Raw genomic sequence first — 144,179 nt, forward strand, 5'->3', positions numbered from 1 at the left:
CTGGTACAAAAACAGACACATAGATCAATGGAACATAATACAGAATCCAGAAATGAACTCACAAACGTATGGCCAACTAGTCTTTGACAAAGCAGGAAAGAGTATCCAATGGAAAAAAGACAGTCTCTTCAGCAAATGGTGTTGGAAAAACTGGAAAGCAAGATGCAGCAGAATGAAACTGGGCCATTTTCTTACACCATACACAAAAACAAACTCAAAATGGATGAAAGATCTAAATGTAAGACAGGAAGCCATCAAAATCTTAGAGGAGAAAGCAGGCAACAACCTCTTTGACCTAGGCTGCAGCAACTTCTTACTGGACATGTCTCTGGAGGCAAGGGAAACAAGAGCAAAAATGAACTATTGGGACCTCATCAAGATAAAAAAGTTTCTGCACAGTGAGGGAAACAATCAACAAAACTAAAAGGCAACCAACAGAATGGGATAAGTTATTTGCAAATGACATATCAGATAAAGGGTTAGTATCCAAAATTTATAAAGAACTTACCAAACCCAACACCCAAAACACAAACAATCCAGTAAAGAAATGGGAAAAAGGCATGAACAGACACTTTTCCAAAGACATCCAGATGGCTAACAGACACATGAAAAGATGCTCAACATCACTCACCTTTAGGAAAATGCAAATCAAAACCACAATGAGATACCACCTCACACCATCAGAATGGCTAAACAATTCAGGAAACAATGGATACTGGCGAAGATGCAGAGAAAGGAGAACACTTTTGCACTGTTGGTGGGAATGCAACCTGGTGTAGCCACTGTGGAAAACAGTATAGAGGTTCCTCAAAATGTTAAAAATAGAGTTACCCTATGACCCAGCAATTGCACTGCTAGGTATTTATCCAAAGGATGCAGAAATGTGGATCCAAAGGGGCACATGCACACCAATATTTATAGCAGCACTATCAACAATAGCCAAGTTATGGAAAGAGCCCAAATGTTCATCACCTGATGAATGGATAAAGATGTGGCATAAAAATACAATGGAATATTACTTGATGATCAAAAAGAATGGAATCTTGCCATTTGCAACAACGTGATGGAACTAGAGTGTATTATGCTAAGCGAAATAAGTCAATTGGAGAAAGACAAATATATGATTTTACTCATATGTGGAATTTAAGAAACAAAACAGATGAACATAGGGGAAGGGAAGGAAAAACAAGATAAAACCAGAGAGGGAGGCAAACGGTAAGAGACTCTTAAATACAGAAAGCAAACTGAGGGGTGATGGTGGGGTATTGGGTGGGGGGGATGGGCTAAATGGGCGATGTGCATTTTAAGGAGGGTGTTGGGATGAGCACTGGGTGTTATATATTTGTGATACATCACTAAATTCTATTCCTGAAGCCCTTATTACACTACATGTTAACTAACTTGGATTTAAATAAAGTAAAAAATAAATTAAAAAATAAAAATACTAAAAGAAATTAACAGATTTTATAGGCTAAAATAAAGATTATACAAGCTGTTGTTAGTGGGAGAGAAAAACAGAATCCTTGACTCTAACATTTGCCTGCTGGGTAACATTAGGCAAGCTACTTAAGCTCTCGGTGCTTCAATTTTTATCATTTCTAAATGTTAATAATAAAAATGTATAAGATGAAAATTAAGTAAGCCTCTTGTACATTGCATGGAAAACAAGGTGATTCAATATATGACCACTAATATTATTAGCGTATTTCTCAATTGTAACAAGCTTTTGTCAGAGATTGTAAGATGTACCACGGACTTCACATTAACTCTTTTGGAGAAAACCACAACCAAATATAATGTTAAATGCACCCAATTTTAAAAAACCTAATTTACAACATCATAGATTTATCTCTACAAATACATGCTGCCTTCCTTTTCAGGATGACAATCACAATTGGGTCTAACATGCCTATCAAGTATGGCCATTGGCTATTACATGTAATGTAATGGTAACCGCTGCTGGTGATCTGGACCTTGTTAGCATCTTTGTGATATAGCAGAATAATTTAATCACATGTCAAAGAATATTGTGGGTTATGTGGGGTTTCATTAGTTTCTTTGCATTTCCTTTTTGGCTACCTTGTGTTGTTGCGGATAATTACATTACAAGTAAGTTTAAGTAAAGAGCTTTTCTGGGAAGAGCTCGAAGCTTTTGATAGATTTGGGCATCTGAATGATAGTTTTTGACACATCAGTTGGTCTTAACAATTGAAAATCTTATAATCTGTTCTCAGAATTTTGGCAATTTTTACTGCTTTCAATCACAGCATCCAATGTATGGTTAATTTTGTGCATACACAAAATTTTGTTCTATGTTGCATTATTAGTGGAATCTTTAAAAAGACCTTTTAAGTGATAATTGTAATGTGGATTTAAATTTACCAGCTATCTGTACACGTGAGACTAATATAAGACTGTATGTTGACTGTAGTGGAATTAAAATTTAAAAATAATAAAAATAGATAAATGAATAAATTCACCAGCTATCAGTGCAAATAACTCCACAGAAGTAACAGGTGACGAACTGACCCACATCATGTGAATGTCCTAACCACAGAGGGGGTGAAAATTGTGAGTGGATGCCATCCACTCGTTCTCTGCCTTCTTGAACCTGACTGCACATTAGAATCATCTGGGCAACTTAAAAGATTCCCACATCCTCAGGCCGAATCCCAAACCAAGTAGTCTGATATCACTACTTTTAGAGTTCTTCAGATGATTTCAATGTGCAGTGGAGATTGAGGACCACCCCTGTACCAGTGGCTGGTGACCTTCTTTTGACACATGTGAGATGTATCTTCATTGCAGAGATGTTAAAGTGTGAAAATTAATTAAGAAAAACAAGAGATCTAAGAAAACAGGGTATTATTATTGTTATTGTTAGCCCAGCCCCAGGAAGATTCAGACCATGAAAAATAACGTATTGGCTCAGACCCACTTTGTGGAAAAACCGATGTTCCTTTGTTGTCCTTTATTGCACATTTGATAGTTCCTACTAGGAATGTGTCTGAGTGATTGCCTTTCCTTTAGTTACTACCAAAGACCTGACAAGAGGCTTAAAGATGAAGTCTGACACTCAAGCCCTCTAAAGAAAAAAAAAAAAAGGAGGTGTAGAATGTATCCAATGCTCCTTGTCAATGAGCATTAGATGCACCTGTATCCTGTTCTCTCTTGTCCCCTTTGAGTTCGTTTCGGCATCCCAAATGCTCCGGGACTGGACCTCAGTGCTTCCTCTGATCCAGTGGTATCCTCTCTCTACCCATCCCCAAGGCATGGAGAATGGATCTCAGGTTCTTTTTAACATCGGGAAAAAGTGTCCCTCCAAGTTGGATGATGACCGAGCAGCTTACAGTACGTGTGATTGCAGGTGTTAACTGCACTACGTTTCTAGGATGGACTGATTTCTTTCCAATGGATATTTGCAGTTTTTTCCCACAGGTCTATCAGGTCTGAGCATATCACTATACCTAGGCATTAAAGTTTGCATATTTGCAGAGCCTATTGTATTGCCAGCGACGAAACTAACCTCAGGAGAAGCTGCAATTAACCTTCACCTGCTCATCATTTTAAGCCTGCCAACCGAGAAGACGGGGGACTTATTTCTTCACATCTGACAGCCACACGGCCCACCAGGCAATTAGGAAAATATATTGAGTGGAGCGGTCTTTTCACAGATCACATGTGGAAATCAGCATTACAGAAGGAAGTGTTAGGATCCTCATTTACCGCAGACGTTGTGCTCATTATAAACTCATTAACTACTAGGTTGAAAATACAGTCCAGAAACAGAGTGCAGAGTAGTTCATATTTAATACTTTCATATTTCCTTAAAAGTAGTTTGTTAAATGGTGGCATAGCAATAAATCAATACAGTCAATAAGTCTGTAGTCCTAGAAGTAGGTTTAGACAGGAGAAAGATGGGCCCAGTTAATTAAAGAAGGAAACAGATGGGTATGACATATAGGCAGGGGTAACAAAGGAGGGTTCAAAATGTAAAATATAAGTTGTGGAGGAGTTTTAGAAAATGGATAAGCTTACTGCATAAAGTAATTTACAGTGACATAAACCTCCTTGAGAAAGATCAGATGAGTATTTGTAATCTCTTCTGGCTTAGTAAAGTTTTAAATATTTTATGTTTAATATCTTAATATCTGGGTTTTGATATGATTAAGAATATAGCTTTGCTTTCCAAATAGCTGACCAACTTGCAAATATTTTTCATCACTTTTGAGTAATTTTCATTCCCTCTTTTGTGATTCTCTGTTCAACATCTATTGAAATCTCTGTTTCTGAGTTGTAGTTGATTTGAGTAATAGCCGGCCCTTTTGATTATTGTGGTTTTGAAGTCGATTTTAACGTGTCATGTGAATTACCTTACTGCTTTTGCTCAGAATGTCCTTGCCTACAGTCTTCCATTAATTTAACAAAAGAACTATTTTGTCAAGCTCAAGAGATAGGCATTGTCTCCCAAGAAGACGATTACATGAATCACTGTTGATATTCAGTTGGGATCTTAGGAATAAAAAAGGGAGGGGATGGGATAGTGGCATCATGAACAGATTGCACACAAATGAATAATACCTACCACTTCATAGCACTCATCGTGGGCTAAGTGCTGCTTAGAGTGATTTACACATATTGTTTGATTTAACCCCCAAAACTATTCTATTGTTATCTCTAGATTATAGAAACTGTGGTTGAGTTTCCATCGTGTGCTCCAGGGCACACGGCTGGCATACCTTGGAGCCAGGGCCCAAATTCAGACAGTCACCGCCAGATGCTGCTCTTGGTCACTATACTTTTTTCCTCTCAGGGTCGTCTGATAATGCAGAGTGTAGAGGTTACTTAATAATTAATACTCACATTTAACATGTCTTTCATCTCGATTGCACGAAGCACTTTTACATGCATGATCTCACTTTGTGCCCCTTCCTTTGTGCAGAACGTATAGAAATGCATGGTTGGACATAGTGTCCTTACTAGAGAATTTTAGCCAGGGTTGAAAACCACTGGTTTATACTTTCATGAAGTTTCTCTTATCAAGGTGGTTTTTTGAAGCGTTATGCTTTCCTTTATTGTACACATTACAAATTGTGGCTATACATCACAAGATGGTTTGTAAGTTGTTAGCAGGTAATTAAAATTTAATATTCAACCATGCTTATTGATGGCATTATAATTTATTATACTCATCATTAGAGAGTTTCAGGGAAAAATATTGGAGAAAAAAGGGCAAGAATTACCAACCAAAATATTAACTCTTTTAGACTTCATGGTGAACGTTTATTTTTACCTGGTGCGAGAAGAAAGAAAAATGTGAGCAAGATTCATAACCACTGGGGGTATGTTAGAGCTATTTCTAATTGCTTCCTTAATGGCAGTCAGGGTTTTACTCTCCCCACCATCATGGCCCTCAAGAAAGGGGCAAGTTAAAGTCCATGTTAGAGAGGTTGAGAGTGAAATGGAGAGGCAATCTTCACCAGATGGGGAGAGGAAGCAAATCAAAGCCCTTCCACCAACCAAGGGAATATGGGGGGGGGGGGAGGAAAGGAAAGGAAGGGAAGGAGAAAGTAGGGTCAGGAAGTCTGTTCCTAGGCCCTCAACACCCCTTCTTCGGCCTTGGGCTTTATCTCAGAGGACAGGCTGGGGGAAATAGGAACAGACTTGGGTGTAGCTGGAGGGAGGGGATAAGGAGAGTCCTGGTCATGTCCAACACGGCCCTTCAGCCTTTCAAGTGTACAGCTCAGTGATTTGTGGTACAATCACCAGGTTATGTCACCGCTAATTCTGTGACATTTAATGTGTACCTGAAGTTTTTCTTAGTGCAGTGGTGGCACCGTGGAGCAGACAATACATCCGAAAACTAGGCTGATCTTTCTGTGTGTATTTAATTAGGTGCCTCCACCATACAGTCTTATTCAATCCCGCAAATTCTGTGTGTGTCCGAAACACTGGCTCTTTGGATAAAGACAAGGTTTAAGAAGCCTCAGTTGCCCGTGATGTCTTATGTCAGACCCAACTTTCCATAAACGCCAGTATCTGTGGAAGTAGCTGGGACATATATTTGAAAAACAGATGTGGGTATCGTTAGCATGTTCGCAGTAGTCATAAGGTAGTGTGATCCGAGAACCTCCTTAACTGCTATAGTTCCCTTGATTCATGATCAAAAATCCTGGTTCAACAGAAAGTCCTCCTTTCTTATCAGTGAGTTGAATAGATGAGCAAAAGATTAATGCACCCATTAAAGGCAGAAAAAAGGGATTTCACTTCCAGAAAATAGGATGAGATCTTTGCAAATCACTTCATCATCCTACGAGGCAATGCCAGGGATCAGAATTTCCATTAACCTTAGTGCCATGAGAAGACTAGAAAGTGGCTAACGGGTTGCATTAGGTGGAGAATAGAAGGAAAGAAAACCATGAGAGCAATGGGACCCATAGAAGAAGAAGGAAGTTTCAGGGTACAGGGCGAGGATGTGGGGAGACCTGGGTGGACACAGAGCAGGAGCTGTTCCAACTGCCTAGTGTGCTGCTCTGAGATGAAAACCAAGGTCAGCCGCTTGCAGGTGATGTTTTCCTTTAAACAAAACAAAACAAAACAAAACAAAACTAAACTAAACTAAACTAAACTAAACTAAACAGGGGCCCTGGGTGGCTCAGTCGGTTGAGCATCCGACTTCAGCTCAGGTCATGGTCTCGTGGTTTGGGGGTTTGAGCTGCGCTGACAGGTCAGAGTCTGGAGCCTGCTTCAGATTCTGTGCCTCTCTCTCTCTCTTTCTCTCTCTCTCTCTCTCTCTCTCTCTCAAAAATAAACATTAAAAAACAGTTCCTCTTTAAAAAAATTTTTAATGTTTATTTTTGAGAGAGAGAGAGAGAGCGTGAGCATGACTGGGGGAGGGGTAGAGAGAGAGGGAGACACAGATTCCAAAGCAGGCTCCAAGCTCAGAGCTGTCAGCACAGAGCCCGACGTGGGGCTCGAATTCACACACGGTGAGATCATGACATGAGCCAAAGTCAGACGTTTAACCGACTACGCCACCGGGCACCCCCCACCCCCCACCGACCACCTCAGAAAAAACAGTTCATTTTAAAAGGGTAATGACAATAATACTGTTGTGATTATTTAAAAACAACTGTATGGTTCAGCCAGTCAAAGCAATGTTGGAGGCACCAGGTTTGAAAAGTCAGTGACACTGTATTTTGCAATACACGTTTATGGCCTTTCTCAGGAGCAGGCTTGTTAAAAAGTAAGTCCCCGATATTTGGAGGCAGACCCAAACAGCATCTAAGTTCTAAATGTTTCACACCAAATTAAGATTCAGGAGGTGGGTATCACCAGGAGACAGTGCCAGGGCTCCCAAGGAAATCAGATGAAGAGCAAATATTTTCAAGAGCTCGGGGGACTTTCTAATTACACTCGGCTGGAGAAATATCGTTCCAACAAAGGTGAATTGTCATCCCAACTAGGTAAAAACCACGACATTCTGAAGAGACATATGATCTTCCCTCATAAAAATCTTTTATTGGCACACCAGAAATATCCATTTTTTTCTAGTACAGTAGCTGTATGCATCTACAATGGCCATTCTGTGTAAACTACGTGTTACAAGTCACTAGAAATCTAATTAGCAAGATGAATTTAATAAAGAACAAGAGTAATTATGAGTCTACAGCGGCCCAGCCTTCGAGTCTCATTGGAGAGTAAATCAAATATCAAACTAGTGTTGCCCTGCAACAGAGTTTTTCTGTAGCCAAGAAACCAAGATGGACGTAAACAGGATAGCACCCATTCAATAAATTAGGTACGCTTAACTAGAAAAACACTGTAACTGATAGAAATGACCTAAATAAAGCACGAAAGGAAATAATCAGCTATTTACATATATTATTTTTTGCCAAAACTTTAGTTTGTTAGCCTTCCCACCTTACCTCTTCTATTTGTTATTCTTGTTTTTTCATGGTGAATTTCTTGGCTCACTGGCAAATGCTTAGGCAACTGATCAGGACCTCTTTCCCTGTTCTCCGTTTTCTAAAACTTCACGGCAAACTAAAGAATCTGAAAGGTAACCTGTGCGAGTCTATCTCTCTAGAGAAGTAATGAGAATTATTGTTCTGTTCTCAGTCACAGCCATGACGCACAATCGCATTTTTCTTCCACACATTGAACTACTCCAGAGAGCTGGGTTGTGCATGGCAGCAGAGTGGACGGATTGGTCATTTGTGACAGGCACAGGTACACATGGAGACAAGCGTGTTTATCCTGAGAATGGGGGTGCCGTGGACTGCAACTTCAGATCCCCCATTACTGAAAATGGGGTCTCTCTCTGGTTGCTTTTGTTTCACATTTATTTTTAAGGCTTAGTGTCATTGCAGCATTAACAAATAAGAATGCTGACGTCATTTCTGTCAAAGAAGGGCTCTGTGATGAATGGCAGCAGGTACCATAATTAAAATAGCGTTGTTGAAAAGGCATCGAGTTGGTATGTTTCTGCCGCTATGGCCAGAATGTGTAGATTTTTAGCATCGCTCTTGGAGATCTGAGAGATCTTGCCAATGAGCCTCTTTGTCCCTTGTTTATTCCCTTTCTAGTACTTATAACAATTTTGTAATTGTTTTATTTTCAGTTTGCTTTCCTATGAGAATATAAGCCCCAGAAGGGCAGTAACCACACCTGTGTATTCACCACTGTGTCTCCAGTGTCTAGAACAGTGCCTGGTCCATAGTAGGTTCTCAGTTAAAAACTTGTATTAAATAAATGAACCAAATCATAAATCTCCTGGTCTGCCTATGTCTAGAGACTTTCTAGTTTGACTAGATGACCAGGGTTTCTGGCCTATCCTAATCATCCTACGTGCTGTGAACCTCTGTGTAGCCCTATGGCTAATATTTTTGTGCTTCGATGGATAGTATAACTCCTCAATGCTGCATTCGTTCTGCCCATCTCTCAAAGACTAGCTATGCAGGGCTAACTCTGCATGAGAGATAACAGGGCAAGAACCTTGTAGGAGGTAAACTGCAAGCTCCAAATTCAACTCATTCTTCCCCGGCTCTCTTTACAACCTCTTTGTCAGAAAGCTTAAGAAAAAGGTCATCAGGAGAATATTCTCTCGGTGGTACCAGTTCAGTTAGTCACCAATAACATGATCGGAAAAGAAACAAAATAGAACTCACCTACATTAAAAGAAACTTAAGTTAAATGAAAGCAAAATCTGGGAGTGGAAACTAAGTGACACGGTGGGCTGTCTAGGTCCTTTGTTGCTGGACGCGGAAGTGACGGCAGGCATCAGAGCAGGAGGGGGGTTGGAAAAGAAGGGGTGGAGCTGTGGGGTGTGAAGACACGGGGGTCCAGCTTTTCTCTCCTCCTCCCCCTCTGCTTCCGGAGTGCTCCCTCTGCATGCTGGCTGAGCTCTTGCTGTCGCTCTCTCAGGCAGAGGTGAGGACGGCCCGGCCCGTCGTCCTTAGGCTATTGATGCTCTGCTGGAGTAGAAGTCGGGGACTGGGAGCCCGGTGTGAAGCGTGACCTGGGGGACGAGACTGTGAGACCTGGAGGCACCGCGGGAACCCTCCCGGCATGCCCCTCCCCAGGGCACAGGGCGTGTGTTCCTAATTCAACAGGGGCCCTGTTGGCTTCCTTTAACGTCTATTCTAGTAGACGTTAAAGAGAATTCTAGTAGAATTCTGCCTGTGCGAGGAGCCTGGCCACCATGGTGGGCTCCCAAATCCTGGAGACACTTGATAATATGGTTCTCATCCATCTGCCTCTTTTAAGGATCCTGGGAAGACCGTGTTCCTTATGACCGAAGACACAGGCATTGATCTGCAGGTAGCAAAGCCTGTTGGCGAGGACGCAGTGACACTGCCAAGTCCATGGATAGAGAACAGGTGAGCAGACAACCCTTCCCTTACCGCTTGTCCACTAGTCACTCCCAGGAGGGTAAGCCTTTTGTATGGGAAACGAACAGGTGATTGCCAGGTAAGAAGAAACATGGGCACTTATACGGTTTCCCTGGTTCTGTGCAGCCTTGCACTTCAGTGGGAAGCTGCACGGATGAGGCTGGAACTGTTCCATGCGGGGCTGTCATCCCTCCCCTTCTCGTCCCTGTCTCCCCCAGCCCAAGAGTCTTTCTCCAGATACTCAGAACATCCCGGAAACCGCTGAAGAGCATTGAGTGCCATACTCCTGGGAAGGGGAAACAGCTGAAAATGTGGAAAACTTCGAAGGAGGTTTTTCTAAGACTCACTTCTAGGGCAATTTATGGTTTTCTTCCTTCCAAGGTAGAGGCTGACCTCTGAGAGATTAGATTTCAGCCTCCCAGAAAACCCGGTCTAGTCGCAGGAAGAGAGAAGGGCAGAGGTCACTGGGTTGCAATCACTTTTACTGCACACACTGATAAACGACAATTTTTTTTTTTAATAGTTCCCAAGATTGCAGTTCTGAACAGAGCAAAAATCACCTGCAGTGTTTTGATTCCCAAGGCCTATGTACCTTAAGGCAGCTGTCTGCTGAATGAGGTGCACAGCTGATAATGAGAGCTCCAGGTGAGAAGGGCAGGGGCAGCCCCTCAGGGCACCCCACAGCTCTCTGATCTTTGCCTCAGCCGTGGCCCCTTGGTCCCACCTTGCCCCTGTGAGGCCCCTCATACCTTAGAAACTTTGTCCTGGTTGCTCCCTCTGCCAGGAAACCTCCACACGGCTCGCTCCCCACCCCCCTCCAAGGCTCAGCTCACCTGCCACAGCAATAAGACCTACCCTCAGACTGCAGCTGCCCGCTGGTCCAACCCCAGCACTCTCCACCCCCTCGCCCTGCCCTTGGCCTTGTCTCCCTTGCACTTATTGCCTTCTAACACATTATATAATTAACGTAGTACTTTGCTTATTATTTCTTCTATCTCCTGTAACTCTATGAGGGCACAATTTTGCATGTTTTGTTTTCACTGATAAACAACAATACTTACAGTAATTATAATAATGGTGCCTTACGTATTAAAGGCACCCAGTAGGTGTTTGTTGAGTGAATGCATGAGAAGAACCTGTAGTTTTGCCATTTGCAGTAAATCCTAAGTAAGTGGCCCACAGGCAGGGATTGTTTTCTATCCCTGTGGCATCTAATAGAACCGAGTAAGAGTGCAGAGAAGATGTTCAGGATTTCTGATAATGGTGCTAAAACTTCAGTCTCACACCTTCACTTCTGGGGTGCTTCTGGCGCTCTGCATAAGTCATTCCATCTGTTTTCATTCCAGCTGGTTCAGGGGTTTCGTTCCTACTAGGGATGAATCTAGGCCTCGGGGACGATCAATAGCAAACCATGAACAGAGTTCCAATTCGCTGTTCATTAGACTGCGTCCAGGCTTAACGAAGGGGCTGATGCTGATCTGGAATCATCTCAGTTGTCACCGTTGATCCCTTTCCCCTCTCCTTTCCTCCGTGTCTTGGTCTGGGCCTTACACGGTTGGCTTCCCTGTCTCGGGGATCAATGTACTGCCCGCGGGCAGCCTTTGAAGCAGAGCGAGCAGAAGCTGAGGTGACACCCGGGGGCGCGGTGCTTACCTGCACGTTCCTGTTCAGGCTGACGGCCGGGAAGAACAGGCCTTCCACGTTCTCGAAGGCTATGGGCCCCTGCTGTTCGTCGTTGATAAAAAATGTCAAGGTTTTCCGATTTAAGTCGAGGAGCACCCCGATGGTGGCCCCCTTGGTGATTCCTCCCTCAGTTCTGTGAGAAAAGAAAACATCACATGTCATCATTCTAGAAGCTCTCCTTTTTGTGCCAAATGTACAAACCCTTTTGACTAACCAGTGTTTCTCGACCTGTTTAAGAATATCGTTCCCCACATCCGAGGAGCATCTTCAAATATCTTTTTTCCTTAATCACCCCTCCTCACATAAAATTTTCATATCACAGATATGCTGCGTATGTTTCTGTGTTGTGTATATATCTGTGTTTTGTGAATGAAAAGAGTAACATGTTTTGCTTGCCCCCAACCCCCACACTAATTTTCACTCCCTTGGGGGGAGATAGCGCCCCCGTTGAGAATATAGAGTCAACCACACTGCTCTGCTGTTGCTGAGGGTGAACTCTTTCTCAGAAGGTCTCTACCACTGAACCACAGCAGCAGAAAACAAATCAGTAAAGTGCAAGAAAAAACAAAGTAGGCTTTGGGCTATCAGAGCTCTACCTACAGCTGTGCTGTGTACTTTGCACAAATGGTGTGGCTTGAACATCAACTCCAAAATGACTTAATTTGAAAGTCAAAATAAAGAGGCACTTAAGCTAAATCTAAAGTATATGCATGAAAAATTGGATTTGGGGCTTTATGCTACTCATTAAATAGAAAAAATCATTCCGGAAGGATGTTAATTTTTGGCCTGTTGAGTTTGAATTGAGAAGGCTGTCCATAAAATGACAACATCGAAGAGGATTCTCCCCTGCAAAGTGAAACAATTACGTTGTAGAAGATGGAGTGGTTTTCAAGAACCTGCACTGAAATGTCGTTTTAAAACAAAGTATGTCTTATGCTTCAGTTGGTGGTTTCTCAAAAGTCATTAACACGGATGACCAGATTTGTCTTACTGGCCACTTCCCAACTCTTTGAGGTCTAGCAACATTGAACTTCACCCTGATCTCAGCAGAGCATACAAATTGGTAAGTGTTGTTCCTCCCCCCCTGGCATGCAGAATACAGACTGTACATAGCGGTTAAAAGACAGGCTTGTACGTTGCATCTTGTTAATCACAGCTTCAACAATGACAGCACAGACAACGTGCAGTCTGCACGCAAGCAGACGTGTTCAGCTTCAAGAACGTGTTTTTTTTTTTTTTTTTTTTTTTTGCATAGTGTGACACTTGTATTATTCTTTACTCCTTTACTCCAAAATAAAGAAGCTAGAAGGGAAAAGTAAGTGTGCTACCTCGGGGAATGGCATCAGGAATCTAGTGACTGAGGGCTCCCCCACGTGTAAATCACCAAAGGTGACCGCTCATCTACATCTAGAAGGATTTGATATCAGGTGCAAGGGCATGTATGTTCACTTTCAGCGATAGTGGACAACGCACACCTGAGTGGAGATGTATAGAAAATGTCTAAGGGAATAGAAAGTGGAGGTCCTAAGAATCCTACTGGCTGGAGAAGGAGCAGAGATGATGTATCCAGAAAAAGGTGAGACCGTGGAGCCCACCAGCCTACCACTGCCAGACTCACTTTCCTTTTGATCTGACTGAATAGAACTCTATATTTTTTTCCTTGAAACACCAGTGAGAGCATATCTCAGGGAAATCTTTGAGAATAAGGTGGATGAGGATCCATGAAAGACACCTCTCTACTTACACAAACCAAATGATAAAGGAAGTGTAGGGGGAAAATGTGTAGCATAGATTAAATTATAATTGCTTATGATTTGCTGTTAGAGGCAAACCTAAGGAGATTTCTATGTTCTCTTTCCCCAGCAAACAAATCAAATTTATACGATAATAAGACAGTCCTACCCAAAGGAGTAGGTGCTAAAGGTTCTCAAGTTACCCAAACTGACATCCATAAGATTTAGTTTAATGAATGGCTTCTATTCTGGGCAGTGGTAGTAATAATAATCATACCAAGAAGAACAATGGCTTCTGTTTTCAGATGTCTCTGATGTGACACATTTCCCCATATCTATCTCATTTAATCTTGAGAACACTCCCACATGAAAAAATATTATTATCCTAATTTGGTGGATTTGGAGATGAAGGTTCAGAAAAACTCAATGACTTTCCTGGGAAGTTGTAGCTCAGGATTTTAGAATCCTGGGATGTTTTCCTGAAATGGATATGCATTGGAATCCTTAGTTTCCAGCCATGGTGGAATAGAACAGTGAAGGGCCTAGGAAAGTGCTCATGTCTCTGGCATTATGCAAAACATCATATATATATATATGCATGTATATATATATATATATATATATATATATACACACACACACACACATACATATATATATACATATATATGTGTATATATATACACACATATATATGTATATATATATGTATGTATATGTATATATACATGTATATGTATATGTGTGTATATATATATATATATATATATATATATATACACATAAAATAAACAAACACTGAGATGGAGAGTGGTAGAATTCCCGTGCTACCCACTGAAGACCACCTGCCTGGCTCCCTTAATGTCATCTCTTTAACAGGACTTTGAGCCTGGGCTCTCGTTTTTGACCAGAAGCCAACGTGAAGAAGGCTCGGTTTGGGGGCCGCTGGGTACCTGTTGGTGTGCGAGTTGTTGTGCATGAACCAGCTCCGGTTATTGTCCACATACATTGCCCAAGCTTTGTCGTCCTTTCCTAACATCACATCCTTCATCACGTCGATGCGAGCCACGCCGAAGGCAGGGTCAGGGTGGTTGTCATAGCGGTCTACAGTTAGCTCCCAGTAGTGGACGCCCTTGGAGAAGCCGGTCTTCCCCAGCACCACCCGGTCATCGTAGCTGCTGCAGGTCACAGTCAGGTTGTCATTGGAGAAGATGATGTCAGAGTGTGCCGAGCCGGGGTCGAAAGCAAACCAGGCCACTGGGAACAAGAGAAGGGAGTGCGGTTACTAAGGCAGACCCAGCGAGCTCTACGCCGCAACACGCTCCTGCGCGGGTGAGGAGTGTCGTGTCCCGTTTTCATGCTGCCATGCAGGAAGGAGGCTTCCGGGGCCAGAGGGGGCCCTGAGTGAGCAGACCGGGGGCATGTCCTGGGAGGTGGCACTGTCTGCACCCAGAAGCAGACGGAGGACACAAGACCGATTCAGCAGGGGTTACCTGACTCAGACTGCACTCCCAACCAGGTGATCCGGGAGTGAGGTGGCATCGATTTTGGAAGGTGCAAGTCCCTTCACCCGGTGACTGGGACAACAGTACACCAGAGACATAAAGGGAGAGGGTGCGCTAAGATGCCTGTGTAACCCTGAGGCGGGGAGGCTAGGATCTACAGTCCTAGATGGAGGAGGGATAAAACACACTGAGTGAAACCAGCAAATATCCCTTCGGCAGAAGTGCTGAAGTCTAGTCATTTTGAAAACTTCCTTAAGCGGTATTGGAAGCTTAAAGGCTGCGAAGCTGTCGGCAACATGAGCTGATGTTCATGAGTGACTGTGACTCGGACTTAAGACAGGTTGCTTTCTTTGTACCTTAAAAATAACAGTTTGCATGTTACTCCTGACCCTAACGTGTAAACTATTTTGCTGGAGCAGCAGGTATTTTGGACATCGGGTGAACACAGAATGACATCTTTGAACACATCATTATGACTCGAGTTCTAAATGCCGCCTACCAATAACACACTCTGGAGAGATGTCATTGCTGATTTACTGAACCTGTGAGCCACCTCACATGCACTTTGGTCTTTGCTATTTGTAACAGAATAAGGTTATTCCATACCTGCCAACAGCTTTTTAATGTCAACTGTTGTCATTCCAAGTGAAAGGCATGGGAGAGAGAAATAGGAAGCAAAATTGACATTGATAAGAAAACAGGTCTCTTTTGATAGGCTAATACCAAAAAAGGACTCAATGTAGGACACTGCAAACATTACAACAGTTGGTCTGACTGGTACCTTTACCCACGTGAGCGCTCATAAAGAGTGCATTGGTGTTTAAGAAAAATGGGGGGAAATGTAACCTTCTTCTAGGCATAAAATTTAGAAGTACATTTTTCCAAGTATTTGAGAAACTTATAATAGGATTTTAATGACAATTAGACAATTTTATTGACATAAAATAAGCTGCCGCCATTTATTTGCTGAAGGAGATTGAGCATGCCAACCACAAAAGTAAAAGATGACAATCACGGTAGGTGTACTTGCCTAATTGAGAGTAAGGTGCAGATTGTGTCTCAAAATTGCATCCTATAAAGAGATACTACACATCAAAGCTATGAAACAGCAACCAGGTTGATAAAAATTATTTGTATACAACGAAAAAGCACCAGCTGAAAAGAATCACCAGAGGCCTGATTCATGAAAAACCAAAGCCCTTTTTATATTTGTTTAGTTTTCTGGATAAAAACTGTTTCTCCTTCTCTTTCAAAACGAAAAGTACATCTTTCTTTTTTCCATTTAACAAATCCTCCTCCAACTGATGCTAAACTATACAGCTTAAATTTTTATCATCTCCCCACGCTCAACCTTTCCCACTAAAATTTCCATTTTAAGAAGGCTTGCTGTTTAAAATGAGAAAAATGTGGGGTGGGAGGGAAGCTAAACAAAATAAAATACAAAATAAAAATGAGAAAAATTCACCCAATTGAAGTGGAGAAACCAACAGATCTTGATAAAACTCTGTTCTATATTACTTGTCCATGCACTTCTAACTCTGGTGATGCAGGAAGGCCTTTGTCGTGACTTGGGCCCAAGTTAAATGACACATATATGTATAAATGAACATGGAATGTAACATGTATGTTAATAAAAGCATCTGATAATTGTTAATAATGACATGAATTAAATGTAGTAAAACAAATTACTTCATCCCCTTCTCAGATCATTTTGTTATATTAGTTCTTCTTACCGAAGGGAGGGGAGGGGGCCCTGGTGGAGGTACTATGGTCTCAGAGACATATTAGAATCACCTGTGGAACTTTTTCACCCCCTCCAAATCTTAGAAGATTTGGATACCCTCTAGCTACTCCATGAGAAACTGGGTTGGGGGGAGGAAGCAGTCTAGTTTTAAAATGTTCAAAGGTATATAAACTATAGTTTCAAGTCATGTTGGGGACTGAACTGGAAAATGCATTTTTGAGGAGCACTAGGGTATCCCCTAGAAAGGATCATTTAATTTTTTTTAAGTCAGTAAGACCCTTATAAAGTAATTTCTAAAACAATCAAATGATGATACACTGAATTCAAATAATTTTAGAATTAAGATAGCAACTTACCATAAAAAAAAGGACTAATGATTAAGTTAAAACACAAAATTGAAAGGTTATGACCTTACTTTTGGTTACTTTATTTTACTACGGGATGAGTTCACAGACAAAAGAATCAAGAATCATCTTCTCCCGACTCATGGCTGATTTTTATGTTTAATTTCCACCATTTATCACTTAAATTCCTATTCATGGGTTAGAGCATAGTGAGTACTGACCACAGGGGTTTGATTAAAGCTGAATCGCCTATCCCACTTTGGAAATAAATCTGTAGAATCCAAATAGGGCTTTTGAAAATTTTAAATGAATCATGCCTTGTGCAAGTCTTTTTCAAAACAAGTTCTCTGAAATCTTTTTACACTATTTAAAACATACCACCATACATTTAAGATTCAACGATACAATGAGCACAATGCTGTGAAATACAGCCATCACATCTCCCCAAATCCACATTTCATTTTATTCTCGAGACAGTACGTGTTACAAAGACTACAACAATATTTCAGTACATTGGACACAGGTGAAAAGAGTTCCATAACAAAGCATGTCTTGAAAGCCAGTAGTGCACAGAAAAACAATAAGAAACATACAAGCACAAAGAAAAAGGTCGTTTTAAAGGGAGCTTGAAGTCCCTGCATCCTTTTTGCACTGTCATGCTGTGGCCTTCTTCATTCCGGGATGTGGGATGAGCAAAAAGAAGAAAATAAAAAACAAAAGAAACCTTTGGAAATGTGAAATGTGCACCACGTGTATCCACGATTACAATATAGTCCTGAAGAGATCAAATAGGTCTGCATCTTAGATGTTTTCGGGTTCTATTTGCTAGACAGAGTTGATTGCACAGTAACGCATGTCTAGCTTCCCTGAAATCAGCCTGAAGCCCTGTCGCAACCTGCTTGGCTGTAGGAAACTTGGGGGAAGCCAGCCTTTTCCATGACTTGGATCTTTGGGCCTTAGGCCAGTTAAGGGTTTCTAATTTGGCTAGTGATGATCCCTCCCCTTCGCTAGGGAAAAAAAATCAGCCATGAGCCAGACCGTCCTACCAGTGAGCACGGGCTTTTGCAGAAAATACTTTCACTTTCTGCTCTCTGGTTTGCCCGTTTTGTAGGATGCATTCTGTTCTTGGTGTGTTTTTACTTTATTTTTCCAATAAAGATCTCTTGAGTCTATGTTTAATCAGACCACTATGAGCTGGATGCACTGATCCAGTCTCCCAGACACAGCTGGTTTCCTGGATACAGCAGGGTTGCAAATCTCCAAACGAAGGCCACAGCCTCCACTCAGCCAGCCTATGCCGTGCGATGCCACTGCATGTGATGACGGAGCGGGTTATCCGTGGCGGTACCAGCTTGTGCAAAAAGAACCATTTTGCTCGTCACTGTCCAATGCCATTGTACATTGACCACAGCTCGATGGTTGGGCCTTACACCACACAAACAAGAACGCCACAAAGCTCCAGCATCCAAATGCTCCTCAGACCGGAAGCAGGCCACAGACATAGAGACTAGCTCATTGCCCTCTCCATGCACATGAATGGCAAGAACAAAACAGGTATTCGGAAGATGCCATCAAGGCACAGAGAGATCAAGGGGAAAGGTCAGACGAGCTCAGCTCACCCGGTGCATTGAGAGACTGCAAAGAGGAATGCAAGCTCAGCTGGTGGGGTGAGGGTCGGAAATCAAAGTAGGATCTCCCGGGAAAGCTGGGTTGTAGATTAAGGGTGGAGGAGAAAGGACTCATTCTACGGAGCGGCAATCTTTCCGAAGGCACTGGAAAAGGGAGTGTCTGTTCTTCTGAATCTGTGTCTAAATGTAAGATCAATGCAAACTAGAGATCAGAAATCTGGTACCTGCCCGTGCACGGTTCCCCAAGACCTGCCTTACCAGTGCATGTGCACAAAGCCTCATCCATCCCGCAGGTGCCACGAGGCATTTACAAAACCAACGTGGCTTGGGGCTAGGAGGGCACTCTCAGCAGCCAGGACTCAAGAGCACGGGACACCTCAAATATCACAGACAATTGCTTTCACTTCTCCCAATTCTCAGTGGTAGAGACAGTATCTTGGAAGGTTCCCTTTTAATTCAATATTTTAGAGTTGAATTTAGAAACTTTAGAGGTAGATTTTACCCATTGATGACCAAGAGTAACACTTTACCCCTTTTGGCTACCTTGGAAGGAAGTTACTACCTGTATAACAATGGCCTCTTAAAGGGTTTTTGTTTAGGAAATGATGATTTTTTTTACCCACTCTTTGCTTTTCCATATTTTTCCCTTTTCTCTCTTATGTATATATTTCCATTTCTGAATGGACGAGATGATTTTTCTTGTGTACTAGCACACAAGACCTGCTCTTGAATAGGATAGGAAGATAGGGCTGAGCAAGTAATCAGGGAAGGAGCCTTACCTTTGTTTCCGAATTAAGATCAGACCCCAGCAATGCCACTTGGACATCTCTGGTTGTCTAATAATAAACAAACTGGGGCAGTGGTAAGGTGCGTTGGTGGCAAAAATGTCTTTATTTTCAGATACTTGGGTATGGCATGAAGGTCACTATTATATTAAATAAAGACTTATTGATTATCCGACCTGGTTTTAGAAGGGCTTATTAGATAGTTTCTCTAAATTGCTAAAATCACTCCTTTCTCTTTTGTCAAACAAGAGCTGGTTCTATGCAGCAGGGTGGTCTGGTCAGAGACAGATATTTTATCAATTGGGGCCTTCTTAGAACATAGTTTGACAATAATAATTTAAGAAATAGACACGGTACAATGGTAATATTCTCTGTCCAAAAACACCAAGCAACCATCTTTTCATTGAAAAAATAATTTTGTTTTTGCGGCCAGAGGATGTTCCTAGGGATACTTTTCTGGTTTGAGTATGTCAGCATGCTTCTCATGTTGAACATACCCTTAGCCTATCAAAATACTATTGTGGACATGTTCAAGCCAAAATAACTGAAGTGTGTGAGTGTGTGTGTGTGTGTGCGCGTGCATGTGCATATAACAAGATCCTATTTGCAAAGCTCAGAATAAGGGGATTGGCTAGTTTCAGTTGAAACTGCCAAGAGTCAGTCGCATTTTAGTTTCTGAATTTACAATATTAAAATTAGCTTTTCGGGCTTTACTCTTATCCTTGGGGAATTTTCTTTTTAAGAAGTATAAAAAGATCCCAGAGAAAAGGAATTGCTATCTATGGAGTTAAGGTGTTGTGTTCCCAATCACAATGTATCAAAATTTCTTCAACCTAAACTTCATATAATTTCAGTGATTTGACGTACGTGGTAATTTCTTGGCTCAAAAATGTTAAATAAGAAATGATTCTGATTCTATAATTGTCTCAAGGGGGAACTAGTCTTTAATGGAAAAATTTTGAAATACAGCACCACAAACTGACATGGGCTTCGTTTAGGAAGAGAAGGCCATATTTATGTCAGTAAAAGATTTTTCATTAACAAGAATTTGCTTGGAAATGTATTTTTCACCAGGTGGTAGCAATCAATTCATTATATTGAAAATACTTGTTGCTTTAAAAATTAAGGGAAAGGATATACAGAGTAAAATGAATTCCAGAGTATATTGAAACTCCAGGTCATCATCTGAAAACCAAGGAAGAGATGTATACTGAATCCAGATCGCAGGGACCATACCCAAGCCATCATGAATCGTACTCACCTTTCCTATTCTCAGTACTGAGTTGGTGATGGCACCATTCTGTGGGGTGGGGGCTGTGAGTAGCTGTGGTCATTCATACAATCAACAACTTGACACTAAAATAGTTATTGCTTTTCTATCCTCTTATGTGGGTCCATTATATTGATGACCCAATTTTCCTTGACTTCTCTCACTCTTGAACTATGCCCTCTCTTCAGGCAAGCTTATTTAATATCCAACCATTCCATCTCTGTCTTTTTCCCCCCCACCAATGGCCTCCCATACTCTTCAGCTGGGCTGATGTTCTCTAAGGAGAGTCTAAAAAAATTTCTTACCTCGTTGTGAAAACTTTCCAAATGAATTACAAGAGAGAGAGTGTTTTCCACCTGATCCCAGCAGGCCTAAACAACAGTGCCCCTTTATGCCCTTCCCCATGGGCACATAGTACAAATGTTTGGTCAGTTGCCTCTAGGTCATCTATGTTACCTGATGTTATCTTAGATTACAGGAGTCTTAGAGGAGGACGCTTCTTTCGGTAACGTCTAAGGAGCAATCATCATGCTTCCCCTTGAGATATCCTGGGTGGAAGAACTCATTGCCTCTGGGCAGCCCCTCTCCAGTTTACAGTTACTGCTTATATTGCTCTGGATATTCCTCTTTGGGATCTTTACTCATCAATCGTAGCATTACTATCTGGGGCCAAGATAGTTTTAGTTCTTCAAGTATTTGAGGGCAGTCAGCAAACCCCTTTAAATCTTCCCTTTTCTGGGCTAAATAGAATCTATTTCCAACCTTTGTTCTATGGTATGGATTTCAAATCTTTACTTTCATTGTCTTGCCCCTCTGGACATATTCAAAAACATGAACCAAAGACAATATGACAATATTGGGAACAGTATTGCCACTCCCCGGTTTAGCCAAATCACACAACTCACAATGAATATACACACAGCTACGCAGGAAGGATGTACATCCTCCTCCCTCACCTCCTCTTGAAAGCACAACTATTGAGATCTGGAGAAAGTTTCTTAGTCATCAGTATTCTATTAGCCAAGACAAATAGGAACAAAGTTAATCTTTTTTTTCCCCCAAAATACATGATATGGAAGCCATGTTTCAGATCATAGCTAATATGCAGGATCATTATTATTATTTTTTATTAAAAATGTTTAATGTTTATTTATTTTTGAGAGAGAGAGAGAGAGAGAGACAGAGAGAGAGAGGGAGAGACAGAGAGAGAAGCAGAGAGAGAGGGAGACACAGAATCCGAAGTGGCTCCAGGCTCTGAGCTGTCAGCACAGAGCCTGATGTGGGGCTTGAACCCACGAACTGTGAGATCCTGACCTGAGCCAAAGGCAAACGCTTAACTGACTGAGCCACCCAGGCACTCCACAGGATCATTACTATTAATTTTTAATGTATATATCACTAGAGAAAGACACGTAGCGCCTTAAAAGATTTTTAATTTCTTGTCATGTTTCATTCTATGCAGTAATCTGTCTGCTGAAGAGTTTTGCTGAGTAAAAACAGTTTATCAGGAAAGACCAATGGAAAGAGCAGTAGAATGTCAGCTGAATACTGTTATGGTAACTCTAGGCACAGCTGAATCTCTGGGGTGGAGACTGTGGTCATAATGGGAATGCATCAAGACACAATTTCCATCAATTCTATCAAAGACCACCATTTTCCTCTTGCCCTTGACTAGACTGTTTTCCCTTCCCACCCAGCATTAGCTGGATTCAGGAGTTGAGGCCTCTGTTTTAAAGAAGCAGTTAAGAATTATCAAAGCAAAGATCAACTGGGGATCACACTTATTATTTAATGACTTTTGGGTTCAAGGTGAAAAAAGAATGTGTAGGTACTGTACTCCTGTTTGGCTTAGTGTTTATACTTTTTGTTGCTGTTGTTCATTAGTTAATATTTACCGAACACCTACCGTGTGGCAGACATTGTATTAAAACTGAGCAGCTATGAAACATGAAGTTGGCAAACTGACCACAGGAAAAATAATAATTTAGAGAAAATCTTCTAGAGGTAGAATTTCTTGACTGATTCCAACATGTACAGAGTACAAAAGATTTCTGTAGTGTGGTAGAATATTTTGGAAATATTTCTCATCAGTCTTTGACGTATTATTTTTGGAATTCAAAGAGGAAAAGCAAACTGACAGGTCTTCCTTATGACAGTGTATGCTAATCCAGTTTCTTTGTGACTGGTAGAATTCTTGGTCATCTTTTTGTCTGGTAGCAAACAGCTTCATAACTTGGACAGCCCTTGGGTGCTGGGCTGACAAGACAGTTATATTTCAAAGCACAGTAAGGCAGAATATGTCAGTAAGAACTGCACAAATGGCATTAAGCATGAGTTTCAGTTCAATTATAAACCATCTGTAAAATAATTTGCCTTCTTTAGGAGACAAAGAAATGAATGAAGGAGGCTGAGATTCCTCAAATGATCTAATAAGCATCCAAAGTCACAATTATGTCCAACTGGCACATAACTTACAATGAAAGGTGGTATTTAAGCTCTCTTAAGTGTGGCATTAATTGCAACTGGGAAGTGAGAAGCAAATACGTTTTGAAAAATTCCTTCTAAGGGAAGAAATGAAATAGTCTCTTACCACTCCTGGGACAATTGCGTACTTTGTCATCAAATCTCCACTCCAATTTAGAATTATATCATGGAGCTATTTATAAGTAACTACCACCAGAAGAACCAAAAATTCCTATATTTCAAATAGATACAAAAGATCCCAAAGGACTAAACTGCTCTCCAGAGTGTCAACTGCAAAGCATATTCCCCAAAACCAAAGACAGGGTCTGGATCCAATTCAGTTCTATGGAAAAATTCAGCAAATTCCCTGGGATATCATGCATGTTGTCAACATTGAGAGGAACAAGGTATCTCTCTTTTCTGGGTTCTGAAACCTATCATGCTTCTCACTTTGGATTTTGTAATATCGACCCGAATTTGTTCAAGTATGATTTACCTACCTTGAGGATTTTGTCCTGGAAATGCACATTCTTCTAACTAAATAATGTTTTGGGAGCTCTGATGCTTTGAGTGAGGAGAAATAAAGCAGAGGCATAGGAAAAAATGTCTCCAGTGGACAATATACTTCTCCCTATATGACCCTTTATCAACTATTTTCTATTATTGTTGAATTCTCAGTATCATAGGCAGATCTTTAAGACCTATTAAGACCCTTGGAGGAGGGGGGAGGTGTCTATGCCTGTTCATAGCATTTTCTGAAACAATTAACAGATTTCACAAGTACTTTTGAAGACAGAAACCATATAAGAAAACCAGGGGTACAGATTGTAAAGAACTTATAGGTTATCTGCTCTAAGTCTCTAGTTTTGGAGACAAAAACAAAAACAAAACCACCCCCCTAAACCAAGAAGCCTCCCCACCCCCCTTCCCAAATACAACAACCACAAAGCAAAAACCCCTAAAGTCCAGAGAAGTTAAGGGACACATCCCAAGTCACACTGCCAGTTGTGGTAGGACATGATAGGGACCTAGGCAGGATCAATTCTTGGGGAATAATACCTTGGGAGTGACAAGGCCATTGTTTCTCTTTTGTGCCTTGGAAATGCACAAAAAGGTAAAGTCTATGCCACAGGCCATGGGCACATGCCAGTGGTCTCAGAGGTGGCCAGGCTTTGTGCAGATGAACCTAATATATCATTCTCCAAATCCTGCACCATACTGTGTGAGGGTGAATCTTTCTTCTCTAAACGGAGCAGTTTTGGGGACTGGGGTGGTTAGGGATTGAAAGGCAAACACATCATCCTCCCCTTCGGGATTTTGGTCATGGGGAGTGGGTGAGCAGAGAGTTTCCTGTTGTTGTTCTTCTGAGATCAGATGAGGGTCCTTTTCCCTCACAAGGTTACAGCTTCTCTGGGGTGGAGGGGGGCCGGCGGTTCAAGACATCAGGATTTAAGAGTGCAGTACTTACATTGGTCCAAAGTCACTATAAAATATCTTCAAAGAGATTCTGGACAGATGCATCTGGGGCTACTCTGGGGTCATATTCTATTTCTACCACTGAATATTCTTTGGATTATTTCCTTTAATGTGCAGGAGAAGGAGCTATCACATTAGAAGGGGGAATATGATGCTAACAATCCAATGCGGGGGCGGGGGGATAGACATTTTGATGTTATGAATAACATCTTCTATGCCCTCTTTTAGAAAGCATTTTCTAAGATGTAATTTTAAGAATCTTAACCCTTTCATTATCATTACACAAGACAATCCTGAAAAGTGTTGAGGAAATGGCTCCTGTGGACATTCAGCTAAGAAAATGCTGGAGAGCATCCTCTAAAGACTGAATCTCTATCACTATTTACCTTCTCTCTAGTTTTCTCACAATTGAAATCTGGAGGGTTGAGAGCTTTTGTCAAGAAATGGCTCTGTGGTTTCAACCGCACAAGAGCTCCAAGACCCAGACCTCATTTGGTAGGATCTTTCAAGGACCTTGAAAAGGTGACTCTGACATTCCTTTTTTTCCCCCAAGCAGCGACCTGTCACTGCCAGCCAAGAGCATACTCTAGTACCAACAGAGGAGAAGGGCCTCTCTAGGGAAGCACTCACTCCGGGGAGGAAAGAGGGGGGAGCTAGTGGAAATGCAGAGACAGAAGAAAAGGACAGGACTTGAGTAGGAGCTTGGATATGACGTTGGAAAGGACAGCCTCTTCACACCTCCTTCTTAAAGGACGAATGTTATTTTTTTCACCAAAATTCTAACATGACTGTTTGAAAGTGTTAAAGTCCATTTCTGGCTGGGATTTCTGGATGAATACATGAGACAGCTATGCAATGCTGTTGCATTTTGACAAGATGTTTCACACACTTAGCAAACAGATTTAGGATAGGGTTCCCTCTTTCCTCCCTTTTGGTTGAGCGCAAATAGCACTGTTCTAATGTCAGCACCAGAGTGCACTACACTGGGCATTGCAGGCCGAAGGCCCGGGTTTGACATATCACTTAACCTCTGGAAGGCTCAGTTTTCCCAAATGCAGTGTGAGATAATAATGCTAATACTTCCTCCTAGAGTGTGGTAGGATTCCAGTCCTTGGTATCTGTGAATACATTACCTTACTGTCAAAAAGAACTTCACAGATATCATTACATTAGGGATTTTGAGATGGAGAGATTATCCAGATGGGCCCAAGATAATCACAGGGCTCCTTATAAAAGGGAAACAGGAGGTTCAGAGTCAGGAAGAGATTCAAAGATGCTACACTGCTAGCTTTGCAGATGGGGGAAGGGGCCAGGAACCAAGGAATACAGGTGGCTTCTAGAAGCTGGAAAAGGAGAGAGAACAGATTGTCCTCTAGAACTACCTGAAGGAATGCATCTCTGCTGTGAAATCCACTTAGGATTCTGACTTCCAGAACTGTAAGGTCATAAATGTGTGCTGTTTTAAGCTACTAAGAGTGTAGTGATTTGTTAGAGCAGCAACAGGGAATTAATACACAGGGTAAATCTGGAATATTGCAGCAACAGAACAGAAGAAGGGTTTAGACATTACATTAGCAGTGGGCACGAAGGTGTAGTCTGGAATCTAAATAGCTGTCTTAGAGTGAACAGAAAAAAATTCCTAGTTTTTCCTCAGAAGCTTAGAATGAAACATAGAATGGATAGTTTTTATACAATTCCTCCACTGGATTTCAGTCTCCTAAAAATACTTGCTGGCTGTCGTGTTGCTGTCATTTTTCATGGACTCTTTTACTGGACAATGTAGAAATGAGGCAGTTTATTGCAATAGTTTTCTCAGTGTATTTTGTACTGTGATCCCATAAAGCCTTCTGACAGACACCTAATGCTCATTATGAAGGGTTCCAGGTAATGTACTTTTAAATGTTAGATGGAAATATTTTTAAAATTCATGTATGCTTTCTTCCTTAATCAGAACCCAAGCCACAGAATGCTCTCTTTTGACTCCCCCCTCCTCTGGGTCTGTTCTCAGTTTTCTGTTACCTTCCCTGATCACCAACCCTTGTCTCTTCTAATGTGAAGATCCTAGTCTGCTGTGGTCTTCCCAGCTGGGTCAAGGAGCTCTCGGACTTGTGTGTAAAGTAAGAGTAAGCAAGAACTGAGGGAGACCAGGGGCCCTGCTGTAAAGACACAGGAGTGTCTACGCCTGAACTTTGTTGCCCGCCCCCCCCCAACCTTTTTTTTTTTTTGCCAGTAAGAGGTCATTGTCACTTCTTGATTGTAAGATGACCATCTAGATTTCAGGGTGGATATCTTAGTTCTAGAAAGGTGAGATACCATAGTTTTCAGGCACTCTTGAGTCAGGTGCCATGGAGTTCAGGAGGGAGGAGGGGTGGAGCCTATAAACTCCAGGGCAGGGGCCATGTCTCATGCATCTTTGTGACTCTGGGCCCAGCACAGTGCCTGACAAAATTGAGGTGCTCAATTAATGCTTTTGAATGAGTGAGGTTTCTTTATCGTAGCCAGCTCAAGGCAGACTTTGAAGTTTTTGCCTTGCATACAGTTATTCCCTGTGTTTGGATTTCTGTCTCTCTACTCTCTGGGAAGTCTTCTCTCCTTTTTAGATTATATTCATTTTCCCTGCAATATGTTGTAACATATTCCATGTAGCTCTTAGATGTAAAACAATTGAGATATTATTTCCATGAAAATATAAATTTCAAAAGCCCTGTTTGAGAAACACTTACTTTTAGGGGGCTGCTTGTTAGTTGAAATTAAACTCCAAATAGAAGTAAGGTGATTTTAAAAAACGGAATGGCTCATACATTTCTGGTGTAAAATCTATCTGGAAAGCAATTTAGAAACACAGATCAAGGGCCTTAAAAATGTTCCTACTCCTTAGTTCAATAATTCTAATTCTAAGAATTTGTCTAAGGAAGATAATCTTTTTACACAAAGATTTGTGTTGGAGAGTATATACTGAGTAAAGAGTGCCACCCTTCATGTTCTAATTTCCCCGAAGGACTCCCACCTATGCTCAGACTGTGTGAAGCAATTCGCTCGCAATTCTCTCCTCTGAGAGGTGGGTCAGAGAGAGACCCTCTCATTTCAGCCAGTTAATAGTTATTTGAGCCCCAGGAATGTTACCTTCGGTCTATTTCATTTTCTCTCCAGATTAAAGAAAAAGAAAAAGGTAAGTCTGTTTAGTTAGGTAAAGGGAAAATAGGGAAACATCAATAGGAGGTTTTCCTATTCTGTTCTCAGCCTTGCCTAGAAAATTTTTTTTGTTTCAGGAGGAGTCTCCCACACAGAATAAGCCCCAGAACTCTAGTAGGAACAAGGCCCTATTACATAATGGCTACTCTTTTGCAGCTGGTTTCAAAGACTGTGACACAGCCATGGTGGCTATTAAATGGGTTACTTTAAAAATATATACAACTGGGGTTGTGGTCCTTATTTTAAAATTTCATAAAGATTCTTAATTGCTTACAGTTATATTTCTTCTTCAGTCAGGGGGTAATTTGGTTTAGATCTGCAACTGGCTTTATTTGCATGGCTGTTTTAGGTATATTTCCAAGAACTCTGCTTTCAGGGAACTAACCACATTTGAATTCATCCAATAATGCATTTTCCTTTCCTTGTCTCTTTTAATAACACATTCTTTATCATTTCCATTGAATTACATTATTTTCATTGTTTTCCTGATGAAATCCCCCCCCCCCCCCCCGCCGTATACAAATTATGTCTTCCTACTAGTCCTTTTTCCTTCCTTCGCAGGGTTTATAATAACTTGTATGTACATAACTAGCCGTGTGTTTGTGTTTTTCAGGACCATCTCTCTTCCTAGACTGTAAGCTCATGAAAGCAGGGACGACATCTACTCAACCCTCTAAACTCACAGCGTAACAGACAGTGAACATTTACCAAACACTGCCCAATAAATACACAGAATTGCTGTCAGAAAAAATGGTCAGCATTTCTAACAATGTGGACATGTGATCTCCCCTGCATAATGTTACCTGTAAGTCAGCAGATGGTTTTATGACAGTTTGAACAGTATAAGTGATAAGTGATTTAAACCTCGGACTAAATGCATGTAAATACAAGTCAGACTTGCTATCACATATGAAATAATACCCTTCTGTAATACAGATTTTTGTTTTGAAACTTGGAAAGGGGTTAGCTCTTGCTACGAAGACCGCACAAGATTTGTTACAATAGAAAGCCAAAATGAACCACCACATCACCCCCAATAGCAGCAAAGAAAAAAAATGTTTTCCAAAGCAAACCTTTCCAGGAGCTGTAGGAAGTAAGATTAATAGAGGATAATATAAGTTCAGTTAATGTATTGATCTCTGTCAATGGCATTTTTCTCACTGATTTCTAAAAAAAAAAACAATATATATATGTGTGTGTATATATATATACATATACATACACACACATATATATATATATATCTACATATGACTCTTTAATTCTCTAGGTTTTCTCTATCATTACAAGGTTGATCAAATCTTTTTTTTTCTCTTTAATTGGCCATTCATGATATTTTTTTTCTTGCTTTCTAAACCTTGTCTCACCATTTGAATGGATTAGAATGAGGGAGAAACAAATAGAACAAACCAAAGTTATGGAGAAAGTATGTGTGTGAACTTTATTTCATCATGAGAAAATCACTTCTGGGCAGTAACAGAGAATACTGATATCTACAAGATGATAAGGTTTTCTTTGTATTTAGATACATACCTTATATTTGTACACAATATATAAAATTCATGGAGGAAATTAATTTCTACAGTACAGTTTCTTTGTTGGAAGAGGACTTGTTCCGTTAGTTTCTTTTAGAAAATGACCCCCAGTTCTGTGACGGGGATCGCAGTTCCAATCCTGGAATTTATTAGACACCATAATCTTATGAACATTAAGAGAAACTGAGAAACTACATCCTCCTGCAGGATGAAAAGAGAAACGTGAATGCTCAAGCTGCTATGCTAATAACTGATTTTAGCAGAAGAATATGATTTCCATGATGGATTATGAGTAGAAATAGGAGGTCTCATGACACATATTAGCAACATTGCTGCAAACTGGCTCCCTGCTCTGATGGCATGCACTTCACTCTTCAATCAAACCGCCTTGTACGCCTGGTACGCACGTGGGAAACGAGGCCATCATCAGGAAGGGCCTTCTGCCCTGCATCGAGGCAACTCTTGAGGGCTTTAGCATTTAGCATGGTGCTTTGGGAAAAGAGGCAACTGCTCTCAAGCGGATAGGTCATCCCAGAGAGAAGTTGCTAACGTGATCATTTGGGAGGCTGCCGCTGCCACATCCCCATAACCCGACGGGAATAGGTCACGCGTCCATTTTCCCTTTAGCGAATCCTTCTCTTCGAATACCGTCCCTCACAGACTTACCCCTGCTCCCCAGGCACGGTTTGTATGGCTAGGGACCTGCCAACCTTGCTGTGGGATTTGAAGTTGTGCTTGTTTTTAACCATGTGAACCATTTTAAGGGTGGCTGGCACATGCCAAGGTCTGTGGGACGTGGGAAAAAAACACCACCACAGTTCTTTTAGCTAACATCTTGAATTTGAACAAAATCAACATAATTATAGTTCTGCAGATGGAGGTCATGGGGGAATGCCGGTGGGGGGTCACTTCTGTGATTAAAATGACACCCAGGGGGTCTGAAAATGCTTTGGCACCAACCACAAATACCTCTTCATAGGTTTAATTTCTTGTGCTGTGATTGCTTTTAAAATGAAAATGTTAAAAGCCTCAGAGGTTATACCCGGTCATCAAATTCAAGCCCCTCTTCCGAGGGGAATGGCTTGCCTTTGATGGCCAAACTATTTACAGTACAGCCAAGAAGCGAGTGTTCGCTAGAGAGTGACCTTGTGTGGTGGCCCTAAGGTGGCCTGACCAAGCCTAGAGGGACGGGCAAAGGTGAAAATGGCGAGGTAATGCGGAGTTGCTGGTCACTTCCTGTTTGGTGCCCACAGGAAGCCTCAGTCCAGGCGCTGCCGGCCTCGGCTTTGGGTGAGATGGAAGCGGTCCGTGCTGGGGAAGCCAGGAGTGGCCAACAGGCCCTCTCTGAACAGCTCTAGCACCCACACCCACTGGAAACATGTTCAGTCACACAAATCCACAGCTGGAAAGAACCTCGGTCCCACCCTCAGAAACAAGCAAGCACTACAAAGCAATTTAGAATCATCTGGGCAAAACTGGCAAGTGATGTGTATCGTGGAGAATGGGAGCCTGCCCTAGAGCCTAGATACATTTGTGTCACACACCGGGGGGGACATTCAGGCCTTCATTTTTCAGCTTCTTCAACTGCAGCTTATTTAGAATGTTATCAAAGGAAGCCGACGCCCCAGGCCATTTGAACTGCTGCTGTGGACTCTTTGGTTTGATCACATCCACATACCATGGGCTCTCTAACGGCAGGAGAGGAACAGCGGCCTTGTGCCAGAATGCAGAGCAAGTCATGGAAACACTTGAGAATGTGGGCAGTGGTGGGGTTACCTCCGGGCTTGTCAGCCATTTTAGATGCCTCGAAGTTCTCGCTCTGAGGGATACTGCTGAAGGGCCTTACCCTCAGACGTTTGGAGGACCAGGGTCTTGCTGTACTGGCTGACTCCTGTTTTGTTGAAGGCCTTGATGCGAGCGTTGTATGTGCTGTTGAAGTGAAGACCGTCCACGGTGCACATCGTCTCCTTTCCAACATACACTTCCTGAGGGTCAACAAATAACAGGCCACCGTTTAACGCCATCTCCCGTGAGGGGTTGGGGAGGCACTGTCGCTCAGAGGTTAGGAGCAGGCATTTTAGTGTCAGCCTGATCTGGTTCAAATCCTGTGAGATCCTAAGCCATTTAATTGACCTCGTTTCGTCTCAGTTTCCTCATCTGTAAAACGGGGACAGTAATGCCCACTTTATGAGGTTGCTATATGAGCATATATGGAGGTCATGTGTGCAAATTGACACAGTGCCTTACATTTAGCATGGGCCTCACACCTTAATGAATGCCACTTACTAGTGGCTAGGGCTTAAAAAATTAAAACTGGGTGCTTTAGTTAGCATTATGCATACTATTATTAACTTGGCGTTTATAAATATGTTATACCTACCGAGCTCTTTATCCTTCCGTGAGATTTTTAAAAACTGGTTTGAAAACATGAGGGTGGTCTCTGCTATGTTTATAACTCCACTGGTAATTTCAGAAACTGTCACAAAGACTACCCTCAAAGTCACAGGAATATCGGTTTTATCGTGGTACAGAGGGAAGGGGGAGGAAACAGGGGCTGGAGGAAGAATGACATTTCAAAGGCTTAAAATAAATCGTAGCATAATGCATCTTTAGCATAGGTTAGGCATGTGCCTCCCTCTTTAGCTGTATGCTTTGCAACATTATGCTGATGTAATGAGTAAAAATAATTTGTATTCCAAGCACAGCCTTAAAATGACGACTGTCTGGTGGGATACTAACACGACTGGGGTTGGGGATCCTGGCATGCTGAGAATTGCATACGGGTTGTCTAACTGACTCTTAACAAAAATGCATAAGGTACATGTTAATATTATCCTCATTTTCCAAATGAGGGGGTCCCGAGGGCTCAACGAGGTGAGAAATGGGCAGTCACACAGCTAAATGGTGGAGTCCGGATATGGGTGCACGCAGTCTGACCCCAGAGCTTACAGCACTGCATCCGCTTTCTCTGAAGAAGCGTAGGGCAGTTTCTACTCAGAGACTCCATCATCCATCTTTAATGGTTCAAGGAGAACACAAGCCTCAGTTGAAGGGCAGGCAGGCCCTGCCAGGATGGTCTGGCTCTAGGAGACATGGGGAAGCTTGGCCTGAGACCCCATGGTGGGCTCTCTGAGGTGGTCAGTGGCCTTGGTTGACAAGTAGCAGGTTCTCTGCTTACCCGAAACTGACCACCGTTGCCGTCATCCAGCTCCAGAATGTAGCCTTCGGCAGGCACCGTGGACAGAGGTGGCTGTTTCCAGGATAGTGTGGCGCTGTTGTTGTGAGTGCAACACTCCTCCAGCTGCAGGATGGGGGTTGCTGGGACTGGAGAGGAAGCTAAACAGAAATTAGTGTGACCCTGGTTTCTGTTGAGCTGCAAACATTTCGGTGTCTCAGAATGTTAACATCCCCCTGATCAACACGTGGCTCCACTAAGTAGCTGGCCCAGGGACGACCTGAACTGGATCCCTTCCGGAGTCTCCAGGAGTGGGGATGGTTCCTGAGCTGCCGTGCTGCCTTCTCCCAAGCTGGTGGTGGGGCTTCCTACCTTAACTGGAGGGGAGACAACTGCTCTGTTCTCGCCCCCTTGAGGACTGAAGACATCATCCCCAAGGGACACGTTTTACATGGGGGATGGGTTTCCGGTCCAGACCGCTAAAGTCTATTTAACTCACAACATGGCTGAAAATTTTATCATAAAATTTATTCTGTGCCTTGACCCCCCAGTTTATAAACTTGGAACTGCCTTCCGAGCAGTAGCTCTGAAACCATCGTCCTTCTAAGGTTCTATCCTTTTTTTTTTTTTTTTTTGTTTTTAAACCAGTGATTCTACTCAAGTCTTGTGTGCATTAAGTAGTTATAACACTGGCTTTTGAAAATTTGGTGCCAAGTGACACAAAAACAGTGATTTTTGCCATTTCGAAACTTCTGAGGAACTTGACCTCATTCTTTCAAGGTAGCTACGCTAGCTCAAGTTCACTCTTTCCGCGGGCGTAGAACCGCCAACTGTGAGCCTGGAGAGTAGTATGGGAGCAGAAGGGGCCTGGCAGGGGAGGGTCAAGGTGTCCTCGTGACTTTGTGAGAATCTGCCACAGTATTACTAGTCACAACATGCCCCTGTCCCCATTTTGAGCCGAGAGTCTTTTCTATTACTTAAAACTGCAGAGTGGTTGAGGCTTCAGACACAAAGACGTGGAAATGTTAGGTAACACATAATCCCAGTTCCTAATATATAAACTCAGTATATGTATTTGGAAACAATGTTTTTATGAACTGCTTCAAATATTTTTCAGCAACAAAACATTAATCTTTAAAGCACTTTAACAATAGGAGGGAACAGTTTGGACCACACCCAGGGACATTTAAGCGAACAAATGTTAATTGTACAGCACCTGGTATGCTGTACCAAGATTGGACTCTGTGTCACACATTGAGTTACACGCTCCCTGCCATCACCTCAACCAAAAAGATCAAAAAGATGGCTTATTTAATAGCAGTTTAAGAAGCAGGTTCTATGGTAGACAACGTAGAAAACACAGGCAGTGACCATAACACAAGAAATGGGAAGGTGAGGCAGGTCAATTATATGTAAGAAAAGACTGTGATACAATAAAACCATGCCTGAGTGACTAGGTCAAACATAATTAAACCAAAATTATGAGCAGTTAATGGAGGTGGTGAGTTTAGGAAGGGAAATCACGTTTCAGGTTTCAATGGCATGGAGTTCGGTTGGTCTTAGGAGAGACCAGTGGCTTCTGCAGCCTTGGAGGTCCCAGAACATCTGGAAATGGAGGAGAGGAAATGAATTCATTGCCTTGTTCAAGAAATAGACTACAGGACTGGATGGGAAGGGGAGGAGAGAAAAGATGTAACTCCTCATGATCATCTACATATAAACAGGCATCACCTAACAGTTGTAATTGGAGGGCTAGCTTTAGGTTATCATGTATTAGGGAGCTACTTTGTCATTAAAAGGTTTTTGTTTATAAAAACAATAAATTTTAACATATTAACAGTGGAGTAGATTATAATAAGTTTGAGCAACCTGTTCTTCAAAGGGCTTCTAGAGACATGGAATGATTCTCCCCAGGGATATTTGCTGTCAGTTATCCTCATTAATCAGCGCCTACCATAAAATAATTCCTTGGACTTTCTTTATTTCATTAGCTGCCCTATCAGTGTTCATTTTCCCTTTGTTCATGTTTCAGGCAGCTTACATTTCATCAATTTTCAAATCAAAGAGTAACATCACAAGATGGTTTCAACTTGAATCATGCAAATGCTTGCAATGTCTCTGATAAGAAACTCAGATTTCCTTGTATAGGCATAGGTATAATTAACAGATTAATTGAAACACATGGTGTCACGTGTAATTAAAACATGGGAACTTCATTTGTAATCCTCAGCGGATACACTTTAAAAGACCAGAAAGATAATAAAAAGTCTAACCAGTCACTAATCTTTAGATTTTAATATTGTCCAGATTTAAACAAATAAGCACACAAAAGATCAAGCTGAGGAAGAGAAGGAGGGAGGGAGGGAGAGGGAGGAGAGAGAGAGAGGAAAATGAAGGACCACAGAAACATTTGCATGTCTACATCTATTTCTCGATGTGCTTCAAATTATTTTTTCTGTTTCCTTATTTACTCCAAAGTGATGTTGCCTATAAAAGGCAAATGTGACAAAATTACAGCCTCATTAGTAAAGACTAAGGCTGACATTTTAGCAAAACGGATTTTATAGTGGGTGTTATATTACCCTATTTCACTTTATTAGGTATAAAACAAATGGTCTATAAGAATCCAAAGTATTTTCAAATTAACTTATTATTTGTGTTTTGGAAATGGATAGCATCACGGTTCCTGGGTGAACTCTAAGAAAAGTTTTATTTTATTAAAAATGCGTCACTGGGCTGCTGTAGCCATCTCAATCTTAACACTTTCATGATCATTCTTGGATGTTTATGTTTTTCCTAGAGAACTAGTTTCCCCTGCCCTGATCAGAAGACTAGTGCTTAGCATTTTTGTTAACCATAAAACGAAGTCTCTGGCTAAAAATTCTCTTCTTAGTTACAAGGAACAGCTATTCTTACTGACCTCCTTGAAGGGGACCTCCTTGAGCCTGGGCTCAAAATGAAATTCTGCAACAGTGTCTTCTTAAAGTTTTCAAATAGCCATTCTGGTTCAGATTATAGCTTAGTTTTTTTTTTTTTTTATAATCATTTTTTTTTTCCAGATCCTTCAGATTGTGAACACTCACAACTAGGCAGAATTCCTCTGTGAAAGGTCATAGGACTATGATGAGGACATGTGAGGACATATGGCCTCCCGCACTGGACATGAAAAATAATGGCAGGGGCTGCTTTTCGAGCACTTACTGAATGCCCGAAAGTGTGGTGAGAGGCTTTCCATGTAGTCACTCGTGTAATTTTCACAGCACCCCAACAGTAATGGGTACCATTATTATGTCTATTGTGTAGAAGAGGAAACTGAAACACAGAAAGTTTTCATGACTCCTACCTAAGTGGGAAAGCCAGGATTTGAAGCCAAGCAGACTGGCTCCAGGGGCTGTATGTTTAAATTGTACTACACCGGTGTGTAGTAATAGTGTACTACAGGGAAGTCCCCAGCCTAATTCCAGGAGGAATGTCTCTTTTTGCTTCCTGTAACATCCATGAGAAAGTTCCCCAAGACTTGCTGGTATAATTAAGGAAATATTTCACCACACATAGCATAATGTAGCAGTTGGTCAAATGTCTATGTTGTTCATCTGAAACTAATGTAACATTGTGTGTCAACTATACTTGAAAAAATTGCAGGAAGAAAGAAACAAAGAAAGGAAGGAAGGAAGGAAGGAAGGAAGAAAGAAAGAAAGAAAGGAAGAAAGAAAGAAAGAAAGAAAGGAAGGAAGGAAGAAAAGAAAAATATTTCACCATAAGAGCTACAGTGGTTGGGAATGCAAGTCTACTGAATCATCTTGTCTGAATGTCCTTGGTGGACCGTCACTCCTTTTTACGGTAGCTGAACTATACGAGTGGCATCTGAGTAAAATATAGACTTTAGAGGGACAACAAACCATTTCTGCAAAGCTCTCATTCGTACACTGTTAAAGAGAAATGTGAACGTAGGTTTTGAGGACAAGCATTTCAGGCCTCCAAACCATGAACAGATCACATGCATGAACAAATTACATGTGAGTCAGCATTTGTGCTCAACCCTATCCCCACCAAACAAACCTCTAGGTGTTCTTTCTCCATGATTTATAAGAGGGTCTGTTCACATCACACTGACCCTGCCCATGACCTTGGTGCATAATCAAGGCTTTTACATTCAACATGAGTTAATGAAGACAAATGTGTTCTTAGGTGAGAAGAGGCACTTAAGGGATTAGCAGCCATCGCTCTAAGTGCTAAAAAGGCTTGGAAAACATTAGGTCACTGTGTTATCCTGGTTCAGAATGAACATGCTGGCATTTCATTTTAGTACTGACTCATGAACCTTGGGATACCTTGTACACTTAAAACAATTCTGGGCTAATATTTTTCTGGAGATGTTTGAATAAAGAAGGTTCTGGCATTCTCCACTTAGATTTCTTTCTTTCTTTCTTTCTTTCTTTCTTTCTTTCTTTCTTTCTTTTCTTTTCTTTTTATTTATTTTTGAGACAGAGAGAGACAGAGCATGAACGGGGGAGGGTCAGAGAGAGAGGGAGACACAGACTGTGAAGCAGGCTCCAGGCTCTGAGCTGTCAGCACAGAGCCCGATGCAGGGCTCGAACCCACAGACTGTGAGATCATGACCTAAGCCAAAGTCGGAAGCTCAACCGACTGAGTCACCCAGGAGCCCCTCCACTTAGATTTCAATTGCTTGAGGGAGATGTAGAATAAGAAAGAGCAGATCAGTTAAATCCTTGGCTACGAGAATAATTTTAGGCAGTGCATTCTTGCTGAATAGTTGCTGGCCTAATTAGAAACATTTAAAAACCAGCAACACACCTATCTTGGATATCAAGGGACAAAAAGGCATCTGAGATGAAATCTCAAAACCAGAGAGATGCTAACATTTTTAGTCAAGGAATAAACAGATATTTTTGTTGTCAATTTGAGTCATAAGTTTAAATGCATATTTTAAGTAGCTTTGAAGATCTTTTAACTTTCTACTGTAATCCACTTAGTACTATTAGAAAACATATTAGTAAGTACACGTACTGTATCAATGGTCAGATTACTTTAGCACCATTCTCAATGCTATTTAAATTTTGGCCATTTGTGCATGGATTCTGGGGTACAGTTTCTTGAGATATTTTTACTGACAAGCTGTGAAAGTGCAGTTTATTAAACTGACCAAGAAGAGCCTAAGGGAAAAAAATGTCTAACACTACACTGGGCACAGTTGTGTATGTTGACAGGTGTCAAAAAGGCCGGTAGGAGTAGTTTTAACTATAGCTAGCTAAGATCTGTTGCCTCATGACCTTTTGGCTTTTTCTTTCCATCAAAGACATCTGACAGGTAAAAATTATTTAGAGTCTATAGAGGACTTGGCTCTCACTGAATTAATTAAACTTAATGAGCACAAAGCAAAGCATATAAATGAGCTCTGTAGAAGGACACTAATCAGAAGTAAATTAAATTAATAGGAAGTGTTAAAAAGAAAAGGAAAATGGAATAATCCAGTCTCATGCCAAATGGCCTGTTATATGAACTTCAGAAATAACTGTTTGGGGTAATTTTGCATTCCAGGTGAATTTTTGCTGTGATTGTGTTCTGCGTTTTGGTCTTTACAGTGCTTGGTATTCTCTCCCGTGTGTACAGACTTTAGTGGAGCGTGCACACAGCCACGTTCACGCATATTTCTGTAGGCAGCTTTACATGGCTGAGTGACGTTGCTTTAGGAATGTGGTCTGTGACACACAGCACACGAATCTGCAGTTCCCATACCAGATGAAGGGCCTGTTCACTCCAACACAATTGTTCCCATCCTGCCAACTGGCCTGGACTCCACTCTGGGCAGATGGGCGTGATTCAGAAGGACAGCAAATGGGGGAGGAGAGGGCTTGGTCAGGCAATGAAAGCATTTGAAAGCCCTGAGGCTTTTACCCTCTGCCTGTTCCATCACCAAGGCTAATTGGGTTGGTTCATTTTTTTTTTTCCGCTTCCACCAAAAGCCCTTCTCTTGCCGTTTGGGACATATTTTCTCCCCTGAGCTGTTTTGTGACATAACCTTTTAATGATTTTACATTATTGGGAGAACTGGGTACAGAGAGAGGCTGATTGAGGGGGATTTACCCGGGGCTCCCTATATTACTCTGATGGCTGTATTTCACAGGTCACCATGTGGGTGTGAAAGAAAAAAAATTTAAACAGTAAGAAAGACTCGCTGTAACAAAAAATTAAATTTCTGAAATTTAAGAGAGCAATTCAGTTATTCCTTGAAGAAGCCAGTTCATTACACAGTAACATTATAACACAAACTGGAAGTTGTGTTATAATGAGGACAAGTGAGGTTCCGGAACCTCACTCCCTGGTTTTGAATCTCTGCCCTGTCACTCCCAGCTGTGTGAATTCAGGCAAGTTATCCAGTCTTCCTGTGCTTCAGTTTCCTCAGCTACATACTAGGGCTGTGAGAATAAACTGAGTTAATTCACGTGAAGCACTTATTTGGTTTGGTAAGCAGTCGGCAAAGGCTAAACATTTTTATTACTGCACCAAAGTGCTTTTATTTACAATCTTTATAGTACTTCCTCCAAAAATTAATGAAGGCACCATCCCAAAGCCATACATATTAAACAAAAAGTGAGAAAACTGAAAATAAAAGAGCAAAAATCTATTAAAGGGATGAGAGAGGTACTTGTACAAGGTACAGGGGTGAGTTTAGCTGCATGATGGAAGCCACAAGCGTATAGCCTTAAAACTTGCTGGGTTAGACGGTTTTCTGTCTAATAAAAGGAAGTATGTAGATTTTTCTTAAAAAACCAAAAATTTTAAAGTGCTGGATTCTAAGTCCTTTATTATGTGGATGCTTAAATTAGGAAAAGCAGAGAGCAAATACATTTCTTCAGTTTTAAAAAAATATTAGAAAACGACAAAATTACAGAGATGAAGAACAGAAGAATCCAGGGATTGGAGGTAACAGAGGGGAGGGGCATGGGTATGACCGTATGGTGATAATGGGGTAGCATGAGATCTTTGTGGTGATACAGTGGTTCTGTATCTTGACTGCAGCGGTGGTTATATGAGTCTTCACATGTGACAAAATGGCACAGTCATACATATACACTGTACCAATGTTAACTTCCTGGTTTTGATATGCTAGTTATGCAAGATGGAACCATTGATGGAAACTGGGCTAAGGGTATACTGGACCTCTCCTTACTAGTTTTGCATCTTCTTGTGAATGTATAAATAGTGCAAAATGAAAGTTAAAAAGAAGTCAGAATATTGTCCAAATGGATATTACCTACACAGCCATAAAAATATTGTTGCATGGTTGGCTTTTTATTTTTCTTTGTAAGAGTAATTTTAGGTACTTGCATTTCCCATCAGCCACCCCCAAAAAATCTCAGAGAGATCTTGCATATCCCTGTATCACATAAGCCAACAAGTTTAAAAAGTTAAAACTTGTCTCAAATTTTCATTTTCCTTTGGTAACCAGGCTTGCATTTTCCTGATCAGTTTTGGCAAGCCAACTGGGATCCTCTCAAAGTCCCACTGATTTCATGCTCAGCCATTTGCTCACTACCTATCCACGTGGAAGCAGTCACTTCAGTTCTCAACTGCCTTGATTCAGTAACTGGGTTACTTTCTGTAACAAGATTTTATTTATGTACAGTGATGCTGTCTCTATCTCCTTAACTTTTTAATGTCAGCGATCCCCTGATATTAGGCTTGTGAAATTTCTAAGACTCTCAAAGAGGCAAGCATTGAGTTTATCTGAATTTATCTGACTTTCTGAGAGTTAGGTCCCAGTGCTACAACCATATATTTCCTTTATGTGATAAGATAGGAGCCACTCTAGATTTCTGTACCATTAACCAGAAGTGTGTGTGTTTACTTCCTCACCCCTTAGGTGATTCATAAACCTGGCAGCTGCCTTTTTTTTTTTTTTTTTTTTTTTTTTTTGCAGCTATCTGGCACAAAGCCTTGATCCTGCTTCAAGCACCAGTATCCACCCGGGATGTTGCTCTGTTTAGGGAGATGCAGGCACATACCTTTCATCTGTACGAAGTCGAGTTGGTGAATGGATTGCAGCAGAGGGCTGTTGTCCAGACTCAGGTCAAAGTCTGTGGTCATCCTGGGAGTGAGTGTGCCTTTCCCCCACTGATCCTCAGTCAGGTGCACTCTCCTTATGAGGGCGTCAGAAATCTAATCACATCAAAGACCACAGCCTAAGAAATATAACACCACACTGGACACAGAACGCTGCTCCTCCACTCTCTGGGAGCTTTACCAAACCACTTTGGGACTCATACCCTTCCTGTCTCCGTGTAGGCAGTGAGGAGTCTCTTCTGATAAGAGTGACCCATGCAAATCTGGGTCCTTCTGTGAGTCAGAGGGGGCCACTAGAAATAATTAGCAGCTGTTAATTGCTCTAATAGACAACCCTGGATATATGCTCATGCTATTTATGACTGATCATAATATGTTGGTGATCAATTAATCCTACTAGCACCAACAACCCTAAGTTTCTAAGAGGAGGTGTGGGTTTCCTGTCAAAACTTGGAAATGAGGGTTTTTTTTAAGTTTATTTATTTATTTTGAGAAATAAGAAATAATTATTTTGAGAAAGTGGGGAAGGGGGAGAGAGAGAGAGAGGGAGAGAGAGAGAGAGAGAGAGAGAGAGAGAGAGAATCCCAAGCAGGCCCTGCAACACCAGCACAGAGCCCAATGTGGGGCTCAAACCCACAAACTCAAGCCGAAGTCTCAACCGACTGAACCACCCAGGTGCTCCAGAAATGAGTTTTATAAAATAGTAGAGAGGCTGCATATGGTAATCTGTAAAGTGGAATTTCTTACACTTTAAAGCAGATCATCTGACTGTATCACTTTATTCTTTGATAGAGACCTCTTCCACTTCTTGTATTTAATCTCCCTCTGTCATTCTTGGCCAGTTTGACAGAATGTGAGTTGGAAGGATAATCTATGTATTCCTTAATAAAAGGTCCCTTAATCATTATGATCAAAACTTAAGTAAAATTCAGCTGACATCAGCACATCTCATTAAAACAATACTGAAGAAATCATGAGAAATCCAAGCAATGAAAAACCTTCACTTTATTTAGGAAATCACTGAATAACTGGCCAGTAGGAACTGTCAAGAAGGTAGAAGCCTTGCATATTTAGACATTTCTAGCTGACCAAATTGTCCAAGAAATTAGTGGAAAGGGACTCAATTCTTAGGCAAGTCAGTAGCTCTGCTTTGGGGGAAACTTAAAGGGAATTACATTTTCAAGATTAAACATGAGCAAAAACAAATTTTAAAAAGCCCACGCGCTGCTCAATCTTGTAGCACATGGGGGCCAAGGCTTCCAACAAGTCAATGGAGTTTTGCCGGCACCCATATATGCATGGCAGTCTGAAGGTGGGTTTCATTGTGGAGGGGATCCTTGCTCTCCAAGGGCTGTTAGGAGTCCACCCTGGCATCGGAGACTCAGTCTCATGGGACAATGAGAATCTGAAGTAGAAACTAGCTGGCACTCACCTGTAAAAAGCCACTGGGATCATTTTCCTTAATGACCTCCAAGCAGTACTCCATGAGACCTGTGGTCTGGCGCAATTTCACTGTGCAGTGAGAGATCTGATCTCGAACCACCTAGGGTTGATGAGAGAACAGAGTGGTCCAAAATGGCAGAGGGTAAAAAAGAAGCAAACTGGGACGTTAGAAAGCTTCTTCAAACCATATTCCAAGAGCATGATGGAATGGAATAAATGTATGAGAATATTTTGTGGCAGTGTCTGCTGTGGACAATGGCTCCAGAAGACAGATTGTATAAATGCTTTTATTACAGGGACTGGTAACAACAGGACCCATCAGAAAGGCATGCAGATGGTGGAAGCCCAGGAAGCTGGTTACTCTGGTGCCTGAAGGGACGTCTTCCTAATTCCCCCTTCTTTCCGTCTTCTGGGAAGCTGATACTGTGAGCTGTTCTAAGTGGGAGGTCGCTGGGAGTCTACAAAGGAGCTGCGTAACCCGAGGTGTGGCTGCAGCTTCTGTTCTGGGAACAGTCACCCACCTGCTCCCACCCTGTGCCTGTCTCTTCTAAAGAGCAGATGTCACCATCCGAACCAGTTCCTTCTCATTCTGATTCTTTTTCCTGAGGGGGTGGTGGGGTGAGGTTAAAGGTGAAACTTGCTGAAAGACAATGAGCTAATAACCACAAGTAAGCCAGAGAAAGACGGATGCAGAATTAAGTTTTGAGAATAACCCACTTAGAAGCAATCACTGCCTCATTTGGGAAAGCAGTTTTAAAGGCTCTCTATTTACCATGCTGTGAGTCTGGTTTAACCTAGAAAGGCCTCTCTCTGAACATGCAGTTTCTGCCTCTGGGAAGTTGTCTTTGCCCAGTGTCAAACACATGACAGTCCTTGAGAAGTTTCTTTCTTCAAAGATGTTCATTTTCTGTGTCCTCTGCTCAGTGACCCAAATCCTGAAGTGGTTTCTGAAGCTAGAGTTGAACAAGAGTTTTCTAGGAACCTCAATTGCTTACATCCTCAATATTTATACTACTTTGCAAAAGCCTCAGAAATATCCAGCCTTCTGGATTTTTACAAATAATAACTAAAAGGAGTTTTAATATTAATTATTGAAAACCTTTTTCTTTGTTCCTTCTTTTTAGTTTTGATTATACACCTTCCATTAAAGGATGTTTCATTTACTTTCAAAAGCAATTGGAAACTAGACCAAAAAGCAATCATCTCATCACTCTACTGAAGATTTTTAAAGCATTTTGATATTTCCTTTCAGGTTTTATCCTTGAGCTAGATTTATGTATAGTTGCAATCGTAATATGTGACAATTTTACCTCCTTCCCACTTAACACTATACTATAGTCATTTTACATGTTGCCACCATCAATAAATGTTACTGGCTACATAAATATCCCACTGAGTGGGTTATCATAATTTATTTAATCATTCCTGTTCCTCTATTTTTGGACATTTAAATTCCTCCTAATTTTTAAAAAGTTCATTTATTTATTTTGAGATTGAGAGAGAGAGCACACGCAGGCATGCACGTGCGAGCAGGGGAAGGGCAGAGAGAGATGAAGAGAGAGAGAGAATCCCAAGCAGGCTCTGGGCTGTTGGTGCAGAGCCCATGCAGGCACAGTCCCACTAACCGTGAGATCTTGACCTGAGCTGAAATCAAGAGTTGGACGTTCAACAAACTGAGCCACCCACGTGTCCCTAAATTCCTAATTTTTTGACAATTCATCCATTTATTATTGCTGGTCTTTGTTTCTAATTTTTTTGTGTGTGATGAAACATATATAACATAAAATTTACCATTTTATCTATTTTTAATTGGATAATTATATGGCATTCATATTGTACTCAATACATTCATATTGTTGTGCAACTATCATCACCGTCCATCTCCAGAACTTTTTTATTTTTCCAAACTAAAATTTTGTACTCATTAAACAATAACTCTCCATTCTCCCCTCCCCCCTGGCCCCTGGAAACCAACATTCTACTTTCTGTGTCTATGGATTTGACTACTCTAGGGCTCTCAGATAATATAATGTCATACAATATTTGTTCTTCTATGACTGGCTTGTTTCACTTAGCATGATGTCTTCAAGGTTTACCCATGTTGTAGCTGGTGTCAAAATTTCCTTCTTTGTAAGACTGAATAATATTCCATTGCAGGTTTACACCACATTTTGTTTATCCATTCATCTGTTGATGGACATTGGGGTTGCTTCCACCTTTTGGCTATTGTAAATAAAGCTGTTATGAATATGGCTGTGTAAGTATCTGTGGAAGTCCCGTTTCACTGCTTTTGGGTAGATAGCCTGAAGTGAAATTTCTGGGTCACATGATAATTCTATTTTATTTTATTTTTTTTAGAAATCATTATACCATTTTCCACAGCAGCTGCACCATTTTATATTCCCATCAGCAGTGCACAAGAGTTCCAATTTCTCCACACCCTGTGATACTTATCGCTATCTGTTTTTTTTTTTTTTTAATAATAATAGCCATCTTAATGGGTGTGAAGTGTAGCTCATTGTGGTTTTGATTTGCATTTCCCTAATAACTAGTGATGTTGAGCATCTTTTCATGTGCTTATTGGCCACTTTATCTTCTTTGGAGAAATGTCTATTCAAGTCTTTTGCCCATTTTTTAATTGGTTTTGTTGTTGTTATTGTCTTCTGATGCACAAAATTTATACATTTTTGTCTACCTTTTCCTTTGTTGCCTGTGCCTCTGGTGCAATACCCAAGATATCATTGCCAAATCCAGCATTGTGAAGCATTTGCCCCGTGTTTCCACTTAAAAGAGTTTTATAGTTTTACTTCTTACATTTAAGTCTTTGATCCAATTTGAGTTAATTTTTGTATACGGTGTTAGGTAATGGCCCGACTTCATTCTTTTGCATGTGGATAGCCAATTTTCCAGTGTCATTTGTTGTAAATCTGCCCTTTCCCCATTGAATGGTCTTGGAACCCTTGTCAAAAATCATTTTACCATATATGTGTAGGTTTATTTCTGGGCTCTTTATTCAATTCCAGTGGCCTATATGTTTCTTTCCATGCCATACTACACTGTTTGGAATTTTGTAGCTTTGCTGTAAGTTACGTAAACAGGAAGTGTGAGAACTCCAAGTTTTTCCTTTTACACGATTGTTTTGGCTCTATGGAATCTCCTAATTTTTTGACAGATGATTTGTTATCACTTTTTAAATTTTAGTAAAAGAAAAACAAAAAATAAAATGTAGGATTTAAAAATCTCCTTATCAGAATTGGTGAAAGAAACCAACTTTGATGTGAAGACTGATTTTGACAGGTAGAAGGGAGATCAAATTTAAAATTCACTGGTTGACTTATTTTCTTCTGGCATCTAGTATTCTGCTCAAGGGATGAAAATTATTTTCTTTTATTTTTTAAATGGAAAGTTTAACTTTTTAACAGAAGGTTAAATTTCTACTCCTTAGTGGGGAGATAACCTCACGCATAAGTGAAACAAAAAAAATGCAGGACAGGTGACCTAAAGCTAATCTGCTACTTCTCTCTGCTATAATAGGCTTAACTAAATTGTTCTCAGAAAATGTTGTTATATTTTGGTAGCCAGTGCATCAATGCCTCTAGCTAGCAGAAACCTCAGCAGTTATCATTCACTAATCAAATGGCATCTGTCCTAGGACTGTGCAGAAGTGACTGGTGCTCCAGTCTGAATAACAAGCACGGATTAGGTCTGGGCATTGTAACCCAAAGCGAGTTAGCTTTTGAAGCAAAATAGACTTGAATTGTTGTATTTACTTTCCAGAGCATTCAGATTAATGATAATTTTATGACTGAAATGCTGAAATAAATACATTAATCAGGGCTCATAAAATTCTGTTTGCTTCTACAAATTTCTTCTCAAGTAAGATTTATTTGATGCCAAAGGAGCTGAGCGTTGGGTCTCTCTGACTACTCTTAGGAAACTTCATTGTTGCAGTGCCAAAGAGTTGGTGAGTTTCAGTGGGGGTTTGCCATTGCCATTTGCTCCTGTGTTCCATGGTTCAAGCTTCTTGGAAGGACTCACTATTCCTGAGCTCCTGGCTCTCAACTCCCACTGTTGCAACAATGGATTTGGGTCCATCATTTTACCTGTTAATCAACCACTTCACAATGGTCACAGTAGCCAGTGATAAAAATCACTGCTTGGGGCACCTGGGTGGCTCAGTCAGTTAAGCATCCAACTTTGGCACAGGTCATGATCTCATCGCTTGTGGCTGCGTTGGGCTCTGCGCTGACAGCTCAGAGCCTGGAGCCTGCTTCGTTCGGATTCTGTGTCTCCCTCTCTCTCTGCCCCTCTCCTGCTTGCATCCTCTCTCTCTCTCTCTTAAAAATAAACATAAAAAAAATTTATTTAAAAATTCACTACTCAAAATTAAACTTCAGGTTTCCCAGAGGCGGTATTTTTGGATGTGTTGTAATTGACGTCTAGTTTTTGAATTAATTTGGCAAGATTTTCCATCTTATGGAAATTAGCCAAATAGTTAGATCTTTTAAGAGTATAAATATTTTTTCTTCAATTGCATGTCTTTATCAGCTCTCTCGTTACCTTCTTCACTCTGTGTTATTTCTACTATTTACTATTATTATTTATTTTACATTATATTTTTGTATGGAAAACAATCCCTAGGAAGTGAGGCCGTGTCACTTTTTCTTTGGGTTCCACATTTCTGTGCAGTTGCTTGGATGCTCCGGAGAAACCGTTGGCAACATGTTTGCTGCTGGCCGGAGTTAAGAGTTCCTTTTCTCAGGAAGGAAATGTGCAAGTGACAGGAATGACACAAATAGGGACTGGGAAACAATCTTCCTGCTTTCATCTGCAGTAAAGCCTAAACTAGCTCTGGGACAATGAGTTAATCTTTAGTTCATGGTTTCAGAGAAGGCTTTCACCATTTTATTAGCAGTCCCCATCTGTTCGGGATGGCAAGTCTTATTGCTTGCTTGAACGGCTTTATTTTGCTAAGTGGCAAATTTATGAAGGTCATTCCTTGGGTCAAGATATGTCACTGACACTTTGGAAAGGGGGAATTGAGCATTCCCTCTGAATGCTTGAACTTTTTTGGTAGCATAGAGCAATCCACGAAAGCTTATACAGTATATAAGTGTAAGATTTTGTTCTATCTACAACTACATTTTTCCATCCCATCTCTAGTAGACCAATCTCCTCCCTCCACTCAGCTCAGGTAACACAACCAGCAGCAAGAACTGAAGCCAATTAGGGTGAATTTCCTTATTTTATCCAATTTGACCTCGATACCCTTTCTCTACCTCTGTTCACCTCTCCCATCTTGCATATGGCTCTTTAAAATTCTTTCTTTCTTTCTTTCTTTCTTTCTTTCTTTCTTTCTTTCCTTCCTATTTTTAATAAATACTTTCACTCATAGTATTTTCGTTCATCCTGGAGTCTGGAGAGATACCACTAATGAATTTTTAGTCTAAGTCAACACTAACATTCTCTCTCCTATTTTAAGAAATTTGTTCTTAAATATATCCCTTCCCATCACAGTTTAAAACAGTTTCCCCCAAGTATAAAGTAACCTCTTTTTTTTAATGTAAGGTACAAGTACTTTCAAGATGCAAGCTTGAAAAATGTATTCTTCACAGGTCCTTTTGGTCAGTGGAGGGGAATTTCTATATGCATCATCATTCCTGAAGCAAGATGACTAACTAATGCCTGGAATTGACTCATTTGTGAGTTACAGGTGAAGTGCTTTGGCCACGAGGTTCAGCTAATAAAATAATGAATTCTCTTTTTCTCCCCCTAGGGTAGAATTTTATCTTCTATATTATCACTATATTCAGTGACTCTTAGAGGCATTTATTTTTTATTTTATTTTTTTTCATTTTTTCATTTTATTTATTTATTTATTTATTTATTTATTTATTTCAATATATGAAGTTTATTGTCAAATTGGTTTCCATACAACACCCAGTGCTCATCCCAAAAGGTGCCCTCCTCAATACCCATCACCTACCCTCCCCTCCCTCCCACCCCCCATCAACCCTCAGTTTGTTCTCACTTAGAGGCATTTAAATTAAGGAAGAGCTTTTTAAATTTCTCACATGCCACCATTCTCCCACATGGTTAGAGGCAAATATTTCCCCTTTCTCTTGGTACCACTCTTCTGTACGAGTGTTATTAATTACCCACATTGGCAACTAATCATTTCAAAGACAGGTTCTTGAGGCTTTGAGTTTTTCATCAAGAAAAGGATCATTCAGCCCTATCAAATGAATAAGACATGTACCTGTTTTGAGAAAGGCTTGAGATTTTAACAGCAAAACTGTGAACTTTCCATTCCAGAAATGTAAATGTCACCAATAGCCTCATCAATAAACGTTGGGTGGAATATGCAAAGAAAGCATGCTCTTAGTGTGTAGAATACTACATCCTTGTACAGAGAAGTTAGTGAGGAAACACAAGTCATTTGGAGACAGAAGCATGGTGGTGCGGACCCATCCACAGGAGAGGACACTATTTATGCTCGCCCGCGGTGGAAGTGATGCATACAATGTGGTGTTTCCTAGGCTGTGAGGCTCAGGGAGACTCACTAGATTGCCATCTTCAAAGTATGTGTTTAGTGCCCTCTGGAGGTAAGGAATGTCACTCATGTCTGGGTTCAGGCAAAGAGCGTCAAAGGTCTGTGACTGCCCTTCATGGACGTTGCCAAAGCGGGTACGGGGTGTTCAGGAGTATGTCCCGTAGCTTTGGTGAGCTCCAGCTGTGTGTGTGGCGCCCGGTGATTCCATGGGCACCCTGGGCACTCTGTTCTGTATTGTCCCTCTGTGACTTCTGCTCCTACGTGGTAGGAAGCAGAGGATCACAGAATTTGCCAAATGAATTCCCCCTTAATGATAGGCTTATAATCAAAAATGATTGTGATTAAAATTTTAGGGTTGGACCCCTATGGCAGCCAAAGGTTTCAAGTGTTTTGGTGTGCCCGATCTTTCCAAATGTCTTGACTGTAATGGACTTAACAGAACTTGTTGCCAGTAGTTTTACTGGGATTGTGCTGATTATTGGGTTAAATTTGTTGCTTTTTCTTTCTCTTTTATTTTTATTAAAATTTTTTTTAATGTTTATTTTTGAGAGAGAGAGAAAGAGAAAGAGAGACAGAGTGAACATGAGCAGGAAAGGGGCAGAGAGAGAGAAAGAGAGAGGGAGACACAGAATCTGAAGCAAGCTCCAGGCTCTGAGCTGTCAGCACAGAGACCGATGCGGGGCTCGAACTCACGAACCATGAGACCATGACCTAAGCCAAAGGTGGACACTTAACTAACTAAGCCATCCAGGCACCCTGATTTTTCTTTCTAGTAAAGTCTGTAGCCCGTTAAATCATATCTGATTATTTAAACAAAATTTTGTGGGCTTGGATAGGTCTGTCTTCCACCCTCCCTCCCTCTCTTTCTTCCCCATCCCCCACCCCAATCTAAATCAAGGGTTACTTGTTTGTTTTAAGACAATGGCAAATAGCTTAAGTAAGCAATTCGACAAGCCTGTAATGTCCCTAGTGTAAATGTGTACTCTTAATGATATGACTGTATAATTTTTTAATAAACATAATGGGAACATGATACGCAATACATGGTAAATAACAACCAAGATAATTGTCACCATAATGAGAATGATTCTAACAAGATCCAACAGTACACTTGGATTCAAAATCAAACCTGTGTATAGTTACAATTGGGATGTGTTGGCTGCTGTAAAAACAGTACACTTTATCGTTATCCCTCAGCACACTCGCTCCATGATTTTGTTGGTACGTTCATTTACCGGCCACACATGGAAATTAAAGCCTAGATTTTTGGGGGGATATTTTTGAATAACTATAACTTTTTTTCTTCCCAAGAATCTTAGAATTGAAAGGTGACCAAGAAGAAACCTGTCACTTTGTTTCGCACACATATGAATTTACTCTAAAATACTGGAGCAAGTATGTATTTAAGATCATTGTGGAATTACTTCAAATTCTGAACGTTACATAAATAAAAATAATTCTCTGATATTTCTTTGGGCCTACCAAAAGAAAAATGACATTGTCAGTTTCCCGAGAAAAGCACAGATCTCATTAATGGCACACTTCAGTGTTGTCACAAATTCCCTGTGAGGATCGCAGATGGTGAGGATACTCTAAGGTCCTATTCAGGTCAAGAAGGCCCAGAAAGGATGTTAACAAAACATATAGTTCATGTGGCACCTGAGTGGCTCAGTCAGTTGAGTGTCTGACTTTAGCTCAGGTCATGATCTTCTGGTTCATGGTTTCGAGCCCCATGTCGGGCTCTGTGCTGACAGCTCAGAGCCTAGAGCCCGCTTCGGATTCTGTGTCTCCCTCTCTCTGTCCCTCCCCTGCTCACATTTTGTCAACAACAACAACAACAACAAAAAAACATGTAGTTTGAACAAGACACCCAGGGGTTCCGGTTTACCGTGCTTATTGTGGGGATATCACCCAAGTAGTCTCAAAAACATGAGTTAGTAATATCCCTTGGAAGCTCAAAAGCAATTTTCCCCGTCAGTAGCTTTCTGACATTTCATTAGTTCACCACATCCTGAAAATAGATATGTGGCTCCCAGTGTTTTTTTTTTCAAACCAAAGAATAGTATTAAGAAACAATATTCCTAAAATACGGTCACAGCTGCATACATATGTCTCAAGCCACTCTCCTAGGTCCAGAGACAATCACGCCTGTGTATAGACTAATTCTACACCACATTCTCTAGTATTATGGAAAGTCAGTCCCTTGGAGAACTTCTTCAGTGTACTTACTAAGTGATACCAGGTTTCCAGGCATTCTCTCTCAATGATAACAACAGTAATAGCTAATATTTATTGAGGACTGTGCTAACGTGCTTGGCAATTTCCTATGATGTGATGACTGCTTCTGGCCCGATTGTACACACAGGTGAAAGAAACTGAGCCACAGGCTTGCCCACAGTTAGAGATCTAGTAAGTGAGAAAGTGTGTCCTCACACCCCATTCTCTGTGACACAGAATCTGGGCTCTTTACCTCTCAGCGCCAGCTTGCCTCAGAACCAGAACTATTCAATCTGCTCAAGCAATCAGTGCTTTCAGAGAGGGGCATGAGGAGATTATAAAGACTGTCTTTATACACACTCACTTTCCAGCATCCTTAGCCTTTTGGATTGCTCAAGGAGAGAAAGTTGCCAGAAAAATACACACACAACTCTCCTCTTTGTCAGCAAAAAGCAGGGCCCCTAGAGAACTCTGCCAAAGGGAAGCGGAAGACCATAAGATTATCCTTGCCGGACTATGAGTGATGGGTTAGCCAACAAAGACAGAAAGAAGTACTGTGCTTGGCAAGCAATGTCTATAAAAGGCCAGTCTTTTCTCACAAATCTGAGGAGCAACAGAAATGACAAGAAAGGGGAAAGGCAGGAGGGAGAAAAGCAGAGGGAGGGAAATTGGAGGCTGCATCAGTAGTCACGGCGTCGGCCCTGCTGGCTGTTTTTAGAAGCAGTGACATACAATCCACTGGCAACAGCAGAGAAACAAATCGCTCGAGACAGAAGACAGAACAGCTTTCCTGCCGTGGGGGACAGCCAGCCACCTGTCTCCTGTTTCCGTGGCCCTATGGGATCAGGGGCAGGGAACGCCGCCCAGGGCAGGGTGGAATGCGAGCAGGCAGCTGCTGCTGCTCAGTGTCCCCGGGCACACCGCTGTGCCCTGCTGGGGCAGGTCACCAGGTTCCTCTGCAGTCCCTCCATTAACTGATTTTCGCACAGTCCCCTACAGCAGAGGCAGCACTGAGCAGAGGCACCTGGGGGGGCTTTCACGCCCCTCTGCTACCGTTTGACATGGAGAAGTGATACTTTCTCAATCCTTGATTCCCTTTTCTGTCCAGGTCACTGCCCTTTTGTCTCTCCCACGCAGAAAACCTGGAGTTGCGGCTACAGTCACTATGTGGTTTATCACAAATGGTTCACTGCGTTCTGCTTAAAGATACCAAGAAAGTGTCTGAAATGTCTTAAAAAAGAGATTTCCACTGAGAACAAGTTAAAATCTGGTGGCTACCTACTAAAACGGTTGGTCTACTATTTAGAGAGAAAATCCAGCTGTCCAGCTCATTTCCTGAAGATAGCTGTGGTTTTATTTTAGGTGGCTCTAGGTGGTTCAAGTGGTATTCTGAGTTCCACCATAATAATAAAAGTTCTGGGTTTCTGAAGAGTGTTACATGAAGGGCAATAGCAACAATCGTTTAGTAATGTCAGAGCAGGTGACGGAATCAGGTTTGAGTGCATTCTAAGATGAACCTAAGAGGGTTTTCCAGTAAGAGCCACCACCAAGAAACAGCAATGGCATCTCTGGAAGCAGGGTTATAATCGCCAGCCTCGCTTCACTGTCTAAGCCAACAGGCTGAGGCTCTCTGAACATTAGAGCCCTGTGCACTTTTCTTTCCAAACTCCTTCCTGGTTCAGATTTAACTTCAAGGCACACAATTTTCTTTATCAAGGAATCTACAGTACCTCTCCTTGATAAGATTGCACTGCTGCTCCCTCATCAGGAACATGTGGAGAGACATGGCCCTGATACAGCACCCAGGAAGTCAGGCCAGCAGACTTCATCACAGGGCAGAGCCCTCAAGGGCTCTTTCTGGACTTTGTTGCCCCAGCTCTGCCGCCTGCCTGATTGAGTTCCACAGGCCCTCTCAGAGCGACACCTGGGCAAGCCACAAAGGCAGGGGAGAAAGGTTTATATTCCAGCCACATTATTGCTCTGACTTTGGGGCAGGAAGAAGCAGGTGTGTGGCTCTAAATGTTTTGCAGCAGGTGGGCAGCGGAGGAGGGAGCCTCTTAGAGGAGGAAGCTGGAGTTGGGGTTTTCTTACTTTTGGAGAAAACTGTTAAGCTTCCCTGGGGAGAGGTTGTTCTTTATCTTGTTGCCTGTCTCCCTGCCTTCTGGCTGAGCCCCCTGGGGCTCCGGGTCCTGGTGTGTGGCTGGGGCATAAAGTTGGAAGGTTGGTGACTGCTGCTCAGGGCTCAGCATTGCCAGTCTTGCTGCGGGTCTTGCCCAGGTCTCATGCCCTAGTTGGCAACTAGTTTATTGCCTTGTTTCTGGTACCCATGAAATGGGTGCTGGCCCTGTTTGATGAAGCTTCCCTGCCACTAAGCTTGAGCCCCAAATCTTGCAAGCTGTGCTCTCTTATTTCTTCATTTCTCCCTTGGTTTTCCTACTGGAATCCCATTAGTTTAACAATGGGGCCTTCCCCTATTCTTCAGGGACTATAGCCTGTTTCCAACCTGCTGGGGTATCTGAGGCTCACAGGGCCATTCATGAGCTCACGTGAGGTTGTATTCATTGCCTGCTGCCCACATCATGAGCTCCCTGAAGTTGGCTGCCTAACCCCAACAAAGGGCCTGTGGTCAGACCTTACCTCTCCCTCTACCCTAATGTCAGGCCAACATTGTGCACCTCATATCCTCTACCCACTGGTAGTTACCCTGGGGCTTACTGGCCATGCATGTGGACCTCTGCTGACTGCCTACTTCTGGGCTCCCTCCTGCGGGGTTGTTCCCATGTCTCCAGCCTGCTCTCACATCTTGTTGTCCTGCTCCAGTGAGGGAGTGGATGGGGTATCAGATGTCTCCAGGAGGACCAATCCTTTTGCCAATAGGGCCCACACTCATAATCAATCAACTCCACTGTGCGATGACAAAAGTCTGTGTAGCCGTCCCGTCACACAGTTCACTTCAGAAGTTAAGAAAAACCTTGTTTGTCTTCTGGAAAGCATGGTTTCCATTCCCATTTCAAAAATACCTTTTGCCTCTGTATGGCCACTCTGGCCACCTTGTCTAAAACTTCAACCCCCTTTCCTAGGACTTCCATCCCCTAATCCTTATTATTTTCCTTAGCTTTTTTTTTTTTTTTTTTTTTTTTTACTAAATACTGCGTATTTTACTTACTTATCTTGCTTACTGTTTATCCCTTCTGGTGGAAAATAAGCCTCATGAGGGCAGTGATTTTTATTTATTTAATTGTGCCTACACTCAGAGCAATTCTTGGCCCAGGGGAGTCATTCAATAAATATCACTGAGGTAAATGAGGGAGTGTGTGGGGAATGAAGGGATGCTTGCTCCTTGCTCTCCAGGCCACTGGCCACCAAGACTGTGGGCATCTGGCCCACCCATCTAGCCTGTCCATCCCGGCCCTGGGAGCCTGGCTCCTTGGCTTTCTCCTCTCCCCATGGAGCAGCACTCACCTTCAGCTTGTGCTCATGCTCCTTGTTGACACGTGCGAGCAGCTGGGCTTTCCTTCTGTTGAGGGCATCGATGAGGGCATCACACTGGGCCACCAGGCAAGCCTCGAACTCCACACTGTTCTCCTGCATGAGAAAGCACATCTCTCAGCCGCAAAACACCCGGTCTCCTTGGGCTGCAGGAGAAGACAGAGCTCCCCTGACCATTTGTGGGGTGCAAATCCCTGCTGAAGGAGATGAAAAGGAACTCTGTCCACAATGCACATTTCACGTTGTTTCAATACCTGGATACATTTCATTCTACAGTGATAGTGTTCACTTTAAATTGAAAAGGATAAATATTACTTAATAAATTTATCAAAAGGAAATCATACCCACAGTTTACATTATATTGTATAAAATAAAGCTTCAGTTTGTGGAGTTGAATATGAATCTTTCTGAGGGCTGGTGGATGTCTGCTTATGTATGGTGGAAGGTGGCATTCAGAGAGGCTGGCTGCCTGAGCAGGTGGGGTATTGTAGAGGCATGAGAGCTAAAGAATCATTAAATTCAAGAGAAGAGGGAAGAAAGAGGACAGAAGTGGTCTTCAATATTAATCAATAATCCAATGATAATAGAACGTTACAAGAATAATCATGGGCAAAAGTACTTGCTGCTTTCATTAAGGAAAGCAAATAGTTAATGTACATAGACAGTCAAGAACAATTGACTTGACTTCTACCCAGCCCTAAAAGTCAAGCCACGAACCAATAGCTTGTGAGGGAACACTTACCATGTTCTAAATGAATTATAGCTTCTCTGTGATGTTTACATTGAATGTTGGATCTAACTATTTTCTTGATTTAAATCTGTACATGCTATAGCATTTCTTTCAAGCAATTCTCTCCCTAAATCATAAGCATTCATTAATGATAGTCCTTTCAGTAAATCACATATGTAATTTTGATTGTCAAGTGATAATCTGAAAGACAGTTATAATTTATAGCAAATGAAAGATGAATACTCACACATACATGAATAGCATTGAAAAAATAGCACCCAACTGAGTCAACTGTAAGCTCTAGGGGGCTGGCAAGGAAGGAACAGCTTAGCCTATCAAATTTTAATTTATTCTCTAAGTCATAAAGAACTATGTCTCTTAATATAAGGATCTACTGATAGGCATTTGAGAACTTTTTAAATGCAAGATCTTCTTCATGTAATGTGTTATATTAGTAATTGCTTGACTAGTGCCTTCTACATGCTAAGTTTTGGCTTTCCTGGCAATTGTTTTTGAGTACTCAGAGAAGTCCTCTGGAAAACGTCATTTAAGAGGGCTCTATGTCCCACACAGGGTAATATTGGGAGGATGAGGGCAGCCCTCTTGCAGTTTCTGATTTAGAGCAGAAGGAAAGCTTTGCTCTGATGAAGAGGTGGGGTGCAGGGCAAAAGCAAAGAAGGGACTGACCGATCACCTCTGTTGTTCTGGAAAACAGAAGAAAGTGTACAACTGTTAGATTGTCAGGGGATCAAAAGTTTTAACATGAACATGCGTGGAAAAAAGAGTGAGGAAATCAATATAAGATGCTTTGAAAGCCTGGCTTACCTTTAAAAAGACCATTCTACTTTGACATGGGTTAAATATTAACTAGGAAAGCCAATTTACTGGAGGCCAGAGTGAAGGTTATTTCTGTGAGGCAAACCTCAAAACATAAGAACAGTAAACAGTGTAGATGTTCACTAGTTAAGCATCTCATGCAGTTTATGGTTTCTCCCTTTAGCAATAGCAGAGAGCTCACGAGCTCTCAAATGCTGGCTGATCTTTGGGTCATTGTGTCCAAACAAAGCAATCTGAAATTATAGTTACCAGGGGGGTCATGGTTGGAAAACACTTAAGTATCTAAGTAGAGAAGAAGCATTACTATGGGCAGGAAGGAAGGAAAGAGTGAAGGAAGGAAGGAAGGAAGGAAGGAAGGAAGGAAGGAAGGAAGGAAAGGCAGGAGGGAAGGAAAGGAAGGGAGGGAGGAAGGAAGGAAGGAAAAAAGAGAAAATGTTTGTTATCATCAGATAAGATATAATTATTGCAAGGTGTTTTGGGAACCTGAAGAGTTTTAAAAACTCAACAATAATGACTCTGAATTCACAAAGAGGCCTCTTTCTAAATACGCAGTAGTGGAGAATTAGGACCCTAGTGCCAAAGGTAGCAACTATTTGGAAAACTAGGTTGTGTTGCTGGCTTGTTGGCAAAACACAACCACCTCGAGAAGGGGTGTGTTTGAAGTTGGCCTGTATGTGTGTTTGTATTAGAAGGGACAGAGCAGAAGAGAATAATTGGAATTTCTCCACAACACATTAAGGTAGAAGAAACAAACTCCCTGCTACACAGCTACATCTTAACCCACGGAGTTTGCTTTCTGTCTCAGGTGCTGGCAATACCTGGATCTGTTGGACCATGTTGCGGAGCTGCACCAGAAACTCCTTGGCTTCTTTGGCCCTGTCTGACAGTCCGTTCAGCGCCTGGGAGAGCTGGCTCTGCAAAGATAAAGAAGGAAGCCAGGGAGCTGTAACCACAGGAAGTAGCAACAAGGTCTTACGGTGTTGTTTTGATCCAAGACCCAAGAGTTCTCAAGCCCCTCAGATTCCTCTTCTCAGAGCTTGGGGCAGTTAGCCAACATCTGTATATGAGGATTCTGGTACTAATGGCATCCAGGCACCTTCCACAGGCTCCTGAGAAGTTTCTCCTCTGAAGCAGTGAAAGCTCCTGGTCATTGCAAAGGCCCTCACCAGCTGATACCTGCCTGGAAATTCCACATGTCATGAACTAGTTAATTAATTCAGCAATAATTTATTTAACTTAAAATTAAAAGCTAAAGTGAGTCAGAAGATATGATGATTATCAAAATTATTTAGGCCAAAGTGCTATTGGTCTGGCGTTGGGGCAGGAAGAATACAGTCAAGAACAGGATGAAGGAAGGAAGGGTTAGAGCACTGGTATGATGCTCTGGGGCTACTTCAGTGTAATGGCACATACAAAACCCACAATCACATTTTTTTCATCAAGGTCACCTTCCTTCTCCCAAATACAGCCCTGTTGCCCTAACTCCTGTCCATTCCTCAACCAAGGAAGACTCTCATCCTAATTTTCCACAGTGTCCTGTCCATCTGGAATGAAGTTCTGCTGGGGGCCATGTGTCCAGGTAAACACTGGCTTTCCCAGCCTCCCTGTCTGCTGGGGTGGCCATGGGACATACTACTAATTGATGAGACTCAAGTGGAAGATGGCTGGGGGTGAGGAGGGGTCTGAGAAAGCTCTTGCTTTTCTGCTAACATGAGACCAATGTGGCTGGTACAGCCTCTGCCCTTTTGTTCCTGACTTTATGGCAGATGTCTTATGACTCTCACTGAGAAGGCCAACATGGTAAGGGAGGAGGGGTGGAAGAAGAAAGAGCCCGGCTCCATTGGCATCATTGAGCAGCTGAACAACAGTTGAGTCTCCTACCACTAGGCTTCTTGTTTGTGGGGAAAATTAACTCCTTGTTAAATTCCTGTTTGGGATTGTCCATTACTTTCAGCATTGTACTTAATGCAAAATTCCTTCTGCTATATCCTTTCATCTCACCTGTAAATTACAGAGACAAACTCCTTTCCCACAACACCTTCTTTAAAGACTAAAGCCCACTCTCCTTACCAACACAAAGCTTCATCCCTCTCTCCTCTCAGTAAAAGGGCAGAATCTTAAAATTGTATCTCTTGGTCTAATGAATGTTTCTCTTTCTTTTTTCTCTTCAATCCAGTACAGTTAACATACAGTGTTATATTAGTTTCAGGTGTGCAATATAGTGATTCAACAGTTCTATACATTACTCAGTGCTCATCAAGTGTACTCATAAGTGTACTTTTAATCTCTTTCACCTTACCATATGATCCAATAATTCCACTACTGGGTATTTACCCAATGAATACAAAAATACTAATTTGAAAGATATCTGCACCCCTATGTCTACTGCATTATTGAAAATAACCAAGATATGGAAGCACCCCAAGTGTCCATTGATAGATGAATGGATAAAGAGGATATATAGGAGATATATCTATATCTATATCTATATCTAGATATATAGAAGATATATACACAATGGAATATTACTCAGCCATAAAGAAGAATGAAATCTTGCCATTTGCAAGAATGTGGATAGATCTACAGAGTATAATGCTAAGTGAATGTTCTTTTTATATCTGCCTTATTAAATACAAAGTTAGGCACTGGATCTCTTTAAAAATATGCATGTCAAATGCTTGATAGAAATAATGTGGGGAGATAGAAAGAACATAGGCTTTAGAAGGGTTCAAATTCTGGCTCTGTCCCTTACTAAATGTGACCTTGAGAAAGTTACCTCTGCCTGAGTTATTCCAAAGCAAACAATGGGAAGCATAATAATATTTTGTAGTTGGGTTATTGTGAGGGTTTAGTGCACTCACCAATAGGAAAGCTCCTGCTAGTAAGGGTAATGGTTAAGGGAACTAATCCAAATTCATAAATTCTGCCAGTCAGTGGCTTTTCAAACTTTACACATGGTTTTACCTCATCCATAAAATGAGAAGAATATTACTCTTCTCGGGTGTTATGGGCATTGCATGAGATATTAGATTAAAGCTCAGAACCTCTCTGGTGCATGCTGCGTGATTAATCAACATTGGCTGTTATTCATCTTCTTCCTTCCTGCTCACAAACACCTGCAGACTGACTGGGGAGAGTCACAGGGCAGATTCCTGGAATGGGCTCTGCTCATCCCTTGTACTTTGATTTATGTACTCAGACTCTGGGAGGCTAGACCAACACAGCTGAGGAAGAAAAAGCACAAAGTGAGCTTGCAGTGCTGGAAGGGCTGCTCAATTATTTATTACTAGTCCCAACTGCACCTATAATTTGGGGTGAAAGTTTTCTCCTCAAGAACTTTTTCCAAGAGCTGAGGGGATGAGGGAGAGTAGTAGGGTCTCATTTAGAAGAGCAGGCAATAAAATGGGAGAGACATATTCTAAAGGAGACATTTTTCATTGTTACTTTAAACTCACTTCCCTTCTTCTGAATGAGCAAAAGTTTGCTGGCTACCAGTTTTCTTCCCTCTTTTTAAAAATTTTTTAATGTTTTTATTTATTTTTGAGAGAGAGAGGGAGACAGAGCAGGGGTGTGGGAAGGGCAGAGAGAGAGGGAGACACAGAATCTGAAGCAGGCTCCAGGCTCTGAGCTGTCAGCACAGAGCCTGACATGGGGCTCAAACTCACGAACCACAATGTCATGACCCGAGCCAAAGTAGGACGCTTAACCGACTGAGCTACCCAGGCACCCCGTCTTCCCCCTTTTATGATAATCTATGCCTTAGTAACCACATTTGTATGTTGGAGTACAGAAGCCAAGTTCACTCATTTATACAGAACAGACGCGACCTGATTTGTTGTATCCCAGGCTTGCAATTATACAATGTAAGCTAGATCTGACACCCATAAAAAATTGTTGACCAGGTACTGCTATCTACTTAGAAAAAAATTATTCCGTAGTATACAAAGAGTGCTGGCCTCATCCACTCCCAGGTTTTGATATGGCAAAGCAATAAGTCAACTGGAAAAATCAATTCGTTTGCAGATTACCTTTCTTTGTGTCTATATTCAGTCCCAAGAATGCCTTCTACCTGGCTAACGATGGTTCTGGTATTTGATAAACAATTGCATTGTAAGATAAAGATCTAAAAACCTTTCTCTTAAGCTTTGCCAACTTGTAGAAATTTGAGCAGGAAACAATGAAAAACCCTGGAAACTATTTATCATTAGAAAATGCTCTCATTATAAGGATTTATGTGTGCGTCGCTTTTATAGGATAGTTCTTTGATCACATTTATAAGCTAAATCTGATGTAGAAGAACATTATTATTGATTGATTTTGTTTCCCAGATGCATTTAAATTCCTGCTCTGGGCTAACAGAAATGTTCTGTATTCAGGACCACAGAGCAGCCTTGTAAATTTATACCAGAACACCAAAGATGCAAATATTTAGTGTGTGTTTTCGTTACAGCCTCCCTGGCTGTATATGTAGCCGTTAGAAGCGGTTTTTAATGCCTAAGAAATGACATTCTGATTTCCTGGATATTTGTTTTCCAATTTTCTGAAAAGGTGTCACGTTCAGAAAGTGAATGAGAGTGGGGAAATGATGTAGCCGTGGAGGCACTGACAAATTTCCAGGCAAGATCTCAGAGCGTGCTCTGAATAACCAAGATCTCCCAGAAAGAAGGCAAGTTGCTCAGAGCTTGAAGGAGAGGAACAAAGCACTCCGCCTCCTCCTTCCTTCTTCTGCTGCTTTGTCCCTCCAACTTCCATCCAGATTCCCTACACCTTCCAAAGGAGTGGAGGTTATAAGGGGTCAGAAGCTCAACCTGGAAGCCCCGGGGGGAGGACAGTTCACAACCCATTATTACTTAGGCTCAGCAAACCGGTATGGGATTCAGTTCATCCTGACCAACTCCTCACTTGCCCGAGCATCTGCCCAGCTGCCAAGGCACGCCCACGCAGAGGAGGGTGCCCTGCCATGAACATGATTCACGTGTCACTTCCTCCCTCAGTTTACTATGAATATTGGATGGAGACAATGGGGACAAATGAAAGGAAGCTTCCTAGCTGTCTGCAATCTGAAGTTACGGGCATGGGATGGGTCAAAAGGGTCAACCAAAGAATTAGTACAAAATAGATGAGGTGACAAACCAGCAACAGTGGCTTGATGGTCCCTGTGACCCTGTCACAGTGCACACCTCCTTCCCAGGTACGAGGGTCAACACAAAATGCAGGAGCAAAGTGATGATTGATGCCATGTGATTCTAAAGTAAGGCCCCTCGGAGAATAACAATTTTTTTCTGGAAGAAATACTGGTTTTTTTAAGTCTTACTACATTATTGACATTATATAATTAAAAAGCAAAGGCAAGAAATTCTAATAGTTATGATATATTGATTGTTTCTTATTATCAAGGAACTGATGGTTGCTTTTAATGTGTATCCTATTTAATCCCAGTCACCACCCTGCAATTTTGCAGAGTCTCAGAGAGGACACACATGGGTTTAGGTTTTATTTATCTATTTTTTTAGTGTTTATTTATTTTGAGAGAGAGAGAGAGTGGGGGGCAAGCAGGGAAGGGGCAGAGAGGAGAGAGAATCCCAAGCAGGTTCCTTGCTGTCAGGACGGAGCTGGACATGGGGCTCGATCTCACGAACCGTGAGATCATGACCTGAGCTGAAACCAAGAATCAGATGCTTAACCAACTAAGCCAGCCAGGCTCCCTGAGTTTAGGCTTTACAACTTACATACAAAAGAGTAGGAACACAAAGCCTAGTTGTCTGACTCCAAAGTTGTCCTCTTTGCTTCAGCCGCCCAAAGAAGTCTTCTCTCACTCATGCAGGAAGAATAAAAACAACCTGCAGTGAGAGCATGTGAAACCAAAGAAGGTGATTTGGTGGGGGGATTATGATTGATTATGAGGGAATTTGATTATACTTAGCAATCAGATAAGATGTGAACATGACCTGTAAGCTCTGTGGAGGACAGAAGGGAGGAAGACCTTACACACCTATAATCTAACACACTGTTCCATATTATCCCATTTCTGTTCCTCAGTGCTAGATCTGGACACACAAGTACACAAATATCCACACCAAAAGCTAATGCATAATGCCATTTACCTCCTTTTTGATAACAATTTAAATCCAAACATTCTGTTTTCGTCATTCTTTAAAGCATAAACATGGACCAGAAATGCTGTTATTCACCAGAGAGCAGCAACTGAATGAGATAGGGCAATGGGAATTAATCTGGCAGTGGGGTTAAGAGGACAGACTTTACAGTCAGATGGACTTGGCTTTAAATCCTAGCCTTTTACTAGCTGTGTGACCATGGACATATCACCTAACTGTAGTGGATATTGTGGTGCTCTGCCCAGATTCCCTTCTAAAGGCTGGTGTGTTCTTCTTCCAGCTGCTGGGAATATCACTGTTGATAGATGGCACTAGGTGTTGTTCTTGCCTATGGAACTGCATTGCTCAGTGCTGTGCCCACATCCAGGGTGTCCCATGAATGACTGACTGGCCTCCTTGCCATGATCTGAGAACAACCCTGAAGGGCCATCCCAGCTCTAGAACTCCCTTCAGACTTGGCTGAGGCCACTGCAGGTCAGGTTCATCCTCTGCTCAACCCTGGCCTTCTCACTTCCTCACAGGTGGACCTACTGAAACCCTGAGCAGCTAACTATTCCTTCACAACTCTCTGAGTCTGTGTCCAGGAGGCCCAATTTAAAACACTAAGCTTGCTAGGTTTCAGTTCCCCCACCTACAACATGGGGATAATAACACTACCTCCATCGTAGGACTGTAGTGAGGATTACATGAAATCATGTATTCAAAGTTCCTCTATACAACACCTGTGAGCATTGTGTAAGCATGTAATACTTATAAATAATTACTATTTTTATAATAAGAATTATGTTAAAATATACATGCATAAATCATTGGAACATTTTGTTATGCCACATGCCCCAGTTGGGGGTTTGGTCAACTACGATTAGTCAGACAGTGCCCTAGATTGTAGTATTGTTCACAACTATTTGCCCCCTCCTCATTTTTGCCATAAGACTTGTGGTGTCTCCTGTAGAGGGAGCATGTGTTCCTGCCCCGTTCTTATTCTTGGCCATGTGATTTGCTTTAGGTTAAAGAAACGTTGTGATTTTCTGCCAGCTCCTTTGCTCTTCTTGTCACACAAATTCAATGGCATGTGGATAAACTGGCTCTTAAAAAACACATTCGATTTGTAATGTTTGCTAATTTCAAAGGTGTTAATACATAGTTAGTTTTAGGCTACCAACACGACATTACTGAATGTGGAGTTAGAAGAGGTGTGTGTACTATCAACTCTTTGGAGCAGTGTGCAGGTACAACGAGGTACCTGCATACCTGCTACCACTGGGCGTGTCCCGCACAGTGGCTGTGGGCTTCAGAAAGAAGACATATGGAACAGAACTTCAGACTACCTCCTACGATAGAATATGAGCAAGGAATAAACCTTTGCCTCTGAGATTTTAGGGGTTGTTTGTTACTGTAGCAAAACTGACTAATACAGATAGCAATGATAAACTTTTCCTTTGTGATTTGATTCAATCAATTTTCATGGAATTTGCTGTGGACCAGCCACAATGATTCATGCTAGGAAAACAATGATAAAGAAAATAAATACAATCCCTTCCCTCATGGAACCATCACTGTTCTGAAACCACCACCATTCTGAGCTTAACAATGTCCATTTAAAAGTTCTCTCTTATGGGCTCTCTATTGAAGCAGAAGAAGACTAGACTATTCTAACAACTAACAACAGAAATGTACCTTCTCCACCTCTCAGGGCAAATGAGAAGTAGCTGCTTTCCTCGCCAGGCATAGCCAGTTCTGGCTATAGTTTGAATTCCAGACATATACTCTGCACAGCCTTAATCCACCCAACTTAAAATATTTATCTGCCTTAGACAGGAAACTCTCAAGCTGGAGATGCAAATCAACATGGAGGGTTTCTTTCAGTGAACTAGATAGAAGAGCCACCTTAAGGCACAGCAAAAAAAAAAAAAAAAAAAAAAAAAAAAAAAAAGAAAGAAAGAAAAGAAAAAGAAAACAACAACAACAACAAACAAAAACAAAACAAAACAACAAAAAACCTGTTGCTTTGCCCAAAGTTTATAGCTTCTTGGGGGAAAATCAATTTGCCATGTCTCTATGGCTTTTGCAGAGTGCTGGAAGCAATGAAAGAATTCATGTAGCAACTGTTGCCAGGGAAGGCATGAAACTTTAATAATGCAGCAAGCCTATAGGCTGCATGGTCAACATCACCCTGCCCAAGCCTCTGTCAGAGAGCATGCCTTTCTATGGATATTCAACACACATGATATGTGTGTTGTTAGGCAGTTACTAAGTATTTACAGCCAAGGATCAAAAATATGCCTTCCTTGGGCTAAGCCTTCGTGTAAATATTGGATTTTACATCCCAGAGATTGATGACTGGATAGATCTCCTTTGTACGTATGTTGCCTTTTCTCTGGGGAGAATTCTAGGGCACCCGTCAGCAGGCTCTGAGTCCTTTCCCAGAAAGCTGTTTTCTTTGTGGATCCCTCTGGCTGCCTGAATGTCCACACCAGTCTGCCATGCCCTTCCCGGTGGTATAGCATTCTGCATTGTCTGATACTACTGGGGAACAGTTTGAAGATAAGCAAAACAGATTTGAAAACAATAAAATTTTAGTTCTCTATAGTTTTTAAGTGTCCCAGAGGTAAACTTTCATTCTTCAAATGAAGGTTTTTCTCTAAACAATTAAAAACATGTTCTTAGAAACATATATGATGAAGTGAAAAAAATCACTGAACTATTTTTTTATATAGAAATGCTTTCATTGTGTTCTTTCAGAGACACAAGTGGTAAGTGCCAAAGCTGATGACCATTATTTGTTCCTCATGTTTCTAGTGGTGAGAACTAAGTAACTACTAGTAGGAGCAAGACGTTTTTGTTTCAAGAAATAACTCCCCACCCTGCCCCCCAACCCACCCCATGTTTCAAAACCAAACATGCTCCTCTCAGAAAAATCAGAAAATAAAAGACTTAAAAGAAGAAAAAAATTATGTCACCAGATACATTATTTTTTGAATTTATTTTTTAAATAAAGCTTATTTATTTTGAGAGAGAGAGCATGATCAGGGGAAGGACAGAGAGGAAGGAGAAAGAGAGAATCCCAAGCAGGCTGTGCACTGTCAGCACAGAGCCCAATTGGGGGCTTAAACTCAAACCATGAGATCATGACCTGAGCCGAAACCAAGAGCTGGACATCCTAGCACCCCACCAGATACATTATTAATAGCATTAATAATGAATCCTTGATGTTTATCCTTGGAGATCTTGTGTACATTGATAGGCAAATATGTATCCCTCTATGAACAAAATTGGAATAATGTCATATACCCATTCCTGTCTTGAAATCTGCTCTTTGCACTTGATATGATATAAATGTTTTCCCATCTGACTAAAAATATGCTACTTCCCCCTTTGTGATAGCTATCTAACACTTTGATAACATTTACTATGTGCCCAGCACTGCTTGTAATGCTTTGTACATATTAACTCACATTTTACACACACACACACACACACACACACACACACACACACAACAGCAAAGGTGGGTACTATTATTGTTCATAATTTTTGTAGGTGATAGAACTAAGCAAGGGAAGTTATGTGGTCCAAAATCATTAAGCAGGAGTGCATGGGTGGCTCAGTCAGTTAAGCATCCAACTTCAGCTCAGGTCATGATTTCACGGTTCACAAGTTTGAATCCCGCGTCCGGCTCTGTACTGACAGCTCAGAGCCTGCAGCTTGTTTCAGATTGTGTTTTCCTCTCTCTCAGCCCCTCCCCCACTTGCTCTCTCTCTCTCTCTCTCTCTCTCTCTCTCAAAAATAAATAAACATTAAAAAAAACTGTTAAGGAGATGCTGTGACCAGAATCTAATCTGTTACTCACTAAACTATGACCACTAACCCAATGTATAGACGCATCCTAATTGATTTAACTAATTTCCTACTTTAGGACATTTAGTTTGCTTTCATCTTTTGCAAAGAATTTCTGACATGAATTTCATGAAGAAAATCCTTCAATACATTCTTGATTGTTCTCATTTCCCGAAATGAAAATTCACATTTACTTATACTAAATGTTATCATGTTATCAAAATGTCCTTGAGTGGTCATTCAATTTACACTCCTGATAAAGCTGATGTGAGTGATACTTGCCTATATAACTCACTGAAAATATCATTTGGGGGCACCTGGGTGGCTTAGTTGGTTAAGTGTCCAACTCATGATTTCAACTCAGGTCTTGATCTCACAGTTTGTGAGTTCAAACCACACACCAGGCTCTGCACTGACAGTGTGGAGCCTGCTTGGAACTCTCTCTCTCTCTCTCTCTCTCTCTCTCTCTCTCTGCTTCTTCCCTTGATCACGTACTCTCAATATCTCTCAAATAAATAAATAAACTTTAAAAAACCCCACAAATATTATCATTTGTATTTGTTTTCATTATCAGATAGGCAATGAATGAAATCTTACTCCTAAAATTTGCATTTTAAAATTACAGGGTAGTGGTTTCAAAAGCTTCTTATTGATCTTTTCCTAGTTAAGGTGAAAGTTCCCACTGGTATTATTTGTAAAGCACTCATGAGAGGTCCTAGCCCATAGAGCCCTACTAGTAATGCATAAGTGTTTGTTCAGGAATTAGTTTCTTCCTACTGTTGATGACTATTGGTGAACAAGGCTGGCCTCAAAACACTTGTTTGCTTACCAAGAATGCCTGAGGGACCAAAAACTGGAAAACAACCTGGAAAGTTTAGGTGGCCTTCCAGAGAAGTGAAAAGTCGTGGCTTAGTAGTTTTAGTAGAATTCGGTCAGAATGTCGGTTCACAAAATCTCTACTCTTTAGAAGTTATAATCCTTATTTTGTGGACACATAAATGTACACAAGAGCTTCTGTAAACATTAAATGGGTATAAAAGAAGAATATAGTCTTTGCTTCTAGGAGAGAATATATATAATATAAAGATAATATGCACAATATAAACTTTTGTAACACGTTTGTAAGCATAATTAAACTTGTTAACTGGGTTATTCAGATACTCTATATTCTTGCTTGTTATTTGTCTCTTTGACCTACAATATTTTCAGATAAATATGTGATTAAATTTCCCACAAAGATTGTGCTTTGACTGTATTCTCCTTTATTTCTGGGAGTTTTTATCTTATATAATCTGTGGCTTTGCTGTCCTATATTCTTTGTACATTGATTGTACCTTTTAACATTAGACCACATCCGTCTATGTTTCACTTAGGTCTTTTGCCTTTGAACTTCATTTCATCTGATATTATTATATATACCCTCCTCTCTTTCTCTCTTTTGTATAAACTTCCTCATCTTTTATTTTACTAAAAAATTTTTTTTAATGTTTATTTTTTTGAGAGAGAGAGACAGAGAGCAAGCAGGGGAGGGGCAGAAAGAGAGGGAGACACAGAATCGGAAGCAGGCTCCAGGCTCTGGGCTGTCAGCACATGAGATCATGACCTGAGTTGAAGTTGGAAGCTTAACTGACTGAGCCACCCATGTGCCCCCATCATCTTTTATTTTAAAACTACATTTGTTTTTGACTCAATCTGATGCTTTTTCTTTTACCTTATCATAGGGAAATTTGGGCTATTTACATTTATTGTATTAATTGATATAGTTGGCTTTATTCCATTTTTATCATATATGTTTCTATTATCCATTTTCCTTTAAATTTTTTTTTTGGCTTTATCACATTTCCTTTAACATCTTAAAGTACTCATCAGCTAATTTGGATATTTTGCTGTTTTTCCATTTTGCAAGCTGTTACCTTCCCATGTTTCATCACATGTAAACCTAGATTTGTCTATAACTAAGTCAAAATTAACTAGTAACTTTAATTCTCCTACCCCACTACATTCCCCCAAATGCTTCACTTAATGTTTAATAATCTCTTAGAAATTAAGAAATATCATTTTAAAGAACTCCTGGATCAAACAGAAAATTAAAACTGCATTTACAGGTTCCTATATATTAATGAGGAGAATGAGTTTATGAAATATATTGCTTTATTTAATACGATGTTTTTGGGCTAGCTAGGCAACTCAAACATTTTACTACTGCTCCCTCTAGAAATACTGTTCTTAATGGAAAATAAAAGAAATGGATCATAAAAGAAAGAGGTGGCTTTTTTGTACTTAAGTGCTTCTATCTAGGATGGCTCTGATTATTCTTAAGTTCTAAGGGTTCAAAATTTCAGAATATTTTTTTAATGAAATCTCAGCTTACTTGAACTTACCTTAGGAAAGCTATATTTTTCAAAGGCATGGGGTTATTAGTAGGCTGGGAAATGTTAAACGCAATATCTGAATTTTAATTCTGACCTTAAGACCCGAGTACACCACTAATGCAGACATTAGCACAGATTCTTTATTTTTTTTTTAATTTTTTTTTACGTTTATTTATTTTTGAGACAGAGAGAGACAGAGCATGAATGGGGGAGGGGCAGAGAGAGAGGGAGACACAGAATCGGAAGCAGGATCCAGGCTCCAAGCCATCAGCCCAGAGCCCGACGTGGGGCTCGAACTCAGGGACCGCGAGATCGTGACCTGAGCTGAAGTCGGACGCTCAACCGACTGAGCCACCCAGGCGCCCCATAGCACAGATTCTTTAAAAACAAAGGGCACACGAGGAGACACCACTACACACCTACCAGACTGACAACACCGAGTTCTGGTGAGGACGGGGAGCCTCATACATTGAGAGTGGGAGTTAAAATGGCAAAAACCACTTGGGAAAACTGGCTCTTTCTAATAAAGTTAAATATATACCTACCCTACATGACAGCATATGTCCACAAAAGGCTTGGATACAATGTTCTTAGCTATTTTATTTATACTAGCCCCAAAGCTGGAAACAGTACAAATGTCTATTAGTGGTAATATGCATAAATAAATTGTGTCTATTCATACATTGGAATGAAAAAAATTGTGTATATTCATACAATGGGATACTATTTGGCAATAAAAAAGTACAAGCCAATTTATGCAAGACATAAATAAAATTTTAAAAATTATATTGAGTAAAAGAAGTCAGACACAAGAAAGTGCATATTATTTTTATGTAAATTTCAAGAATAGGCTATTTCAAGAACTAATCTATAATGATTGAAGTCAGGAAAAATGGGGAGAACTTGAAAGTAATGTAAAGAAATTCTCTGACGTGGAGATATGTTCTATATCTTGATTGGGGTGGTAATTATATATATGCATGCATGTATATGTATGTATATAAATATAGACATGTACATATATATGTTAAAGTTTATTGAGCTGTCAATTTAAAATTTGTATACTTCATTGTAGACAATTTATGCTTTTTAAAAAATGGATATTTTTTGATCCTGAAGAGCCAAAGCAATCTTAAGAATGCACAAAGTTAGAGGCATCATGCTCCCTGATTTCATACTATATTACACAGCTATAGTAATCAAAACAGTATGGTATTGGCATAAAAAGAGACACACAGATTAATGGAACAGAATAGAAAGCCCAGAAATAAATTCACACGTACATGGTCAAGTAATTTGCAACAAAGGAGCCAGGAATTTATAATGGAGAAAGGACAGTCTCTTCAAGAAGTGGTGTTGAGAAAACTGGACTACTATTTTACACCATACACAAAAATGAACTCAAATGGATTAAAGACTTGAACATGAGACCTAAAACCATAAAACACCTAGAAGAAAACCTAGGTGGTAACCTCCTTGACATCATTTGTGGCAATGTTTTTTGGATTTGAGACCAAAAACAAAGGCAACAAAAAGCAAAAGTAGATGTGTGACTACATCAAACTAAAAAGCTTCTGCAAAGCAAAGAAAATCATCAGCAAAATGAAAAGGCAATCTGTTGAATGGGTTATATGAATATTTGCAATATGTGATATATGAATATTTGCAAATCATATACCTGATAAGGGGTTAATATCCAAAATATATAAAGAACACATACAACTCAATAGCAAATTAACAAATTATCACATTAAAAATGGGCAGAGGATCTTAATAGGCATTTTTTCCCAGAAGATACAGAAGGCCCACAAGTACACAAAGAGAGTACTAATAATCAGGAAAATGCAACTCAAAACCACAATGAGATATCACCTCATACCTGTTAGAATAGCTTTTTCAAAAAGACAACAAATAGCAAGTGTTGGTAAAGATGTGAAGAAAAGGGAATGCTTATGCAGTGTTGGTGGGAATATAAATTGGTTCAGCCAATGGAACACTCTAAAGGGGTTCCTCAAAAAATTAACAATAGAACTACAATATGATCCAGCAATTCCACTTCTGGGTATTTATCCAAAGAAAATGAAAACACTAACTTGAAAAAATATATGCACCCTCATGTTCATTGCAGCATTTATTACAACAGCCAAGATATGGAAACAACCTAAGTGCCCGTTAGTAGATGAATGGATAAAGAAGATGTGAGATATATACTCAGCCACAAAAAAGAATGAAATCTTGCCATTTGAGACAATATGGATAGACATCGAGGGAATTATGCTAAGTGAACTAAGTTGGAAAGAGACAGAGAAATACCATATGACCTTATTTATATGGTAGAATCTCAAACAAAACAAAGTAAAACAAAACAAAAAGACCCCCAAACTCATAGATACAGAGAACAGATTGGTGGTTGCCAGAGGGAGGGGTAAGGGGTGGATGGAGGTGGTGGGTGAAATGGGTGAAGGGAGTCAAAACGTATAAACTCCCAGTTATAAAATAAATGAGTCATGGGGATGTAATGTATGCACAGCATGGTGACTATAGTTAATAATATTGCATTGCACATTTGAAAGTTGCTAAGAGTAAATATGAAAATTTCTCATCACAAGAAAAAAAATTTTGTAACTACGTGTGGTAATGGATGTTAACTAGACTGATTGTGGTGATCATTTTGCAATATATTCCTTATCATTAATATATCATTAATGATATATTCCTTATCATTATGTTGTCCTACACCTGAAATAAATATGTCATATATCAATTATACCTCACTAATAAATACATAAATAGGTTAAAATAATGGACATTTTTTCTTCAAAGATGAATACTCCTTATATAATCAATCTCTGCTTACTAAGACCCCATGCTGTGTAGAAAAAAAATGTTTGCAGATGGCCTTGTTTTTTCAATTTAATCTCTGAATTTAAGTAGATATCTACAAAACCCTCAAGCATCTTGTAATGGATCCATAGAAATATTTCACTCAATTTTGTTTCATACTTGATATTGGGAACTGTCCACTTACAGGCTGTTATTGTCTTGGATCATCTCATGCCCTTCCCCTGGTCATCATGGCACTTTTCTCCTGTTGCAGAAGAATTCCACTCCGCCAGTATCTTCGCCCACTCTCAGAAACGTCCTGTCCTTTGGGAAGGCACAAATGCCATCAGGCTCCTTACACACATGTGCCCTTTTTAGTCAACTCATGATGTCATAAGTTTGTAGGAAGAAGAACTCATGTGTAGATGTTCTTGGTTCCCTTACTTTGATTATGAGCTTGAGAAGTATGTGATCCTTTCATCTTGATAATAAATCTACATATTCCCTCTCTGACAGTCCTAACATTTAATCTATAAAGTCCAAATATAAGAAAATTAAATTACCCTTAACATAACTCTCCTTTTCACTACTATTGCTTTGATTACTCTAGGAACACAGTAAAACACAATGTTTTTCTAATAAATGATTCTCTTTGGCAAAAGAGAAACTCCTTGGGATATCTTAGGTAGCATCTAAAGCATATTTTGGTTTTTCTCTCCCGAGTATTGAAAGATTTGTTAGAATTCAGTATATATAGGTCAATTCCCATCCAACATAAAATTAATAGTGATCATAAATATCATTCAGGAAAATGGATTGAAGCCATGTCTGATTTCTTTTCACCCTTTCCCTCTGCATCTCTGTCAATCCACCTCCATGCAAGTCAAGTGCAGCACCAGCCTAGTGAAAAGGGAACGGTTTCCATGACAACGGATTTTCGCTCTGCTAGTTAGAATCTAAGATATGACTCCCACAGAAATAAATCTCACCATGGGAATTGGTTGATTTTGTAAACGACTAAATAACTGTGTAATCATTTCCAAAGAAAAGCCTGTTCAAAGCTTGCACGAGCAAGGGGAGGTTATGCGAGGTGACTGCTGAATCTGCCGCTGACATCACACGGAGCGCGGTGCTGGGAAACGCCTGTTTTGTGCTGCAGCTTGTTCTGTTCTGCACCCACCAGATGTGGGTTGTACAGCCTGGCCCTCTTGTGAATTTCAATGATGTTTTAATTCCAGGTGGAGGGAATAGATTTTAGAGCAACCTCATAGCAAATGACAAGTGTTCACCCCCAAATGTCTTTCCTCTTATATCCAGAAACTATTAGTTCCTTGAAAGGACACGATTCCCAAAGCTATGCTTAAGGCATCCAGCATGGTGTGAATTTAATTGCTTATATCTATTTCTCTGTTAAATTAGTTGCCGCTAGCGTACAAAAATGCTCTTTTCCACTATCATTTTCCCTTTTTAGTAGTCTGTCTTATTTTATTAATTATAAAATATATAGAAACACTTCCAGATTTTTAATTTTCATTTAAAAACCTGACATGATGCCAAGTGTTTCAAAAATGTTTTATGAACATATTTTCCTAATAACATTCATGCAAATTATAATGGTTAATTCTGATGTGCAAGACAAAAATTGCTATCAACCTACTGGCATATAATTCAGGTGAATTCCATTGCTTCCATTCCTGGATCCAGTAAGCCAGGTTTCCTTCTGAACAGCGGGGCTTGCTGCTGAAGCAGGGACTTCTGTCAGAATGAGGTGGTATCTTCAGCAGGGATGTGAAGAGGGAATGAATGTGTGTCTTTGAATAAGAATACTTTGGAAGTATTCAGGGCTGGAATGAGAATGCACTGCAAAGTGCAAATTTAATAGCTAACTCAAATCCTTCCCACCCCAGCATATGGATGCATTCATGCTCAGTGAGCTGGTTTTGAAAAGTCAGTGCAAGTATGCAACCGAAATCCCTTAGTACCCAGCCTGTCACTGTCCTTGCCCAGCAGAAGATAATTATGGCTAAGTCTGGTAAAGTCCGCATCTCCATGTTGTGCACATTTCCTGTCACTTCACGCTGTCCCCTGACGCCCACTTGCCTTTTCCTTCCTCCTTTCAAAGCTTAGGAAGGACCTAATGTCAGTCTCTTAAGAATGATGGGCCAAGTAGCCCATTAGCCGCTCAGTGAAATTCATGAATATTAAATTTTTATCTAAACCAAAGATTTCCCTTTTACATTTTTCATCTCTAGTTCTCAAATGAAAGATTTTGTAGTTAAGGAAATTTTCAATAATGTGTAGAAACGTGGGGACAATTTGGCTTAGGAAAGGGGACCTTGAAATCGCATTAATTTTACCTTGCTGGCCACAAAGGCAAACCCGATACTATATTTTTAGGATGAAGTTTCTTTTCTCCTACTTCTCCCATTGGGCATCTCGTCCTTAGGGCAAAAGCATCCCTCTGAGGTCACTGGAGGCCTAGTCTTATTAGTAGGTGGGGGTGGAGGAACTGGTCCGTTCATCATGAGCTTTTCCCAGGACCTAAGCCCAAGCTGGTACAGACATGCCAGCATTTCTTCATGCAGACCTGTCTACAACCTTCTCTGGTGAACAAAGGGCTAGCCTCCTTCCCTGCCTCCTCTGATATATAGCCTGGCATAAAACATGATCTAAGATTATAGTTAATAATGGCAATGGCATAACTTACTTACATGAGGTCTTAAAACGGATACATTCTCTCTCCTATTGTGTTTCTACTCCTGAATTTCTGACAAAGAATGTTGTTAGTGGAGTGCATCGATTTTATGGCAATTTTATGGAGTGTATCTTCCTGAATGTCTTATATTTGGAACATCACCTTTTGCGTATTTCTAGTTGTATATTTCAAATGACAGAACTCAGCTATGCTAATGGCTAACTGATGACAGGTATGGAGAGAGGCAAGGTGTTGGGGATGGTAGAAACCAGACTGTATGGAATATGTGGTCCCATGAGGAGAACATAGCTGAGACATCAAACTTTGGAGAGGAACATCCAGAGGGAGGAGACAGGGAATGGTGGGGACAATGGAAAGAGGATGAAGGTAAAGAGATACACACAGGGAAGATGGGGAACAAGTTAGAATCAAATATAAGACCATGTGTGGTGGGAAGGAGATGCTGTGATCTCCAGAGCACTCTTGATCATTTCTATCTATGGCCCCAAAAGCTAGGTGATGTGGCCTCAACTGGGGCTAACCCTGAGGAACCAGAGGGGATCAATGCCACAGAGGTTATAAAATCTGGACAGGTAAACAAATATTAGTACTTATAGCTTAGAGATTCCTTATCTGTTTCTATATGGCATGCAACCACAGTTAGCAGAACTAAGCAGCTCACTATATGAATGCTTTTCAGTTCATGGTCATACAATGAAACCAGAAGTGGTAGCTTCCAAATGTGTCAAGGTAGGTTGAACTACACCCCCTGGAAGCCCCTCTCCTGTATGCGTAGTTAGGGTGGGCCACAAGAGAGATTCCTGTAGGAGATCTGGAGGGAGGAAGTGAATTATCAGTCCTTTTGTAGCTCACAGACAATGTTACACCTGCTGTCTCAGCCAGTTGGCATGCAGCAGCAGCTAAGACAGCATCTGCTCCCCTCTCCCCAGGTCCTCCCTTTAGCTTCTCTCATTTTGGGGGCCAGGTGTGTGTGTGTGTGTGTGTGTGTGTGTGTGTGTGTGTGTGCGCGCGCATGCGTGTTTAGTTCTATGACAAAAGGCCTGTGTGTTTAGTTCTATGACAAAAGGCTCCAGATTCTACAGGATACCTGCATGACATCATCAAGGTCAGAAGCAAGAACTGACATGGGTTTCAGTCAAACCTCATGGGCTCCAACTTGTGCTTGTGCATTTTAGCCTTCGCTAACTCTGCCCTGTGAACTTCAAGCTCTGGGATCAGATGTGAAGTTGACAGCCTTATAGACACTGCTTAATGTATCAGTTCCCCCACAAATGTATGAAAAATCTTGTACCAAATCCATCTAAGTAAGTAAGTAAGTAAGTAAGTAAGTAAGTAAGTAACAATACCTCCTAGTGGAACTGCTTCTTTGATTGGATCCTGACTGATACCAGAAGGTAAGAAGGGTTCTGAAGACATTTAATTCTAGCATAAGCAGATTAAGTCTTCTTTAATGACCAAGAACACTGTGCATATAAGAATCAAATCAAAGCGTGAATTGAAAACCACTGATTCACACCCATTAGGATGAGTATAATAAAAATGACAATAACAAATGTTGGAGGATGTGGAGAAGTTAGAATCTCATACATTGTTGGTGAGCAGGTCAGTTGGTGCAGCCACTTTGGAAAACAGCTTCCTCAAAAAATTAAACACAGAGTTACCAAAAGATCCAGAAATTCCACAAGAATTGAAAACATGTCTACACAAGAATTTGTACAGAAATATTTATAGCAGCATCATTCATAAAGCCCCAAAGTGGAAACAATCCAAATATCCATCAACTAATGAGTAGATAAATGAGATGTGGCATATCCTTACGATAGAGTATTATTAAGCAATAAAAAGAAATGAAGGACTCATATATGATATAATATGGATGATGTACTAATTTGGATGTTCATTAGAAAGAGGATAGTGGTCCTGATAAGATCCTTCTAGTGATCATGATTATAGCAAATTATCCACTAGTAACGTTCATTGGAAAAGAAGCAAATTGCAATATAATAGATGGGTTAAAAATTAGGCTTTACAATGATAACATTTTAGAAACGGAGGACAGTTTAGTGGTTTCCAGGGATTAGGGAAGGGGTTGGAGCAGGTTGAGGGGGTGACAGAGGAGGTATGGGTTTAAAAGGGCAACATGAGGAATCTTTGAGGGGTTGGACTTATTGCTTATATTGACTGTGGTGGTGCCTATATAAACTTCCACAAGTGCTGAAGTTGTATAAAAGTTAACATACACACACATGAGTGAAAGTAAAATTGGGAAACCTGAATAAAGGTGGTGGATTGTATCAATGTCAATACCCAGTGATATTGTGATATTGTATTACAGTTTTAGAAAATATTACCACTGAGGGAAACTGAGAAAAGCATACACAGGATTTCTCTAAATTATTTCCTATAATTGTATATGAATCTACAGTTTTATTAATTTAAAAAGAAAGAAAGAAACATCATTTCAGATATGAAAAAACTGGAAAATATTCTTTGTCTCCTGTTCCATGATAGAAAATTAAAAAACTTTTCACTCTCACAGAAAAACAGGGTGATTCTCACTAATAAAATTACTTTTATTTGTTTATTTTTTAATGTTTACTTATTCTTTTTGGGAGGGGAAGGAGGGAGGAGAGAGAGGGAGAGATTGAATCCCAAGCAGGCTCCATGCCTCACGTGGAGCCCTCCATGGAGCTCAATCTCACAATTGTGAGATCACGACCTGAGCTGATATCAAGAGTTTGATGCTTAAGTGACTGAGTCAACTGGGTGTCCCTAAAATTACTTTTAAACACAAGGTAAAAAAACCTCAGCCTTTGGAACCAGATTGCCAGGGAGTAAATCCTGGCTTTACCACTTATTATTTGTGAAATTTTGGACAAATTAAATACTCTGAACCTTAATTTCTTTTTTAGTAAAATGGAATAACAATAGTACTGACATCATCAAGTCGTTGTGAAAATTAACTGGATCAATATATTTACAGTGTTCACAACAGTGCTTGGCACATATTAAGTGCTGGTTCTTACTACACGAACACTATGATACCACTGATATAAAATTCAAAAGTAGGTGTTATTAGGATAGGAATCCACACATGTATAGTAAGACTATAAAGAAATGCATAGAGGGGATAAATACAAATTCAGGACAGAAACACCTCTGGTAACAGGGAGGGAAATATCCCTGGGAAGGAATACAAAGGGATTACCATTTATCTGCACAGTGTGCAATTTCTGGGGCACCTGAGTGGCTCAGGTGGTTAAGTGTCTGACTCTTGGTTTCAGCTCAGGTCATGGCCTCACAGTTCATGTGATTGAGTCCCACATTTGACTCTGTGCTGACAGTGTGGAGCCTGCTTGGAATTCTCTCTCTCCCTCTTTCTCTCTCTTTCTGCCCCTTCCCTGCTCTCACTCTCTCAAAATAAATAAGTTAATTAAAAAAAGAGAAAGAAAACCATTCTGTAGGATGATGAAATTATGGGACTGATTTATCATCAGAAGTGTTTCAGTTAGGAGCAAGAGAGGACAATGAACACTCTGCCGCAAGCTATTTGATGGGCAATTAATTAAAATATTCATGACGCACCTAACATGTGCAAGGCACTGGTCTAGGCCCCACCATACAAAGGCAAACAGGATAAGGCACATACTCAAGGGACATATGGTCTCATATAGGAAAGACTTGCACATATGATCTGTCTCTGGTAAGAAAAATGGCCAAAGAAGGGTACTGACAAAATGCTGTGGGGTGAACCTGAGATTCTTTTTTTTTTCCCCAAGTAAGAATAACACACCACATCTTAGAGAATAAGAACAACACTTTCAACAGAAATCTATAGCTTTTAACAATGTTTTATATAAAAATATTTTTAATGGAAATATATAGACTTTAATAAAAAGTTATATTTCATTCTAATTAAAAAAACCCCTAACATAAGAGAACAATCCATTCTGAGTATATATATATATATATATATATATATATATATATATATATATATATTCTTATGTAATTTATTATTAAAAAAGATCCCCTTGGCAAATGTTATAACCATGCAGTATATGCCTTCATTCAGACACCGAAAGGTAACATTTTCCTTCCTGATTGATAGCTTGCTCCAAGATGCCATTTCCTAAATTTTACTCACACAACATGCTGTTGTTAATGTTAGAACAATGAATATCTAGTTTTACCAAATTAAATCCCCCAACTGTTGTGCAGTGCAGCAGTTTTCAGAATTAAAATGGTTGTCTAGTCGCTTATGGAAGAATCACTGCATGGCAATCTCTGCCTTGTTAATTAACATTCAATTGTATGTGATGTAGAGGCCATGCTGAACACCTTGAACCCTGTCCCTGAAGGCCAGTCCTGAGAATTCTCATCATACTGATCTTACAGACAGGAGCTATATTCAGTGCGACAGTCCAGGAAGAGAGTCACCAATCCTTTTCCCCAGTGAGTATGTTATCAACATGAGTAAGCCTTCTCTTAGGCTTTCAAGATCTCTCTTGCTGAGAAAGATCTCACTGTTAAGAAAGTTCCCACATTTGTCTGTCTGCCTATCTATCTATCCATCCATCTATCTATCTATCTATCTATCTATCAAAGTTTCCTGTTGAGTGTGTCCTATGTAAAAATCATTGCCTTCTTGGTGGGGTACAGAGACCAGTAAGACCCAGACTTTGCCTCCAAGCTCCTGGTGATCCAGGAGAGGCCAGGCACACAAACTATTAAACATAAAAAGGGGTGCTACAATTCTGGGAGAGGTGTGTGTACAGGGTACCATGGAGTCAACAGAAGGAAGTACCTGGTTTGACGTGGGTGTGGGTTGGCTTCCGAGAGGAGGCAAGCTAAATAGTTGTAGCATTCCCAAAACAGGGAACACAGCGAGCAAAGGCCTAGAGGTGTAAGATGGCCCAGTTTGGCCAGGAACAGTGAGCAGTTCAGCATGGATGTAGTAGGGCAGTGAGGAGACATGGTCCAGAGATGCCTTGATGCTTTCTCTGCTTCCCATAGCAAGCACAGCCCATCTGATCAAGTCATTGCTAAATTTCTTAAATTAGTGAGCATGGGTGTTATTCTTGGTTTTATTCTGCTGGCTTTCAGAAAAGCTCTGACCTATCATCTCATCAGCAGTACAATTTACCTTGTACCCAGTGACACCCAAGGCAAGCCTGCCTTTAAAATATATCATAGAATTCTATTTACCTTGAAGTTTTAATCCTTTGATATAGCCTCATTACGATAGCACTCCACTATTTCTTTTTTTTTTTTCAATTTTTTTTAACGTTTATTTATTTTTGAGACAGAGAGAGATAGAGCATGAACGGGGGAGGGTCAGAGAGAGAGGGAGACACAGAATCCGAAACAGGCTCCAGGCTCTGAGTAGTCAGCACAGAGCCCGACGCGGGGCTCGAACCCACAGACCGCGAGATCATGACCTGAGCCGAAGTCAGACGCTCAACCGACTGAGCCACCCAGGCGCCCCAGCACTCCACTATTTCAAAAAGCCTCAAAGATTGTTGATTTTGGCATGAATGATGAAGAAACTCAAAAGCAAATGGCTGGTTCAGATTCTGAATCCACAAATTAGAAGTCATCCCATCTCAGTCTTATCATTTACATTAACATGGATTATGTGAGCATGATTATGGACCTTTCTTATTCATTTATCAAGACTGAATAGATGCTACCAGGTTCACTATAAGTTGAAGCGATGTGAATGCTTCTTGGCAGCTAGAATCTGTGCAGGCAGTGGAATCCTGCCAGACACATTCACTGCAGTGCTTCCACCACTGGTCAGAGCAACCTGGGAATGGCCTGCAGAAAGAATCACCATCAGTCTGTTTTTTCAATCATCCATTCAACACACACACACACAGACACACACACTGAGCACCTACTCTGGAGTGGGTATAGTTCCATGAACTGGAGATAGGAGATGGACACTGTTCCATACACTGAACAAAATGAGTTCTTTCCCTATGGATCATCTCTACTTCTGTATTTATTTATTTATTACTAGACCTCAACCACAGCCTTCTTTTTCCCCTTCCACCTCTTTGCCTGTAGGATGTACTGTATGTAGTCATGCACTTTGTATTAATATATTAGAAATCTACAAATCTGTTTTGTACTTTTTATACTGTTGGATACTTATAATCAAAACTTTTACTAGGGTATTGAATAAATTTAGTCTTACTAGAAAATAAAAAAAATGAGTTCTTTCCCTTAGCGATAGGTGTCTTGAAGACAAACAGAGCAATTGATATGATCTGATTTACCAGCTATACAAAAGAGTTATAACCACTTAACCATAGGAAATCCTCCCCTTGGAAGACTATATTTTCCAGAGATAGCCATATCTATGTATCTATCTCTTCCTAGATGTACTTGTAACGATGTTTCCTCTTCCTGAATCTGGAGAGACTCTTGGAGTATGACAGAGGTGATCTTATGTACCTTCTAAGGCTAGGTCATACAAAGGATAAAACTTCTGCTAGCTTCCAATCTCTCTCCCTCTCTCCTTCTCTTCTCTCTTCTCTTCCCCTTTCCCTCCCTCTTTCTTTCTATGGATGTTTACCATTGGAAACCAGCTGCCAGGTTGTAAGGAAGCCCGGTCTACCTGGAGAGACCTATGTAGAGAGGACAGAAGCTTCCTGCAAACAGCCAGCATCAACTGGCTGGCCATATGAATGAGCCTCCTTGGAAACTGATTCTCCAACCCTACTCAAATCTTACAATGCCTTTGATACCAGATAACATCTGATTTCAATCTTAGGACAGACTCTCAGCCAGAATTATCAGCCACTCCTGATTCCTGGTGCAAAGAAACTGTGAGAGATAATGAATTATTTTTAGTTACTAAGTGGTGCCTAAGAGCTAGATCATGTAGGGCCTTGTAGGTCATGGTAAGGATCCTGGATTTAATTCTAATTATGGCGAGTCACTGGAGTATTTTTTGTAAAGAATCGATATGCTCTGATTTACCAGTTACAAAAAAAAAATCATAACCAGATAACAAAGGAAATCCTCTTTGCCCCTAAAAATTTTTTATATATTTTCTCTTTCCTCCTATTTCTTTGTGTCATCTTTTCCGTCCTTGTCTCCCTTCAATGTCTCTCTAGCTCCTTCTTCCCACTCACTGCTTATAGCCCCTCTCTGTTATTCTCATCTTCTCCCTCTGTGACTTGTCCAAGGCCACTCAAGGAGTGTGATTCTCTTAGCGAAACTGACTGTGGAGGAAAGATCAAACAGGAATTTGGTTTGGGTGGGGCGGAAGCAGGCAACTCTGACCTGGCAGGCCTCTGTTGCTCATTGAGGTTGGAAGATCAGAGATTTTTACCCAAAGCACCCAGGAAGAGATGCATTCACATAACTTGCCAGTGTGGGTGTACTTGGCAGAGAAGTATAATACAAATAGCTACATCATCCTGAACATGAATTGTGAGGTACAAATGTGGGCTCCCTGAAGACAAAGATGGCAGTTAGATAATCCATACTTAAAATCTTTTAGCTTTTTATTTTGAGAGAGAGAGTACAAGCAGGGGAGGGGGGCAGAGGGAAAGAGAGAGAGAGAGAGAGAGAGAGAGAGAGAGAGAGAGAGAGAGAGAGAGAATCCCAAGCAGGCTCCATGCTCAGGGTAGAGCTCAATACAGGGCTCTATCTCATGACCCTGAGATCATGACCTGGGATGAAATCAAGAGTTGGACACTTAACTGACTGAGCCACCCAGGCGCCCCTTAAGTCTTTTATATGACAGTCATAATGATCCAGGTACTGAATTCTAATATCTTCATCTATCTTGGCATTAAATTAATTCTTTCAATGCATATTTTTCCAAAATCATTAATATGGTGAAAAAAAGACCTATAAATGCTGTAAAGCAAACTGCCAACTCCCTAATACTTGAAAAGACCCTTTAAAAATAACAAAAGAGCCAAGGTCTGTAAACAAGATTAGAAATTACTTTTTAGTTAATAATGACTTCTCAAAACATTTTTACCCCCTATTGTGTATCTGCTGAATTCCTTTTCTCCTGGGAATTAAATGTGATCATCACCCCATCCCTCAGCATTTTGGCTACTGTTGCTATTAGCAACACTTAACTTGTGTTTATTCCCTAAGGGCTTGATTCTGAATGGGAAGGAGAGTGATTCTGATTTTGCCTGAAGCAGCACCATTGAATCAACGTGTCATCAGTCTTCAATGACACGAGTCCTTGATTTCAAAGTAGGAGTTTTGATGTAGGCACAGAGGCGGCCAAGATTATGACACTCAGTTAGCTGCTGCCACTATGCACTCAGACTCTATTACATAAGCAGATTTCTTCAGCCCTCATTTTAGACTCCACATACAGACATTATTGCCAATACTCTATGTGTTGAGGGTTAGAATTCGGCAGTTCACGCCACTTTACTGGTGCACTGTGTAAGCCTCATACCTCATTCCTGGCACTGACAGAGGGAACATGTCACTTTAGTACCTCTAATTTTTTTTTTTTTAGTTTATTTTTGAGAGAGAGAGAGAGAGAGAGAGCGAGCATGAGCAGGGGAGGGGCATAGAGAGAGGGAGACAAAGAATCCAAAGTACATTCCAGGCTCTGAGCTGTCAGCACAGAGCCCTACGTGGGGCCTGAGCTGTGAGATCATGACCTGAGCTGTAGTCGGACGCTTAACCGACAGAGCCATCCAGGTGCCCCTAACTTTAGTAACTTTAGAGTAAAACAAGAAAACTCAGAATCAAAAAGAATCTTGAAAAATGCCTTGCCCAAAGCTACTTCATATTTATGAAATGTTTTATTAATGATAATAAGGTAAGCTTGATTTTAGGTACTTTCTTAGTATTTACCAGATATTACCAAATTCTTAAGAGTCCCAAGAGGAGTCAAGTTTATAAATACTCATTTGCTTCCAAGGTCCTCAGGGTAATCCTCTGCTTCTCTCAGTATTTTCTTTTAAGGAGTTGAGTCTTTGTGGAGGGATGTGTGTGTGTGTGTGTGTGTGTGTGTGTGTGTGTGTGTGTCTGATGACAGGGAAGTGATACACATGCTCACGGACAATTGTGGAAGGACATGTGTGTGTGTCTGATGATGGGGACATGCATAGTGACAATAGGAGATGCTTCAATTCAAATGTGGAAAGTTCTTTCAACACTCAGTTTGTAGTGCACACTTCATACTCTCTGGGAGTGCCTCAGACACACAAGTTCAAGTGCCAAATTGATCAGAACAGGTATTGTTATGGATGGGAGGGGTTACAAATTGTCATTCAAAGATAAAGACTACAAAATGTAAAGGGAATATTTATGGGCAAGGCCTACAAGGTTCAGCTTCCCTAAAACCTTTAATAAAGGAAATTGTCAATTTAATCAGCTGTCATCTCTAAAGACAGATGAATGACCAACCTGAATTTTAAAAATTCATTATTTTAAAATTTGATATAATTGAAATCCAGAGACTATCACAGAATTTATTAATCTTTCTATAGAAATCATCTTGACATCATTCTGAGGGTATGATTTATGACACACAGAAGAGAAAGAATTGAATCTTATACTCATTTGGTTTATTATGGTGAAGCTACAATAAATCATTTCATTAAGTCTAAATGCCATCAATTTTAAGAGGCACCACTATTTTATGTTCCAACAAGAAAGAAAAGAATTGCCAATGTTTTAAACTAAAAACTAATCTTTTCTTATCACATTGATTGTAAGATGTATCCTGATTGTAGACATGATAATATGTGAAAAATAAAATGTGGTAGGCAGACTAATGGTTCCAAACATGTCCACATCTGGATCCCTAGAATGCATGAATAGGTTGGGTTACATGGCAAAAGGAAATTAAGGTTGCAGGTGGAATTAAGGTTGCTAATCAGCAGATGGGGAAATTATCCTCCATTACAATCACAATGTAATCACAAGGGTCCTTAAAATGGAAGACAGAAAAGTTAGAGGGAGATGTGATTATAGAAGAGTATTCAGAAAGAAGTAAAGTTGCTGGCCTTGGAGATGGAGGAAGGGGTTATGAGTCAAGAAATGTGAATGGCCTCTAGAAGCTAGAAAAGGCAAGGAAACGGATTTTCTCCTATAGCTCTGCTGTCACCTTGATTTTAGCCCAGAGAGACCTGTATCCGACTTCTTACCTAGAGAACTATAAGAGATAATTAATTTGCACTGGTTCAAGCCACTAAGTTTGTATAATTTGTTATAGCAGGGATAGGAAACTAATACATATACATCTTACAATCCATGATGATAATATAACTTGTGCAAATTTGAAATTGTAATATTTAACTTTTACTAGATATATAAATTCATGAGAACTGTTCAACTATTATTCATAAATAAATAGTTTTAGACAATCCTGAAAAGCTTAATTATGGCACTCCTCTGCCTTAGGGGACAACTTTCATTAGCATGTATAAATTATACAGTAGGATGTATGAATTATCAATTGTATGTCCAAAGCCCAACCTCACTACTCAACACTCCTTTCATGCCTCTGATTCTTTTTTTTACTTCTTGGTTTTTGTTTTTGTTTTTGTTTTTGTTTTTTTTACTTTTATTGCAGACATGGAAAAGAAAGCTTTTACAATGGGACAAAAATTATGCTTATGCATTCATAGTGCTTGATCCAGCTAAAAAGTCAGAAGATCCCAGAAGTATTAAAACCTCTCTAATCAGGCCAGAGATTAATTTTATACTTACGGGGGCACCTGGGTGGCTCAGTCAGTTAAGCATCTGACTTGATTTCAACTCAGCTCATGATCTCACAGTTCATGAGTTCGAGTCCCACATCAGGCTCTGCACTGACAGTGTGGATGGAGCCTGTTTGGGATTCTGTCTCCTTCTCTCTCTGCCCCTCCCCTGCTCGCTCTCTCTCTCTCTCTCTCTCAAAATAAATAAATAAACATAAAAAAATGTATACTTAGTGAATCTTTATGATGCAATGGACTGAAAAACATTAATTGGCATTTATTAGGTTTAAAATTTTTTTGAATATCAAATTCTTTGCTCGCCTTTGGTCCAGCACATAATACATTAATTCTGTACAAATGCATAGTTTGCAACCATACTACCTAAATCCAAAGCTGAACCTCTAACAAAACAATAAACAAACTCATCATGAAATAATCCCCAGCACCAAATATGCCACATTCTAGATCCCAGATCTCATAATCTCCACATGTAAAACTTTGACATTAAACAAATGAGTCCAACATTTTTCAGGCAGTATGGAAATGTCACTTCACATGTGCACAACAAGCTATCCATCAGAGAGCAAAGCCCTCTCAATACAAAACAGATGACCCAGGCAATTTGTTTGGATCAACAGCTCAGCAAACCATCAAAAAAGACTATGACAGTATTTTGCTTTTTTATGCCATTATCCTTCCTTCCAGTTTCACAATTCCAGGATCTTCACTGCAAATGGTCCAACATCTTGATTATTCCAGCAACCAGTTTTTTTCTTTCCATTTCTGTGTTTCTTCTATCATTGCTGTCTTGTCATATGGAATACAATTTGCCCAAGCTTTTCCCTTACCTCTTTCAAATCGAAGGTCAGTATGTCCAGCTTCAGGTATTAAGAAGCAAGTATTTATTAGGGTGAAACAGAGATTGAAGACAATTATCTTGTACCTACTAATATTCATCTGGCTTACCTTAGCTTCTGCCTATCAGATAGGAGAACAAATAAATGAACTCGTCTCCTATTCATTAACACAACCATTCTGGAGCCTTTTACTTTCTGGAGCATTTGGGTAGCCAGCATAGGGCCTCAGATATATTCTATCTGTATCACCACTGATGCCATACTCAAAACTCCCCATCACCCTTTAGTAAAAATCGCTCACACTTTCAATGGGTGGCCATGACAGCAAATTACTTAGCTAATGAATTGTTCTAATACTGCTATTAGCCTGACTATCAGGAGTGCTCCTCTTTTTACAGAATTAAAAGTCTTCTAAAATAACTCAAATAAATTTACAAATATTTATAAATCAAATATTCCTTTAGTTGTCTTCAATGATGATGGTTATAATGCAAGTCATATTATTTCCCCTTTCAGATGAAAGGAAAGGATTTGTTTTCTGAAAGTCATCACAATTAACATTATTAAAAAGAGCTCCTTTTTACAGTAATATTATATCTGCTAAAATAAAACACTAAATGTAAGATACCGCTTTGTTATTTTTGAAATTTTTTCTTAGGTTTTTTTCATCTTTACAATCTGTTTATCAGCTGTCGGACACACTAAAAACATTACATCCACAGGCAGAGTTACATAGTATACTCATCAGCAGTTTTCAGGAAGTATGAAAATCGTGTGTTATTTTTGTTATAAAATCCAAATCATGATCTTCTAATCTGATTTATTCACCTTTCTTCTAGTAATGTACTCTATTGATTTAAAAAAATAGGCCACACTTATAAAATATGTAAGTCAAAAAAATTTTTTTGAGACTAAAACATTTGTGTAAGACTAAACCTCTCTGGAATTCAAGTAAGAAAGAAGAGGTAAGTGGAAATGATGCCCGGCAGAGCCAACTTGATACACAAGTTTATCCATTAAAGATCACTTAAAGATAATTTACTCAAAGGAGAGAATTTGGGCTCTGATTCCATGCTGATTTACTATGATTTTAAGTTAAATTCTAACAACCTTGTTTATTTACTTCTACATCTATAACTCATTGAAGGTAACACTTCTATAAAAAGATTACAGAAGAGGTAAGAGCTGATAGCCTGTCAGTAAAGAGCCTGAAAACCAAGTGAAAATGAAAAAAAAAAAAAAGTCTCCTGGAAATCCAGGGGCCTTGGCTAGCACAGCCAACTGAGGATGTTCCTATATTACAGTACAACACGATTAGACACTGGGACTTAGAGCCCAACAAGAGCCTAGTCCAGAATAACCACTTAATGAGTACCCCTGGGTATGCAGGTGCTGCGAGCCTGGCATCTACAGAAAGGAAAAAGTTATTTCTGCCTTGCCTACTCCTTCATTGTCATTGGTTGGGAAGACAAAGTGAGATCATACACTTATTAGTTAGGTTATTGATTCAGCTGCATGCGAATTCTCTCTACCAGAATAAAGACTGCATTTCCTAGCCTCTCTTGCAGCTGAGTGTGCCACTAGAATGACCTCTGGACTCTGGATGTGAGGGGAAGGCATCCTCCAGGAAATGCCTTTTCCCACTGTGGTGAGAATGCATGTCAGGTGGTGAGCCATCCTGACCCACAAGGAGGATGGACAAGACCAGAGGCACCTACATTCTCAGTGACTGCTCCAGCAGCAGACACACTCAACTCAGACTCTTACCTGAAAGAAATAAAGTTCTACCTTGTTGAAGCCCCTTCAATTCAGCTGCCCAATTCAGAATGACAGATGCCCTAAAGATTTTGGATGGGATTTGCTATAAGGTGTTTGAAGAATAATATATGTGTGTGTGTGTGTGTGTGTGTGTGTGTGTGTGTGTGTGTGTATGTATGTGTGTGTGTATATGTGTGTGTGTGTGTGTGTATATATATGTATTGCTGATTTAGAAGCTTTCATGGGTTTCATTCTAGAATTCTCATGTGATCACTTGCGTTTTTCTTCAGGAACCCTTGGGCTGACCACAGAGTTCTCCAAGTTCTCTAGAGCAGGTCAGATTATGTCAGTAAAGGAAGAACCGATGAAATGGAGGCTTAGTCGGCCAGGCCGAGGACCAGACCAGTATCAGCACAAATCCCCACCTTGGGAAATCAACTCATTCCTCCAGGGAGGAAAAACCGTGAAGAATAGAGATGATCAGAGAGCAGAGACAGGGCAGAGATTTTTCATTTCCCCTAAACGCCACTTCTACAACTTTGCCTCATATTACCATGGTTACCACATGACTTTTGAATTAATTTCTACAGAAACAGCAATTGTGGCCTAGCACAGCATAGCAGTTACCCAGGTGCTCTCATTATTAATAGAACAGGCTATCCATTAAAAATACACATTATATATTTTCCAACATTTGCTTTTAATTGTTCACCAATATTCAAATTGGAGGCATAGAATCGGGGACACAATGAACAGAATGGGGAAAAAAATATAGCCCTAGTCCTTTACTATGGCTTTGAACATCTAAACCTTCAATGTAGCTTTTTTAGAATATTGGTTACTAGCAAGGCCATTAAAACCACGTTCCAAATAACACATTAAGTGGCAAATATGGAATAAGTTTTTGTAAAAGAAATGTTTTATCACAACTTGGGGATTTTTACAGGTCTTTCATTCAAAAAGAATTCTATCAAACTAGAGTACACAGATGAATCATCTCCTCCTACCTTGAACACATCAGAATTTGTGATGGGTTTTCTAGCTTTCTGTTTCTTCCTTCTATAAATCAAATTGCACTTGGCTGTGAAGACAATATTTCATAACCATTTCTATCATATTATTTATCTGTTAAGAATCTAAATATTATTATTTTGTTTGGTCAGTTCTCACTCCCTTAGACTACCCTTTGGAGTCCTTTATCAGTTCATCTTCCTGTTACTATCTAGTTAACCTCTTTACCCCCTCAGTACTCTGAGGTCAACATCATAGCACTCTCTACCTATATCATACATTTCCTATTTTTTAAAAAAATTTTTAAAATGTTTATTTCTGAGACAGAGAGAGACAGAGCATGAGTGGGGAAGGGGCAGAGAGCGAGAGGGAGACACAGAATCCGAAGCAGGCTCCAGGCTCCAAGCTGTCAGCACGAAGCCCGACGCGGGGCTCGAACTCACAAACCATGAGATCATGACATGAGCCAAAGTTGGTCGCTCAACTGACTGAGCCACCCAGACACCCCCATACATTTCCTATTTTTATAGAACCATACAGTACGAGGTTTTTGTGTGTGTGTCAACTGCTTTTACTCAACATAAAGTTTTTGAGATTCATTCATATGTATCACACATTCATTCTCTTGTATTGCTGAGTAGTATTCCATTATGTGGATATTCCACAATGTGTCTATCCATGCTCATATTTATAGACATTTGGGTTGTTTACAGTGTAGGCTATTATGAGTATGACTACCATGAACAACCCTGTACAACTCTCTTGTGGGCATATATTTCTCCTAAGAGTAATATTGTTGATTCATAGCATAGATATTTAACTTTTTAAGAAATTGCCAGTTTTCCAAAAATCATTTTATTCCTCCACCAGAAATTGATGAAAGTTCTAGTTGCTTCATATAGTTGCTAATATTTGGTATTTTCAGTATGTTTAATTAGAGAAACAATTATATAAATATAAAGCAATGTATAATATAAAATGGTATCTTATTGTGGTTTTAATTCACTTTTACTTGATGATTAATGATGTTGAACATCTTTTCATGCGCTTAATTGCCATTCCTAATTTTTGGTAAAATGTCTGTTCAAGTCTTGTCATTTTTATTTTATTTTATTTTTTATTTGAGTATAGTTGACATGAAATGTTACACTAGTTTCAGGTGTACAACTTAGCGATTTGACAAGCTTGTACACTATGCTATGTTCACCACAAGTGTACTACCATCTGTCCCATTACATCGTTACTACAATGCCATTGGCTGGATTCCTTTGGCCGTGCCTTTTATTGCCATGACTTATTCCTTCCATAAATGGAAGTCTGTATCTCCCTTGAGTCTTATCATTTTGAAATTGGATTATTTTTTTAATTACAGGAATATATATGCCAGATTCAAGTTCTTTGACACATGTTTTATTTTTTCCTCGTCTGTGTCTTGGTGCTTTTTGATTTGTAAAAAATAAATTCTTTTACATTTATTTAAATTCAAGTTAATTAACATACATGTAGTATTGGTTTCAGAAACAGAACCCAGTGATTCATCACTTACATATAACACCCAGTGCTCATCCCAATACAAATGCCCTCTTTAGTGTCCATCACCCATTTAGCTTATCACCCCACCAAACACCCCTCCAGCAACCCTCAGTTTGTTCTCTGTATTTAAGTCTCTTAGAGTTTGCCTCCCTCTCTGTTTTTATCATATTTTTCCTTCCCTTCCCCTATGTTCATCTGTTTTGTTTCCTAAATTCCACATATGAGTAAAATCATATGATATTTGTCTTTGACTGACTTACTTCAATTAACTTAGCATAATATGCTCTAGTTCCAGCCACATTGTTGCAAATGGCAATATTTCATTCTTTTTGATCACTGAGTAATATTCCATTGTATATACATACCACATCTTCTTTATCCATTCATCAGTGGATGGGCATTTGGGCTCTTCCATAGTTTACCTATTGTTGATAGTGCTGCTATAAACATTGGGGGAAAATGTGCCCCTTCGAATCAGAATTTTTGTATTTTTTGGATAAATACCTAGTAGTGCAATTGTTGGGTTACAGGGTAGTTCTACTTTTAATTTTTTGGGGGAATCTCCATACTGTTTTCCAGAGTGGCTGCACCAGTTTGCATTCCCAACAACAGTGCAAAAGTGTTCCCCTTTTTCTTCATCCTTGCCAACATCTGTTGTTTCTTGAGTTGTTAATTTTAGCCATTCTGACAGGTGTGAGGTGGTATCTCATAGTGGTTTTGATTTGTATTTCCCCAATGATAAGTGATGTCAAGCATCTTTTCATGTGTCTTATTAGCCATCTGGATGTCTTCTTTGGAAAATTGCCTATTCATGTATTCTGTCCATTTCCTCACTGGATTGTTTGTTTTTGGGGTGTTGAATTTGATAAGTTTTTTGTAGGTTTTTGGATACTAATCCTTTATCCAATAAGTCATTTGCAAATATCTCCTCTCATTCTGTTGGTTGCCTTATAGTTTTGCTGATTGTTTCCTTCACTATGCAGAAGCTTTTCATCTTTTCTTTAAAAAAATTTTTTTAATGTTTTTATTTTTGAGAGAGAGAGAGACTGAGTGCAAGCAGGGGAGGGGCAGAGAGAGAGAGGGAGACACAATCTAAAGCAGGCTCCAGGCTCTGAGCTGTCAGCACAGAGCTGGATGCAGTGCTCGAACTTGTGAACCGAAGATCATAACCTGAGCTGAACAGAAGCTTTTTCTCTTGATGAAGCCCCAGTAGTTCATTTTTGCTAAATATTTTGAAATTTTGATAAAATTAATTTATATATTTTTCCCTTTATGGTTAACACTTTTTGTATCCTCTCTAAGAAATTTTTCCTCTTTCCAAACTGAATATACACTCTCCTATGTCTTCTAGCAGCTTTATGATCCTCATATATACTGTTAGGCCTATGATCCAATTCAAGCTATTGTTTATATATAGATTGATATAAGACTTGAGGTTTGTATTGTTTTTATTATCTATCTATCTATCTATCTATCTATCTGTTTATTTTTGTATACTGGCATAATTTATCCTACTTAGGCTTCTGTTAGCCTTTTTGGATCCATGGCTTAAAACAATTCTTCAAATATGGAAAATTCACAGGCATCATCTCTCCAAATATTTCTTCTATCCCATTCCCTTTCTCCACTCTTCTGGGACTCTAGTAACATGTATGTTAGACCATGTAATATTACCCCACAAATTTCAGACCCTCTATTTTGATTTTTTTGTTTGTTTGCTTCCTTTCCCTTATTGTTCCTCTTGGTGTTTTAGTTCAGATGATTACTTCTTCAAAGTCACTGATTCTTTCTTCTACTATGTCCAGTCTGTTATTAAGCCCAATTAATAAACCTATTTCATGTTTTGAGTGGGGAGGGGCAAAGAGAGAGAGAGAGAAAGAGAGATAGAGAATTCAAAGCAGGCTCCAGGCTCGGAGCTGTCAGCACAGAGCCCAACACAGGGCTCAAACCCACAAACCATGAGATCATGACCTGAGCTGAAGTCAGAGGCTTAACTTGACTGAGCCACCCAGGTGCCCTTGGAATAGCTTTTATTGAAATTACCCTTGTAAAAGTATCAGTTATAAACCATAGGAAAAATATGCATTTAAAAGAAGTATTTGAAGACACTGGAGAGCAACCAAAAACAGGCACAGGTAATTCCTTATTCACCACCTCCTTCTAATCACTCCCCAATTCATTTTACTATTTTATTTGAGTCTTAACACCTGTCTTTATCAAGTATCAAATATATTATTTATTTGAGTTTGTGTTATTTCTGTTTCTTCCAACAAAATATACGTCTCATGACAGCAGAGATACCCTTGTTTATTGCTGTATCCCAAATCCCTAAAAGTTACTGACAATGGTAGGTGTTCAATACTTGCTGAATAAATGAATTAAAGTTTGAGTGGTAATCAAAATTTATTACACACCAAAATCACCTAGAGGGCTTGTTAAAACACAGATTTCTGGACCCCATCCCCAGAATTTCTGATGCATAAGTCTGGAGTGACACTTAAGAATTTGCATTTTTAACAAGTTCACAGCAGATTGTCTAAAGACCACACCTTGAGAGCTGGGCTAGTATTTACTGAGTGCCAGCTATCTTTTCCCATGCTAGGACCATGAGGAGTAAGACGAAGTAAACACAGGACATTGGCTCCCAATAAGCACATACTCTAGTTAAAAAAATAAAGAAACCTTATGTGTATGTGTGTGTACACATACAAGCAAACACACGTGTACAAAGAATAAAGTCAATAGATGTGAGATGTCAAATAGGCAGCATTAAGTGGTAAGATCAATAAGATCTCACAAGAGGAAGGTACAGTAAGAATAAATATCATGTGACATTTATTAGGAGCTTCCTATGTGCCTATAATAGGCCTAGTATTTTACATGGAAAATATTAGTTGTCACAACAACCTTGTATGTATTATTTTTAACCCCCATTTAAAAAATGACAAAAATGAGGTTCAGAAAGGTTAAGGAACTTCTTGAGAATTGTAACCTGTATCTCAAAACTCAAGCACTTAGCCAGTCATTGTTTTGCCACCGTGGGTGGGTTATAAGTTGAGAAGAATAGGAAGGATGGGACATTGGGTAGAATTAGAAGAGGAGGAATTAGAAGAAGCTAGACTGTGATGCAGAGCCAAAGCTTAATCCAGGGTTCCTGGCATTCTAGAACACCTGTTTATTCTCCTGCCATGCCTCCATGCTTCTTCTGATAAGATTTTACAAGAGTTGTTGGGTGTTTAGCAACGATTTCTGTTAAATGAAGCATTGTTTAACATTTTTGAGTGAGGACTGGGATGGTATGAGGTTAACAACATGGTAAAAAAAAAATTAGTGTCTTGGAATATCAATTCAGAGTGATGGCCTGATGGAAATAGAAAGGATAAACTAGTGTGGGGTGCCCAGTTAGGAGACAATTTCAATAGTCTAGACAGGAGGATATAGGGGACTGAGGTAATGTTTTTAGTAAGAAAAAAGGGAGAGCTGAATATAAGAACTGATAGGTTTAGAAATGGAATACATCTGAGAAAGGGAAATATCCAAGTATTTGGAGGATTCATGCCTGGATAATCAGGAGAGTGGCAGTCTGAGGAACAGAGAAAGGTTGAGTCATAGGTGCCTTTTTATGGTTCATCTGTCTCAGTCTAGACCAGTGGTTCTCAATTGGGGGTGATTTTGCTCCCCAGGGGCCCCTTTGGCAATATCTGGAGGAATTTCTGGCTGTCACAGGTGGTAGGATGGAAAAATAGATATTCTACTGGCACCTAGCCAGTGGAGGCCAGGGATGCTGTCAACATCTTACAATGCATAAGACATCCACCACCCAACAAGAAATTACCCAGCCCCAAATGACTCACTATTGACACAGTGCTGAGATTGAGAAATTCTGCTCTAGACTATAGGGACAAATTGTAAACCTGAGGCCCTCAGGGCAAGTCAGACAAGGTAACAAGATGTGTTTAGTGTGTTCTGTGATGCTGTTGTTTTTAATTTAAACCAACATTTAAAACCAAGAGAGTTCATATTAAAATGATCCAGATGGCAGTCTTCTCTTGGAAGATGTGCCAACTCTGGCTCCAAATTTCTCCTGGGTGAGGCCCGACTGTAACCGACTAACTGCACCTTCCTTGGTTTGCCAGTCTCACAACTCCAATTTTCTCTCCTATCACTGAGACCAAACTGAGCTGCCATTTATCTTTGCTTTGCACTACTATTTTTCTTATGGTACAACAGTACAATCAATCCTTATTATTTGCAGATTCTACATCGGTAAATTTGCCTACTTCCTAAAATTTATTTGTGGCCTGAAAATCAACACTCACAGTGCTTTCATGGTCATTCATGGACAAAGCAGTAGAAAATCTGAGTTGTCCAACGCGCACGTCCTAGCTGAGGTACGTGCGCTTCATTCTTGTGTCAACTCTCATACTGTAAACAACTATCCTTCTCAGGTGTATTTAGTGCCATATTTTTTTTACATTTCTGTGCTTCATTGGTGATTTTTCTATTTAAAATGACCACCAAGGATAGTGTTTAAATGCTGCCTGATGTGCAAGAAGTGCAAGAAAGCTGTGATGTACCTTATGGAAAAAATGCATGTGTTAGATAAGCTTTGTTCAGGCATGAGTTATAGTGCTGTTGGCCATGATTTTAATGATAATGAATTAACAATATGTATCAAATAAGGAATCTATACATAGAAAAACACATAAAACGGGGTTATATATTGATCAATTGTCAAAAATGTGACGAGAACTCACAGGAACCTAACCATAAATTTCCCCTAGGAGCAATGGTTCAATATTTGCTAATTCAGTGCTCTTGGTGACTTCATACAATATAGCTACCTTGGATAATGAGAATAAATGGTATGCCTTTTTCAAAAGTACATAAGCCAAAGTTAGACTAAGGGCCACATGTTACTTGAAAACTGGGACAATGTGTTTCTTTCTGAAGGTGAAAACTATTGCTGTCCTGGACTAAATAGGAAAAACTTGCTTGTATCATCTGGTCCCTGTAGGCATTTGACTCACAACCTTCGGCGTTTGTTGTTTTTGTTTTTGGCTGAGATCGAAGATGTCTTGAACCAGGATAGAAAATGATGAGTCAGAGATTCAGACAACAAGAACCATCATATAAGGTAATGTAAATAATCTTGGGAACTGTAACACACTTACATTTTGGGGCTGCTGCAGAAGATGGAATAGGAGTCATACTGTCTAAGAAAGTGATGGCAAGTAGGTACCATCTCAGATGACAACTCTGATAGATTGGTATTGGTCTCCCAGTGAACTGTGTTAAGAATCTGGGGCTGCATTTGGGTTACACCTGGACTCACTGGGAAAAGTGCTATGGTTGACAATGGTGGTTGCCATGGGCCCAGAATAGAGGAATGGCAAGGTGCTTTATATTTGCCAGTCCTGGTCTCAGCAATGTGAGGAAGCACCATGAAGGGACAGCATAGGGACAAGAGAAGCAGACTGCATGGAAGGGAAATTTCTCCTCTTCCCAGTTTTGCTCTGGGCTGCCCAAGCCATGTGCAGTGAAAAGGCACATGTGGCAGGACAGGCAGGCCTAGCCTTTGGGGGCAAATGCTGGGCCTTCAGGTGATTCTGCAAATATCCCCGATTCTTTCTGGAACATTTTAAGAAATTTCTTTCCTCTTCTTCATGGGGAGACTTAACTCTCCTGAAACAGTAGTATTAATACTTTATCCTATGTTGTTACATGATAAAAAATAATGAAGGAGGTAAAGCATTTAGGCTTCTATGAAAAAACTGTTTGGTGTGTTTGACCCACATTCAATCACCCAGGAAAAGTTCCTTAATCTCTGAAATTGTGAATTATTCTTTAAAATGTTCTATATTCTTGACATAGAATTAGTTTTGGATGAATAGATTGCACTCCTGTATCTAAATAAGGATTTAAAAAACTAAGAAAGCTCACACAATACATAGGAGGAATTCAATTTTTAGTGAACATGGTTTTTTAAAAAAGGACTTACAGATAAGAAACAAGGTTTTTCTATTGAGATAATAGAAAGGAAAATGAAGCGTTACCTCTGGAAACTTTAAAAAATTCACATTTAATATGAAATCAGAATTACTTTTTTGAAGTAATTGAGGTTAGAATTTATTTTTTTTCTTACAGACTATTTGAATAGCTCTCACTTTCATGTAAGAAAGAATGGCTCACTTTTGAAAATGTATTTGCATTTGCACTGTTTTTTCTTAAAAAAACCCTTCTCTCTAAAATTACCTTACACTATTTTGAAGTGAAGCTATGAAATAAACCCAAAATCTGGTAAAGACCTATAGAGAGCAATGTACAGTGTAGGAGAAACTCTGAGTTGAGAAAAAAATTACACAAGGAAACAGAGTAGGCAAATCTTTTCTGGTTAGCGCCTTTGGCCCACAAGTGGCTTGTTTCATAACTAGGGTTTGTTTTGTTTTTGTTTTTTAGTATTTATAGGTAAAAAAAGAAAGAGCAAAAATAAGGTAGACAACTCAATGGAAAAGTGGGCAAATTTCTTAGACTCCACATGAAAGAGGATATTCAAAGGACCAGAAGACATACGAAAATGTCCTCAATACGTGGTACTCTGTGGTTGCCACAGCACTGTGGTACTGTTATATACCAACCAGGATAGTAAAAATGGAAACAATAGCAAATGTTGGTGACAATGAGGTTTACTACTGGGGGAATGTACTATGGCATCACCATTTGGTAACACTGTTTGGCAGAATGTACCAACGCTGAGCTTATAAGCGTACTCTATGACCCGGCAATTTCTCTCCTAGAGATAAAACCGACAGAATCACTTACATTTGTGCACCAAAAGACATGTACTATAGCATGTACAGCTGCCCTACTCGTAATAGCCAAAACCTGAAACTGCCCAAATGACCACCAGTGGTAGAACGGATAAATTATAGAACATTCCTAAAATAAAATACTATAAAACAATGAGAATGATCTAAGACTACATGCAGTAATGTGAATGAATCCAACAAACACAAAGATGAGCCAAAGAAGGGGCGTATGGGTGGCTCAGTTGGTTGAGTGACTGACTTCAGCTCAGGTCATGATCTCACAGCTTGTGAGTTCGAGCTCTGCATCAGGCTCTGTGCTGACAGCTCGGAGCCTGGAGCCTGGTTCAGATTCTGTGTCTCCCTCTCTCTCTCTGCACTACCCCCCCCCACTCTTCACATTCTGTCTCTGTCTCTCTCAAGAATAAATAAATATTAAAAAAAAAAAAAAAAAGATGAGCCAAAGAAGCCATGTTGCAGGGCATGCTGAATACTTTCATGTAAAATACAAAACCAGGCAAAACTAACATGCAGTTAGAAAGCAGGGTACTTACTGGTTACCCTTGGCAGGGATGGGTGGACTGTTGGCTGAAAGGGAGCATGGGGAGGGCTTCCAAGGGCTGATAATATTGTTTCTTGAGTTTTGCTAATTACACAGGTGTAATCAGTTTGTGAAAATTCACTGAGCTGTACATTCATGATTTCTACACTAAAAATTTCTGTACCATATCTTTTTTTTTTTCTTTTTCCAGCTGCAGGCTTAAATAATTTTAGAAAACTTTCAATTTGGCACTTCCTCTGGTCTGACATAGAGGAAAAGACACTAACAATAAGTGGTGGTGTGCTGGAGCTGGCTTGTTCTGACTCTCTTCTCAACTTCAAGGTCAGTACCTTCATGTCAGGGTAGCTGGAAGTCACCCTTGGCAAATGCTGGAAATCAAGGATTTGCATATTTGACAGCACACCACTGAATCACAGCAATGATAATGAAAACAAAAACCCAAATATCTATTTCTTCTGCATAAATAATAATCACTTGAAATAGAAAGAATTAGGAACATCCCTTATTCCCTTTAGAAGTTTAGCACCCAACTGACTCTTTCCTTAAAATAAGGAACTCGAGGGGTGTCTGGATGGCTCAGTTGCTTAAGGGTCTGACTTGGGCTCAGGTCATGATCTCACAGTTTGTGAGTTTGAGCCCTGCGTTGGGCTCTGTGCTGACAGCTCAGAGCCTGGAGCCTGCTTCGGATTCTGCTTCTCCCTCTCCCTCTACCCTTCCCATGCTCATGCTCTGTCTCTCTCTGTCTCTCAATAATAAATAAGTGTTAAAAAAATTAAAAAAAAAAAAAGGAACTCGAAGTCAGGTTCACATCAACACTTAATCTTCAAAATCCCCGTGATGGGGGTGTGAGAAGGCATAAGCATTATTTACCCATTTTGTTTCCATCTTTTACCTTTCTCAGTAGAATCTTACCTCTCATTTCAGGAATAGTCAAAACAGCTTGTTTATTCCTTCTTGACCACCCCCCTCCACCCCCACACTTTTCTTCCTCTGCAAGGAAGTGACAATGAGTATCATCTGTAGACAAGGGTCATTACAGGTCCACCAGTGGGTTGTTCCACCCAGGATGGAGAAGCAGAGGCCAAAACTGGGCAGCAGGTGCCTCTCTCCCCACTTAGCTGCCTCTGCCTATTACACCTGTCAGTGCCCTCCACATGGCTCTGGAGCCCCGGGGCACTGCCAAGTCCTGGGCAAAATGAGGGGGATGGAAGGAGAACGCTATCTGGTCCATCTGCCTTTGATTTCCAAATGGTGAAGCCCCAGCCGAGAAACTTGAAACAAGAGGAAAATTAAAGTGTCTCTTTACAAAGGCACAAGCAGCAGGTAGCAGACAGTTTTATCCAAGAAACTCTTCTCAGGAACCGGGCCAGAGAAACATCAATAAATCTAGATCCCATTAAATTCACCACTGACAGGGATCTTTGCTCTCATCTAATTCTACACCCTTACCCTCTACATGAGAAGCTGGAGGTCCAGGGGAGTCAAGTGGGTTGCCCAAGAGGTAGATACAGGATCAAAACAGAGGTCCCTAGCTCTGTTTTTTCTATTATATGTGGCTGCCAGTATTCTCAATTCCTTGATGGACCCCCACCACCACTGTTACACCATGTTAATGTTGCTGAAATTGGGATATATCTTACAATTCTTTTTAAAATTCTTGTTCTTTTTGGCTCTTTTCTAGAAAACAATTTAAAAGGCTGTTATTAACTTGTTGGTGTCCTGGAATCTAGGCAATGTGGCTTTACAACAGATATTTACATTTGAAAAGTATATACCAAAGGTTTCTTTATACTGAAATGTCTTAGTACATTTAAAATATGGTTTGGTTTACATAAAATGTTTAGGAACACATGCCTACTTGGGGCTGCATTTCAGAAGCAACTTGTTGCCTGCCAATCTTTCTTCTATTTTTTCTGCCCTCCTTGAAGTTGCTGCCCAAATTCTCTGCAAATACCAAGAGGTGAGTGAGAGACAGGAAGCCTTGGAGCAGGCCCTGGGCAAGAACAAAGGACAAATACAGACGGCTGAGCTGCCTTAACTCTCAAAACTTTGGGGGGAGGAATCTGATCTATCTGAATTTCTTATTGCTCTTGGTCAACTTCTGACAAAACCAATGTGATGGTTAATTTTGTGTGTCAACTTGACTGGATCATGGAATGCCCAGATATTTGGCTACACATTATTTCTGAGTGTGTCTGTGAGTATGTTTCTGGATGAGATTAGCATGTGAATTGGTAGACTGAGGAAAGCAGTTTGCCCTTCCCAGTGTGCACAGGCATCATCCAGTTTATTGAGGGCTTGAAAAGAACAAAAAGTGGAAGAAGGGAGAATTTGTTCTCATTAACTGATTGTTGACCTGGGATATTGGTCTTCTCCTGTCCTCGAATTGGGAATTATGCCACCAGCCCCCCTGGTTCTCAGGCCTTCAGACTCAGATTGAACTATGTCACCAGCTTGCCTCTGTCTCCAGCTTGCAGATCATGAGACTTTTCAGCCTTCAACTGCATGAGCCAATTCCTTATAATAAGTCAATATGTAATATAAATAACACAAACATAATATATAATTACAAATTACAATATAATTTATATCTATGTCTATAATTTCAAGCCCACTTCATAGGTAACAATAGCACACATTAATCATGCACACATTCTGGCCAAGCTGTGTTCCAAGGGCTTTGTGTCAACCATACCTTTCATCCTCACAACACTCTTTGGAGTGATTTTTAAAAAGCAAATTTTTAAAATTCTAGTATAATTAACACATAGTGTTACATTAGTTTCAGGTGTACAACACAGTGATTGCACAACTCTATATATGGTCTGATAATTGTCTCCATTTTACAGATGAGAAAACTGAGGCACAGAGAGGTCAAGTAACTTACCTAAGTTCACACAGCTAAGCAGTGGAAAAGCCAGGTGCTAAATATAGGCAGTCTGCTTTAAGGCCCATGTTCTCAACCCTTCACTGTGTTGTCTGGATTATAGTGGACCCAGGAACAGACCCCAGCTTTTTGGGCCCCATACCAGTGAGCTGCACAATAGCATGCAGGCAGTCCACACTACAGCTTTCAGCCTCTTGAGCCTGGCTCTAGTCCTCTGGTTCTAATCCTTTTAGTACTTGCAATAAAAGGGGTTAACCAGAGACCAATTTTTGCATTTCTGCCATGCTCATTCTATTTCCTGTTACCTGATTCTTGCTGTGAATCTTAGATTCTCCAGCCTTATATATAGAGTCAAAATGCTTGTCATCATTTGCCCTCAGCCAGCAAGGCACTGATGTGGCAACTTCACAGAGGCTTGCATGATCGATTACTTTTAGGAGCAGGGAGGAAGGAGTCTCATGCTTCCTGTAGGAGACATGAGAGCCTTGACAGGGTGTTTTAAGGTCGGAGGTAAGGTGTTCATGAGCGTCAGACTTAAGTTCCGGCCCTCAGTCTCAGCTTCAATATACACAAAGCCCTCCTAACCCAGTTCTAATGATCCTTGCTATTAAATCAAAGAAACAGTTCATGGTGGAAAACACTCTGATATGAAATCACATCTTACAGCAATTGGTGCACACAGCAAATCCTGTTCTAGCAACAGCTGTTCCATGACCTTGGTTTTAACATTATGAGAACAAGTTCTTCTTGGAGTGCTTGGGAATTGAAATGGTCACACGCCATTATCTGTGTAACCATTATCCAGTCCTCTTCCTGGGGCATAAAAGTGCTTTGTTTATGTGTTCAAACTGGAAATCTCCCTTACTGTGTGAATTTCCCCACTTGAGCAGTTGAATAAACCTGGAGCACAGGGTCGGCTAAATAGACAGTGGTCTCATGCTATACCACCAGTATCCTAATCTTGAATCAGCAACAGGAATGGCCTTACTCAGCCCACATTGGTTCTTGCAGTAATTACAGTGAGGATGGAGTTGTGAATACAGATCATTTAAATTCCTTAACATGGCTGGGAAGATTAACAAACAGCAGGACAGGAAGGAATGTAGTGGGCTTAGTATATCACTGATAAATGTAACTTAATCCCGGAAGAAAATCATGAGATATGAACAAATAAATACTAAATGAAATTAATTTTCAAATATAATATTTATGGGAATTTTATACCAATCTCTTCAGATACACATTCTAATTAAGGAATTTCTCTAAAAACACTGGCTTAACTTTTGAGGGCTCTATCTCACAATAATAACCTTTTGTACATATAAGTTTAGAAAACTTAATAATTGACCATAACCTAAAAGCCATCAGCATATGCAAATTAAGTAATATAAACGGTAAATTGATGACACTGTTCTCATGTAAGTAAATAGAAGACCTATGGGAGTAAAACTACAATATAATTGAAGTATTTGGCTCCACTTGGAAGACAGTAATTGGCCAGTCTCTGGCTAGCCTCCAAATTGAGTAATAATCTTCTACTAACTAACTCATTCCTTCCCTGTTTTACAGATGAAATTTGTAAATTATTTCTTACTTTCTGCCTTCAACGTAAGAACTTCCAGGTTCCACTAAATATCTTATCATATTACATTTCAGTGGTGGCTATATGTCAACAGATTCTGTGTTTGTATTTGGTTAAATCATTTTATGGCATGTTTCAAACGAAAAGAATTATGTGAGTGCATTTTTATACAACCTAGATGTATATGTTATAATCTTATTTTAACATTACGGGTGATGGGCCAAGTACATTACAGTAATCTATTTTTGGGATCAGTGCCAGCTCTGAAGCTGCTACCCATGAGGTATGATTTGAGGAGCTGTCAGCACTGGGTCCTTCACTGGGAAGGAAGCCAGCCAGGAAAGCCAGTGTCAGGCTGGAGGCAGAGGATGCACAAGCCAGAAGGGCTGGGCAGAGAGACACTCCCAGAAGTTGCTCGTCAAGAGTCTAGCTAGGGTTGGGTGAAGAGAACGGATACACAGAGGTCAGAGCAAGGCATGGCGATGACCAAACAAAGGCACATACGTTGGAACCAAAGCTGGGCTTTCAAACAGGTAGGCAGAAACCAGAAGATTCACAGGAGACCACTGTGGGAGGGGAGGGGAGAAATAGAGAGCACTGGTGGTCAGTAAGGTGCCAACAGAGTTGTCAAGTAGTGTACTGGAGCTGGAGAGAAGAGCAACAGGAGACTCTCTTTTGCTTCATCCTATAAACTTCTTTTGTGCTTTTGGCTAGGGCAGTACCCAATCAGACAACCAATCCAAGGGGACAGCCATGCTGTAATGCTTCAGTTCTCTGTGTGTAAGGGACAAAACAAAGCTTATTTTCTATAAATTCTTCCCTTTCCAGTTTTTATGCTGAAACTCCTCCATTGGATTGATCCTTTGAGCAAAGGCACTGTCTATTGAGGGCCAGTATTAAAAAAAATATATCTTATTTATAAGGAAGGAACATTAATTCAATAGTATAGAGATATACAATTTCCCCTTAAAGAGAGAACAACACAGTTAAGATAAACTTTGATAGTTGTGATCATGCAGTATAGAAAACCGTGATTATAGTTATCTGGGGGCACAGGAGAACCTCTAAAAGAAAATAGGTGTTTTCATTGACCTTCACTGAACACACACACACACACACACACACACAGAAGCAACTGAAAACGGGTCCTGGGATGTTCAGAATTCTTAATATAAGTTCTAAGAAATCAACATTTTTTGTTTTTGTTTTGTTTTCTTGTTTTGTTTTTGATAATACATGCTGTGTGATTTTGGTAATTTACTGAAGTGTTCTGGGATTTACTCCTTTGATTTTGGAGGGGGTTAGAAAGTGATCTCAAACATCTAGTGTCCCAATTCTATCAACTCATAACTCTCAAATAGAGGGGAAGAATCCACCATCTTGACACCCTAAGGTGATGGTAATTTTTTTAATACCATGTTGATAACCTATAAGTAACAGAAAACATAGTACCACTGAAACTTAATAATATATGAGTGAATATCACCACCAAAGTTGGCACAAGTGTAACTCAAGTTGAGGAGGAGGTACGGCCACCATATCTAGGTACCTTGATAACCAAATTATTTCCTCCTACTACTTTTCCATGTTTCCTATTCGTCTGGAGCCAATTCTGAGGCAGAGCTCAGATAAGCTCTACCAGAATTGGCTGATAGAGGTTATTGGGCAAGAAATTAGCAGCAGGTCCTGGTGGGCCACAGTCTTGACAAGTTTTTCCTCATACTCAGTGCTGTGTCTGCTTTTTACTTTCTGTGTCTTTGAGAGAAGAGAGGCTCACATCGCTGTCCCTTCCATTTTAAATGAGTGAATAAGTGTCCAGAATATATAAAAGCTCTCTTACAACTCAACAATAAGGGAGAAATAACCCAAATAAAAATGGCAAAGGATTTGAATAGACATTTCTCTACAAAAGATAGAAAAACAGCCAATGAGCACATGAAAAGATGTTTAATATCACCAGTCATTAGAGAACTGCAAATCAAGACCACATGAGATATCCTTTTGCAACCACTAGGATGGCTCTAAACAAAAAGTGTTGGTGAAAATATGGAGAAATTGGATCCCTTATATATTGCTGGTAGGAATGTAAGATGGTACAGCCTCTTTGGAAATCAACAATCAAGGATATTGTCAATGCTAGAAGCATGGACTTTCTCTTTGGTTTGATGTATTTTTTAATTAATGTAAAATATTTATGTGTTGATTTGCCAACCAACACCAATATTTACTAGTATGTTTTAGATCTACATAACTGGACTTTACTATCAATTCAAACTTTTCTACAACATTTTTTTATGCATAATTTATTGTTAAGTTAGCTAACATACAGTATATAAACTGTGCTCTTGGTTTTGTGGGTAGATTCCTGTGATTCATCACTTATATACAACACTCAGTGCTCATCCCAATAAGTGCCCATCACCCATTTCTTCCCTCCCCTGCCCCCCCATCAACCCTTAGCTTGTTCTCTGTATAAGAGTCTCTTATGGTTTGCCTCCCTCTTTGTTTGAAATTATTTTTCCCCTTCCCTTCCCCTATGGTATTCTGTTAAGTTTCTGTGAGATAACCAGAGCAATCAGAAATCTACGTCCTCCTCATGCACATGGATTCTACCTAAGTCTAGGTAGAAAGGTGACAGTTTTGAACTGTAACAGAAGGGTAGTTACCCTAGGTGCCCTTGCTTATTATGCTTATTGAAGCCAGCCTGGAAATTCAGTGCTTGTCCAAGTTTCTGTATTCCATATTTCTTGTCTCTCAAAATAGAAAGTTAGAGAAAATTTTATTTAATGCTGAGCAATATTTTCATCCCACTACTAGAAGATTTGCTTCCTTAATGGCAGAAGGTAGCCAGATAACATGAGTTGAATGTAAACATCAAGCTTCTTCACACTGTATTGAGCTGTGTGTTGGAAGCTATTTATATTTCCTTGCTAAGTCTGGCCAGATGATTGATGGTCAATGAAATCAATAACGTCTGCTTGTTAAAAGCACCACAGATTTATTCGCACCATGTAAGATTTATTAGATTGGATGGGAGTCCAACTTTACATTTGATTTTTTGTGACTAATGCTCTTGGGATACCATTTCATAGATATAGGGGTGAGGATGGCACAGGCAACACCATTTTATCAAGTTACCCATTTTATCATGAACCTGTGTCCAGGTGATGGCATAAACATCATCAGGAATACCATGTAAATGTACCACATATATCTACAGTAAAATCACTTGTTGGCTTTTTGTAGTGATGAACAGAAATTAAAGTAGAGGCAGTAAAAAAGGATAGAATATAGAGTTATTTTCCTTTGGCTTTGGGTGAGCTGTAATTACAGTTGAGCCTGCATATTTTTGACCTTCCAAGCATTTTCTCCCTACAGAATCAAAAAGCCCATTAAGAAGACCTGCCTTAGGAAGAAACTGTTTAATCCCCCCATATTCACATTTACTTCTCTCTGCAACCTGCTTTTTCAGAGATTAGATAATGTCTTAGACTGGCATACAGCATAGGTCAGAGCAGCATGGCCCTGTCCCGGGCTTTTCCTGGAGCACGGGAGAGAGTAGTATTTGGTGTCAAACAGTTGCTTCTTAAAATGCAAGCTGCAAGCAAAGTGAGAGTAAAGAGAGGGTGAACAAAAATCTCAATAAAGCTGAATTGATGCTATCTGGCTGGAAAGGCAGCTTCACATGAATAAATCAGCAGTCAATGAGAATTAACCATCTATGTGTACTGGCTAATGACAGAAGGTGGCTATTCCCACACCAAAGAACAATGTTAAGCATTCTACTTCTGAAGCTAATTCTTTAAGGAACAGTTTCTTCTTTGACCAGAGCTATTAGTATAAAATGCACAGTTCTGGATCTATGCAAGGCTTATAAAAAACAAATTTTATTTGGCAGTGCTTAAACCCATTCTTAAACAATAGGCTTTTCCAATTCATATATTCCTTTTCATACTTATGGAAAAGGCAGGCCAGGTGTATATTCTCGAAAAGGAATGTATGTATTTCTTTTAACCACCTCAGCAAAAGGTCCAAGAAAACAGAGCAGACACCTGCTTATGGGTTTAAGCATAGTTTTGTGTTTTCCAAGATAGACTTGTAAATGTTTTAGAGCTGCAGAAATAAAGATACTTAAAATGCCAAACAACCTCAACTTAATCTTTTATGTTATTTCTGTCTATAAAAATTTTAAGATGATTATTTTGTTATAAGAGGACAATGAATCAGTGACTGAGCTGATAGAACCCCATTGCCTGCCTGTTGCTTGATTGGTTTGGACAAGGAGGTGGGACAGAGCCCTCCCAGGGTAATCTGGCCTACCCAGTGCACCTCCGATGGTCTGGTCTATGGAATACTCAACATATTTGTCTTTCCTTTCTCTCTGCCCCATATTTTTCTTTTTAAGTATACTTTATCACCAGGAAACTTAGGAGACAAATGACTTAATTGCTCAGTAATTTTCATACATGAGAACTAAAGGAATTCAGTTATTTGTTTATGCCATTGTAATTTGCAGCATCATAAAACAGTGCTTTATAGGACATGTGTTTCCTGTGATTATCAGAGGGCAGGACAGATAGCAGTTAAGTACATGAGCTCTGAAGTCAGACAGCTTGGATTCAAACCCTGGCCCTGCCACTTACAGCTGGTACAACTTTATAATCTTTCTGTGCCCCAGTTTTCTCATAGGAAGATGTGTGAATTCTGAAGATTAAGTGAGAAAGTGCTTGGACATGGCTTAGAACAGTTCCTGTCATGTAGTAAGTGCTCAGTAAATTTTAAACAAAAGTATAAAATAGAAGGTTTTCAAATTTAATTATTATTGTCAGACTAATATGAAAAACTTAAAATATTGGAATATTTGCTAATCATTCATCTGTTAATTGACTCTTTTCTTCATTAAACCTTTTCAAATATCTACTAAGTGCATTAATGGAGGAAACAAGGGCACATTAAGAAACTTTGAGACTTTGAGTTAGTAGGGTCCAGTGGAAGATTCTAACATATGCAATTATAATACATTGGGGGATGCTCAGTGTTGGAACACAGAGATGGGAGCTGTGGAGGGGCGTGGAAAGAAGACAGAAGAGAGTTTGGGAACACATTGGGAAAGGGAATGAGACTGATGGCTGGTTCAGACATTCAGGTGCAAGTGAGAGGTGAGACCATGGAGTAGATGAGTCTCTAGAGACAGGCAGGTTGAGGAAGAGAGAAGAGTCGGTGATGCTTATTTATTCATGATTAGAAACTCAAGACAAGTTTTCTTGCTTTTTCAGCTTAAAATGAGTCAGTCAAAATGAAGAAAAAAACTCTACAGTTGAGGAAAAAAAAGTGTAATTAAACCCAGCTGGGGTGGGAGTGGCGCAGGTGCAGGGGTGACTCTGGTGGAATGAGAGCAGCACTGAGCTTCCGGCTGGCTGGTGGGTTGGGGCTGGTGGGAAGGTCAGGGCCAGCTCAGCTGGTCTGAAGGTTGAGTTTTAAAAAATGCTGGAGGGCAGGGCTGCTGGAGTGGGAGACAGCTCTGTGGGGAAACTGGAAGACCATGCGGGTCGAGAAGGAAGAGGTAACTTAGGCAGATGGGAGTATGGCTGGATCCGTGGCCAAAATGCTGCACCATAAGCCGTCACTGTTAACAAGATGACAACGCCAGGGCTGAACAAAAGTGAAGTGAAATTGTGATGATTTCCCTGACGATGTGTCAAGTGCATTCTGTGTATTCTGCTTGGGTTTTTCTGAATAATCTCACTCTGAGTTTCAGACAAGGGTCCAGTTTGGGGTTGGGATAAAACTGCTGTGAGAACACCGCAGGGAAGTGTTTTTGGTTTTGAGATGTCTTTTGGGATTAATTAGACACACTGCTGACAAAGCCTAGATGGTCTCTAATAATATAGGTACACTGCTGGGGGCCATTTTATAGCTAACTCTTCTTCCAAGGTTACAAATTGACTCCAAATGTCATTTTGAAAATATTAGCAAAGCCTAGAATATAACAGTCAAGCACTGCTCTTTTAACTTTCATAAATTGTTGTGATATGCTGTCACAGAAGCAACTTTAGAGTTTAAACATTTAATTATCATTTTTTGCTTTATCATAAGTACTTTAAAACAATCTATTTATGTCTACCACAATTTAATGACAAACTCAGTCAAATAAGTCACTTGGCATCATATACACAATGCCTAAAAATAGTCAAAGTGGATCAAAGCCATTATTTCTAGTTATATTACATTAGTATTACTGATGCCTAAAATAATTTTTCAGTTATTTACAATACAAAGGAAAGCAACATATACTGAACATATGTATATAAATACTATAAAATTTACATTAATTGCTTTTACCTCTATTTTTAACTTTAATATTTAAAGAATAACATGGGGGTGCCTGGGTGGCTCAGTTGGTTAAGCAGTCGACTTCGGCTCAGGTCATGATCTTACAGTCTGTTGAGTTCAAGCCATGCATCAGGCTCTATGCTGACAGTTCAGAGCCTGGAGCCTGCTTCAGATTCTGTGTCTCCCTCTCTCTCTGCCCCTCCCCTGCTCAATTCTCTCTCTCTCTCTCTCTCTCAAAAATAAATAAACATTAAAAATAATTAAAAAAAATAAAAAATAACATAAATTTAACTTTTTAAATGTTCATTTTTTTATTTTGAGGGAGAGAGAGGGAGAATCTCAAGCAGGCTCTGCACTGTCAGCATAGAGCCAGATGGGGGGCTTGAACTTATGAACTGTGAGATCATGACCTGAGCCAAAATCAAGAGTCGGCTGCTTAATCCACTGAGCCACCCAGGCAGCCCAAATTTAATTTTTAATACATGTTTTAAGAATTAATACAAGGGGCGCCTGGGTGGCTCAGTTGGTTAAGTGTCTGTCTCTTGATTTTGGCTCAGGTCATGATCTCACGGCTATGAGATCAAGTGCTGTGTCAGGCTCTGCACTAGGCATGGAGCCTGCTTAAGATTTTTTCTCCCTCTTCCTCTGCCCCTCCCCTGATTGTGTGCTTGCTCTCTCTCTCTCTCTAAAAAAAAAAAAATCAATATATGGTTTAAGGATAGTCTTATTTGGAACAGTTATCCATAGACTAGAGTTTTAGAGTAGTCTACTCTGCATACACAAGAAACTTATTTTGCTACTGGCTTATCATTGTCTAGAACAGTGTTTCCCAAACTTGTTTGGCACTAAAAAAGAGGTTCTACAACTTAAGTGTCCATCAACAGATGAATGGATAAAGAAAACGTGGTATATGTACACAGAGGACTATTATTCAGCCAAAAAAAAAAAAGGAAAGTCTGCCTTTGGCAACAACATGGATGGACCTTAGAGGTTATAAGCCAGAGAAAGACAAATACTCTATGTTCTCACTTATATGTGGAATTTAAAAAAGCTGAACCCAAAGAAATAGAGAATAGAATGGTGGTTGTCAAGAGTTGGGGGTTGGGTAAATGGACAGATGTTAGTCAAAGGGTACAAATTTCCAGCTATAACATGAATATGTTCTAGGGATCTAATATAATATGATGACTATAATTTACAATACAGTATTATATACTTGAAAGCTGAGAGTGTAAATCTTTTTTTTTTTTAATGTTTATTTAGAGAGAGTGAGAGAGAGAGAGAGACAGAGAAAGAGAAGGGGAGAGAGAGAGAATCCCAAGCAAGATCCATGCTGTCAGCATAGAACCCAATGTGGGGCTTGAACCCATGAACCGTGAGATCATGACCTGAGCGAAACTAGGAGTTGGATACCTAACTGACTGAGCCGAGGCACCCCCAGAGTGTAATTCTTAAAAGTTATCGCCACACACATACAAAAGGCACTTGTGTGAGCAGATGGGTGTGCTAACAAACCTTGTTGTGGCAATCATTTCACAATATATACATGCATCAAATCATCACTTTGTACACCTTTAACTTCCATAGGCTATATGTCAATAGTATCACAATAAGGCTGGAAAAAAATGAAAAAATAAAGTTTCCAAAGACAAATAAGTTTAGAAATTTCTAGATTAAATCAAGCAGGGTTTTTTTGCTGCCAAATGGGTCAGTACATTGTTATAATAATGTACAATGTGGACCATCTGGAGCACATGTAGAGTGGAGTGTCTCAAAATTATTTAATCACAGAAACTTTGAGGGAACGCAGTTTGAGAAACTCTGACCTAGAGAACGGGTCAAAGCAACATGTATGTTTTCAGAGGTTTCTTGACTTTGGAAAAAAATAAAATTGATTATTGATTTCAGAATCTCCCTGTCCAGCCTGTTGCCCTTGACAGTATCATCACCACATACACCAAGTAATTTAAAGTTGGTAAAAAGGAAATTTCCTTACGCTTCTTTGTAAGAAACCCCTCAATAAGAATAGAGGAAAACAGCCAATAGACTAGTACAGACTACACAGCAGCGAATGGGTAGACAGTGTTAGATTAAATATCACATGATTCCTGCTTCATTAAATCAAAAGTGCTTTCCATTTGTATATTTGTATTTGTTTGTATTTTTGGCATCAGAATATAATATTCTAGAGACAATATCTAGAATGAATAAGAATTAGTATCTTCAAACACAAATGTTCACATGTGTTAATTTGTTTTTATAAGTTAGGACTTCTCAGTTGAAAGTGGCTGAAAACTGACACAAACTAGCTAACGCAAAAAAGGAGGGAGGTCTCTTGGCTCAGTAACTCAAAAGGCAAGAGGGGTTAGCTGGCCTCCTCAGTCATGACAGGTTCCAGAAGCTCAAATACTGTTCTCTGAATTCACTCTCCATTTCTCAGCTCTGTATTTCTGTGGGTTGCCTTATTTTCTTCTACTTATGGGGTAGGTGGAAGAGGCATGGATATAGACAGCTTCTGGCTTTTATTATTCTAGCTGAATAATATTAACAAGCCCAGAGAAGAGCAAGGCTCTCTGTCCCTGACTCAGTAGATACAAACCTCAGAAAGGATGCTGATTGGACTGGCTTGGGACATGTGCTAATCTTTTAAATGAATCACTTGGGCCAAAGGGATAGGGTGTCATGACTGGCCAGGCCTATGTCACATGCCCTCCCATCTGGCCAGGTAAGGCAGGGCGTTGGATTGGCAACCCCACCAGAATCGCAGGCACTGGGCAGCGGTAGGAACTGGTGGTGAGGGAAGCATTTAACTAGGGCAAGAAGAATACTGCCGTTATGAGGCCAAAAGACAAAAAACACAAAACACTGAACTCCATGGTTACTAAAGCTCTTTTTTCCTTCTATGAAGTAGCTGCAATTATTGACATGAAACTATATGAATTTAATTTTCTCCCACTCCCAACCCAACTACATACTTTAAAAGAGGTACCCAAAGTTAGTACAAAATCATGCTTTGGCACCTTCTGTGCTCCTTCCTCCGCTCATACATAAGTCAAGTCAGAAACTGCTTTGCTCTGATGTGGCCCCATTCACCATAACATATAATAGTAATAACAACACACATCACTTTGGTGGTGGAACGCTGCTGGGGAGAGGAAGCAGCGAGCTACAGCTGCGGTGTTCGCTATACTTCTCTGTCTTCTTTTTCATCATCATCAACTCTTGCTTCACCTTCAAAGCAGCTCAAGAGATTAGTGCTGCAGCTAGAATGCGGAAGGTCCAAGGAGAGCAAAGGGGCTTTCTTCTGCACCCAGAAGGGTTTCCTCTCAGACTGCACAAGAGGTACTAGTCAGTGCCTCCCTGCCCCTGCTGCTCTCAAAGGCCTTCTGCCTGGAGCTTTCCTCTGTCCATCAGGGCTGGGACTGGGGGTGGGGAGGGGGGATGGGGAGTTGAGGCACTCGCCTCCAGTGTAGAATTTAAGGGAGTGCCAAAAACCTCAGTCATCAACATTAATACTATTTTAATGCAGTATTTTTTAAAAATAAAATTAATGCAAAGAATCTATGAAGAACAAAAGGTCAAAATATTAAACAAAGAGAGGACCAATACTACTGATATTTCCTTTTGACACAGGCTCCAATATGGCTCAACATGGCACTGTTACTGACCTTGCCTTTATTTTTTTAAAATGTTTTAAAACGTTTATTTGTCTTTGAGAGAGAGACAGAGTGTGAGTGGGGGAGGGGCAGAGAGCGAGGGAGACACAGGATCTGAAGCAGGCTCCAGGCTATGAGCTGTCAGCACAGAGCCTGATGCAGGCCTCAAACCCGCAAACCGTGAGATCATAACCGTGAGATCATAACCTGAGCCGAAGTTGGACGCTCAACCAACTGAGCCACCCAGGTGCCCCCCCGACTTTGTCTTTATTTAAAATGTTGATATGTTGTCCATCATGGATTTTTTTGCATTAATTTTTATTGTTTAAGATATTGCATTATAATATTTTGTATCTTGATTACTGAGTGTTTGAAATTTTTTAAATGTTTATTTATTTTTGAGATGGAGAGAGAGACAGCATGAGCAGGGGAGGGGCAGAGAGAGAGGGAGACACAGAATCCGAAGCAGGCTCCAGGCTCTGAGCTGTCAGCACAGAGCCCGATGCGGGGCTCGAAATCACGGACCGCGAGATCATGACCTGAGCCGAAGTTGGACGCTTAACTGACTGAGCCACCCAGGCACCCCCGAATTACTGAGGTTTGGTGCCCCCTTAAATTTTGACGTAAGGTGAGTGCCTCACTCTAGTCTTCTGCATCCACCTCACCAAAGGGGTGGGGTCATGACCTGGAGCACCATCAGGAAATACCTCACTCAAGTTGAGCTAATCAGATTCTTTCTCTAAACTTGAAAATGGAAAGAGACAGAGACTCTATCCAGATGACAGTGAACACTTGCACTGAAATGTCATTCTGAGTTGTGGCTGGAGGACTCTTGTCAGGCCTTGTTCAGGCCAAAGAGGACCACTGTAAGAGACAGAATGAGGGAGTTGAGCATGTGGCAGATTTTATTATTTGTCCAAAATATCCTCTGCCCCCCTCTATAGGGTCCTTTTCTGATGCCTCTTTCTGTTGGAAGAGTGTATTGCCCGCAGCAGGGACATCAGGCATGGCCACATGACTTGTTTTAGCCAATGGAATATAAGCAGAGGCGAAACGCCACATCTGAGTAGAAACTTCAGGTGCTATTGAGTAGTTCTGCTTTGCTGTCTTCCCTCTATGGTAAGGTTGGCATGTTCCAAACATGCTGTCTCAGCTGAAGTTCAAGAATAAGAAGATGTGGAGAAGGACCACAGCTGATTCTCAGTGGGCACTGAGGTAAGAAATTATATACTTCTGTTATAATTCACGGAAATTAGGAAATGGTTACTGTAGCATAACTTAGTCTAACCTGACTGATACAGAGAATAAACTTAGTTTCTAGTTTTTCAGTTTGTCCTCCTTGAAACTTGATTTTGTTTCATACCCATGAAATCCTCTGAGATCACTTAAGTGGGTGTTCTGTTCCTTATAACCAAGAGTCCCTGATAAAATTGATAACAATGATATTATTTAGAACGATTTTGTTCTTTTTACCATGTAATGGGTTCTTTCCTCCCCTGTGCCAAGGTTGAGTTGTATGCATGCACACACTTTGAGAAATGCTTAGATGAGAGAATTTACTGCACTGAAAGTAAGGATAATTTTTGACTGTGTATTATTATTAGTCAATAACAGATAGCTATGATAGTTTTCTCTTACTTTATGCAAACTGCGACTTAACCTGAAATTTCAATTAATAGCATTGTTTCATGGTATATACAGGAAGAACAATTTCTGCTACTTCAGAGTGATAACACTATCTTCACTGGAGAATCTGAAACAACGGAGTCCTATTAATTATCATTTTAGCTTTGTTATTGAAAAATAAAATCCCTTTGTTTACTATATACATAAATCTTTGTGTAGTGTTTTCATTCCTTGAGTTTAATTCAACTGAGTATTCTCTGAACCGCCCCCCCCCCCCCACCACCACCCATGAGGGTTTGGCTCAGTCTTTCAGGCTACCCTCAAGAGAAGCCTTTTACTGCATCCTGTGCTCTGAAAGGAGCGAGCAAATTCTCCAAAATCAGGGCATGAGATTTTTATGCAATAATTGTTGACTAGTGAGACAGTAACTTGTGTTTTACACAAAACTTTCTCTTGTGCCAAACTGAAATGAATAAACATTTAAATTAGTTTTTCAAAATATTTCCACAGGTATAGTTTTGTGGGTAGGAAGCATAGAAGTTGTAAGACTTGCTTCAAGCTCTTGGCAAGTAAGTGGCAGCATCAGGTCTGGAATGGGATCTCTTGTCATCTAGCTATTTCTATTATGCCTTGGTACAAAGAACAACTGGCTTCTCTGATACATTCTCCTCAATATCTGTAACACTGTGCACAGAATGTTCTGATTGTCCTAGAAGTAAATTCTAAAACTATAAAAAACATGAATATCTGCTACCTATTATATTTACCATAGGAACATCTAGATTATACTGTGTTTACTGCTTATAGTTAACTGAATATCATTTTAGTTATATTAAATGACACGCTTTGCTACACACATATTTGATGAGATGCCAACATACTAAAAAGCAGATATTTGTTTTCCAGAATAGTTTGAAAATCAAAGCACTGACAGTTTATTTTAACATGTAGCCTAAATTGCAAATTTTCATTAAAAAAAAGAAGGTAAGAGAAAAATAACATTTGAAACAAGATTCAGAGTAGATAGTATAGAAAGGAAAAGAAAATCCTTGCTCAACTGCACAAATACAAAAGAACAGTTACAAATATATTACTGATTCAGTGATTGATAAAATATACCAAGAATTCAAGGAGGATGTTAGATTTAGAAATGTGAATTGCTAAAAATACAAAGCAGTAACAGTGGTTCCAATTGCCTATTTGAAAGTCTCTACAAAATTATTTTTTTGTGTAGCAATTCTTCATACCTGCCTAACTTGGGTAAAATAACATAGCAAATGCTGGTACTAAATATAAATTGTTACCAGACATTTTTCTTATAAGGCAGTATTATTTTTCATGGATTTTGAAGGCCATACACATGTGAGAAGTATTTTAATTTGATCAATTGACAACTAATGAGATTCAACCAGTTGTTTTTAAAGCCTCTAAAAATAAACTTCAGCCATTTTGTCTTAATGTGTAAGATGATGATTTAGTCCTTGAGGGAAATACTTATTCATAGAATTTTAATCACTAGAAATGACTAACTAATACAGTAGAACATTAATGAAAACTTTCGGGTCTAGTAATAACCTGTGTTGATAACTACTTGCCTAACTTTGGGAAAACTACTTAATGTAATTCTTTGCTTTCCATTGTTTTGAAGGGCATAGAAATTCTGGCCTATGAGCTTTTGTGGAAACAGAGCATAAAGAGACTATATGGGAAAATTTAGTATTAACACATTAATTACTTTATTAAGAAGATAAGATGGGCGAGTAATGCTTGTTGTTCATCTAAGATGATAAGCAAATGTTAAAATCTGTCATCTTTGTGCCTTATTTATTTATTTATTTTTGGCAGTTTAATGATCCTGATGTTGACTGAACAAAAATTATACATATTCACTATTTTGGAAAAAATGTGCAATAGATCAGAGAAGAAATGTTCTCCCTGCCCCCCTCCCCCCCGCAATGAACTAACCTTCCTTTTCTAGCCTGCTTATGTCTCAAGGTCTTTGATATTATTGGTTTTTTAACAGACATCCAAATTTCAACTCAGTCCACACCAGTGTCTACTCACAAATTCCATTTCTCATAAAACGAATGATTTAACATTTCAAATCTACACAGGGTTTGACAAAGATGAAAGGTTGCTTTTGGTCTTAATGGATAAAGTATATAGGCTCTCCGTCACAGAAAAATAATGCTGTGGTTTGACCATCCTAATTAGCCTGTGACTGTAAGTTCTTTTTTCAGACAGGGCGATTAATTTCTTAGTTCCAAGGGTAGTTTTGAAGGGTAATTTAAAAGAGGCTGTAGTTAGCAGTTTAAGAGTGAAATCATAACATGAAGAAAAGATTGGCGGCAAACTAAAGTTTTGAAAACTTTCAAAATTAAGTATCGTTAACAATTTTAAATTGAAGTGTCTTCAAAATAGTGGCATGTGCCTAGTAGGGCTCAGATTTGTGCTGATTCAGATTTTCATCAGTACACATAAGATGTAATAGGTTACATGTGAGAACACAAATGACTGTAAACACAGGTCACATTCAACTAATACTGAATTGAGAAAACCTCCCTGATGGCTGAAAACAGTGATACCTTATTTCTTTTCTTGTTGTAAATAAAATATCAATGTTCCAGCCTTAACCCCATCGTTTCTCTCAAAGGCTAGTCTTTCTGGTCTCCAAGCAATGCTGGGAAATCCTTAGTGGGGCACAGAGGAGGCCTGAGCACCAACTTTACTGCCCTGCCTGATCCTTGGGCTTGCAACTCAATGATGTGAAGAAAATCTCCTTACAACAATCCTGAACTCCTGTCTTACCCTTTGCATCTCCAACAAAGTGAATTATTTAAAATTAGAATGGGGCACCTGGGTGGCTCAGTGAGTTAAGCTACCAACGCTTGATTTCAGGGCAGATCATGATCTCAAGGTTCCTGGAATTGAGCCCCAAGTCCAACTCTGTACTGACAGCAGGGAGCCTCCTTGAGATTCTCTCTCTCCCTCTCTCTCTGCACCTTCCCTGCTCACACTCTTGCTCTCTCTCAAAATAAACAAACATTTTTTTAATCTTAAAAAAATTAAAAGTGCAATTTATACACATCTCCTCAAGAGTGGTTCCCTTCCTTCTAAGCAGGGTGGGCATAACATTATCAAGATCTTTCTCCTCATGAAGCTTATTTTCTAGTGTGTGAGGAGGGGAGCAATAAATAAATACAAAAATAACAGGATAATTAAAATATACAGCATGCCAGTTAGTGGTGGCTGAGAGGAGTGGCGGCAACTGTGGCCAGAAGGGTCTGGCACAGGTGACACGTGAGCGACAATCTTAAGGAGGGAAGAGAGTGAGCCATTCCATTACAGGGTTTTGGGTAAGGCTGTCCCAGGTTGAAGAAACATCAAATGCAAAGGCCCAGGGGCCGGAAAGGTGTCTGGTATTGGTTAGGGGACAGTGTAACTGGAGCAGAGGGGAAGAGTGGGAGGAAATAAGGTCGATGAGACCGAATGTGAACAGGTCAAGCAGGTCGTGGTGGGCCATTCCAGGGACCGTCTAAGAAATGGACGTTTGGAGGATTCTGAGCAGAGGAGTGGCATGACCTAATGTTGTTAAAGGCACTCTTCTTGAAGCTAGTTTTGGTGGAGGCGCCATCAAAAGAGATCAGAAAGATAAATCCGATGGTAACAGGTGCCTCAAAGCTTGCTAGGACAACTACTGAAAGGGGAAAAGGGTTGAATCCTGGACCAACGGATGCGTGGTGGTTGGGAGCACGGAGTACCCTGGGAGACGCACCTGCGCAGCTTTCAGGCCTAGACCACCCAGAAACCTCTGGTCCTGTTACTTCAGCCCCAGGTCCCTAGCCTGGGGAGGGTCAGGGCCCGAAGCCCTCAAGCCTGTTTGCCGTAGCCACCACAGGATTTTTCTTTCCCCTCGCTACACTCCCCACTCCTGGGAGCAAAGCACCAGGTCCCGCATCCGCTCCAGCGCAGACTCCCAAGTTTGGGGCAGCGCAGACTCATCAGTATTCCGCCCGCGGAGTTCTCCCCGCCCCCGCCGCGAATCACCGCGCCCGCCTATCCCGCAGCTCCAGCCTTTCCGCGTTCCGCGCCGCCTCACCGCCCCCACCCGGTCCCTGTGGACCGCAGCCTCATCTGCCCTGAAGCGTTCCTGGCAGCCCCGGGCACTGGCGGGGTTACGCCGCGCTTTCCAGCAAGCTGGCGGCGGCCACAAGCTGCGCCTCCGCAGCGGAGAGGGGGCGCCCTGTGCTAGGCGGCGCCCCCGGGGAGACCCGCTCTAAGGCATCCCCGCAACAACTCTAGGGATATTCAACTCCCCAGCTCTCGGTTTAAGGTCCCCCTGCACTTCTGCAGTGCACCAGACGGGGGAAGCAAATATAGGAGGACCTGCATTGCGCCCCCGCTGGGATGCACTTGCGCAAAAAGGAGACCGTCTGCTGCAAAACCGGAGGATCCGAGGCGCAGGGAGTTAGGGGTGGGTTTTTCTTTTCTTTTTTTTTTTTTAAGGACTCACCTTGTGCAGTTTCCACATGGCCCCCAGGGCTTTGACTTCGTGGCTGGAGTGTTTGCCCTCCTCCAAGCACTGGTAGCACACAGGCATCTTGCACTGCACGCAATACATGCTGTGGTTCTCCAGCTCGTGATCTGTGCAGGTGGATACCTTGCGCGGGCTCAGCCGCCGGCTCACGCGGCCCTGGGCCGGGGGCACCAGGCGGTGCTTGGCTAGGGGCCCTCGGGGCGGGTGGCAGCGCAGGCGGCACGGATCGCAGTAGAAGACATCGCACTGTTCGCACATGACGGTGGCCTCCTTAGGCGCCTTCTCGCAGAGCTGGCACTTGAGGGCTGCGGCTTTGCTCTGTTGGTAGCGGTCAATCACCCCTTCCAGGACGCGGTTCTTGGGGAAGCCGCGGAGCCCCCGGTCATCCAGTATGAGGCTGCGGTGGCACTGGGGACAGGTGATACAGGAGTTGCGGGGCACCGGGGCCAAGGCCGGTGACAGATGGGTGGCCGGTGGCGGCATAGCCGGCGGGAACACGCGGACGCCGTTGGGGGACTTCTGGCACGGCGTAGTGGGGGCACTGGCGAAGCCCCCGTAGGAACCATAGCCGCTGTCTGCTTCGCTGTACAGGCTCATCTTGTCCAGGTCCAGATAGTCATAGTCGGAGACCCCAGAGCCCGAGGCCCGACGGCTCTGGGGGGACTCAGACTCCGGGGTCTGTACCAGGATGTTGCGGGCGCACGCTTGACATAAATTGTGAGAGCAGGGCAGGATGATGGGCTCCCGATAGAAGGAGCCGCACACAGGGCATTTTAACTCTTCTTCCATCTCTTCCATGAGGACCGGGCTGGGAGCGAGGCAGCAGCGGCTGCAACGGTTGCCTGAGCTGGTGAAGCGGCCGACGGCCTCTCGTCTCCAGCACCTTGGCCAGCGGCGGCGGTGGTGGTGGCGCCTTCCCGCGTCGCCTGGGCACCGACTCCCGGGGAGGCGCTTTCTCTCCAAGCCACTCTGTCTGTGAGCCAAAGAACCGCGACGCCGCGCGCCAGCCCCGGACCGCCCCCTCCTAGTCCCGCCCTGCCCTGTAAACAGCGGCCCATTGGACAGCAGCGAGAGAGCGAAGCTCTCATTGGCCACGCGCCCCGTCCTTCTCCTCTCTTCTGCAGGCCAGGGGGGGTTTCGTAGCGGACTCTGAGGATGAGCGAGTCTTCGCTCCCGGCTGCAGGATCTCGGGAGGGGGCCGGCGTGCGGAGGCGAGGGCCCGGGAAGGAGGAATTAGGCGGGATGACTCATCCTTCGCCCCGCTTCCTTCCGACCTCCGGTGCAGTCACCCAGGAGCAGGGGGCGTGAGAAACCCCTCCCCGCAGCGAGTAGGCTGGCGGAGGGGGCTGGCGCTTCTCGCCAACTGTCTTGTGTTTGGCTTCCAGCTCTGGTGTCCGCGCCGACCTACCACCAGCTAGGGCCGCGCGACACCGAGGACCACCCTCCCCGCCTTCTCTTTCCGCTGCTGGCAGCCTGGGCTGGCGCCTCACCCAGGCCTGGATTTCGGTACCGCAGCCGGGCTCTTCTCCCCTCCAGGAACGCGGTGCAGCCCGGCCCCGGCTCTACCCCATCCCAGGCGTCTGGCGTGAGCCCTGGGAAGCGCTTCTTTGCTTCTTTCACCCTCAGTCCCTGGGTTTTAAGAAGGGATTAATAATATTAATTTCTTAGTGCTGCCGTGAGACTGAAAGGCTCAGTATGTTAGTTAAAACCTCTGCCCCCTACCTTTCCCGCTTTAAATTCAGGCTCGGCCCAGAGGCTTCCCAAGCCGTGGTGTGAACCCTAGGGTGCGAACGTGCCTCTCTCCTCTCCTCACTCTCCCTGCCTTCCAAAGCTGTGCTGTCACCCTGCTCTCAGCGCCTGGTTGTGCTTTCGCGAGGCCAGCAGTACCTTTGGCTCAGTTTGAGGCAGGTATGAGTTGCCTATTTCTCAGTGCCCACAGTTTAGTAACTAGCTGCAGATGAATCACTGTGTCACTGCGGAGTCTCCGTGTTTGAATCCAAACAGCATTATTCAGTGTCACGTGGCCTGAGCCTTTACCACAGCTTCAGAATGGTGGGTTCTTTCCGTTTCTTCTTGTTTCCTCCAGTGAAGTGCGTGGGGGTGCTGGTGGAGGGGTGAGGGTAGGGGATGGGGGTTAGTTTTAGTGTTAGTCCTCAAATATTAAGCCCCCTTCTTCTCCCTGTCCCCAAACATTGATGGAGATATCTGGTCCTGTCCCTTACCCACAGAACTGTTAATTTGATTAATGTAGGAGGAGGAGGAACCCTCCCCAGCAACCCCCCCCCCCCAAAAAAAGAAAGAAAAATCTTTGAGTCAAGTGACATTCTGAGATAGCCGCTTTTTGAAATAGTACATGGCTGCCTTTTGCTGAGTAAATGGCAAAAACTCATTCCAAGGTTTAAGAAATCTTCCATTTTTCATCTTCCAAAAAAAGATAACTTGATTATATGCAGCTACGTTTATAATTTAAAAGCACTTTATTGCCCAGTGAAAAATGGACCATAATCCTGCCCTTGGAGGAACAGTCCAATAAACTAGGTTATCTTTCCAATACCTTCAGTTGCAATGAAAATAGCATTTGATTATTGTTTGCGGGGGGGGGGGGGGTGGGGGGGTGGGGGGGGTGGGGGGGGTGGGGGGGTGGGGGGGTGGGGAGTTCTCATTGTTATTTAAAGTTACACTAATCACAAATACCATTTGATTTATTTTTAATCTGGTTTTTAACTAGCTTAGTTCACAGCATCCAAAGGCATATGTACTCCTGTTTACAGACATACAGTTTCTTCATGTGGGCTTGGAACATTATCTGTATCTGCAGGATTTATCTAATTTAAGGGTCCCAGAAGAATTTGCTAACACTAGTTAATTATTAAGAAACTGTTAGAAAGGAGTGCCAGTACCACTCATAATTTACAACCCTTTCCATGACTTTTGTATGCATTTGCCTGAAAGTCAAAGTGGCCTTGGGCCAAGGCTATGGACATTTCAAGGCAAGCAGCTGTTACTCCTTTTATGAGTTTGAACTTTGCTTATCATAGTATACCATCTGCTATAGATTAAATGTATCTCCCCAAAATTCATATCTTGAAATCCTAACTTGCAAGGTGATGGTATTAGGAGGTGGAGCTTTTGAGAACTGATTAGGTCATGAGAACAGAACCTTCATGAATGGGATTAGTACACTTATAAAAGTGGCCCAAGAAGTCTCCCTTACCCTCTTCCAGCCTCATGAGGTTACCATGAGAAGACCACCATCTATGATGGCATCTTGCCAGATGCCAAATCTGTGGGCACCTGATCTTGTAATTCCCAGCCTCCAGAATGTGAGAAATACATTTCTATTATTTATAAGCTATCCAGTCTGTGGTATTTTGTTTTAGCACCCCAAAAAGACAAAGACACCATCTAACAGGTCTGCTTATTAGCAGAAAACGTATCCTAAGTTAAAAATAAAGGATAATTTGGGGTGCCTGGGTGGCATAGTCAGTTAAGCAATAGACTCTTGATCTTGGCTCAGGTCATGATCTCAAGGTTTGTGAGTTGAAACCCCACATTGGGCTGTGCACTGATGGCACGGAACCTGCTTGGGATTCTGTCTCTCCTTCTCTGTCCCTCCCTCTCCTGTGTGTGCTCTCTTTCTTTCTCTTAAAATAAATAAACTTAAACATTTTTTTAAAAATAAAGGATAATTTTAGGAAATGTCTGAAGTGTCATACACTGTTGGTTTCACAGAGACTCAATAAAATACAGATTTATAATATAATCAATACACAAAGAATTGAGCTATTACACAATATATTGAGATGATTTAATTGTTAGATCTATTTGGCCAGGAATTAGCTAAACCAATCCCAGGAGAGCTGTTAAAATGACTGTAATTTGTTAAGTGTTCATTTTGTTCCAGGAAGTGGGTTTATTTATTTACATGGATTACATAGTTCAGTCTCTGTGATAATAAAAAGAGGTGGGCATAATCGTCTTCATTTTAAAGATGAATAATCTGAGGATAAACAAAGTACTCAAGGTCAAATATTGATGAGGCTGGGATTTGAATCCAGGCACATGTAATTTTGCTTCCTTGCTCATTCATTCAAAAACTGCTGAGTTCTCACTCTGTCAAGCTCTGTGTGTAAGAAATACCCAAAATGATATTTTTTTAAAGTTTATTTATTTGAAAGAGAGCACACATGAGAGGGAGGGGCAGATGGGGGCGGGAAGCAGAGAAAGAGGGAGAGGCAGAGAGAGAGGGAGAGAGAGAGAATCCCAAGCAGGCTCTGTGCTGTCAGCAAAGGAGCCTGATGTGGGGCTTGATTTCAGGAGCCATGAGATCATGACCTGAGCCACCCAGGCACCCCCAAAATGATCTTTGTTAGCTTCTATACTATTCTGTTTACCTTCTCGGCGAGTTTATTGTTTTTCTTGAATTCATTTCTCTACAAATATTTTCTAAACTTTTGAAGATTTTCCCTTCATGTGGCCATAATGTACTTTAAAGTCCTCCAATGAGCTGTGTTTAAAAAGAAATAAAAATCTGAATATAATTGATGGTATTATAGAAATACTGTAGGGAATATCTTCTCTCTTCCAGCTGGTGATCAGCCCATGCCCTGAAGCATGAGGATTGAAAGCTCTGTAATTTTATCATTCCTGGGGTGACTGCAGATGTTCTCATTTGTGTAAAGTGCCTTATTATACTCTGAAACTTACTAAAGTATTCACCCAAATGATGTTTTTTAGTAATGGGTTGAGCACATTTAAAATGTACTAGCAGCTTTTCCATTTTTTTTCAAAAACAAATGCTTTCCAATGAAAAATTTAGGTGCTTTCCTACTTAATTTTTGACTAAAGTGCTTGATTTTTGACACAATAATCTCTTTGATTCTAAAGAATGAGCACTCAGAGAAGAAAGAAGTCTCTCTCTTCTCCCTGCATTCTCTCCTAAAGCCCTCAGTCCTTAGTTGTAAAGGGAGGAATCAATTAAAGGAGCTCATTATAGGCTTTGGCAATTTAAGATTCTTTGACACATAGATAAAATACTCTGTATTTACTTTGTGATTAAGGACTTGCTGATGGTGGTTTGTAAAAATTGCACTATTTAAATAGTGATGTTTTTATTTCAGAAGAAATTCTGAGGAAAGTCATGGGGTAATTTAGCCCATTAACATTTAATTTTATATTTGTAATGTTTGTGCCATCCTTTAATAACTCCCATATTTATTTCTTATTGATATCCTATTGCCTTTCAAATTACACAAATATTACAGTAAATTAAGAGTGTTTTGCCCATTTAGTACTACTATATTCAAATTCTGTAGTATTCCTAACTATAAATTACTAATAATGTAGAAAGGGTAGACAGGAGAATCTGGGAAGATGGAAGTTTAATGAATCTGGTATCAAGGTAAGAGAGTTGGAGGATAAATCCAGGAGGCCCGATGTGTGAATAATGGGACTCCTAGAAGGAGGAAAAGGCACAGATGGAGGAAGAAAATCATGATTGAAAAAGTAATTGTCCTGAATTAAAGAAAATATGTGAGATTACAGATTGAAAGGGTTTTAGAATTATAGATGACATTGATGAAAAATTACCGAGCTATATATGGACATAATTCTTGAACTCCAAGGGAAAAAGAATATCTTACAGGCTCCTAGAAAGAAAACTTAATTATAAAGAAGAAATAATCAGATTGGCACTGGACTTCTCTGTACAGCCTTGAAGACATCAAGAATGTGAAATAAAAGAACTAGCCTATGACCCAGCAATTGCGTTACTAGGAATTTATCCAAAGGATACATGAGTGTTGATTTGAAGGGGGCACATGCACCCCAATGTTTATAGCAATGTTATCAACAATAGCCAAAGTATGGAAAGAGCCCAAATGTTCATTGGTGGATGAATGGATAAAGAAGATGTGGTGTATATATATACAGAATGGAATAGTGCTCAGCAATGAAAAAGAATGAAATTTTGCCATTTGCTACAACATGGATGGAACTAGAGTGTATTATGCTAAGTAAAATAAGTCATTCAGAGAAAGACAGATATCATGTGATCTCAATCATATATGGAATTTGAGAAACTCAACAGATGAACATAGGGGAAGGGAAGGAAAAATAAGATAAAAACAGAGAGGGAGGCAAATGATATGAGACTCTTAATACAGAGAACAACAGGGTTGCTGGAGGAGGGTTTCCAGGGTGGGCTAAATGGGCAATGGGCATTAAGGAGGGCACTTTTTGGGGTGAGCACTGGGTGTCATACGTAACAGATGAATCACTGGAGCCAAGACTACACTGTATGTTAACTAACTTGAACATAAATTTAAATACATACATACATACATACATACATACATACATACATACATACAAGTGAAATAAAGCCCACAGCCTACTAAAAGCAAAAAACAAACACGAACAAACAAACAAACAAACAAAAACCATCCTAAGTATTTCATAGCCACCCGAGAGATCACTTGATTGTTAGGTTAAAGAATATTTGCAAGAATATACAGAGTGTAGCACTCACATATTCCATCTGAGAAAAATACTTCAGAAAAGATTTTAAACTAAGTAACAAATGACTCCTAAGATGGTAATGGTAAGGAGCTAGTGGGGAAGGAAAAGTACCCTGAGGCCCTGGTATTACTTGAGAAAGAGAAGAAATGGGAAAGGTAGGAACAGAATATTTTGGTTGGAGGGGTTACTTAGCATCTTTTATTTTTCGCACAACAGTAAATAAAATGGGCATTATGAGGCATGCCAAAGGAAATATAATTATTGATATAATGGAAAGTACGATAGAACTCACAATTAACAAACACTGGGAAAATACTCTGTGAAACTCTATGACAACAAAATTTAAAACCTAAAGGAAATGGGGGCACCTGGGTGGCTCAGTTGGTTAAGCGGCTGACTCTTGATTTTGGCTCAAGTCATGATCTCATGAACTGTGAGACTGAGCCCTGAGTTGGGCAGAGCCGGCTTGGGATTCTCTCTCTCTCTCCCCCCCCCCCCCCCCCCCCCCGCCCCCCCCACTCAGGCACAAGCGTGCACTCTCTCTCACTTTCTCTTTCAAAATGAATAAACAAACATTTAAAAAATAAAATAAAACCTAAAAGAAATGAATGCTTTTTCTGTCAAAAATATTTTGACTTAATTAGTCCTTCAAATCCAGCATCAATGTAGCATCAGCTTCCTTTTGTGGTAGCTGAGTAGGTATTCTCAGAATTGGATACCTTTAATATATTTTTTTAATTTTTTTAACGTTTATTTATTATTGAGAGACAGAGAAACAGAGCATGAGCATGGGAGGGGCGGAGAGAGGGAGAGACACAGAATCTGAAGCAGGCTCCGGGCTCTGAGCTGTCAGCACAGAGCCCCATGCGGGCCTCAAACTCACAAACCGGGAGATCATGACCTGAGCTGAAGTCGGAAGCTTAACTGACTGAGTCACCCAGGCGCCCCTGGATAGCTTTAATATTTTTATGCAAATTGAACCTTTGGCTTTTTGTCAATATGTCAAGATAGATTTTTCTTCCTCATATATTCCTCGTACTGAAGAGTCAAAGATATTAAATTGAGCTCTTAAATTAATGGATTCTATGTAAGTTACACAGTCTTAATTTTATACCTGTAAATAGTACTAGATAGGCCTTCTACCATAATATTCCAAGAATGAAGATAGCAGAGGAGTTTAAAAAGAACATTTTTAAACAATCAGTTAATCTACCATGTAAAGTTGCTGTAAAGGATAATGTATACAGATTTTCTGTTCGAATATTCTATTGTAAGCATGCTAACACTATTATGTTTCTATTGGTTTTGAATGGAATGACATTGCAAAAAGCAAAAGAAAAGAACCTTCAAAAAAGATGTTAATATGTTCTCAAAGTGGAAAGCTTGCATAGACCAATTTCCAGAAAAGAGATTTGAAAGGTAATTTCAGATTTATCATTAAAAAGGATAGGACGGTTGCACAGATGAGTTCTAGTTAACTTTTTAAAAACAAGTAATTTCAATGTTATCAAGATAATATAAAGAAAAATACAGAATGTTCCCTGATCTGCTTTATAAAGCCATCATAACTTTAATAATAAAATTTAATAATACAGTTAACAGAAAATGCAATAACTAAAAAAATACTATAGGCTAATATCACCTAAGTAATAGATGTGAAAGTGCTAAACAGTACATTACAAAATAGATTTTAACATTGTTTCAAAAGATTAATAAACTATGACCAAGGAGGGATTTTCCCAGGAATCTAATGTCAGTAAAACTATCAACACCATTTATTACATGAAAAATTAAAGGGGGACAGTTCCCTCTTTGGGCCATATGGGAATAATCCTCCTTCCATCAATACTAAAAGGCAGGATTAATTATAGGAAACGACTATTGTCAGACATTGGATAATAGGCAGTGTAGCACTGTGATTCCTGAGAGAAGGCAAAGAGGTGAGTCCTACCGTCAGCCGGGCTTTCTAACAGATGGTAATTTCTAGAACAGGGAGGAGGAACCCAAACAAATCCCACCAATCTCTCTGAGTTGAGGAGACAGACAGACTAGATTTGGGGAAGGTCAAGGAAGGTACAATCTGCAGAGAGGTATGAGTGAGACAAAGAGTTTCAGCATAGAGATTTGCTTGGGTCTCTGACTGAATACAGTGTGTGCACGTATAGGGTGAACCTCCACCAGTCGGCTGGGTGAAACAACTTCTGAGGAAAGAGCAATTACTGGAATTGTAATACAATTTTCAGAGCACACACAGGACCAGGAATCATTTATATTCCCTTCAGTCAGAATGAAGAGAACTCACTGGATATACAAGATACACAAAAATCAATCATACTAGCAATGCACGACTAGCAATTGATATTAAGAACTGTAGCATTTATAACAGCATCAAAAAACATGAAATTGGATTAACAAAATATGTGGAATATCTATACATTGACAACTACAAAACATTCCGGAGAAAAATTCAAGGCAACTTCAACAAATGGTGAGATTGCTATGTTCACAGATTGGTAGTCACAATATTGTGTAAGAAGCAATTTCTCCCAAATTGATCTATAGATTCAATGCAATCCCAATTAAAATTTTCAGAGGACTTTTGGGAATGAGGGGTAGAAATTGACAAACTGATTTTAAAATCTACTTGAAGATGCAAAGAAGCCAGAATACCCAAAAGTGTTTTGAAAAATATCCTACTTGAAAGACTGATACTAACTTATTTTAAGATTTACTGTAAAGCTATGCTTAATCAACATGTTGTATCTGTGACTTAAGAACAGACATAGATCTCTGAAACAGAAAGAATCTAGAAATAGAATCACATACCTATGGTCAATTAATTGTAGGTAAACATTCTATGGAAGCTGTATGGAAACGTGTATTAAAGTCAAAATAACCATCTAAAAAAGTTGAGAAGTTCCACTCACCAATTTCATTTCTAGGAAGCTATGTTATAAAAAGGATTGATATGTAAGAATATTATAGAATGCACAGAAAGATTGTAATGGGAAAAACTTAGTATGCCTGTCTCCACAGTGGCTTCTGTCTCCTTTGCTGCTGTGACCTATAGGTTAGACACTTCTGTTTAGTCTTGTACATACATATGTTAACCATCAAAGGAATTTTGCTTACAGCTACGATCTGCAAGGCTGTTCTTTACCTGAAATCCATCTCCCCAAGCAGATGCAGAAGCATGTACAAAAATAACAACACTGCATTTAAGGTTTACAGTAAGGACAGGACCAGATTCCTGTATGCAAAGATCAATTGACTAAGGACAAACAAGTTATATGACTTCCCTTGGACCCTTGTAGGCACCTATGGATGTCAACTACTTTTGATGCTAGTCACCTGCCACTTCCTCCTCTTCCTAACCTAAGAGGCTTGAATTTCATGCCGAGTTAAGGTGGTACTTTAGGACAATAGTGCACAATCTCTTTGATTTGCTGGATTTCTAAATAAAGTTGCTTTTTACACCCCAACATCTTGTTTCTCAACCTACTGGCCTGTTGGGCAGTGAATGGAACAAGCTTAGACTCACTTACAAGATGTTCAGATTGTCCCTAAAGTGGGGGGTGGGGAGCAATAACTTTCACTGATAGTGTAATGTTGAATAAATTATATTGCATCCACACCATGGAATATGAAGACATGAATTGGTTAGCACTTGATTTACATGGATTTCCATCAATCTTGTGGCTTCAGAAAAGGAAGGTACACAGAGTGTACACAAGATGATTTTGTTTTTGGGAGGTTGACAAGGACGCCTGCTTAAAATACCTATGTAAATATGTTTGCATATGATTATATAATCACATGGAAGCTTATTAAAGCATGTACATCAATTGTAAACCATGGTTACCTAAGGAGGTCAGGGGATGGTCTGTAGGTAGAGATGGAGGGAGAGTATGGAAGTCATTAAAAACGTATCAATTCTATTTCCCCAGCACATAGGATATCCCACTTATGTAAACAAAGTTTATGAGTGTCTTATGTACTTTATACACACACATACATTTTTATTGTTCCAATTTTAGTATATGTGCTGCCGAAGCCAGCACCACACACATACATTTTTAAAGAAAAATTACCTAGATGTATAGATAGTGACATATATGGTTATCCTAATATCCTGTCAAATGAAAAGCAAATTGCAGGTTAATGTGCACATTATGATTCCCTTTTGTTAAAAACCAACCAGTTCTGGGTGCCTGGGTGGCTCAGTCAGGTAAGCGTCTGACTTCAACTCAGGTCATAATCTCACAGTTTGTGGATTCCAGCCCCACATCGGGCTCTCTGCTCTCAGTACAGAGCCCATGTCGGATCCTTAGTCTCCCTCTCTCTGCCCCTACCCCCCCCCCCTCAAAAAAAGATAAACATTAAAAAAAAAAACAACCAACCCACACACCACTGGGTATAAATATATTCACTTGAATGTATATGTATGAACAAGAAGAAAGGATCAGAATACCATATTATCAGCACTGCTTCTGAGTTCGGGCTGAGAAAGGAGCAAAAAGAGAAATAATTGGCTTAGTCTTTATACACTTTTGTACTAGGTTATTTCAATGTTTGTAACAAGCGTATGTTACAAATGTGTTATAATTTGGAAAGTATCTAATAAATAATTTTCTGAAGAATTCTGAACTAATTTCCAAAGGAGTGTGAGCATTTCTCCTTGGGATCCCCTTTCTCCTAGCTAATCTACATTGTCACATATTAGAATTTGAAAGCACCTCTTATATTCCTGATCTTGTATTTTGGAATTCTACTTTCCATATGCTATTATGGTGTTAATCTGACTTTACACCACTTACTTTGTCTCTATTAGAAATCACAGCTACTTCCTCCTTAGAACTTTCAATACGGTTCCAATGCCGTTGTTTTTTATCATGTTCTCAGGAGTTTTCTTCCTGGTGAATTTCCCTACATTCTGTAAGTTTTCAAATATTTTTCTTTGCCTTTAAGAAGATGATAGTTTGCTAGAAAAATAAATTTGCTGGGAGAATCCTTTTTCTTTAGGTGTTCAGTAAATAGTGCCTCTAATGTGTAAGTCTCAAAGTCAGAAGTCATTCATACCATAATTTATTTTCAATTTAGCCATTACCACTTTTGGTCATGCTAGAAGACACTGAGTATAGGAATTTGAAAATGGAAAGACTGAGTCCATTAGCTGGGGGGGGGGGGGGGGGCTGCCTAAGTATAAAGGGTAAGAAGTGTAGTAGAGGCCAAATTAGCCAATATGATTATACAGAAGCTAAAGTTTCAAAAAACATGATGGTGTGGTAGACATTACCAGTGTCTCACAATATTTAGGGAGCCCATCCTTCCTGGGCATATGGGAAACTATTCATCCCACCCCTTTGTTGTTAGGGAAGAGTTTGTGACCAGTTCTGGCCAAAGAAATGTGTACAGAAGTGGTATGTTTTATTTCCAGACAGGGTCAGTTAAAAAGTTCCTGCACAATGTTATGGAAAATGTGTTGAGATTTTGTTGAACCAGAAGATCAAGGCTGCTCTGATTACTGAATCACCACATGGGAAAACAGCTATCAGAACTGTTGTTTCACTGCTTGGAGAACAACTTAGGAGAAACTAACTTTTGTCATGTTAAGCCAGAGACGGGAGGGCGATGTGTTACTGTAACATAGCATAGTCTATCCTGACTAATATAGTATAGTAAAGGGAGATGAGGAGAAGACACAGGCCGAGACCAGTCACGAGTGTGGTACTCGAAAGAAACAAAGCAGCTATGTTTCTTCTTAATAGCTTATGTCATTACCGTTCCCATTAGGCCTAGCATTACTTTGGTTTCTTTATTACCTTGCATGCTCACAAACCTATTGGTGTCTTTACAATATATTTAACTTTTCTTGGTGAGCTTACGGGTGCCTTTTTTCCTGGCATTCAAAAGACCAAAATCAAATTGTTCAGTTAGTCACATTTTAATTACTTATATATTCAGCTCTTGTGGCAGATGCTGTTGGTGCTCTTAGCATGCACCTCTTCGTGCTGAAGGCTGCTTCGTGCAACAATCTGAGTTTTTAAAGGATTTTTCTAGCTGAGGGCGTGTGCTCAGTGAAGACACAGCCAGCAGGGCTAGAGAGTCAATACCTCTGGAAGCAGCCCCAATAAATGATGCTGGGTAGGTGAAGGTTTTGGCGGATAAATACACAGGTCCCTAACATCTCTTGGTCTAGATAATTTTGAGGCATGTTCCACATTGTCTTCCAGAGTCCCCATAAGCTCAAGATGCCCAACGTGGCCTGATAATATCTTGTCTTTCTTTATGCACTTCCTTAATAGTATTCCTTGGGATCATCCCCCAAAGAAAACTTACACTTAAATTCCTGTCTCTGGGTATGCTTCTCAGAGGAATCCGAACCCAGATAACCATTTTGTGTGCATAAGCAGGCCATGAACGGCAGCTTCATCTCATGAAATTGTCATTTATTCCTCCACTTGTAGTGACGCTCTGCCCATTCTGCCTTTTATACCACCTAATTTCAGCTGCCAAATTTTCACTTGGTTCTTTTTAGTTCCTATCTCTTTGTTTATATTCGCATTCTGTTCATGTATCCTTTTTTTGTTTTTTGTTTCACTTAGTTCTGTGTTCTAAGCACACTGAACTTCTTTAAGACATCTATTTTGAATTCTTTGTCAGGTAATTCACACGTTTCTTTATGGTCAGTTTGTGGAGCTTTTTGTTATTGTTGTCCCTCTGATTGGGCCATGTTTCCCTGTTTCTTTGCATGCCTGGTGAATTTGTGTTGTTGTTGTTGAAAGTTACATATTTGAAAAAAACAGCCACCTCTTCTAGTCTTTAAGGGAAGTTCTGTACAGAGGAAGACCTTCGCCAGTTAGACTGGGCAGAGATTCTGGGGACTTCTGAAACTTTTTCTGGGGATGTGTCTTTCCTGTTGTGCATGTAATTTTCCAGTCAGAAAGGTTTGCTGGTTTGTTAGGAGCTTGTAATCTCTTGCTCCTTCTGGTGTCTGTTTGTGGCACTGCAGTCTCTACGGTGCTGCAGCAAGCCCCAGAACTCTTTTGTTCTCTGTGTCATTGCCCTGCCTCCCGTCCCCCAACCCCAACGCATGCCCTCAACTCCCAGCATCCAAACAAAGTAAACTGGTTCCATTGTCTTTCCAAACCAGGTGAGACAAAAAACAGTGTCTTGGGCAACTGGAACATCAGAGGCACATTCCACTCCTCTCTCTATTCTAAGAGAGAAGCCCTGCGTTGGGCTTTTTCTTCCCTAAACTGTACCAGCTGAGGTGAGGGGCAAACTGCAGATCGAAAGCAGTAGTTTTCTTTACCCATTTTAACCCAGCTGTTCTTGGCTTTGCATTCACCTGGGGTATCAGGTTTCTTAAGTAGTTTCTGGAGTTCTCCTAAAGGCATTTTATTCCATCTATTGTTGTTAAGTCAGTGTCTCTGTATGGCAATGAGGGCTGGAGCTTCCTGTTCTCTTTCTGACATTATTCTTATCTTCTATATTTAAACAGAATTTATTTGTGTTTCCATCCCATAGAATATAATTTTCTCTTTTAATCTTTAAAAATCATTCAGGAGATCACAGAATATATAACAAAAGTGCCTGTGTTCATTCAGGACTATATAACCTATAGGTTATATACATCCACATTTACCATCTTCTTTGTTAAAACTCTGCAAAATAATCCTGGCAGGCATGTTAGTTTTAAAGGTACAGAAACTGGGACTTAAAGAAATCTAGTGACTTCTCCAAGCTTACAAAGTAATGATCAGAGCCAGGATTTTAAGCCAGGACTTCTGATGTCCAGTACAATTCTTTTTTTCCTGCATTGAGCTAGTAGAAAAGAAACAATAAAGTTATCATTCATATATTTTTTAATATTGGTAAGGTAAGAGAATTTGTAAAGATCCTGGACTTGAATATGAAGATTTGAATGGACTGATTCTTTCAACTTGATCGTTCTTTGAAGATGGGAATCATAGGTTCTGGTTCTCAAGTTAGATTTCAAAAGACTGTATGAGCTATATGATCTTGAATAGGTCCTGTGCAGATCCTGTACCCTGTGGGCCCTAAATTTCTAAGTCTTAGGAATGCCTAGATGGTTCCTTGGATCCTTTGAAGCTCTACAAAACTTTGGTTTTAATAGCTACACTATATTTCTGCAAAAGAGGAAGAAAAAGAGAAGGGAATGAAGAAAAAATAGGAGGAGGAGGAGAAGGCAAAGAAGGAGGAGAAGAAGGAGGAGGAGGAAGATGAAGAGAAGGAGAGAAATCTGCTATGTAGTCTCCAAGGAAAAGACTTACAGATCATATTCTCCCAGGCCAATGAGAATCAGGATAGACTCTAGGACCCACTTAGTACTTAAAACATCCTGTACAAATTCATGTGATAAGTGAAAGGTAAAAACCACTTGCTACATGATGACATCTAAATGGGATAAATTAGAGCCCAAACTCATTTCAGAGAGGGTAACTGCTCCAATATGGCTATAGTACTATTAGCCATTTATTATTAATTCCTGTTCTTTGATATGATTTTTAGTCAATTTCTCAAGCAGAAAATAACTATTTATATCTTTAAGTAAAAGTTTAATGTAATAAACACATTAGTTTAATATTTAAGCAGATAAGAAACATAATAATATCTTTGGTATGGTTCCTAATTTTTCACTATCACCTTCATATATTTGATGTTCTCATGACCCTGCAGAGTAAGTGACTTTCTCTTTAAAAAGCAGAGTCTCTGGAAGGTTAAATAGGGTGCCCAGGGTCATGCAGATATCCTTGGAGTAGAACTCAGGTCATATGTATGTGTAGCCAAACCAACCTGTAAGGCGACATTTTGTCATAATTTTTGGAAGTAGCATTCTACTATGCAATGTTTTCTCAGCTTCAGTGACATTTATGGAGTAGTTACATAGAAAAATGAGATACCAATTTTTATGAACTGGTTAATATGTATTGCTCCATATTTCTCTTCCTTGATGCTACTAATGGATACTATATTAGACTGTCTTTATGCAGATTTTTGAATAGTTTCATTTATTTCTGGTTTTTGAGCCCTAGGTTTTTCAATTTTACTGAACTATTCCTGACAAGAGACTGAACGAGCAAGATCATTTTCCTTGCCCTAAATCCATGATTCAAATCTCTTTGAATTGCTTATAATCACCTCGTAATTGATTAACTATTAAATTATTTTATAACACTTCACAAATTTGCATGTACATTTGGTTCTTCAGTGCAACCTCCAATTCTCCTGGAATAATTCCTTGTGCAGTATTAATGACAAATAATTATTTATAGATTGAATGAAAATCCTCTTCCGTATTCTTACAGATTCAAGTTAACTGTACGTGGGGTTTTTATCTGAGTGGCATGTTTCTTTGTGGCTTTGAAAATATCTGCTTCTCTAAAATGGCAGTTAAAAAATCTGAGTAGAGATAATTATGGGCTTAATTATAAAGAATAATGCAGCCAATTAAAAGCATTTACCGCTCATCTGTTGATTATGAGAGACTTGAGAAGGGCATCCCTGACCTCTCCGAGTTAATGTTTTGTTAGAGAATAAGACAAAAGTCACTCATGATTATAGAAGACCATAGATGCCAGAGAAGGGTTCCAGAATGTCATAAAGGTCAGAGGAGGAGGGTAGCCTGTGTGGGTGAGGTTATGAAGCCTCCACAGGTGGGATTTCAAAAGAAAGAGCTAGGGTAAGGAAGAACATATAGTAGGGTACATAGTAAGCAGAGAAGTTGGAGCTTGGGGTTTTTGAAGATATAATTTATAGTAAAGGAGAATCAATCCTGAGTTATTATTTTACTGTATGGAACACAAGAACATATGGATGGAAGGGTCCATTGGATTTTTTCCAAAAGGGCAAAACATGTCAATGAGTCTTAGCATCCTCTGAAAAACTCAGAATAATTCCTTCTAGTGAAAATCTGATCTTTTTCTGGAGTCTATACAGGAGAAGGGGAATTTAACAATATATTTTTTAGTGAAAAAATAATATATGCTTATTGTTTAAAAAGTAAACAATTTAGAACCAAGAATTGAAGTTTACTTTTTGGGTACACTCTTTTATTATAGAACAAAGGCAGCACCACATAAAATTTATTCAGATTACTCAAATAGCACAGTCTTCTCTCTTCGAGTTCCTCCATTCCAGTTGCCATGTGTAGTGAAAAAGCATGAATATCGGGATAAGACAGATCTGGATGTAAATCCACTTACTAAGCTGCAAGGACATGGGCATAAATTCCATGAGGACCTTTTTCTGCTCACTGCTATGTATATCCAGCATCTAGAACAGCACCTGGAATATGAGTGCTTCATAAATACTTGTTGAGTGAATTAACAATCAACCTCAATTTCCTCATTAATAAAGTGGGGAATGTAATACCTAACTTAAAGAGTTGTATTGAGAAATTGCATAAGAAAATGCTAAGGGAAGTGTCTAACAGTACCTTTCACGCACCAGGTTTCTAAAAACATGATATTCTCGGGGCACCTGGGTGGCTCAGTCGGTTAAGCGTCCGACTTCAGCTCAGGTCACGATCTCACGGTCCGTGAGTTCGAACCCCGCATCAGGCTCTGGGCTGATGGCTCAGAGCCTGGAGCCTGCTTCCGATTCTGTGTCTCCCTCTCTCTCTGCCCCTCCCCCGTTCATGCTCTGTCTCTCTCTGTCTCAAAAATAAATAAACGTCAAAAAAAAAATTTTTTTTTTTAAATAAAAAAATAAATAAAAAAATAAAAACATGATATTCTTTACATTCTCAGATCAAGGTGCACCTAACTATATCTTTCATTGATTAATTCCCTTTTTATTTTTATGACTGTACAGGTGGTTTTTAAGACTATGTGGCTTGGGGCACCTGTGTTGCTCAATTGGTTAAGTGGCTGACTTCAGCTCAGGTCATGATCTCATGGTTTGTGAGTTCAAGTGCTGCATCAGGCTCTGTGCTGACAGCTCAGAGCCTGAAGCCTGCTTCAGATTCTGTGTCTCCTCTCTCTCTGCCCTCCCCCGCTTGTGCTTTCTCTCTCTCTTTCTCTCTTTCAAAGATAAACATTAGAAAAAAAAGAATATGTGGGTTAATTTCAGTAGGTCCAAGAACATGATGAAAATGTGTCTTTACATGGATTGGGAAAACAAAACATTTATTGGCTTTGATGCTTTTTGCTGGCCCAGTCAGCACCTACATTGAGAGAAATGGAGACAAGGCTCAGAATGACAGTGGGGTGAATCAGTGATTTTCTCCTCTGTGCCTGTGGGAACACCAGTGGGTTCACTTGTTTTCAATGACAGGATCAACCAATTTAGTTTAACAAAAATGAAAGCAAGCTAGTTGAGCTAGACTTTTGCCACTCAAGTTAGAAATAAGTCAATCAAGGGCTTGTTCCCTTTAGTCAAAAGAGATAAAACTCCTATACCGATAATACCATAGAATTTTATGAAACTTCAATCCAATAATACATTTGCCAAGAGCTGTGCTATATGCTAGGGGTACCGTGAATTAAAAAACTTCATTCTACTTTTAGATTCAGGATGATATTTGCAAGTGACAAAGATGATATAGTGAAGCTTTGCCTCATGTTTATCAGTTGACTTTTGAGAACAGTTTAGGTAGGCCATCAAAAGTGACTACTCTTAGGCCCATGGTTGGATAGGCCTCTGAGTAGTAGAGGTTGGCTCAACCTTAAAAATTAAGATCTCCACCCACCACCATACATACTCTGGATGGCCAGTCCAACCTCTGGCCGAAGAGTAAGAAAAAGTTCCTTTTCCCATCCTCATTGCAAGACCCACTTGTGTTCCTGTTCGAGAATGACTGTCAGTGGGCTGTCCTTTTCTGCCACCAGAGATTGACAGGGAACCATCCATTCCCTTTAGGAGTAAATCCATATCAGTCAGAGCTTCTGGTCCTAGGTCTGGGAAGTCCAAATAGTTGATAGTACCTTTCCTAAAGTCTGGCTTATTCCATTTTTACAAAGTCCTAGAATGAACAATACTTTTCAAAGACACTACAGTCTAGGGCTAAACTTGGATAAAAATCTTTGATTACAAGGGCAGAAATAGATCCAATACATTATTAAACAGAAGACTAAACATCTCGATTGGAAGTATGTGCATTCCAGTTAATATTGAGAAGGCAGAGTTTTCTGTCAAACAATAGGTATGTGTTTGCTTAGTTTGATGATTTTAAGACAGACAGGAAGGAAGGAAGGAAAGAGGGAAGAAAAGAAGGAAGTTTCACTGATGTTACCACTGCTAAAGACAAAAGAAGCTTTCTCTTTTTTTAAAAATTTTATTTATTGAGGATCGGAGGGAAGATGGCGGCGTAGGAGGACGCTGGGCTCACCGCCCGTCCTGCTGATCAGTTAGATTCCACCTACACCTGCCTAAATAACCCAGAAAACCGCCAGAGGATTAGCAGAACGGAGTCTCCGGAGCCAGGCGCAGACGAGAGGCCCACGGAAGAGGGTAGGAAGGGCGGCGAGGCCGTGTGCGCTCCACGGACTGGCGGGAGGGAGCCGGGGTGGAGGGGCGGCTCGCCGGCCAAGCAGAGCCCCCGAGTCTGGCTGGCAAAAGCAGAGGGGCCTGACGGACTGTGTTCCGACAGCAAGCGCGACTTAGTGACTTAGCGTCTGGGAGGTCATAAGTTAACAGCTCTGCTCAGAAAGCAGGAAGGCTGGAGGACAAAGGGAGGGAGAGCTGCTGAGCCCCCGGAAGACAGAGCTCAGTTTGGTGGGGAACAAAGGTGCTCGCCAGCGCCATCTCCCCCGCCCATCCCCCAGCCAAAATCCCAAAGGGAACCAGTTCCTGCCAGGGAACCTGCTCGCTCCGCGCAAACACCCAACTCTGTGCTTCTGCGGAGCCAAACCTCCAGCGGCGGATCTGACTCCCTCCCGCTGCCACAGGGCCCCTCCTGAAGTGGATCACCTAAGGAGAAGCGAGCTAAGCCTGCCCCTCCAGCCCCCGTGCACCTTGCCTACTCACCCCAGCTAATACGCCAGATCCCCAGCACCACAAGCCTGGCAGTGTGCAAGTAGCCCAGACGGGCCACGCCACCCACAGTGAATCCCGCCCCTAGGAGAGGGGAAGAGAAGGCACACACCAGTCTGACTGTGGCCCCAGCGGTGGGCTGGGGGCAGACATCAGGTCGGACTGCGGCCCGCCCACCAACTCCAGTTATACACCACAGCACAGGGGAAGTGCCCTGCAGGTCCTCACCACTCCAGGGACTATCCAAAATGACCAAACGGAAGAATTCCCCTCAGAAGAATCTCCAGGAAATAACAACAGCTAATGAACTGATCAAAAAGGATTTAAATAATATAACAGAAAGTGAATTTATAATAATAGTCATAAAATTAATCGCTGGGCTTGAAAACAGTATAGAGGACAGCAGAGAATCTCTTGCTACAGAGATCAAGGGACTAAGGAACTGTCACGAGGAGCTGAAAAACGCTTTAAACGAAATGCAAAACAAAATGGAAATGACAGCTCGGATTGAAGAGGCAGAGGAGAGAATAGGTGAACTAGAAGATAAAGTTATGGAAAAAGAGGAAGCTGAGAGAAAGAGAGATAAAAATATCCAGGAGTATGAGGGGAAAATTAGAGAACTAAGTGATACACTAAAAAGAAATAATATACGCATAATTGGTATCCCAGAGGAGGAAGAGAGAGGGAAAGGTGCTGAAGGGGTACTTGAAGAAATTATAGCTGAGAACTTCCCTGACCTGGGTAAGGAAAAAGGCATTGAAATCCAAGAGGCACAGAGAACTCCCTTCAGACGTAACTTGAATCGATCTTCTGCATGACTTCTCATAGTGAAACTGGCAAAACACAAGGATAAAGAGAAAATGCTGAAAGCAGCAAGGGATAAACGTGCCCTCACATATAAAGGGAGACCTATAAGACTCGTGACTGATCTCTCTTTTGAAACTTGGCAGGCCAGAAAGGATTGGCACGATATCTTCAGTGTGCTAAACAGAAAAAATAGTCAGCCAAGAATCCTTTATCCAGAAAGTCTGTCATTTAGAATAGAAGGAGAGATAAAGGTCCTCCCAAACAAACAAAAACTGAAGGAATTTGTCACCACTAAACCAGCCCTACAAGAGATCCTAAGGGGGATCCTGTGAGACAAAGTACCAGAGACATCACTACAAGCATAAAACATACAGACATCACAATGACTCTAAACCCGTATCTTTCTATAATAACACTGAATGTAAATGGATTAAATGCGCCAACCAAAAGACATAGGCTATCAGAATGGATAAAAAAACAAGACCCATCTATTTGCTGTCTACAAGAGACTCATTTTAGATCTGAGGACACCTTTAGATTGAAAGTGAGGGGATGGAGAACTATCTATCACGCTACTGGAAGCCAAAAGAAAGCTGGAGTAGCCATACTTATATCAGACAAACTAGACTTCAACTTAAAGGCTGTAACAAGAGATGAAGAAGGGCATTATATAATAATCACAGGGTCTATCCATCAGGAAGAGCTAACAATTATAAATGTCTATGCGCCGAATACCGGAGCCCCCAAATATATAAAACAATTAATCACAAACATAAGCAACCTTATTGATAAGAATGTGGTAATTGCAGGGGACTTTAACGCCCCACTTACAAAAATGGATAGATCATCTAGACACACGGTCAATAAAGAAACAAGGGCCCTGAATGATACATTGGATCGGATGGACTTGACAGATATATTTAGAACTCTGCATCCCAAAGCAACAGAATATACTTTCTTCTCGAGTGCACATGGAACATTCTCCAAGATAGATCATATACTGGGTCACAAAACAGCCCTTCATAAGTTTACAAGAATTGAAATTATACCATGCATACTTTCAGACCACAATGCTATGAAGCTTGAAATCAACCACAGGAAAAAGTCTGGAAAACCTCCAAAAGCATGGAGGTTAAAGAACACCCTACTAACGAATGAGTGGGTCAACCAGGCAATTAGAGAAGAAATTAAAAAATATATGGAAACAAACGAAAATGAAAATACAACAATCCAAACGCTTTGGGACGCAGCGAAGGCAGTCCTGAGAGGAAAATACATTGCAATCCAGGCCTATCTCAAGAAACAAGAAAAATCCCAAATACAAAATCTAACAGCACACCTAAAGGAAATAGAAGCAGAACAGCAAAGGCAGCCTAAACCCAGCAGAAGAAGAGAAATCATAAAGATCAGAGCAGAAATAAACAATATAGAATCTAAAAAAACGGTAGAGCAGATCAACGAAACCAAGAGTTGGTTTTTTGAAAAAAATAAACAAAATTGACAAACCTCTAGCCAGGCTTCTCAAAAAGAAAAGGGAGATGACCCAAATAGATAAAATCATGAATGAAAATGGAATTATTACAACCAATCCCTCAGAGATACAAACAATTATCAGGGAATACTATGAAAAATTATATGCCAACAAATTGGACAACCTGGAAGAAATGGACAAATTCCTAAACACCCACACTCTTCCAAAACTCAATCAGGAGGAAATAGAAAGCTTGAACAGACCCATAACCAGCGAAGAAATTGAATCGGTTATCAAAAATCTCCCAACAAATAAGAGTCCAGGACCAGATGGCTTCCCAGGGGAATTCTATCAGACGTTTAAAGCAGAGATAATACCTATCCTTCTCAAGCTATTCCAAGAAATAGAAAGGGAAGGAAAACTTCCAAACTCATTCTATGAAGCCAGTATTACTTTGATTCCTAAACCAGACAGAGACCCAGTAAAAAAAGAGAACTACAGGCCAATATCCCTGATGAATATGGATGCAAAAATTCTCAATAAGATACTAGCAAATCGAATTCAACGGCATATAAAAAGAATTATTCACCATGATCAAGTGGGATTCATTTGTGGGATGCAGGGCTGGTTCAACATTCGCAAATCAATCAACGTGATACATCACATTAACAAAAAAAAAAGAAGAACCATATGATCCTGTCAATCGATGCAGAAAAGGCCTTTGACAAAATCCAGCAACCTTTCTTAATAAAAATCCTTGAGAAAGTCGGGATAGAAGGAACATACTTAAAGATCATAAAAGCCATTTATGAAAAGCCCACAGCTAACATCATCCTCAACGGGGAAAAACTGAGAGCTTTTTCCCTGAGATCAGGAACACGACAGGGATGCTCTTGTTTAACACAGTGCTGGAAGTTCTAGCATCAGCAATCAGACAACAAAAGGAAATCAAAGGCATCAAAATTGGCAAAGATGAAGTCAAGCTTTCGCTTTTTGCAGATAACATGATATTATACATGGAAAATCCAATAGACTCCACCAAAAGTCTGCTAGAACTGATACATGAATTCAGCAAAGTTGCAGGATACAAAATCAATATACAGAAATCAGTTGCATTCTTATACACTAACAATGAAGCAACAGAAAGACAAATAAAGAAACTGATCCCATTCACAATTGCACCAAGAAGCATAAAATACCTAGGAATAAATCTAACCAAAGATGTAAAAGATCTGTATGCTGAAAACTATAGAAAGCTTATGAAGGTAATTGAAGAAGATATAAAGAAGTGGAAAGACATTCCCTGCTCATGGATTGGAAGAATAAATATTGTCAAAATGTCAATACTACCCAAAGCTATCTACACATTCAATGCAATCCCAATCAAAATTGCACCAGCATTCTTCTCGAAACTAGAACAAGCAATCCTAAAATTCATGTGGAACCACAAAAGGCCCCGAATAGCCAAAGTAATTTTGAAGAAGAAGACCAAAGCAGGAGGCATCACAATCCCAGACTTTAGCCTCTACTACAAAGCTGTCATCATCAAGACAGCATGGTATTGGCATAAAAACAGACACATAGACCAATGGAATAGAATAGAAACCCCAGAACTAGACCCACAAACGTATGGCCAACTCGTCTTTGACAAAGCAGGAAAGAACATCCAATGGAAAAAAGACAGTCTCTTTAACAAATGGTGCTGGGAGAACTGGACAGCAACATGCAGAAGGTTGAAACTAGACCACTTTCTCACACCATTCACAAAAATAAACTCAAAATGGATAAAGGACCTGAATGTGAGACAGGAAACCATCAAAACCTTAGAGGAGAAAGCAGGAAAAGACCTCTCTGACCTCAGCCGTAGCAATCTCTTACTGGACATATCCCCAAAGGCAAGGGAATTAAAAGCAAAAGTGAATTACTGGGACCTTATGAAGATAAAAAGCTTCTGCACAGCAAAGGAAATAACCAACAAAACTAAAAGGCAACCAACGGAATGGGAAAAGATATTTGCAAATGACATATCGGACAAAGGGCTAGTATCCAAAATCTATAAAGAGCTCACCAAACTCCACACACGAAAAACAAATAACCCAGTGAAGAAATGGGCAGAAAACATGAATAGACACTTCTCTAAAGAAGACATCCGGATGGCCAACAGGCACATGAAAAGATGTTCAACGTCGCTCCTTATCAGAGAAATACAAATCAAAACCACACTCAGATATCACCTCACGCCAGTCAGAGTGGCCAAAATGAACACATCAGGAGACTATAGATGCTGGAGAGGATGTGGAGAAACGGGAACCCTCTTGCACTGTTGGTGGGAATGCAAATTGGTGCAGCCGCTCTGGAAAGCAGTGTGGAGGTTCCTCAGAAAATTAAAAATAGACCTACCCTATGACCCAGCAATAGCACTGCTAGGAATTTATCCAAGGGATACAGGAGTACTGATGCATAGGGGCACTTGTACCCCAATGTTTATAGCAGCACTCTCAACAATAGCCATATTATGGAAAGAGCCTAAATGCCCATCAACTGATGAATGGATAAAGAAATTGTGGTTTATATACACAATGGAATACTACGTGGCAATGAGAAAGAATGAAATATGGCCTTTTGTAGCAACGTGGATGGAACTGGAGAGTGTGATGCTAAGTGAAATAAGCCATACAGAGAAAAACAGATACCATATGGTTTCACTCTTATGTGGATCCTGAGAAACTTAACAGAAACCCATGGGGGAGGGGAAGGAAAAAAAAAAAAAAGAGGTTAGAGTGGGAGAGAGCCAAAGCATAAGAGACTGTTAAAAACTGAGAACAAACTGAGGGTTGATGGGGGGTGGGAGGGAGGGGAGGGTGGGTGATGGGTATTGAGGAGGGCACCTTTTGGGATGAGCACTGGGTGTTGTATGGAAACCAATTTGACAATAAATTTCATATATTAAAACAAAATTTATTTACTTAGGACAGTGAGAGTGGGGGAGGGGCAGAGAGAGAGACACTCGGAAACAGGCTCTGGGCCTTCAGCACAGAGCCCCAGGAGGGGCTCCATCTCATGAACTGAGAGACCATGACCTGAGCTGAAACCAAGAGTCGGACGCTTAACCGACTGAGTCACCCAGGCACTCCAAACTTTCCCTTTTATTTATTTATTAAAAAAAAATTTTTTTTAACGTTTATTTATTTTTGAGACAGAGAGAGACAGAGCATGAACGGGGGAGGGTCAGAGAGAGGGAGACACAGAATCCGAAACAGGCTCCAGGCTCCGAGCCGTCAGCACAGAGCCCGACGCGGGGCTCGAACTCACGGACCGTGAGATCATGACCTGAGCCTAAGTCAGCCGCTTAACCGACTGAGCCACCCAGGCGCCCCCAAAGCTTTCCCTTTTAAATGACACTTGCCTCATTCAAGTCTTCCCATCACCTGCACAGGGGATGATGAAACCTCGTGTCCTAAGTATCTGCGGTTTGTCAGTGACTGCACTCTCTGAAGGTGTACAACTGAGCTACATTTTGTGTTTTCTTTGTCTCTTAATTGGTTAATGGGTATCTACTACATGCTTACCAGGAGCATTGCATTATATTTGTTGCTTTTAATTTCATTTTTAACTTCTGTCTTTATTCCTTTAGCTACTACTCCAGGGGATTCTGTGACTGAGCTCATCATAACTGCAGGCTCTAGTGGGTTCTCTCCCATGTACAATAACAGATCTGCCTGTGAAAGCATGGGAAGATTTTACTGGGTCCTGCAAGAGATGTTGCAGATGTTCACGGAGGCTGTCATATCCAGCAATCTCCATCCAAATTCCTCCATGAGACACTGAAGAAAAAGAAGTCCAGAGCATCACAACATTATTCGTTTCTATATTCTCTCACCAGTATAGCCTAAAAGAATTTTTAAAATAGAACACATTGACTGGCTGATAAAGTTGATGGACAAATTACAATGTGAAGAAAGGAGAGACAGTATAGTCAGGTCGGATTCAAAAGCTGTGGGGAACTGCTGAATCAAAGACTATGGGTGTGCACTTGCAAACCAAGTTTACCCATGAAGAGCTAAGCTCGCCTGGGGAGGGAGTAGGGTCACCTGAACAGGCAGAAAAGTTTCTTGGCGACTGAAGGATGCAGGACAAAGGAAATCAAGCGTGGCCCTGGTGTACCATGAGATTGTAAACACGGGGAGGCTAAGCTGAATCAATGTATTGATTGATCGTTACTTAAGAAAAGCAGAAAACAATTTAGTGTTCTGCCGGGCCCAGCGATGTAGCGAGCAAAAATATACGTGCAGTGAAGTTTCGGTTATCCTGTGTGACTAAGCACAAGTCAGTCTTTCTTTTCTCCTCTGCTGGACAATGTGGAGGTGACACACTAACGGAAGTGAAGAGAACATGTCCCCGTGATCATTTGTGTGCTGTTGGAGAAGTTGGGAAATGGTTTTCTGCAAGTCTTGTGTACATAACCATTCCCAACGGAGAATTTCATTTCAATTCAAAGAAAGTTATCTTGCTCTTATTCTTCTTGAAGGGGAAATCAACTACAAAAGAAGTCTAAAGAAAAAACAACTCAATGTTTTGTCTGTTTTTCTATTGTTAGGCTACTTCTTCAAAGATTTTAATGTGCATTTATTTGGGTCAGTTCTAGATTTGCGGAGGTACTGATTGGCAATCTAATGATGTACCCTTTTTTTAATGTTTATTTATTTTTGAGAGAGAGAGAGAGAGGCAGTGGGGGGGGGCGAGTGGGGGAGGGGCAGAGAGAGGGAGACACAGAATCTGAAGCAGGCTCCAGGCTGTCAGCACAGAACCCAACCTGGGGCTCGAACTCACGAACTGTGAGAACTAATGATATACTCTTAACAGCTGTGCTCTAGGAACTCCCAGAGGT

At 40.5% G+C, this 144,179-nt stretch overlaps 1 protein-coding gene across 2 annotated transcripts; it reads right to left on the bottom strand.

The window, feature by feature from the left end:
• Nucleotides 1–7,510: 7,510 nt before the first annotated feature.
• Nucleotides 7,511–118,418, bottom strand: TRIM9 (tripartite motif containing 9). Of its 2 annotated transcripts, XM_042943201.1 has the most exons (10): nucleotides 117,472–118,418; nucleotides 56,599–56,694; nucleotides 54,187–54,309; nucleotides 41,944–42,054; nucleotides 40,454–40,607; nucleotides 32,430–32,587; nucleotides 31,098–31,236; nucleotides 14,263–14,566; nucleotides 11,547–11,709; nucleotides 7,511–9,520 (listed from the first exon to the last, which is right to left on the bottom strand). In XM_042943201.1, the coding sequence occupies exons 1-10, from the start codon at nucleotides 118,291–118,293 to the stop codon at nucleotides 9,458–9,460; spliced, it is 2,133 nt and encodes a 710-aa protein (XP_042799135.1). In that variant the 5' UTR covers nucleotides 118,294–118,418; the 3' UTR covers nucleotides 7,511–9,457. The 2 variants fall into 2 exon arrangements, with proteins under 2 accessions (XP_042799135.1, XP_042799134.1); XM_042943200.1 differs by having other exon boundaries at nucleotides 9,451–11,709.
• Between the last annotated feature and the right edge of the window lie 25,761 nt (nucleotides 118,419–144,179).

This window comes from Panthera leo, chromosome B3 (assembly GCF_018350215.1).
Source record: "Panthera leo isolate Ple1 chromosome B3, P.leo_Ple1_pat1.1, whole genome shotgun sequence".
In the NCBI taxonomy this organism is placed as follows: domain Eukaryota; kingdom Metazoa; phylum Chordata; class Mammalia; order Carnivora; family Felidae; genus Panthera; species Panthera leo.

Coding starts and splice junctions, on each gene's coding strand:
- TRIM9 (XM_042943200.1), bottom strand. CDS start 118,293: ATGGAAGAGATGGAAGAAGAGTTAAAATGCCCTGTGTGCGGCTCCTTC. Junction 56,695..117,471: donor CCATGTGGAAACTGCACAAG/GTGAGTCCTTAA, acceptor TTATCTTTGCAG/AGCCAGCTCTCCCAGGCGCT. Junction 11,710..14,262: donor AACAACTCGCACACCAACAG/GTACCCAGCGGC, acceptor CTTTTCTCACAG/AACTGAGGGAGGAATCACCA.